Source organism: Ptychodera flava, chromosome 22 (genome assembly GCF_041260155.1).
Source record: "Ptychodera flava strain L36383 chromosome 22, AS_Pfla_20210202, whole genome shotgun sequence".
In the NCBI taxonomy this organism is placed as follows: domain Eukaryota; kingdom Metazoa; phylum Hemichordata; class Enteropneusta; family Ptychoderidae; genus Ptychodera; species Ptychodera flava.
Window position 1 is genome coordinate 29,714,914 of NC_091949.1, and position 140,216 is coordinate 29,855,129.

Genomic DNA, 140,216 nt, shown 5'->3' on the forward strand with positions numbered 1-140,216 from the left:
AAAGGTTACCAATTTAAAGTCATTTCATGCTTGCACAAAGAGGACGTTTTTGTTATTCGCGTGTCGTCCAAACCGTAACCATGTCGCCATTAATATGGTTTATATAATATAAGTGAATATGTAACCCGGATAGTTCGACTGTCAAATAAGGGAGCCTTCAGTAATTACAGGGGTGGGGTGGGCCGGGGGAATTGGGGAGAGGGTCACTTTTTAGAAAACAGTTCAAGGGGGAGGGTCCCTTTTTATAAACCTATCTTGGGGGGAGGGTCACTTTGGACAGAAGCTGATTTTATGGCCAAAACTTTGATTGTCCGTGTGATATTTCCTGAATAGGAAATCACCAACAAAATACGCACACACTTATAGACCGCCATGCATAGTGAATTGACATTTGGTGAGATTCCAAAATCAAATTTCTTGCACAACCATGGACTTGTAACCATTCTAGTCGTATCAAGAACAATAATGTGAATAATCAAGCATACATAAATGCACAGATTTATCTAATTTTGTACTGAAAAAAAATTATTCATAGTTTCATCATAGACCCCAATGCATAGTGAATCGACATTTTGGTGAAATTCCAAAATCAAATTTCTTGCACAACCATGGACTTGTAACCACTCTAGTCTAATCAAGAAAATTATTATCAATAATCAAGAGTACACAAATGCAAAGATTTACCTATTTTTGTAATGGAAAAAACTATTCATAATTTCATCATAAACACTATGGATAGTGAACCAACTTTTTAGATGGAATTCAGAAATCAATTTCTTGTACACAAATGTTCATTTTACTTCCCTATTCAAGCAAAGAACATTTAAATACGTTATCAAACATATATAAAATACCGATATAGCATGTTTTGTGGGGGTAAATTGTCAATAATTTGCCTGATAGACTCCATGTATTATGATTTGATATTTTTGGATGAAGCACTAAATCAGCTACATCTTGCCTTCCTATAGTTGCACAAAATATGGTGACCCTCCCTAAACTGTATGAAATACCATATCTCTTCAAAAATTCTTGCGTGATAAATTGCGACTGTCCCTCCAAAAACACCAGCCCTCCCCTCTGTAATTTGTCCCTAACATAACAATTGAACCAATTGTTATGTAAATTAGCTGATACTGTTTTAGTTATTCCCGGGGAGAATACCGCAGTGGTTGGGGGGAGGGTCAAGTTTTAGAATGTCGGACAAGGGGGAGGGTCACATTTAGACGGGAGGATTTGGGGGAGGGTCACATTTTACGGTACAGGTGTTCGCGAAATTCCCCCGGCCACCCCCCTGTAATTACTGAAGGCTCCCTAAACCGGACCCTGGTTCAAATTATACAAATAATAAACAAAGGAAAGAATGGTTATCGTACAATTTGCGTTGCAGTTTATATTCAAGTTTATTCACTACACATTAATAATGATAAAAAAGTCTACATTTATTAGCCGGTGTTATACTGTTTAAACAGAACAGTAAACTCCAGACACACCCCTATCCTAGTTCATATCAGTAATACACGTGTTCGCTCAACATCAACACGTGTTCGCTCAACATCAACTGTCCAGAATTGTTCAGAGTTCGGACTCCACGTCGATCCTGTTTCTACGGTTAGGCCTACAAATTCCTTGAGTAACTGCTTCCATTTCGGGCGGGAAACTGATACACACAACGTCCTCCAGACAATTCTCCTTTGCAATTATGGTAATAGCAGTCCAACAGCTTCCGTCAATGGGTTGGTATGTCGGGGAAATAGAAATTCATAAGCCATGCAAAAAGACCAACCACCGTCACGTCGTCTTGGTTACTGGCAAGAAGTACTATTTCCGATCCCTAGACCGAGTCTGTGCCCGCACAAGCACCACTCCATGCAGTATCTGTCTGCTCGCAGTGCATTGTTGGAGATAACGGCAATGAAGGAATTCCACCCGATTACTCAACTGTCATGTCATGGAATGGAAGATCAAATCACGTGACTTTAATACTTCGTAACCGGGGTACATAGGTAACTGCGTCTTTCTAAAGCTAACTGAGCGCCATCCTTTGCCAACTCTGCATTGGTGTAAGTTTGAATGAGGGAAAGAGTTTTGAGGAATCCGATTTTCAACTATTCCCTGAGTCCACATCCAAACACGAGATGGATGAGAAATGTAAATACAGACAGCAGAGGAAGTTGGGACGAGAATTACAATCATGACAACAGCCATGCAAAAGCTGTCATTAAAGCCACCATAGATATTAAAACGGTATGGTTAGGATTGAGGACACAAGACACGCATTATGTCATCCTTGGCGGTCAGACTCATTAGGAAACCTTCAATGTCAGAGCAGCATATACATTCTGTTTCACTTTCAAATGAAAGAATCCGTAATGTCATCATGATAATGATAGTGATAATATTTTGGACTATTGTTCCACGTGTCATTTCGATAATTACCTGTACTGAGGTACTATACGCTTCGAAACTGAACGACTTGCATACTTCTCACTTTTCTAAGCACAGTTAATGCTACAGAAGTAAATTACCTGGAATTTTCCGCTATTTGAAATTCCATTAGGCTGTTATCCCTGTATTCACCGTACTGGAAAAAAAATTCTGTTTTCTCAAAAGCAAGACGGTGAAAACCATTTTGGTTCCAGAAGCTTCAACACGAGTCAAAACAGACAGTATATCAGAAACGTATTGTAAAAGTTTGAGAGTCTGAATATTCACCCCGGGGGTGCATTTTACCTTCATGATAATGGCGCTGCGGTTTCTTCTCCCGTCAGATAATTGTGCAGTCGTTGTAGTAGCACCAACAGTGCACAAGATCGACAGGGTCTTGGTGTATGGCAAAGGTGGCTGTCACCTTGAATGAGGAAACAATTTTTTAGATCGTCTTCTTGAAAGAAACTCCGTTCTAAAGAAAAATGGGTTCAGGAGCAAGTCAACCTAAAGGTAAGAAATAATTGTTTGCAACCCCCCTCTCCCCCACCCTCGAAGAAAGAATCGAAGCATATTCCAATTCTATGATGGTTGTTGAAAGTCATACATTTTTTCCTTGTTGGTATAGTGGCTGCCTTTGTTGTCTGTGTTTCTATAAGCATAGACAGTACAGACGGTCCCCCTCTACTGTCTATGCTATAAGTCAGCACGTGTTAACACAGCGTTCGCTTTTTTACCAATATGACAAATTCCCATTTCAATTGTTGATATGAAGGAAGAATTGCATGTGAGGTACTTGTTTGTCATCCATTGTGCTCGCTGATTTAATTATTATCTCACTACAGATCCGCATAAAACAGGACAAATCTACATTACACGGTGATGTTTGACATGATATCGGGCATTACTGTTATGCGATGTGTGTGCACGTATCTGCTTTCTGTTTGCATACCTGCACTTGTGTATGCATGATGGAATAAACGACTGTAAATACTCAATTTTATAAAAGAGATGTATATACTTACTTAAGAACTAAAACATTCATACCACTCCAATCACGATGTGACTAGAAAAACAACGAAAACTGTTTAAAACACCACAAACTTGTTTCACAATATCAATTTTCAAAGTAGCTGTAAAATATCAACTAATTAGCAACAAAGTTCGAGATAAAAATTAACATGTATATGTCAATCAAAGGCATGGGGGTTTTTCGATAAAAACTTGGAAAGAAGTCACCACTTGATGACGAAAACATATTTCACGTGTAATTTTCACCGAGCTCAGCGTTTTACTTTATTTATTTAATTAATCCATACGAATTTTCCAGATCCAAGGAATTGAATCTGACGTTTCAATGGAATAATACCACTCATTATGAGTAAATCTTTGTGACGGATTTCTTTGGAAATATTCAATGAATCTTCTGTCATTGTCACTTTAATTGTAGTTCATCCTTTGTGTTCATATTTGATGAAACGTTACTAACACGATTGGAACTGATTTAGGATAATAGGATGGTGAAGTAATGTCAATTTCATCTACAAATGTCATCTCATCTGCTTTTCTTTTTACATTACACTTTTGTTTTTATAAGTAATTTGTAATATTGCAACATTAAATTATTAAGCACTGAACTTTTTTGAGAAATTTGAAAAATATGAAGATCCAATTATCCCAAATTAGTTCCAATCGTGTTTACTCTAGGGGCACTTATGGTATTTAGTATCAATAAGATACTTTCTAAAAATCCAATGTTGACTCCGTGACAATTATGGACTACTAATATTACACTTTCTTTTGAAAAATTTCTGTTTTTTATTCACCTTTTAGTCGAAACATTTTTTGACAAGTTTGACAAGAAGGAAAAAGCAATCGATGCCTCCAGGAGCAGATTGCGCGACATGCAAAGAATCGGACGATTTACTTTCTTACAAAAACTTGTGCTTCGAGACAACATCCTGTCAACATTACCGGACGAATTTACAAATCTCAAATTCCTGAAAGAACTCGATCTGTCGCTGAATCGTTTTTTGGAGATTCCGCCAGTCCTGTTTGCGATGAAGAACATCGCAATACTCAACATGGATGGAAATATCATATCAAGGGTGCCAAGAGATATCAGGGAAGCAGAAGGTCTCGAAGTGCTGTCGTTTGAATACAACAAACTCGAAGATTTACCATTGGCGCTGTTTCTGATGCCACAAGTGAAGCGAGTCAAGATCCGAGGGAACAAACTGTCAACTTTGCCTAAAGACCTGCACTTGCGTTTGGTGTACAAATTAATCGACGGAATTTATCTGACGGACAATAACTTTACGACGATTCCGCCCGAGGTATTGGGACAGCAGGGCGCGACAGAACTGTTCATGGATAAAAACCAACTTTCACACATTCCGAAGGAAATTGCAAAGCTGTCGAAACTGAGAAGAATTGAATTAGCGCACAATAATATCACCACTACACCACCAGAGCTGTTTACAATGCCAGACCTCAAGTACATATCACTCGGCCACAACCAGATTGAAGAAATCCCATCTTCAATCGGTAAGTACAATTTCTGCTATGGATAAGATCAAATACTCCATAATGCATTTCCCGGCTCATCGTCAAAACTTACTCCATGCATCTACTCACTGAATCAAAGTATTGTTGTTCCAATTTTATTCAACGCATCAGAATGACACTTTTAAAAGAATACGTATCTTGCTCAAAGGCAGCTGTTTCACCCCAAAATTATCATTTCATGTACCATGCACTTACAACACCGAAGGGAAAGAAAACGGCGCCATTTATAACCCTGTCGTCTCCACAGGTCGGGCACTGAAATTGGAAATGCTGATCTTAAGAGATAACAAACTGAAGACGTTACCAGACGACATGAAGAACTTAAGGAAATTGAAAATCCTGGATTTAGCGCAGAATTCCATGGAAGAGTTCCCCCTGGTTGTGACGGAGTTGGAACGATTGGATACACTGAATATGACAGCCAATCACTTGAGATTTCTTCCACCAGATCTATCCAAACTCATCCATCTCAAGAAGCTCGGTCTTGGAGACAACGTCTTGAATCATGATGCGTTTGAAGTGCTCTTGACAATGATCAAACTGCAGTGGTTGTTCTTAGAGAACAATCTCATCAATGTCATATCTCCCGAAGTCACTGAACGACTGAAGACACTGAAACAGTTGTCTCTAGATGGAAACCCCATCGAAGACATTCCAGAAGAACTCCTGAAGATAGACTTGAACAACAGAAGACATCACAGAAATGCAGTGAAAGGTGAGAAGTTGATGCAAAATCGAAACTCGGATTCGAACGAAAATGTTTTTCTGACATCCTGAAATATATCCTAGAATTGTTTTTAAAACTCATTTTTGACGTACTATGCACATCAAGATAACTTTTAATAAATTCTTCTTTCAGCTAACGGAGAAGGAGAAGGTGAAGAAGAAATAGTGGAAAGTTCGGCTGTTGATCAATCGAAAATCTTTGGTGGACAGAAAACATTTACAATTTCTCCAAACGAGGAGGTAATACATCTCTGTTCAGATAAGTTACATAGTTTGAAAGACAGTTCAACGTCAACAACTGAGTTTTATCGATCAGTTTCTAAATCAAAGGATTTATCAAAGGCAAGGAAGCTAATAATAATATTAAGGAATTTTAGAATAAATTCAGCTGTATTTTTTCCTTGCATTTTAGAGAGAAGAGCAAATCGCCATATCAAACACTTTTGCCTTGGAACTCCCTCCTGACAGTGTAACAAGCGAAATGAAATTTGAAGTGGCATATGCAGATGAGGAAGAAGAAAGCCAGATAGATTTACCGTTGAAAGAAGGCGAGCAACAAGAGTCAGAATTGATTGACATCACACCCCGCTCCATGTCATTTGGATCTCTGGTCAGTCTCGTTGTCAAACTCGATGCCTTCGATGATCCTTCCAGAGATTTGGTTATTATGCAAAGTGAAGACAATAAAACCTGGAATGAATTGAAGACGTACAGGGTAAGTGAACATATCAGGACAATAGCTACACGGATGTTTACCATCCGGAAATTTCTCATTTAATAGTTTCATACATGTATGGTTGAGGATAGGATAGAACTGAATCAGTATCCAGTGGCTAAATATAAAGAGGCAACTTTCCTATGACGTCATATGCTGACGCAAATCCTTCATTGGCATGACGATAGTTCAGCTTTGACAATGACATTGAAAGGGCCAGTAGCTGTAACTTTTGGTGTTTTATCGCTTTTATTGTTTTGACAACAACAGTTTCTTGTTCTTCTTGCCGGCTTGTCAATTCGTCCTCTAGACAGACTACATTGTTATTGTTTACAATTAAGTGAGTTCAAGTCTGGACTACAATTCAAATATCATCAATACTGTACACTTTTCACGTACACTCGCTGTGTGTGACAAGCTGAAAAGTCGAAAACGTTCTTTCGAGAATAGAACAAGAATTTACTACTGACATGCAAAACAGTGTAGCAAAATGATCGAAAGTTACAAGTAAAGGTCCTTAAATACCCAGATGTAGTTGGCTGTGCTGAGATAGGGTTTAACAGAAAGAGTCGAATGGATTGATATCCGGGGGTATCGCTCCTAGAACCAAATGAACAACTATAGTAAACTTGACACCTCATCGGCGAAACACTTAGAATATTTTGTCCCATTCCATTTCCACTGCCCTTGTAATTAACACAATTGGAGCTATTTAAGACAATTGCATAGAGTTAACTGGGACAGCAATCTATACATTTGCCTTTTCCTCGTTATGCAATGTGAAATGTAAACGTTGGCAGTGTTTTACAGATCGCATGAAAATAATGATTACATTTCCAATTCAACTTTTTCTCATGTCACAAGTACACTTGACAAATCACAGTTTCACACCATGCATATTAATTATCCTGCAGTAATGACAATCTCTTAATTTCATTTGCGTTTTATTCAAATTCTTAAAATCTTTTTTATTGTTTCAGGAGGGAAGCCTCACAAAAGTCAAGGTTAAAAGTTTAACAGGATTGGTCGCTGTTACCAAGCCTCATGTTGATGAAATGAACCTGGGCGAGGATGGAGGTAAACTTGAATCAACAGCCGTTGATGGTGTTAGTGTGTCATTTCCTGGTGGCGCTGTTGCGGCGGAACAGTCTATTGCAATGGAGGTAAGGCGGCACTAAAACGTTTTAACCTTTTTAGAGTAACTTGAATTGATTTCGCAAAATAACTGAATGTTTTGTTTTGCTGCTAGGTGCGTGGTCATATTTAAGGTAATCTTAAAAAATGAATGATGGGATGTCTCATTTTCGAAATGTAAGTTTTCAGAATTTTCAAGAAATTTGGAGAATCAAGGCTCGTTTGACAAGTGAAATGAAATGTTGATGCTTTTGTGTAATAATTATGTCATGGATGGATCGCAATTTCCTCAAAGTCAGTATATTTTTTCGACAAATCCTGTAAAGAGGTACAATGTGACAAGGCTTGGGCGAACATTTCCTATTACGCAAACTCCTAGACCAAGTCTAGAAATTTAATAATGACTAAAAACCAAATTAGGTTCATAATTCGGTCTTAAAAGGACCAGAAGCATCGTAAATATTCAGATCCCTCGTTTTCATCTTACAAACACGCAAACAACGTGACACGCTGAAAAAATGAAAAACAACATTGGTCTGACAATTTATCAATAAAGAAATCATGAAAGCAAAGAAACGATGGCAGTTTTTTGGGAAATGAATTACTACATGGTATTCCATTCTATTACAAATGAATATCTGTGTATCTTCACGGTTTAAAGGTCGATCCAATGAGAAATAACACGGCTGATGACAAAGATGCTCTATGTGAAGTTGAGAAGGATGTTTCGCTTTCGCCCTGTGTGTTCATTAAAGGTGCCAACGGTAAGAAACACCTTGAATTCAGCGAGGAGGTCAATGTCACGCTACCAATTCCGCCACCACTTCCGGGCAAGAAAGAAGACAGCACAGAGCTAAGAGTTCTCAAAGACGAAAAGGATAACAATACTTGGAAGGACATCACCGATGACTTGGGACCAATTGTACGACATGCAAGGCGGGCGTCATTTGGCATTCGATCATTTAGTGGGTAAGAAGCTCTTGCTTTGACAACAGATTATCCTAGATGTACCAACGGCATTACTGAGTTTCATTTATTATGAAGGAAACGTAAGAATAAAGAATTCGAAAAACGATAATTTCCGGCAATGCAGTTATCACGTTTCTAAACTGCATCTTCTAGGTATGCTACTTCTCCTGTTTGCCATTTTTATAAATATTTGATAGCTGTTTTCTCACACAGAAGAATATCGGTCGGACGGATGTTTTTGCTATATCGTTTACTTTACTTTCAACATTTACTGAAGTATGACAAAACTTTCGCAATGTCAATTTTTCCAACATTTTCGTCAAAATTACAATCATAATGAAGATCATATTGGTAAATATGTATTAAGTAAAAACTTAAAGCTTTGGTCGACCCTTCGAATTAACTGTATCGGTTCATTTTCTGCCTAGTACATTAGATATTGTTTCCATTCCCTATTACCTAGATGAAACTAGAAAAAAAATTGTAGTCACTGGCGTGACCTCTGTATGACCTAATAACGCCACCATGCGTTCGTTTGCATACATCTGCCAATACTAACGTACAGTATCAACTCACTATCACATATCATTTATCAAAACGTGTTTTTCATAGTTTTTCCTAAGAAAGCGCAAAGGTGACTACCAGACACCTAAAGTCAGTCTAGATGTATTTGTATATATAGTGATGAAAAGCCAACTAGGGGTCTAGTACAAGGCGTATTGATGTCACCGTTTGCATGAAAATGGTGGGGTGGTTTTTCTTATATATTGCATATCATGACTTTTCCAGGTATGTCATAGCAAGAACAGATCCACTGAAAAGGAACAGGATAAGTTCGTTCGCCTCCAGAGTGCGAAGGAGTGGGAAAGGCAGCAGAAAACATAATGCATACAAGGTCAAGGTGATGTTACTTCAGCTTGGTTTGAATCCAAAACAGATGGTGATTAGTATAGTGGTGGCCGATAGACTACGAGAAAAGCGCCGTGAGTTCGTCAAAATTGGATACAGTTCATCCGCCGTGTCATACAGCGGTGACTTCATGCTCAAGAGGGGCGAAAACATCGAGTTTGACGTAGATGAAGAATTCGAGTTCACCAATGAAAACAGAAAGTGTGTTTTTTACCCAAACCGTGACAACACCACGCATGTGCACGTCATTCCCAAGGACGAGAACGACAACACACAGAAGCACAAAATCGGCTTTATCAAATTCTTTAAGAAGGACAGGAGTATGGTTGCTGAATTACCATTCAAGATATTCTTGGTGAGTGATTCGTAGTCCTAGCAAAACTATTCAAACCCTGGCACTGTGGTCATATCAGTGTGTTTTCAGTATCAAGCAACATACACATTAGGATGTAGCTACCTCCATGTTTGTACTTTGTGTTCAAAAATCACTAAACATTACTCTACACTTAATGTTTGTACAGATAACTCCTCACGACCGAAGGCTGAGCAGAATGATAACCGATCCTGACATGGTGTTTGAAACTGACGAAGGTAATATGGAGTTGTATTTGTTCAACACCTTTAATGTTCGCAAAAACACCCTTCCAAAGTGTAGCGTCAATTTTGAAGGCAGTGGCATTCGTAAATGATTTAATGTGCATGGACTTCACTGGGCCATTTAAGGTTGACTGTGCCTTGAGGACAGATATCCGGACTCTCAAACTTTTGCAATTCTTTTCTGATCTACCACTATTGGGGGCTCATTTTAAAGCTCTTGGTGTATAAAAACGTTCCATCAACTTTGTTTTTCGAAAATCGAAAATTTTATTTTTCTCCATAGAGTGAACACAGGGATGTCAGCTATTTTTAATTTCAAATATCGGTAAATCTTGGGTAATTTTTTTCTCTATTTTCAAAATGTGCACGGTGACCCCTGATTTTTATTCTTAATTTTGAAAGAGAGTGGTTAAGATTCCTGGAGAAAAGTTTGTGCAAAAGTTTAAGTCTTTCACTTTCGAGGCGCATACTACTTTAACCAAACCTTGATCATAATATATTATCACGAACTGCGTAAAGGTCCTTTCTCAACAGACACAAGTCGTATTATTTTTCTATTTCTATTTCTATGATTTTATTATTTTCCGCGAATAAAACATGCAAATATTCCCCGATTTTAAAAGTGACGTCATCTCTAAACTTAAGAAAGAAAAAAGTCAATTCACGAGTCTTACAAGCAGTTTTGTTTGTTTTTTTCAGATTATGAATTCTTCTTCAGTTTTTTGGCCGGTACTTTACTTATTCCCCATCAACAGCTAACTGATTTTGCGATGAAGATTGGCCTTCAACCAGAAGAGTTCACTAAATTCAGAAATATGGATTTGAGACAACAAGTCTACAGAATGCTGATATTATGGAAAAAGAAAGAAGACGAAAATAGTGAAAATGCAGACATGAAAAGCATAGTCACCGCATTGCGAGAAAATAAGTTAGAGAACCATGCCAGCACAGTGCAGCGATTCCGACTATCTGATCCAAACACAGGTAATACATAGATAGATAGATACGTAGATACATAGCAACAACCATCGATCTATCTATCCATCCACTCATTCAAACATACCTACCACCTACCTACCTTCCTACCTACCTACCTGCCCGCCCACCCGCCAGCTTGCCTGGCTGCCTACCTACCTACGTAACTACATACCTATACATACATATACACACACCCATCCACCCATCCATTCAATCATACATACGTACGTATATACATACGTACACACATACACACATACATACATACATACATACATACATACATACATACATACATACATACATACATACATACATACCACCCTTTAATAAACTCACATCATAGCTTTACCAGTATAAGGTCGATTAATACCATCATGATTTGTCGACTCTGTGTTAGATTTTCGTCGATAACAATTTGCCTCGACCATTTTGCTTCTGATTGTGGCTTTTTGATGACGTCAGATTCGCCCTTACATGTGTTCACTGTTTACATCTCGGATCATAATTATATCGCATGCGTTGTTCACCTAGTTTAAATTTCTGCATTGCGCATGGTTACTGCTTACATTTCGCCGATTTTAGAAATACAGTTTCAGAGCACAGTGCGTTTAGAAGTTTCAATGTTCAAAGTACATCTTGCTGTAATGGAGAGTGTTGTATGATTTTTTCCAGATATCCGTGGGGCCATGAGGCACGTTTCTAGTAACATTACACCCAGTGACATGAAAATATTTGCCCGCTACCTGGGTCTTAAGGAGATTGAAATCGAAACCATCAAACATGATTTCCCGAACGACGCACAGGAACAGAACTATCAGATGTTGCTGCTTTGGGTGAGGCGTGCCGGACATGACGCTACCATCAAGAAATTAATCGAGACGATGTTTCGCATTCCACAACTCAAACTTCTCTCTGACGATTTGGTCAGAGACTTCGGCTCCTTTGCTGACGCCTAATAAAATAGATGAAAATGTAAGCAAACCAAATATCTTTGAAGTCAATATTTCACTGTAAAATAATTATTTTCATCAATAACATTTACATCTTGTTTGAGAAATATTGCGTTGTGTATTATATTATATTACAGCAGTACTTTGTAATCTGAATGACGTCACATCACTATGTACAATATTCATCAACACGTCAACTTTTCATTTACACAATAATTACCTCTCAATGTTCGATTGATTAAATGTTGCCGATATGTTTTGACATTGAAAATTCCAAAGGTTTTCAATATATCAATATAAACGTCGAAACAATCAAGCACGATTAATACACAGATTATTCGGGCGCTGTTCCCGTCCACCGTTTTACGTGTTACACGGCTTAGTGTAAAAACCGTGATTTTGGAATGATTTACCCGTACTATGTCTATGTTCAAACATTATGAAAACGACTCTCTTTTCCGTCATAATGAATTTTGTAATAAAGAACCGGCCGGCTTCGAAGATTTGTTTACTCCTGATTCGTTTTCATGTCTGGAATTACGGCTTTCCAAGAAACGTACGGAAGCAGACGGATTATGAAATACTCATAGACAAATATTAGCGTTGAAACTATGGATAGTTTTGCCATAATGTCAATGGGTCGTTAAGAATAACACTGTCGTGTGTACAGAGTTAACAATATACATATTATGTTTTGAAGCGATGTACACTACATAAACCAATATTTAAATTTCAAAATGGCGCCACTTTCTGTATCATTTAGATTGATATTGCTTCAATCGTTTATTTTCAGAACTGTGATTTTCGTTCAACGGCAAAATTTTTCCGCGGAAACTAAATTATAGCAAAGAGTGATAGTATAGATAATTATGTTTATAGAACGCTTAACCGTCATGGCGGCCTTTCTTCACATTAAATTTGGTACGATCTTACCAAACAGTAGCAATAGTATCTTAACAAATGAAGGCAAAGATAGTCATTGTAATTTCATTAATAGCAGTTTCCGCCCAAGGTTTAAGTACGCCCATTTCTCTAACATCAAAATTATCTTTAAATTGAATAATTTCATGTATTTTTGCAAAATCATCACTTAGGTCTCCAGTTTTTAATCTTGTGTGATATTAATTGTACAGAATTTTTTACTCAAAATCAAAATCAAAGTCAAAATAATCATCCGACTCACACAGGTGAAGGTGACTGGTTTCTTGTCGATTACAGAGTTGGTGAATTGCTTTGACCAGATAAGGAAAATGTTGAGTTTTATGCTATCTATTTCTTCTGACATTCAATTTGAAAAAATTGTGTTTTGTAAATCAGTCTTTGTAAAAATAATTTCTTATGAATATATTGTACTATCAAATCATTAATTTTTGTATTTTATGCTCGTAGAATAGGAGGGGACTTCAACCTGTCGTATATTTTTTCATGGAACGGTAGTAATTAATAAGACAATGGTGAGAATGACTGTACGGCAGGATTTCTGTTTGCACATTTGTATCTCCGATCGTACAAGATTAAAACCTCTCTATCTAATTACATGACTACCAGAAAAGGAAAGATATACTCATTTTGAACACATAAAACTTATAGACACAATTTCAGGGTGCAATCTATGATAAAAAAGTAACTTGCGGTGTACCCTGATAGCCATACCGAAATACCCGGTGTACAACCTGATAACACAATCTCTGTGTTCTGCTGATGTGCAGCGTGTGATTGTCACTATTCACAGCAACTTAGGGAGTATATTTGTATCATTCAATTATAACGGTAAGATTCGGCCAACCAATTGGATAATAGCTTCCGAGATTAGCCCTCTCTGTGTGTTACGTCAGATGTCACTGTTGATTTCTCAATTTTGGTCCGGACTATATTTGTCATTCATAACATTTCAAATTTGATCATAGTTGGTTATGTTTGCAAGGCTAATGCCTTTTATTTCAACACCCTTTTGAGAAAAACAAGAAAATATACATGTCTAATAGAACAACAATATTATAATGAAGGTAGTATCAAATATTACATCTATGGTCTCATTGAGAACTAAACAGCGAGTGTACTTTGTCAATGTAAATATCCTTATCATCGACGATTCGTTGATGTGAATGGAAATTTGTACACTATAGTTGTACACTTTCCAAATTGAGCCCGTATGCCTTTTTCCGTAAAAGTGTTATGAATCCCATTTTGGACTTGGCACAGTTATAAATTGTAACCAATTCATAACTTTAAAAGCTAGCTTTAGAATATCTGTAACCGAGAGTCAAGTAAGCTTCATCTGTATTTTTTAAGTTTGTTTGTAAATTTCGAATTTCTCAATATTTCTTTTTCCGTATTTTAACTGCAGTTTCCCGTTATGGTGAAATACTCGGTATTAGCATATCAACTAAGTCATACGTGCGTGCGCAACCAGCGATGTCATTATTAAAATTAAACTAAAGTCAAGATTTGAATTCAATGGTAAGACAATAATCGTGATCTTTACAGATGTATTAGCTAGGTACGTTGGCAAGAAGAATACTTGGTATAGGGCACCCAGGAAAATGCAGTCTATATTCACAATACATTATAAGATATGGAACAAAAATACTGAAAACAATCGTCTTTGATTATTTACCAATAAATGCCAACTTACATAGTTAAAGAATCTAAATGTTTACCATGTAGCCTTGCGACTCCACATGTAAAACATGCCATGCTTGTAGCTAGAAAATTCAAACAAAGTTTATGTATATTATTTTTTTATATATACACTGAAGTTTCAGAGTACTGAGAATTTTGTATATCTTAATATCAACAACAGCGACATGAAGATAAGTCAGTATAGATGCATATATTTACTTTGAATTTCTACACCAACAGATAGACTGGTATCTCAATTACGATGGATTTACATTTTGCATATCTCTTTTGAAACATTTTATTTGACTGTACTATAAAGAAATTCAATTACTCTAAACAGAGAGGCAGTTTGAAAAATTCCAAAGTTCATCTCGCACATTGAACAAGATTTGACCACACCCGTTGAAAGATATGACGCCATGTTTGAGAAGAGAACGGGGCCTACACAGGACCATTTTACAAATGAACACAATACTAGCAGATTCAGTTGCTTCAAACAGCTGTGGGCCCGTTAGGAAAGTCTAAGCCTTATTGTTTTCATAATGAGGGATGAGCACAGCGTTTTCAGGTGTGTCTCATCTTTTGTCTTTCCTGTTGGTTTGACCACCTTTTTGTTAATGCAGCTGTAAATTAACTTATTTTTGTGTGTCGATTTGTGAGTCATAGTTTCAATATCTCTTTATAAGTTGTCGATTTCTAGATGACTAGTCTTGGACTTTAGACCTGTAGTAACGATTAAGTTCGTCATTCACCAGATTCAGCCAATACAGCAGTTAGCGAAAAAGGTGTCCGCAGGCGTGTTTTTGTTTGTTATTGAGAGCCAGGAGTGGACGATACTTTTATTTTCGTCGAAGCGGAAGGGGAAAGGGTCTGAGAGCAATTTTTGTAGAGGGCGAGATATATTCCAGCTTTAATTTACTCGGCTGACAAGTTTTAAAAAATTAAGCAGCGGATAAGGAATATGCTTCGGTTGCATGAGGGAAGAGAAGGGCAAGTGCAAGCGAGGATGTTGTCTGATGGAGAGTGAAGGGAACACGAAACTAAGTTGGTGAGATAACTTTTTGAAAGGTAGCAGGAGGGAAGTTGCAAACAGCCTTCCACTCACCTCCAAATGTTCACGTTGTTCAAGCTATGACGTCAGTATGCAGGAATCTGCTTGTTGGTGAACGTTTCACCCATCACGATAGGTTACTAGTTTGTGATTTCTTCATTCACCAAAAACTTCTCGATATCAAATCGTTATCAAGGGTAAATCTTACTTCTAAAATGTACACAGAAATGTATTAGAATTTTTTTAAATGGAAACTCTCTGTACATGAACGTTTACATTCTGTATATTCACTGGTAGCGTTGCTTCACTTTCATTCATGTATGTACGTCACTGAGATTGTATCTACATTCAAGTTTTGTATGTACTTGAAAGTGAAATAAAGTAACCGAGATACAACATTTTGAATCGCGTAAATTGTTCATTTCTAAATATGCGGAGTGTTTATCAAATACATTTCACAACAAACTGATGACGCGAATAATTTCTTAAGAAAAGGCGAAGGGCTAACACCGTGTAGATTCAATATTCTATTTTATTGAGAACCAAGGATTGACGACTACACTCTCAAGGTTACCCGACGTGTTCCGTTCTCCGAGGGTCCTCTTGACTTTTGACCCGTTTTAGCAGTGGAGGACACGGAGCACCCCACACAACGAATCTGCAACCTTGTGTTGGTTTAGATTTGATGAATTAAACAATCCGTAAAATCAATGACTGAGGGAGATTGTTTCTCAGCGTTCTTGTAACAATACTTGTTATTTCGGTTATCTTAACATGGTACGATTTGTCATTTTAATATATTTCATCTTTTCATTTGAGAACAAGCTACATCACAATTCATTGAACATTGCACATGGTTCGAAATGCAAAATTTAGGGATACGAAGAAATTATTTTTGTTTCATCAAAAGTAATGATTTAGTATTATCATCCGAAGTTGCAGGCATTGTCCGTTTAAGGAGAGAAAAAGATTGGCCAACATTACAGATAGGTTGGAACAGTTTCATTTAAATGCCGTAACATGATCATCCTCAACAATTGTAATTAATTGTACGCAAACAAATACATTATATGCTTAGATACATGTATTGCATCATCAATAACTTATAGCTGTATGTATCGATTAGGAATAAAGGAGATAATTTGTCTTCACTCGGTCTTCGAGAAATTCGATAGTTTCCTCACGAAATTTCACTATGTTTGGACATTAATGTGTTATTTCGTCATTGAAAGTTATTGTCTTTGTATTGTGTGCATTGATAAATTCAACCTTCATCAAATTCTCCGGGTTTTTCTCGACTTATCACAAGAGGGCGTGCCATTGTACAACAGCACTGCGAGGTGTCGTCATCATCTCGTTCCAGTGAGCTAGCCCATCTCCAGTGGAATATCTATTCGCTCCTACCACTACTCGCCCTAGAACTTTCGGGTAACCAAAGCTTCCACTCTGATACTGCATAGCGGCAACGATACAGGTGTCACTAGTGTTCGACTTTGCAAGCTCCATAGAGAATGCTTCGTTGAATTCTGGACGTGCTTCCTTGCGAATGACTGCTGTACGCTTCGTTTTCATCAATCGGCCACCTGTCACCATGGTGAGCTTGATTGACAAGCGGACGTCTGCCGGGGGAAGGGGGAAATGCATACACTTATATTGTGAGATGATAATGATGCACTCTAACTTTTGATGTCCAGGATTTTATATCATTCCGAGACAGATGTAGAGGATATTCATTATTTACATGTACTGCTAACGTAATACTGTGTACCTGTAATGACGTCACTGTTCCATCGCTGATATGTAAAAATAAGTATTTGTCCGAAATGTTTTACCAGACTTACAGAAATTATTTGATGGAGTTTGAGAAATCGGTATTGTGTTATCACAAGTGTTATTATTCAAACGATGCAAATCTCTAGTTATAGGATCTGACCGCAATTTGCGGTATGTGCAGAACGGTAAACATTTGTCCGAATTTTCTGCGATTGCGGCAGCCAATGGAACAAACCTACAATTGCGCTATGGAATAACATGACATTTTTATTGACACTCTTAACAAGAGACCAAAGATGCTGGTGAAGGTTGCCTCGTTGGGGACTCTCTCAGACTGTCGCATACGATCAAACGGCTGATATCTCTTCTGGGGAGGGGGTGGGGGGGGGGGTTGGAACTAAATCGGCTGGTGAACTTCACTTGTGCACTATTTTGGTGAAGATTGTCTTTAAGTTTTCCTTTTAGTTAATTGATTGCACCATATAGCTGGAATGCAGCTAATTGGTTACACTGATTAATGGATGATGACATATGACCAGGTAAAGATTCTCGAAAGCTATATATATAAATTATTATATTGTTACAACTTCTCTGTGAATGATGACACAATACTCCGCACCCAATACTCCGCACTGTAGTTGGTTATTTTAGGAGAGAAGCCATGGCTCTGAACCAAATAAATTACATTTGAACTTAAGCGACAACCTGCAACAGTATCCCAGGGGAAACATTTTCCCCGTAATGTGAATTTTTATATAGTTTCCTGTATTTTAGTTCCAGTGTTATTCAATTCAAAATATTCTTCTAAAGCGATCAAAATGATGTTAAATATAACTCTAAAGTGTAACTTCATTAAACATTTTAGCGAATAATAGATTAAAACCCTACTAGCTGTATCTTTTAGCATTATTTTTATGATTTACTTTAAGCTAAATATGTTTGTGAGAATGTACTAATTTAGGTGTGAGTATAGACTTATTATTAACTACCAGCTAGCATGTATGTGTCATTTTGAACAAGATAAAGATTACAGTGCGATTATATGTTTACCCAAACATTACATCGCAGTCCCATGCGGAAAAGCAAAAAGCGTGGATACTGTGCATATCTGCACTGAAATCTTCACATAAACTGCACAGAGTAGTCCAATGTAATGCATAGGGGTGAATGTTTTCAACTGTGACATTGTATGTTCTGTTTCCTTTGTAATATTACCAATTTTTGAAAATGGCGGGAAATCAAAATGACCGTTAAAATTTGAATTTACTTGTCAAATGTTTCATAAAGGAATGGTTTCCTAATGCAGTAAAAGCCCATATCCCTTCAGAGGGTAGAATTCAGAGAAAACCAGGAGAGAATAGGAAGATATTTTGAGGTCAACAAATTTCAAGAGTTACAGCTAGTGGGGCTTTAAAGTTAACATCGATAAAAAAGCTCGCTTATGTGTTGAAGAAATGCAAGATGACTATCATTTTCTTGTTTTACGTATCGCTTGGCATCGATTCAGATCTACGTGTCACTTAGATTTTACACAAGTCACCATTTTACATTTGCATCACGTCACACTACCTTGACGATTTAATCATGATATCGCTTAGCAACAATTTCTCTATAGTAAGAAAATAGGGCCTGAATACGTAGAAATTATCTTACATATTGATTTACATGAGACAATCGACAATTGAAAAAAATAAAACTGATTCCAAGCGAAGAAAAGACATTGCGTTTAATTGGATATGGGTACTCACCTTCATCGGTTTTTGCACTGGCCGGTAAATTCAATTCTCTTGCCTTGAGAAGAACTACAGTAAGTCTTTCCGCGTTTGGCAAATACGTCAGTGAAATCAAAATCTCGCCTCGTTTTAACTCAGACTGTAAACAGATAACAAATAAAGCACAGTTATTTTTTAATGAAGCACCATTTTCACATTGTCCTATCCAAAACGCATGCACCTAGTACGTCGAAAGAAGTTATTATAGAATCGAAAACAACGATGAATGTGGTGTTTTGGCCACTTTCCAATTGAATACATATTCAACAATGTTACAATTCACAATGAACTTGACTTTCACTCGAATATGTAAAAGACTTCATAACTTTAAAATTATTTTTGAACCCTGTGCAACATGAATTACTACTACTTTCATAATATCTGAGTCAAATGAAATAATGACATCACGTGCTTTGTTCTGATACATTCATCCTCCTCTACTACTTACCGGTATAGCCTCTTTTAGATCTCTCCAAACATGCTCCTCTCCACATCGCGGTGGTTTGAAATCGATATCTCCAAGGGATACCATTACGTGTCCAATGACAGTGGGCCTTGAAAATCTGTCGAAATCGTAGACGACCAATCGAATAACTCGACTCTTCAGCGAGGTTGGCGGGAACGTGAAGACGAAGTTTTCGTTGAATATTGGATTCAGGGTCTTACGATGAACTTTGGTGAATATTTTCCTGGACTTGTCCGGCAAGAGAGTGATCTTTACGTACGGATCCGCGGTCCCTCTCATGTTTTTTGCAGGTAAATGTACGGCACGGATGAGGAAAAAGGTCAGCTGCTCGCTCTCTTCATCATAGAATACGGAGAAACAAAGCTTTCCGAGACCAAATTTCGAAGGCGTGAACGTAGTTTTGTCACTGCAAGGTTGGTAATCAACTGGCTTTATATCTGACAGTGAGAACGCGATTGGCTGTAGGCTTTCCCGTCTCTGAAATAGAGTCGTATCGAATTCTTTCGCGAACTCTGGGTTTGTTAGAGATGGAATTATAAATGGTGGAGGTTGGTCCATTTTGATAATGGCTCTTGGCGTCTTGTCACCTTCATCAACCTGAGAGGATCCCTTTGTTTCCCTCCGTCTCCAGAGATAAAACATGATAGCGATAACTATTCCCAATATTATGACGCCTCCAATGACAGCATAAGGCAATCCTGGCAGTTCTCGTGATGGCTTCTTTCCAAAGGAGAGTCTGTCTGATCGCTGCGCCGAATTTCCTATCGCTTCCATATCGAAACCATGAGATTTTACCATAGTTATTACAAGCCAAGAACCATCTATAGTGCTGAACAATATTGGAAACGTTTTCTTAGTCGTGATAATTAGAACTCTAATTGAATGCCATGAAGATGTTCAGCGAACAAAGATGTTCCAAATTTCGGAGCAAAACTGCCACCATAATAATTATAATAATAATATCAAAGCTACATACCTCTGATTTTTAAATAGACAGGGTTTATCTAGCGAAATAAAAAAACTCAAATTATTAGAAGTGATGTATTGTGGAGAAGTTTGGGAAACAGTGAAAACGAAACTTTAATTCAATGCTTTGTTTATGTATGGACCGTCACGAACTGTACGTTGCCTCGATAATACTGCTATTGTTTCATCTTTTGGAACTTCTTTAGACTGATCCTTAGTTTCAGTGACAAAATAGTGCTCGTATGCGAACCAAATGCATTAGTATAATTCAATTTTATGAACTGCAATAACCGGTGTAGATAAATTTAAAAAAACTTGTTTTGGACAAATACGGGTGGCATAGATAAAAGATTTGCTACGAGTTGAAACCAAATAAGTCGTAATTTTGACAGAGATGTGGTAGATAATAAACTTTGAGATCTGTGAACCTTACAGCCGTCTCACTGTTCTAGGGACGAAATGGGCAATTGTCTCATAATAATTACGGATGATTTCAAACTTGCACTATCTGGCTACTCTTGTACTTACTTACAGAGGGGTTATAGAACTGCCTGGTCTTTCAACTACATTCCACTTACTGATCATAATCAAAACTATTTTTCTTTCGATTTGCAAAATAATCACTCGGAAGGATATTTTCGAAATCGTTTAAAGATCATCGACCTTTCTAAAAAGCTATTTACGAGCACATGAACTCACAGAGAGGTTGTTTGACAGACAAAAAGAAAACAAAGCAGCGACTCCTGGTCGATTTCAAAAACATGACTGACAAAGTCATCAAACATCCATCTAGCTTATCTCCAGCGATTTAACCAAAACAGAATGAGCTATAACAGCAGTGAGGTCTTATACTGAAAACGTTTTCTACTCACCATGTCACGAGTAAAGTATACTGCCGACTATCGGTTTCAAGATGATGATGGGAGTGTCATTACCGACAATATCATCGTAAACTTTCCAGCCGAGCGGAAGCGGGAAAGTCTGGAATTTCCAAGTGATTTATTTCGCATCACATCGAAAGACACCTGTTGATTGTTTTGGTCGTTCTCTGATTGGCTAGACACCAATGTGAATATTGTGGAAAGTTCTCTGATTGGCCAGACAACAATTTGAATGGGGTATTATATGTGAAACTTTGCTTGTTTCGACACCTGTTTGAATATAATAGCAAGTTTTATCTGTGAGATTGTTTCTGGTGGCATATCACAAGATTCATTCAAGTTTCATCAATTTGTTTATTGCAAGATTCATTCAAGTTTCATTAATTTATTCACCAAAGAATAAAATTTCAAATATCGGTAAACGTCGAGTAATTTGTTTCTCTGGCACCAACATTTGTACGGCGACCCCCGATTTTCATTTCCGACTTTGAAAGAATGGCTGAAAGTTTACTTGATGAAAGTTTAAGAAAAAGTTAACCTCAACATTTTCGAGGCGCTAACTACCGACACGATTGGAACTAATTTGGGGTAATTGGATGGTAAAGTAATGTCGGTTTAACCTGACAATGTAACCTCATCTACTTTTCTTTTTTAAGTTACACACTTGTTTTATAGGTTATTTGCAATATTGCAGCAGCTATAGGGCACCTTACACTTTTGAGAAATTTGAAAAATATGAAGATCCAATTATCCAAAATCAGTTCCAATCGTATTTGTAACGTTAGGGCGACATTTTTTATTTTTGTGTTTCTCATCTCCCGAACGACCGTAAATTTCAGCTCCGACATGAAAATAAAAAAAACCAACTTTTTTATTTGCGCCGCCTCTGAGGCGATCATCCTAGCAACAGCACCACCGTCATCAAATTGTGAGATTGCAGCGACTCAGACTGAAAGGACAGAGAGTACAGAACACTGAACTGAAAGACAAGAAATTGCAGTGACTGAATGGACAGAACATTGAACTGAAACAAGTACACGTTTTTCTGTACTTAAAAATTGTAGAGACTGAATGGACAGAACATTGAACTGAAACAAATACAGATTTTTTTTGGTACTTGTTTTTTTTTATTTCGACCGCCCGCCCTGCCCGAGTATTCCTCTGGAGATGAGAAACAAAAAAATAAAAGGGTCACCCTTAAATAGACGCATACATGCATCATGGAAGTCACAATTCAAGTTTTGGCCATCAATTATGTGATTACTTGTGTCCAGTGTGAACAGGCAATACATTATTACTATGCATTTCCAGTAAGCGCAAATCGTTTCGACACGCTCGCTATGAGAAGAGGTAGTGTTACATTGCGAATGACCATGGATGTGAATCAACAAGTGTGAGTCTTAAAGATCGTGAAAATATATGTTCTGTCAGTACAGAAGACGAGGATGTCAAGCCAACCAGGTGAAAGATAGGACAAACATAGATGAGGACCTCGCCCTACTAAAATGCGAGGCAGCAAAAACAGAGATATCAAATGTGAATTTAAAGGAGACTAGTTTCCGTAAACCATCAAACTCATCTTCTGTTTCGTGTACACAATTTATGTCAACTAGGATAATTGTCCAGAGGAACTTCAGAAATTCATTTGAAACACTCTACCACTGCTGTGCTTCTGTAACTGTATAACTTTTGGGAATTATTGTACTTTGGTATAAAGAATTAAAGCACTTGGCCCTAGTTTCAATTAGGTTTCTACCACTGTAAGCATACATAAACCTCCATGGTCTGGCTGTAGTAGTATTATTTTAGCTTACACAACAAGATGGCACTTTCTTTGTATTTAATTGAACCATGAAATAAAGTGACAATCATTGATGAAAAAATGGACAGGCTTGCATATATTGGACATCAGCAAGTTAATGGCACAATTTTGACCATATATGCTAGATGTCAAATCCACTGAATATATTGAAATTCATACCTAGAAGATTGACCATTTACCTATTAAAGGGCAAGTAATGCTAACTTCTGATGATTTTTTCATCATTTTTTCTTTGTTTGTCAATGACAAGTTCTTATTCTACTCCCCAAAGAATGTTGAAACACCCGCTATTTAGCTTGTCAACTTAGCCTCTATATGTGTAAAATGCAATGTTATTGTTTACATTTGGATTCTAGTAGGAACTAGAATTAATTTGCCAACAACAATAATGCAGTATACACATGTATAGGCTACGTGGACAAGCCTAATATTGTATATGTCAACATGCTTTGGGGAGGAAAACAAGAAATTATGGTTGACATTAAAACCAAAAATAGTGACAACAGGGTTCGTACACCTTGGGACAAATAAAATTCCAGGGCTTTCCAGGTTTTTTGACCAGTTTTCCAGGGCTATTTCAACTAAAATCAAGTAATTTTTCAGGGCTCTTGATCATGAAAACAAATTTATACTCAACTTCTATCGACACACCGTACCAATCTACTGCTTTAATTCCTGAGCTTTTTCTTCTAACTGTATAGCTACTGATTGTATTTCAGTTTGTTTTTCTCTTTTGCAGTCTTAGAATTTGCACTCCTAAGACTATTTAACTTTGCGACAAAAGACATTTCCCTGTAGATTCAGCTTTCTTGGAATATTTATTATCAGATTTGTTAAGTTCAACTACATCAGTCTCAAGTATCTTCATTTTCCAGGGTTTTCAAGGGCTAAATCACATTTTTCCAGGGTTTTCCAGGGCTGATATAAAATTCCAGGGTTTTCCAGGGTTTTCCAGGACCATACAAACCCTGGACAAAATCACCAACAGTTAGGATTACTGGCCCTTTAAGGTAGAATGCATCTCAGGGACAGATTTAGACTTTCAAAAATTTTACAATACTCACTTCAAAATGAGTCATTATATCTTGTAGGGGCTCATATTGAAGCTCATAGAGAATATACAATTTTCACTTGCTCATTTTTTTTATCATTAGAGAACTTTATGTTTCCCCATAGTGTCAACACTGAAATGGCTGGCATTTTGAATTTCAAGTATCAGTTAATGTTGGGTAATTTGTTTCTGTTTATGAAATATGTCTGTAGGTATTGTCTGGTAAACATAGCGGAACGATGACCAATTATTTTTATTCTTGATTTCAAAAGGGAACGGCTTAAAGTTTCCTTCTGGAAATTTTGAGCAATAATTTTTGAGGCCCATACATAAAAGTAGAATCTTATAAAAAGTATACAGATATTATGGAATGCTGGGTTTTATTTACTGAGATGTATCGGTTGTTTCTATTGAGAGGATAGTGTCTCCATTTTATTCAGGCCATCATTTTGATGTAAGTATGACAGAAAATGTTCAAATTGCATTGGAGGAAATGAATAACAAACAATATTTGACCCAGGAAATGAAACGCTATCTGTAGTTACAATTGACGCTGGATCTCTGAAATCAGAAACCATCTGTTGTCTATATGGTTGTCAATCATTATGTTATTATTATTTACAGTCCTATCGCTGGTTGGATGCAGGTTGTGGTATAAACTGACTTACCAGTTTCTTATATGTAGTGGTTTCCTGGTGTTTTTCACTTGATATGTGGTAAAACCGTTTTTTGTTGTTGCATTCAAATGAACTCTGGTGTGTTAACATACAGAGAGATCACAGGGTCCAAACTCTCACACTGGGGTTTTGACGACTTCAACCAATAGTTTTGTTACTGTGCCTGACAAATGGTCACAAAATTTTATCAAACATTTTCAGTTTTGTGATATCTTGTTCTCAAAGTACTTAATAAATTTTGTGACAGAACTGAATAATTCACAAACAATGCTAAATCTTGATCATCCAAGAAATTATCAGGGTAAGCAATTGCATAAATTCAACAGACTAAAAATAATTCTAAAAATGTGAAATTGCTTTTTTAATCAAAGTCTAGAATCACTTGTAAAACCATGAACACTGAAAGCCTTAGAAATTTACAAACCCATATCAAAGCTTTCTGGCCTGTCAAGCTACACGAGTTGACCAAAAATGATAAAACAAAATGAAATACAAAAATGGCAAATGCCACTGATGCTGTAACATAAACACCTTACCACAGTGATACCGTTACTATTCGACGCATTTCAAGAACTATGAAATCAATTTGTACATATTTCAAAGTAATTATATAATACCTGGTTTCTTAGAAAAACTTCATGATGACACATGGCAAAAATATCCTAGGAGTAAACTTTTCTTAATTTTTTCACAGTTTGAATGAACTGTGTCATAGTACTCACCAAACATGAAAACATTTGTACAAATTGTGAGTGAATGAAAACTGTTTGACAATGAACTACAAACAACTTGAAGACAGCAAGTGATGCAAAAAACTTATTTGAATATCATTGACAATCATAGTAAGAATATGTTATCACGTTTTCTGCTTTAAATAGTAAATGTCTTTTGATAACTTTTTTATATCATCCAAATTACATTTTTTATATTATTCACATAATATATTGCAAGTGATTCTTCTACTAATCAAAGTCTGTGGAAATATCGACAATTTAGTTTCTCCACACGGCATCTTTTAGTGTAAAATACACTGTTATTGTTTACATTTGAATTCTAGTCCAGACCACAATTCACTTGTCAACAATAACAATAACAGTCTATACATGTACAGGCTGAGTTGACAAGCTGAATACTGTGTATCTCAACATGCTTTGGGGAATAGAACAAGAAACTGTTGTTGTCATTGAAGACAAAATATACAATGAAAACTCCTCACAGGTTACAACTAGTGGATCTATATCTGTCTGTAGCTGCCTGATATTTAGACTCTAAATCTCTAAATCAAATGTTTATGATCTGGTGATGAATTTTATCAATTATTTGCTGATATCAAAATTTCTGTAAATAAAGTACAAAATTATTCCAATGTGTATTTACAGCTGTTGTTTTTTACACAATTTAAAGATTAAAATGAAATAATCTCCAAACATTCCATCAGGAAATGTAAAATCTCACAAAATAAACTATTGTATAAAGCAGCACTTGATGTAATGTGAATAATATATTACACAATGTGGTTGATTTAGAAAACAATGTACACCTCTGTGTTGCTTGAGTTCAAGTTGACAAACAGCCATTTGAAGGATTCTGTCACTATGGAATGTTAACCCTGGAAATGCAGTGTGGTCGGCTGAAAAAACATTTTCCTTCTATCATTTTCTGTACCCATTCATACAGATTTCTGGCTTAATTGTCCAGTTGAAAACAAACATTCTATTTTATGCAATGAGTCAGCTTTTTTGCACAAGCCATTAATAAATTTTTACGACTGTTTTTTCCAAGTTAAAAAATACCGTCAAGGACAGTGTGCTCACATTTGGTTTGGATTGGTAAATTCAAGAAATATTTAAACCAGAAAAACAAGAATGACAAAAGCAAGTAAGGTCTGCAACTTAGGTACTGGAGGTCATCTTTAGGAACATGCATATCAACTTCTATAGCAATGGGACAAGCAGATCCTATATACATAAGCAAATGTCAACAAAAAAATTAGCCAGAGAAGGCTTGACAAAGAGAAAATGTGGGAGAGTAGGGAAAAAATAAAGAATGGGAAAAAATGTACAAGGGATCTGATAAAAAGTAATGCTACCTCATCAATCTTCTAGCCCCTAGCCCCTCCTAAATATCAAATGTTCCACCCCTTACATAAGACCAGCTGGTAGGAAATGTATTTACAACCTTGGAAATGTTTTATCATTCGAATGTAAACAGCACTTAAATCAGTTACAGATAGTGAAATGCCTTCCAATGGGGGGGGGGGGGGGGGGGGGGGATTACGACATCTGGAATTATCCTGGATCCAAATTTCTCATCAGTTCTTGTCTGTCTTACATGCAAAAGTTGCAAAAATTGGTTTGCAATGACCAAATTTTCCTCAACTTTGTTTTCTGGATCAAATTTTACTACAAATTGATATGAAATATGACAAAATTATGTTCACAGCCTTCGAAACTCTCTCACAACATATCCCGGGTTGGTGTAGGTCATTGAAGGTCACAAACTGAGAAAATTACCTATAATATAAAAATTTGGGGGTTTCCCAACACTTTGAGCAGAAAATTTATCTAACAACATCCCTCGGGAATTTTGTACCAAATTACAAAGCTATCAGACAAGTAATTTTGAGAACAGGTTTTCTTGACCAAAAATGACAAAATTGTCTTAAAAATACAAACTTGTATATTTCAGGACAATTTCAACATATGTAACTATTGTCATCCCTGGACATCTGTACACCAAATATAAAAGCTGTCTGTCCAGGGGCTTTAAAAAGAAAATATTTTTTAAGATTTTGTGACCAAAAATGACAAAAATTGCCCCAAAACAGTAATATTTCCAATTTTGTCGTAATTTCAACAATTAGAAGGATTACACTCTTGCAAACATCCAATCCAAATTTGAGAGCAATTGGGCTAGCGGTTTCAGAGATTAGAAGAATAAATTTTACTTGAAATGAGAAAAATAACCAAACAATTCAGCAAAAATACAAAATTAAAGATATCTTCACAATATTCATAAAACTGATTTTGATCAACCTGAGGAACCTGTATACCAAAAAATCAAAGCTATCAGATTAGTAGTTTTTGAATAAAAAATTTTTTGACCAAAAATTCGGAAAATTGCCCCAAAATTACAAATATGAAAATTTCAATTCAATTTGTGTAAACTTGACTGAAGTCATCCTGAGGAACATGTATACCAACTTTCAAAGCAATCAGATGAGTGGTTTCAGAGAAAAACATTTTTTGACTAAAAACTGAAAAAAATTCCCCCAAAATAGAAACATGCAAATTTCATCCCAAATTTTGAACACTTACTTTAGAATACTTAAAGGAACCTGCAAAAAAAGTTTCAACCCAATCTAACCAACGGTTACAGAGTTTTAGCAATTTGCAGTGTTTTTTTCTTTTTTCCCCTCATTTGCATATTTTTGACACTGACAAGTTCATTTGAACAAATTCACATCTCCATCCCTAGGTGCACCTGTACACCAAATACTAAGACAGTAGGTGCTGCGGTTTAGGTGTTTTTGATGTGGACGGACATACATACATACATACATACATACATACATACATACAGACATGCAAATCGGATGCAAATGAACTGATTCAGCCTATACGATAACCTCACATTGGTATACCAAATGTGAGCTAAAAATACATCAAGAATTTTGTACAGTAACTGTGATTTTCATCAGAATAACTGCAGTTAAATTGAACTTATGTGTAAATCAACTACCGTAATGTTTGTTTCTGCAAACTGATCAATAGATTCATTTATTGCCAAATGAACTTTTTGCTTAACTAGGAAATCTTGCCGTGGACATACAATGAGGCATCGGCAACTCCTTTGTATTTCTGTGATAATTTTCACAGACTTCAATTCCCACTAGTCAAAAGCATTCAGATAATCAGTCTCAAAGAAAATTTGTGACTAAACATGACAAGATCTAAGTTATAAATCTTTCACGGTCTTTGCTTGGAAACTGGAACAGCAGACGTAGATAGGGCAGCTGTTTCAATGCTACAAAATATATTTTTCACATCATTCGAAAATTCCTTGAGCATGGTCCTCATGTAAAAGACCGTATTGCAATATCTTGGTTGATAAAGTAGATTGTGTGAAACAAAGCAATTAAAGTGAAAAACACAGAATATTGCTGATTAAGAGGCTGTTAAATATTAATTATATCATACCATTACACAATGGCACAGATGGTGCGATCTGATTGGTCGAGACATGAAAATAACAGTGATATATTCATGATATAACACAATTGAACACACATAAGCTCTCAGTCAGAGAAAAATCTCATTTTTTTACCAGAATTTCAATACTGATATGATATGATATTCTAGCTATAAATCATGCCAGTAATGGGTACTAATAATGTATGTTGTGAACTAGCCAAAATCTTGTGTTATACCTGTCACTGGATATTGCTTTGCTATACCATTGGGTGTGGTTTATTGCTTAAAGGCGTAGCCTCCCTTTAAAAGCCCGCAAAGCTATGGCGGCGTTCATTGTGTAAGTGGACACCAAATTGGCAACATGCGGGCACACGCTCTAGAAAATGCCACTTTTTAGTATTCTCCGGCCGCAAAAACGCAGATAGACTGTCAAGCGGTCAGCACGAAGCTGCTGCCGATCGAACTCTGTGGTTATATTCAAATTCTAACGCGACTGGAAGACAGTTTTTTAGGAAATTCGAGCATTGGTGGTGGGGAATCAATGACCGTTCATGATTTGAACCGACCGTTAATCAAACGCTTGTATAAACTCTGTTTGCAGGATTAGCAAAAGGTGACAAAAGATTGAGATCAGTCTGTGTAATTAATATTGTAGAAATCAACATCGTACTGGCCAAGCATTTGACCGGGAGGAGAACTCCACTAATGCGAGAACCTGGGATTGAAAATTGCGGCTTTAAATTCATGTTTCCAGTAGTATGATATGCATGTAAACACAAGATGCAACTGCCAAGATAACCTAGGTAAAAAAAACCCCAATCACCTCATAACTATATTTACATACAAAAGAAGAGAGTCTTGAAAGAAAGAGTGCTACTATACTGACACAATATCAAATGCAAGAGAAATCTACCTGAAGAATGACAGAAGATATGAGTACTTTTCTGAAAATTAGAACACATACCTGTTTTGATCTCATGCAGAAACTTTTTTTCAAAGCTATAAAAAAATGAGTACAAAAGAATTGACATGGTCTCTACAAGAAAACATTAATTAAAAGTCTGTTCTCAGGTATAGACACTATGATAGCTCTTATGTTAAAATGGTAAGTGCCTTGAAACTTTGTAACAGAACCTTTTACTCAAACTTTCCTAAAAAAAACTTTAAACCATTCTTTTTCAACATCAACAATAATAATCAGTTGTCATCATGCAAATTTATGCAAATTTTTGTAGTGGAGAAAAAATTACAAAACATTTAGGAACACTTGAAATTCATTATGGCTGCAAATCTCAGTGTTAACTCTTTAGCAAAATTTTTGATTTTCAAAAAAAAAAACTAGATGCTAAAAACTTCATATACTCAAAGAGCTTAAAATGAGTCCATGCAGTTGATCAGAAAAGTATTGTAAAAATTTGAGTGTCTGAATCAGTCCCCGGGGTGCCGTGTACCCTACAGACTAAACACTTCATAACAAAAGATATTACTTTGTGTTTGTTAACAGAAGGAAATCTTCCTAACAAAAAAAAAATATTACATGCAAGAACTCAAAAACATCACTCAATTTTCATTTCTTGAAAAAAAAAACTTTTTTGTTTTATAAAAATTCATCTCTATGAGTGGAAAAGTTAGCACACAGCAAATGTTGGCCATCACACATTTTAATTTCAAGCCAATGAAGTACATGTGGAACAGCATTTCTGTTCTGGTTCATAACGAACTCTGATTGATTCTCTTTGTTAATATCGTGTACACAGTCTGGTTCTGAAGTACTTTCTGTTGGTTCACTAGTTTCTGATTTCCACCCAGTTGGATGCTTCTGGTTCCGGAATGATGTTTACGGAATGGTTTGCCTCTTTGTCCTTGTATTCCATCACTTTAAGTTCATGCTCTGAAAGGGAGTTTTTCCTTTTAATTGGTGAACAGAAAACCAGCATGGATCGGGAAAAGGAGATGGAAACCAGCATGGATCGGGAAAAGAAGACGGAAACTACCATGGATATGGAAAAGAGACAGGATAAAATGATGATGAAAATGGATTTTATTACAAAACAAAGTGGATGTAAATTACTACATAAACATGTCATGTACAAATTTCATTCATTCTTGATATTGAAAATGATCAAAGTAATGAGAGATTGTGACTAGTTGTAGTCACTGATTTATGCAAATGAATACATGGTATGCAAATGAACACCTGGTGAATAAACAATGATAAGACTCAGATTTGAGTTGCTGAAAATTCACATTGTTCCAAATCCTACAGATAACTTCTAAAGAACTGACCTTCATGTTTCACATAAACAGTTGACTTATCATATGGAAAGTAAAATTCAAAGGTTAGTATATTTTCTATCAATTTTCAGAGTTGTACAAACATGAAATAAATTTATGGGAAAAACATAACGATTGGAAGTTTTGCAAATGGGATTAAAATTTGCCTTGCATTAAACTCAGAGCTATAATTCAGTCTAGATAATAACCACAACTGTTCTAATACAAATGAAAAATTACAACACTTTTAAAGGATTTTTCCTAAATTTTTGTGTATAAAACACAATTTTACTACGGGGATAATCATATTACTACCAATATGTCGTAGAGGGTTCCTAACCTTGTGACAATATTTTCACAACAACAGATCTAAAGTACTTTTCATAAACTGCACGTAACTACTTAAATTTTCCTGAACCTTCCAGAAGATTTTTAAAATTCAAAGATTTTGACTGTACAGTTCCACACCTTGTGACTTGCAGCTATTGGAAGGGTTACCACTTGCCTGGCTGGGGACTAACCTAAAAATTTGCATAAAACAGTGAATTCAAAGGTGGTTGTATAAATTTTCACCCTTTTTCAAAGCCTTCGTAACAACACCTAAAGAACATACATCTATAGTTACCTGACGAGAACTGAAAAAAGTTAAAGTTATCTTTGTAAATTTTATGAGTCCATGAAACCAGCCTTGGAATTAAAGACAGCAGTCTCTCCCTCATCCCCACCCTCACACCCCCATTTCAGTATAGACTGGTGCAACTTATCCCCTGAGAATAAAGTGATGTAGCAATGGTTTGTGACAAAAGGGTAGAAGAGGTTGATCATATGACAGGCTGTTGGTTGGACAGTATCTGTAACTTTTGATATTTTGTGTAAATGTTTTTGTACTGAGAATAAAAAACCATACTGTTCTAGCTAACTTGTTGAAAAGTTCACTATTCAAAGAGTCAACAAAGTTTGCCTTTGTAAAACATTTCATTATAATGGCTGAACTGCCCCGATATTCTGCAACATTGTTACTGTTCTGTAACGTGATTATTTCTTTGTCAGAAGGGCAGATTTGTGATGTGATTGGACAACCCCGATGAGATTTTACGACTCAATGTCACACAGAAAAAACACTCTAATGTCTGTACTTCAAATGATTTCAACAATTACCGGTACATTCAAATTAACAGATATCATGGAATCACAAAATGTACATACTGTTGAATACTGGGTATTTTATCATCTGAAGGCTGAACAAGTGCTGCAACAACATGACAGATTGCTGGGATTTGTCAGGATATTGACAATCAAAAATACCAAAATATCAACATTACAGATGCTGAATGTCTGTCACATGACCTGTTTTTGTAATAGCCGCCTTTGTCAATTTTTACTTCACAAAACATTCAGAATACTGAGAGATGAAAAAACATTTGAGAAGTTCTATATGCACACCATAGAAGATGATTTGTCATGTGACTATTAAAGAAAAAAGATTGTGTTCTTAATGAAAAGACTTTCAATCCTCAGATGAATAATGCACAAAGTACATGTGTCTGTGTCAAGGTAACAGTGCTTGTCCGTGTACCAATGGCAGCGGTGTAAAATACAAACAGAAAAACAACACTTCAAACTTTTATAGGGATTTAAAGGAGGTTTCGTTTGAGAGCTGTATGTATGAAATTGAAGTGAAGATAGAAAAGGCAACAACAATAAAAGAGAATGTTTGATTACAGAAGATGTTCAGTTAACAGTCTGTTATGATAAAATGCACACCAACATACCAGTAAAAGTACCAATTTCCTTGAAATCAGGAGTGGAGTGTTGAGATCAGCTGATGTTTTAATTTCAAAATTTCAATTTCAATTTCATTGTCAATGACATAGTCCCCACTTGGTTAATAAATTTGGAAATGATGGTCATATTGGCTTGTATCAATGTACATATAAATGTACATATGTATACATAGGGAGTAATCCTTGTACCAAGTTTGAAAGAAATCGCTCTTGGCATCTCTAAGAAATTTGCATGAACGGACATATGGATGTATGGATGCACACAAGGATGTATAGACATGACAAAATCTACAGGTCCCCCCAAACTTTGTTAGTAGGGACTAACAATAAACACAGCTGAATACTAACAACATCTTCACATCTGATTTTGATCAAATTATAGTGCAAAATGCTAAGATATCCAGCTTTACATTTGGCAGTGCCAAGTGGTATTAAGTGAAGCAAATGAGAAAATCTGTGAGAAGTTACCAGTTCACCACCCTGAACAAAACACTGAGATTGAACTGAAAGATGAAGATACACTACAGGGAGTCTTAACAAGTTTAAAATGAAAGGAAAATGAGAGATACCTCACAGGACAATATTGCCAACTTTCACAAGCAATTCCAATGCTTTTGTTTCATTTAATATAATATAATATAATTTAATATAATTTTACTGATGTGAATTTAAGGTAGTATGCACCTTGAAAGTGAAAGACTTAAACCTTCGCTCAAACTTTCCTGAATGAAACTTTCAACCACTCTCTTGTCAAAACCACAATAAAAATCAGGGGTCACTGTGCAAAGTTTTGAACTATCAAAACAAATTACCCAACATCTTGTGATATTTGAAATTCAAAATGGCCGCCATCCCTGTGATAACTCTATGGGGTAAATAAAATTTTGAATTTTTGAATAACTAAGATGGTGAAGATATTTTTCTTTCACCGTGAGTTTTAAAAAGAGCCCCCACAAGTGGTAGATCAGAAAAGAATTGTAGAAATTTGAGAGTCCGAATATCTGTCCCCACAATGTGCATTCTACCTTAATTCTCGGATTTCACTTGGTGTTTGGCATTTCACTGTGTAACATAGAACTTTTTTAGGTATCTATGAGACATTACATCACTGAAGCATCTGTTACGTTTTTAACTTACAGATTTCAGTGGACTTTTGAAAAACAATGACACATACATATCCAGTCATCTTGACATACATGTAATAAATGTTCATATGGTTGACAAAATAATCAAAGTAATAAACATGAATGGCAATATTGTCCCTTTAACAATGTGATAAGAAAAGCTGAAGACGAAACTATGAAGAATTATTGGTAGAAAGGTGAAATACAAAAAGCACATAGCTACAGAAACAAAGAATCATGTGTAATTAAGCCTCTACGAGTGTTCCACCCAGTTTCAAAGGAATTCCCCTTGTTTCATTGTTCTATCTGTTCATGTTTTATGTGCTTAGACTGAAATGCTGCTGTCCATTGATTATCATTGATCTTTTCATTCATTTTCATATAACAGTAATTAAACATCCAAGCCTGGCTATCTTGGAACAGTCCATTTGCTCAATAAAACAAGTAAAATGGATTGTTCCATTTATTTGCAAGGAGAAGAGGGAGAGTCCCCCTTTTATTATTTACAGACCTCCTGTGATGTTTTAATGTCATTGACCCTACCTAGTCAAATAAGGACTCCCTAAGTTACTTTGAGACACATGATTTTTGAAATCACGACAAACGCAAATTCAAAAAAACTGACAGTAAAGTTGATATGCTTATTTTGCGTTGATGTGTCATAAAGTCACTATGGCTATGTATAAATTTTAAATTTTTTTTCTACCTAATTTCAATTTTCATGGATGAAAATATTTTATGAACAACTATAGCCCACTGATTTTTTTGTGGGAGCTTTTCTCGCATAAATTGTGCAAATGTTGGTTGCTTTGAAATATACATTATCAAATTCTATTACGTTTAGCACTTTGTCTTGAATTACTTTTTAATCATTACACTCCGTGGTATAGATTGTCAATACTAAACAGTTGAACCCTTGCATCAGAATATATACTTTGCTGAGAAACATATAGAGCTAGTATTGTTGAACACTGATAGAATAGGTTTTTGACAATATCAACAATTCTGTGGACCTTTTCCAATTACAAAATGTTGCTTTTTCATTTATTTTATCAACGATAGTCGTAACTTCAGTAATCTGAGGTTGCTATACTGATCAAATTACTGTGCATCAAAACTTGAAAATTTTCACAGGATTGTAGTGCTGTGCAAAGCACTACTATAATAAAGACTGACACGTTACTTGTTGAGTTCATGAATGAGGTTTAGAACCACAGTAACTAATGATTCAATGTCTGTAAAAGTAACAGACATAATTGCTACATGTAGACTGAAAGATCTGTCATTGGAAGATGCTCTCTACTCTCCCCATCTTAGAGGAGAATGTAGAGAGATCCATCAAGTAACGGATCTTTCAGTCTATGCTACGTAGTGAGCTGAACAGAGATGAAACTTAACTCTTTCAGGTCTGAACCTTTGTATCAGGGTATATATCAAGTATTGTGGGGTACATTCCCATGAAATGTCAAAGGTCACTCACTAGCAAGGGTCAAGGTTCAAAGGATTTAAGTGAGGTCAGAAAGGGTCAAGGGTCAAGGTGTCAGAGGTACACTGAATGGATTAAGCTATATGGATTTTACCTGATATAAAACAGCTATATTCAAAAGAAAAAGTCGATTGTCATTCAATTTGGATTATGATTAGAAACCTGCAATATAAACATATTTACAAATAATTATACAATCAATGAATATAGAACTTTTTTAATTGATTGATCAAAACAATGCCACAATATCGAATTTAAATTCAAAGAGTAGTGTCTTTAGACTTAAAATTGGTAGATTAAAATATTTTATAGTACTGTCTAGCAAAAATGTTTTTGTAAAAAAAAATCTATTCGTTCTCCAAGAGAGAAAATGTAGGACTGAAAAAATCTGAGTTTCTTTTGTCAAAGAATTAATTCTTTATATTTTCTCCTAAGCCAATTTTCAACTAGGTTGGTTGGTACTCTAAATATCTTGAATTTTTTTGTTTATTTTCAATTTACAGTGTAATTTCATAACTATTTTTGTCTAATGCTAGGTTGATTATTTTGACACAAACACTTCACTACAGTTATCTTAAGCTTACTTATTTTATAAACAAATTAGTCAACAAAATCAGCAGAAAAAATTGCCAAACCTACATGGTGATGATAACAAACTACTGTATAATAATCTAAGAGGCAGTCAGTTACCATCAAAATACAAAATTCAGTCAATTTAGGCTGTGCAGCAGAGCTGATATTTTAATACAGAAAATGGAAATTCTGTTCAGTACAACCAGTACCGTTTTCAAAATGCAACAAATTATCTCATGAAATATCAATAGTTAACATTTTCCTGTTCACCTTGTCATTAGCAAACCATTAATTAAACAGAGGAATGGTCAAGATCCGTGGCTTGACGGCACACTCTATGCTTCCTGTAAGATGGGGAGTGTAAAGAGCGCCCTCAAGTAACGGATATTTACTTGTCACCATCTTTTAATATTGTTTTGCCATCTTTCTTTCTGAAGTTTTATTTCCTTTGTGATAGACAAATGATAAGTGTGCAGTCATCAAAGCTCTGTTAAAAATGCTAACTTAAAGAACAAAATCTAATTATTCCACTGACTCAATATCTGCTAGTGTGAAAATTATGACATTTAGGTACATCTGTATAATGTTTCAAGACAACCTGTGTGTCAATTTCTGATAAACCAATTAAAAATTGTTTTATCAACAGGACAAAAAGGTAGCAATACAGAACAATACCAATCACCAAACAATTTTGATTAAGTTGAGTCTCTTTTAACTCTTTATTCCCAATGGTTTCTCCCAAACCAATAGCTATCAATGGTATTTGAGGACATGTTTAAAGGGAATCGGTGTGAACAGGTTACAACTCCCTTCACCTTATTCACTGACTTTTATCTTACATGACAGCTTATGCACATGATGTAGACTGACAGTACATGACAGAAAGTAATTGAATGGATTGTGGTAAACTTTGTGAAGTGAGGCTGATATATGGATGACTCTATGTTGCTGGATATTAAAGAAAATAGGAGATGTTTGTCCGGAAACATGGAATGAAGATTTGCAGTTGTGGAAACAAAAGAAAGCCATGAAAGCAACTATAGAGGGCAGCGCATCATGAAAACACACCTATATCATTTTCTTCATCACTACCTGGAAGATCGTCTTGGAGAAGTTGCATAGAATCCATGGACTTTTTCTTCCCACTGCCTTTGATTGGGTCTATAAGAACTCCAAAACAAATTGCACAGAAGAATACAACCGCTATGAAGACACAAACTGCTGCTACAACCGACCCTGAATCAGTACAGAAAATAAAATAAAACAAAAAAATAAATAGTCGAGTTTGTGATTGGCATGAAATCTTCACAAACTGATAATATTAAAACAAATGATTGGCATGAAATCTTCACAAACTGATAATATTAAAACAAATGATTGGCATAAAATCTTCACAAACAGAAAATATTTAAAAACATAGGGCCAAAGTCCCTGAAGCTACTATAGACATGGATACAAAATTAAGTATTTCCTGACTGTATGAAATTATCTCACTAAGGTCATCCTAGGGACTTGAAAACCAAATATTAAAGCTGTCTGACCAGCGGTTTTGAAAAATCAAGCAACTCAACAGTTGACAGAGCTCTGCTGAGTTATGTAGAGAATAACCTTTTGTGACAAATGTATTGATGAAGAAGGTGGATATTGTTGAGTAAGTTGAGACTGTACATACTGAGAGAAAGCACACTGAAGAGACAAATGTTTGAAACTTAAGAAGTTCAAGGTCATCAAAAGCATTATAAGGAATCATGTTACACTTTCATGGCACTGTTTACACAGATTGCATAATTACTATAAATAGCACATGAGGAATCTTTATACAGCCCAGCTTTACCATAAAAACCCTATCACTTTGACCACTCTTTTAATTGACCACTCTATTTTTTTCCTCAAAAAGTAATTTTATTTTATCCTTACCAAGTCAACCATAAATGGAAATTAGAACTTTCTCTATCTCTATCTCTATCTCTATTGACTATTTTGAGCAATTTCTTTTAGATAACATACAGGGCACAATAAATGACGGTTCAGAATATGTCAAAGTTGGGATTCAGGAAAGTTGCCTTTACATGTTTTAATCCTCCAAGATGGTAAGCATTTCACTATGAACTGTCAAAAAAAGTTGAACTTTCTGATAATTCTACACTAAAATTATTTTGGCTTTGATGATTTCCTAATTAATTCAATTATTTAAAATCATATTAATTATTTTTTTCTGGGTGAATTGATAGGGTTTATACAGTACAAGAATTACATACAATGTAAGTCAAATTTTGACCAAAAATGACAAAAAAAATCCTTAAAAATACAGATTTGCATATTTCATCACAATTTGAACAAATCTAAGTTGGGTTATCCCTAGGGACCTGTATACCAAATAACAAAGCTGTCTGACCAGCGGTTATGAAGAAGAAGATTTTTTACCAAAAACACCTTTTTTGCATTAATTTGCCTATTTTCAACAATATCAAAAAATTAAAAAAAATAGTTTCTCAAAATCATATTTTTCATCTACACAACAAATATCAAATCAGTAAGTACTGCGGTTCTCAAGATATTTGAGTGGACGGACGCCTCACAAACGGACATACATACATACATACATACATACATACATACATACATACAGACTGACGCCGGACGGATACCCATCCCAATAGCTTCTATAGACTATAGTCTATAGTAGCTAAAAAATGAATTTTTTTTATGGCATGAACTACCTTCAGAGAAAAAAACCTGATAAACACCTATATGGCACAAAATTTTTGTTACAAAAACATAAAATTACACCATCTTTATCTACCTTGCACAGAGAATTTGAAACAGACAGTCTGAAACTTACCAAAATTAAAATCTAAATGAAAGTTGTAAACAATTTCATCATTGCCGCATTCCTTTTCCCATTCATCTCGGCTTAACCTGACATCAGCTGTCAGGTCAATGAACTTTTGAAGGGGACAGTGTTGGGTGCATCCTGGGATTGTGAAAGGTACCGGGTCATGGGTGCTGTCATTGCGATACCAGATATCCAATGTGAAATCCCTGAAATGTAACAGTAATAGACTTAACTTCTTCATGTCTCATTCAATCCCGTTCAAAAGTCTGTCTTTGATATCAGTGATCAACACACCATCGTTTTCAACACCATGCTCAGGGGTAGGATAGAAATACAACTCAGTTTACTGTGAAGACAATTAAAATCTAATTCTTATACATGAATTTAATTTCCTTACAGCAAAATAGAATGTTTAAAATAAACTTGACATTGGTAATCTCTTGAAATATTATCGCATAGGATGTGGCATATTTGAGGCATAGAATTCCAATTAAAAAGTAGTTTTTTTGTGATAAAACACTTACAAAAGCTAAAATTTGTGTAAAAATCTGGCATTGCCATCTTGTGTGGCCACTTGACTCTAATTTAGTGGTCAGCTATGGGGTTTGGTAGGGTACACGGCTGAATCTACTTTAGTGGTCAGCTATGGGGTTTAGTAGGGTACACGGCTGACTCTACTTTAGTGGTCAGCTATGGGGTTTGGTAGGGTACACGGCTGAATCTACTTTAGTGGTCAGCTATGGGGTTTGGTAGGGTACACGGCTGAATCTACTTTAGTGGTCAGCTATGGGGTTTGGTAGGGTACACAGCTGAATCTACTTTAGTGGTCAGCTATGGGGTTTGGTAGGGTACATGGCAGGATCTACTTTAGTGGTCAGCTATGGGGTTTGGTAGGGTACATGGCAGGATCTACTTTAGTGGTCAGCTATGGGGTTTGGTAGGGTACACGGCTGAATCTACTTTAGTGGTCAGCTATGGGGTTTGGTAGGGTACACAGCTGAATCTACTTTAGTGGTCAGCTATGGGGTTTGGTAGGGTACACGGCTGAATCTACTTTAGTGGTCAGCTATAGGGTTTGGTAGGGTACACGGCTGAATCTACTTTAGTGGTCAGCTATAGGGTTTGGTAGGGTACATGGCAGGATCTGCTTTAGTGGTCAGCTATGGGGTTTGGTAGGGTACACGGCAGGATCTACTTTAGTGGTCAGCTATGGGGTTTGGTAGGGTACACGGCTGAATCTACTTTAGTGGTCAGCTATAGGGTTTGGTAGGGTACAAAGCTGAATCTACTTTAGTGGTCAGCTATGGGGTTTGGTAGGGTACACGGCAGGATCTACTTTAGTGGTCAGCTATTGGGTTTGTAGGGTACACGGCTGAATCTACTTTAGTGGTCAGCTATGGGGTTTGGTAGGGTACACGGCAGGATCTACTTTAGTGGTCAGCTATGGGGTTTGGTAGGGTACACAGCTGAATCTACTTTAGTGGTCAGCTATGGGGTTTGGTAGGGTACATAGTGGTCAGCTATAGGGTTTGGTAGGGTACACGGCAGGATCTACTTTAGTGGTCAGCTATGGGGTTTGTTAGGGTACACGGCTGAATCTACTTTAGTGGTCAGCTATGGGTTTGGTAGGGTACATAGTGGTCAGCTATAGGGTTTGGTAGGGTACACGGCTGAATCTACTTTAGTGGTCAGCTATGGGGTTTGGTAGGGTACACAGCTGAATCTACTTTAGTGGTCAGCTATGGGGTTTGGTAGGGTACACGGCAGGATCTACTTTAGTGGTCAGCTATGGGGTTTGGTAGGGTACACGGCTGAATCTACTTTAGTGGTCAGCTATAGGGTTTGGTAGGGTACAAAGCTGAATCTACTTTAGTGGTCAGCTATGGGTTTGGTAGGGTACACGGCAGGAATCTACTTTAGTGGTCAGCTATGGGTTTGGTAGGGTACACGGCTGAATCTACTTTAGTGGTCAGCTATGGGGTTTGGTAGGGTACACGGCAGGATCTACTTTAGTGGTCAGCTATGGGGTTTGGTAGGGTACACAGCTGAATCTACTTTAGTGGTCAGCTATGGGGTTTGGTAGGGTACATAGTGGTCAGCTATAGGGTTTGGTAGGGTACACGGCAGGATCTACTTTAGTGGTCAGCTATGGGTTTGTTAGGGTACACGGCTGAATCTATTTACTGGTCACTAGTGGGTTTGGTAAGGTACACGCTGAATCTACTTAGTGGTCAGCTATGGGGTTTGGTAGGGTACACGGCAGGATCTACTTTAGTGGTCAGCTATGGGTTTGGTAGGGTACACGGCTGAATCTACTTTAGTGGTCAGCTATGGGGTTTGGTAGGGTACACGGCAGGATCTACTTTAGTGGTCAGCTATGGGGTTTGGTAGGGTACACGGCTGAATCTACTTTAGTGGTCAGCTATGGGGTTTGGTAGGGTACACGGCTGAATCTACTTTAGTGGTCAGCTATGGGGTTTGGTAGGGTACATGGCTGACTCTACTTTAGTGGTCAGCTATGGGGTTTGGTAGGGTACACAGCAGGATCTTTGCTGTCAATTGCAGGTTTCCAGTTGTCAACTGAGTAGTCTCGATTCCCCATTCCTATTTCTATCCTAGCCCTGATACTACAGATTTACCGCACTGATTACTTACAGTGGCGGTAGCAGTTACTTTCATCATTGTCTTCATCACTTACCATATGTTTTAATGCCAACTACAGTTTATAGTTCTGCTTTCCAAAGCATGTTGAGATACACAGTATTCACCTTGTCAATTCAGCCTGTACTTGTGTAGATTGCATTGTTATTGCTGATGAGTAAATTCATGTCCTGATGACTAGGATTGAAATTTAAACAGCAGTGCATTTTACTGAACAAGTATAAACAATGTGTGACAAGCTTAATACTGTCTCAACATGCTTTGATGAGAATTCCCTCTTCAATAATAAGAATGAAGTCTATACATGTACAGGCTGATGACAAGCTGAATACTGTGTATATCAACATGCTTTGGAAAGCATAACCTTGAAATCAACACACAAAGCAAAATAATGAAAATATAATCAAGAGTTGCAGCTACTGGTTCTTGAAATCAAGAGGTCAAATACAGCACATCTTTTCAATACTCACCCTAAAAATGGTGGCATTTCTGTGACAGGTTCTACATGGTGGTCACCATGGCGACGGCGCCTAAATTAAAGCAATTAGGACTGTTTTACAGCTTCAGTTCAAAAGTTTTCACAAATAAAGTATATGTTTTAAAATTATTTGAATACTATTCGCATGAAAAAGGTTTCTCTTATAAGAAAATTGGATTCACTGAAGTTTTTCACTGTTACCTGAAATATGATAAACTTGTACATTATACTTTCATTTTGTTAATTGTTGTGCTGCATTCCCTTTCTATGAAGTACAAGTTCAATATCAACTGAAATGTATCACAGGCTTAGGCTCAAGGATATTTGCAGTGAATGAAATTGCCAAATACAGAGAAAGGACAGTTAACAGGTGCTATGTTGAATGAGTGGAGTACGTTACCTTGTGTTGCCTGTATTTTCTTGGAAGAGTTCAATCAGGACAACTGATGCTGTTGGAGGCCACAAACTGTTGAATATTTTTAGAGTACCGAGAAGACTTGCCACAGTGGTATCATGCTATGAAATGACAGAAAACAGAATTACATTGTGCTGTGGAGAGATGTTCTCATAGATGACTGATGTCAGATGGACTATCATAGACTTGTCGGTTTTGAATTTCTATTTGTTTGTGTTGCTGTAAAATCAGTCAAATATAGGAATTCTCTACCTTCTTCACTGAAGAAGTTACAATCAAGACACTCTCTAAATCAGATTGGAGGTCATATTTGTTAGCTCCATAGTGTTCTGTTATTTTTCTTCATTATATTTAGCTGACAAGTTTACAATGTCCCGTTACGATTGCCATCTTTGATTTTGCTTTGTACATGTTTCCCTAGTCCGGAGCCATGAACTAGACTAGTCCTACTGGACATTTCCATGGTCCTCACCAGCAATGCTTAAAATATTGCATTGTAACAATGTTTGTTTACTTATTTTGTTTAAAACTTAACAACCAGCAATTTGCTCTTTTTTTTCTCGTGAAATATTAAAGACTACAAGTGTCATCCACCAAGTCGATATAAAATGCACGTCTGGGACAGATATTTGAACTCTCAACCTTTTAGAATACTTTGTTGGTCTACCAATTGTGAGGGTTCATTTAAAAGTTCACTGACTGCATACAAGGTAAGCATTGAAAATTGTACTTACTGCAGAGTACATATGCATACGGTAGGTGTCATTGTCAAGTTTGGAAGCTTTGGATATCATGTTATGCACCATTTCGTTCAAGAGAACACCTGTACAGGGAAGAGCAAGGAATACATAATGAAGACTCAGATACAAACTTTGTTTGAATCTTTAAATGTTTGTGTGTTAGTGTTTATACCAGTACATGGACAATAATGGAGGCACTGTGGGGTAGTGGTTAGGGTACCGGTCTCACTATCGGAGGATGGGGACTTTGAAACCTGGTAAGTGCCAAGTAACAGATTTGCTGTTGGAGAATGGCGAGTTCTAGACTCTAGCACAGTGTTATGCCTTTGAGCAAGGCACTTTACTCCTCAGTGCTCCATTTGGGGTTAGTGGGTTATGCGTACCTCATCCTGTAATTGGGCATTCTCCCGTTGGATGAAGGATTAAATAAAATAATAATAAAATAACACAGAACAAATTCAAAGATCCTCCTTACAAATTGTTTTCAGATTTATGTCAAAAAGCAGTTTTTGAACATCTGTGAAACAAGTAAAACAACTGACCATACACATAAGTCTTACACCACTCAGTCCTAGATCCTGTTTTCATGAAGTTAGAGTTAGAGCGGCATATAGAGGTATGTAATTGTCTCGAAACTGACATTGTACGAGCAGAAGTACGGCCTCGTACTTTCATATTACGAGTGACGTAATGCGCCCGTACTTTCAAAGTACGAGTGACGTATGCAAGCTATAAGTCACACATGCCTTTTGACCTAATTTTTTATGAATACGCCTTAGGACTATGTTGTATTCCATGGATGAAAGATTTTTGTTTATGTGAAAGGATTTTACAACAAACGAACGCTTAGACACATTTTCTGTGTATATTCGAAACTCGGAAGTAGGAGCGGGTGTGAACTTCGTATAATTATTTTTTTGGTCGTGAGAGCGGGTTCAGTGCAGTGCGGAGGAATACTTTTAGGCTTTGACTTTCGGCGATCGGACGAGTCTGTACGTACGGGTCAAGACTGGAGACGACGCGACACTCTCTGACTTATTATACGCCACGATGGTAGACTTTTTGCAGACGTCGATTGTAACATTAAGCTGTTAAAGAAGAACCAAAGAAGAGGTTGCAATGTCCGAACATGACAATCTGAAGTTATCGAAACAGTTTCTCTTCTCAGGCTGAATTTAGTACGACCGAAAGCAATAAAATAAGGCCTGATACTGAGATATGAGAAAGAAATCCGACAGTCAAAACACTTTATCTTCCGAATATCGTATTAATGAAAATCAAATGAAATCCGACGATCGAAAGTTTCTCTTCAGAATTTAGTATGACCAAAAGCAATAAATAGCGCCCGATTCTGACGTATATTTACGTTTAGGCCTATGTCAAAGCCAAAAGAAACGGTTTCTCTTCCGAACAATATATGTTCGAAATACCTGTACGTAAGGCTGTGAAAACAAAAGTAACATTCTCATTACAGAGCTCATAGTAAATAATGATCAGTTAACGAGGTGTCAAAACTTTTCAAACAGCAATTTTTGGTGTGTCACTCTGCGCAAAACAATAGTAAGGGTGTTACCGTTTGCTTTGTGATAACCCGTCGAAACACCCGGGTATAGAAAACTCAAACAGTCAAAACGAGAACAAATCAGGCAAATAATTGACACCTATAGAATATCTGACGTCGGCTTGGTTTATGAGATTGGCAACAGACCGCTGGAGACGACAAGTTTTGGCTCATTTTGTTGACCGCCGGTCGACCTCGATTGGTTGTAATGCACTTGAACCTACCGCCGTTGTAAATCTTTTTTACTTTCTCGAATTCGAAAGTGTAATAATTTCACATACATAAAACCTGCGTGGCTCGCGAGTCAGCTTATGACCTCGAAATAATCTGATCACCACATTATGTTAATCACAGTGTACAATGAATAATATGAAGGATTTATGAGTTGGCGGGTGTTTTTGTGGCACCCGTGTGTACCTCATATTGTACAGTCTATTTGAAAATGGCCTCTACTCAACAATGATTTTAAAGACTAACATTTTTCTGACCTCGCATTCAACTTCAAGTTTTGAAAAAGCACATTATCGGAACCACACTATTATTGGTGTGTATTGTTGAGAATACGGCCCCGCCTATTGAATAATGGTATAGTCGGGTCACTGTGGGGTCAATATTCCTGTTTGTCATCGCGGAACTTGCAGAAGCCATACAAGATATCGATGCTCGATACTTCTATATTCAATTCGTTCGTTCGCGCTCCTGAACAACAAAAAAACATCACTCAAAACCAACTCATCACATTCCAAACTTACCTAGCTACATTCAGTTCGGTAGATAAGTTCCAGGCATCAGTCGTAGTATAAATGCTGACGTCGATTTGTCGACGTCAATGAAGTCGGCGTCGACGTAATAATGTATTTTTACAAATATATTTATTTATTTGGCGTTAATTAGAGGAAAATCACATCAGAGGGTGGATGACGTATGTATTACAATATCGTGGGTAGGCTAAACTGGCCGTTTTGTTTATCCCTATTATTGCCTACTCCCACCGTACCGCCCATCGTCTGTAACTTGCACGCGATGTTTGCACACGAACGAACGCCCAAATGCCAGTCACTCAGAGTCGTCGGTTTTCTTGCTACCCAAGTTGAAATATATGCAATTATGAATGTCATTTTTGAAAATTCACTAATGCATGCAATACCAATTACGATGAACCCACAATTTATTGTTGTTGAGATTTTGTCAACAGTGTTATAAATATAGTGCTGCAAAGTCAGTAGTAGGGCCTACCCACGTGAAAGACGTTTTGAACTGGTTCCCGTACTTGCTATATTCAAGCTGAAATCAGTCAAGTCATTACGTGTTTATTTCGCATATTTGCTATATTTTAGCACCCGTACTCAGAACCCCACTTTGACATTCTGTTTGGCATGTTTCTACGTTCATTTCGAATCCTATTTTGTCTTTTTTTTTAACGCTCAGTTCGACGCTGTTTTTGTTTTTCCACGCTCAGCTTGACGCTCACTTTGTCGATTTTGGGACCTGCATTACGTCACTCGTACTTTGAAAGTGCGGCACATTACGTCACTCGTACTTCGCTCGTACGAGCTCGTAGGTCTGCTCGTAGTTCGTCCGTTTTGAGACGATTAGATAAATGGCATATAAGCAAAGAGTCACAAACAGAGGGCACCTGACAAAGATATTTGTGAAAATGGATATTCATAAGAGGTTTCTTAATAGATGGAGTGAGCAAAGTTTCATCATAAAGGGAGGGAAAATTCTAACTATAGAATTGTGCTACTTTGGTGTAGGTGGAGAGGGTAAGAGGATGTGATGGGGACAGAGTAACAGAGAATTTTTGTACTCGGAGAGGGCCAGAGGGTAATTTTCTTGACTACAACAAAGGTCAACAGTCTGCCTATTAATGTTAAAACTGGATCCCAGTTGTACAAAGTTTGTTTGAAGAAAAATCTGTCTGACTAGTTTTGGTGAAAAATATATATTTCTCCTTTAATTTTCGCACATCAACTGCATTTCTCGACTTATTAAAATCAATCTGTCAGATAGGAGCTGTTATTGGGTTTAGACACAGCTAACGTAAAGGACAAGGATAAATTTTTCATCTTACATCATCTCTTAGAACATTGACAAGGTACCGCATATATTTGCTGACTAATGAATTTGTTAAGGATGATAAATACCTTTTAGACACTTTCAGATTTTATTTTTTTCTCAATTGAACATGTCCCAAACCCCAATAAAGTATACATTTTCTGAAAGCCCTGATATAGAGCTATCCGACCAAGCACAGTGCACGGTCATTATTTGCATAAGAGTCACGTGACAAGCGTTTTGCTGAACCTTCCAAAAACCGGTTTTCCCGGCCTTATGCAAACACGCTGCAAGATTTTCCGGTTGGAATTTCTTCATTGACAAGCCTTGACAATATCCTTCAAAACCGTGTCTGCGATTTTTTCTCGGAGGCTCCATTCAAATTATATGGCGTGATAATTAAAATTCCTTGAAAAGCACCTTCGTCCAACACCTTTAAGAGCGCATTAAAAATAACAAAGGCATATAAAGGAAATCCCAGACACGGATTTTGAGTTCATTATGTTTCCAATGGACGGTGTGAATTTCAAGCAGCTAGTGTTTGTGAGCGCGAATTGACGAGGTGCCAAAGAAGGGTACTTCATTCACACATTGAATTCGAGAAAAACGCAAAAACATGTTTTGATACTTCTACGCTACGGCATTTGATAATTAGACGTGCACGAGCCTCAACACGGGCATACTTTGTTACCAAGTGATGATGTCGGCCGGGAATGACAGTTGTTCAGAGAAAAAGTCCCAGGAAAATAAAATAAATCGCGGAAAACTACCGATTTTTGGAGCCTTGCGTGTCGACACATCGCCACAGCGAATGGCTTCAGTGGGAAAAACAATAACGTCAGCAGTTATTACTGATAGCGGGCATGTCCTAAGTTCATATGCAGATAAGCTTGTTTGCGTTCCCCACATCACACTCCCCTCACACGCTCTATAGCCATTGCAGAACCGCAGACTTGTTGAAAGCGTACTATCGCACTAATTGCAAAGTTAATTCTAGGACGCGCCATTGCGCAATAAAATCTCGAATGGCCCTCATTTCTACGTTTGACGCGCCACTAAGGGCGCAACAATATTTGAATGGGTCGATCACGCAGAGTTCACGTAGTTCATACATTCGCGTAGCTCCCCGAAGGTCATTACCTCAGTCATAGTGTGACATGTAAAACTATTCAGTTACCTATCAACCTTTGCAATTAAATACCCACTACAGCATATATGGTGGTACATAGGAAGCTGGGTAGAAAGGACTGATGTAGGGGCAACGGTGTTTTGGAGCCGTACGCATGTGGCATGGCCGATGAATATAAAACACAGCACTGGCCGCTGCGTAAAGGTGGAAAGCTAGTCGACACTCGGATTTTTAACGCCGGTATAGTTGATGAACCCAGGATGATCGGGCAGTCCCTTAAATTGAAGCGTTTGCAACGTCTACCGTCCATACAAACGAAACGTTGAACACTGCAAGGAAAACATCCATGATCGTTTTTAAAAGTTGATGTTTCGATCACTTTATTGAGGTCGTACGGGTTACAATCTCATGCTATATCAGTGTATGAGTAGCCTAATTGTCGATGCGAGCAAATCGAGGGCCACTCTCGGAGAAATCCTACCGGTGCGCTAAGCTTTGATCATGATCGTTTCCACAGTCAAAATCACAGTCCTTAGCAATTTGTACAGTTGTTCAAGTCCGACATATCAATAATTCATCACATAAGTTACGTAAACAATTGAATCAAACCAAACGGTTTGCTGTTGCCATTATTGGGCCTGTTGCGTACGTACAAGGAACAACTTTGCAGTAGGCTTGGTTGGTTACGGGGGGCCCGATCTCCAGTATTCTCCTTTTCTTGACTTGATAGACTATAGGGCCTAAGTATTTTCTGCAGAAAATTAAAGGTTTTTACATGTGTGATGATGATGGCCCCCGATTTTCTAAAATGGCCCCCTTGGGACAGGAGTTGGGGCCAACAGTGAGTGGCCCATTGTTTTTAAATCCTAGAATGAACACTGTGTAATTGTTTATCTAACATTGCGAAAAGACGTTAACCACCGTAAAGCGGCGTGTGCAGGCTCCGACCAACCCTAAGCAAAGAGTGATAAAACGTCGCACTGCTGAGAAATCGTCGTTCACACGATGTCTTGACCACACTAAGAAAAATGACTTGCTCTCTGGTGTAGACTATGTCTGGAACTGTACGAATACTTGTTTATTGGACTAGGCTTCGACAAACATTTAATTACGGTTTATTGTTTACAGACGGAAGTAATCCTGGTGTTTGGAGAAGTCACAGCACGTCATTATGTAAATTAGCTAGTGCAACGCAACGTTGTGTCACTCAAGATGGATTATGGAAATAGCAATGCAAATGTGTCCACAATGTTTACAAAAGCTCCCCGATTTAACCGGGATAGCCACGTGCATTTGTTTTGATTTTTAAAAATCGTGAATTACACGGAAACCATTCCTTATCTTGAACTGGCGACACATCTTAATTCTGGGTCTTACTTCAAGGCGTATTCTCAGAGAATTTTGAAATTTGACAGAAAAATGAACGATTTGGTATTTATCATCGTTAAATCTCAGTTCTAATAAAGTTTTAATTTATTGATGAGAGATTGTTAATCAATATGTGGGTATTGACAAAGATACATCGTACTGATACAGACATGTTCTGTATGTACAAATACCCTGGTATGTCTATCAGGCACATTACAAATACTTGAGGAATGTAACCATAGTGTAAATCCTGTTATTGAGAAGATCTTTAGGGACCACCAATAGTGTGCATTGCAGACTGATGTACCTGTGGCATTTAACCCCAGGTCTATGCTTGCAGCCAGCAGGGATGAAAGCATTTATCTACAATTTCCTCAGAATTCGTATAATTTTTAATTCCGTAAAAATTACTCTTAAAGTATTTATCAATTTCTCTACAGTGTAATTTTTATTACTGTTTGATCAGTGGCATGGTCTTGTAGTTTAATTATGAAGTGAAACAAATTGTTGAATTTTGTCTCTCCTGGCATAATAGCATAAGTTAAACTTTATTCAAACTTCAAAGCTATATCAATGAAAGAGATTGTCGGTAGGGACAGGTAGCACTATATGCAGATTTGACTATCTTCAGGCTCTGTAATATTGTCTACCAGGCATTTGGTAAAAATGTTATGTATGCCATAGAGGGCGCTGTCTTTAAGATGAATGAAAATTTTGACTCCAAAATATTCAACTAACCACTGAACATAAAAAGTACAGAAAAATGTAAGTTATGACATATTTGCAAATGACGAATGCTTAAAATCTTAAAACACTTGGCAATATCCACTGTCACCATAGTGAAAATATCCCCTTTGGGGGGTGGGGGCGGGGGTGGCAGAAATTCTGCTTTCTCCATGCATATGCATAGTGCATAAAAATCATGAAATTTTTTTACCTGCATCAAGTCTTTTGAGTTCTATGTTGTCATTACTGTATGAGAGTTCGTAGCAATAGTCCATAAGTAATTTCAATTTTTTCTGCACTTCAGCATTTGCCCATTCTGGTACTGTCTTGTTTTCTGCATTCTGTGGCAAAAATAGAATGTAGCTTGAAAAAATGGAAGACTGTACAAAATTTTAACTAATAATTTTACTCATCGTTTTTCTTTTCAACCTGTTCATTACTTCAACCCTGTCTGCATAAAACTTTCATGTACATTACAAGAACATTGGGACTGAAAGGGTTCCATGATAATTCCGCTTGCTGACTTTGTCTGTTGAACTCATACAGATAGAAACTGAAAGAATGATTTCACTCATTTTTAAAAGTTACAAGTCAAGGCAGAACTAAGGTCACATGACAGCAAAAATACAGAACTTTAATGTTTGCTGCGATTATGTTGATGGAGAGTTATCAAATTTTATTGCCACCGAAACAAATAAAAAGATCATGAATACTGTAAATTATGTAAACCAAACATGGAACAATGTTAAGCGCCAAGAGTTTAATCATGATTAAAAAATGAAGTCAGAAAAATGTGAGATGATTTCCTAATTTTCATCAAATTTGCTCTATGCATGACATACTGCAGTACACAAACTTTGTGAGATATACATAAGTCAGATCAGGTCAAGACACATTTAATGTCTTTGACTTTGCCATCAGTATGTCAAGAAACTCTTCTGAATAAAAGTTCTAAAAAGAAGACTTAGGCCTTGACCTAGACTTTGGCCAGAGAGTAATCTTGCAAAAATTCACCAATGAATTATGAATTATGAATCAGTCAGATGTTTTCAACTATGAATCAATGAAATGAAATTTCAGCAATTGTCTCGATATTTACATTACCTCAAACCAGATAGCATCACCTAGATGGCTAAAATTCCACATACTTGATGCATTTATCAACCCCGATTCTTCTTTAAGCATTGTGAAAAAATCCTGGAATGAATGCAAAATGGTCTTAGCATAAATTGAACCAATTTCTGTAGGATTACCTCAAACCAGATGGCATCGGCTAGCTGGTGAAAATCCCACATGTTTGATGCATTTACCAACCCCGATTCTTCTTTAAGCTTTGTGAAAAACTCTTGGAATTCAATAAGAGATCATCTTGGAATAAATGGGAGAGATATCAGATGGATATGCAATTTTGAATATTGTAATCTGCCTTAACATATTCTATCAGGCCCAGTCAATAACTCTGATCATTTTCATTTGATAATGCAGTTCACTTCAGACAAATGCCTGATGTTTTCTTGGCAATAAGCAGTGTCTAAAAAGCTTGCACCTCATTGGTCGGCTGAAAACATTGGTAATATTGATTTATTCCCAAACAGCCAATCAGCAGCACAGTAGCTGTAATTCTAGACTACTTAAGTTGCTGTAAATCATGAAAATCTACTGATCAGTTGTAACCTTCTGTACTACTGCATACTGGCCCTTGTTTTATTTCTACAAGGGGTCTGACCTTTGAACTATGACCCCAGAGACCTATCTTACAATGTAGACATTGCAAACCAAACAGAGTCAAAGGGTCAACAGCAGTAGAGTTTAATATTTTCAAAAAAACTTTGAATTCAGTGTGTTGAAATACAGAGTGGTACCCTTGCAAATACAATGTGTTGTGAACAATGCGTGATGATACATATATTTCTGACAAAAGAAATTCAGTCTGGACTGAATTCAGTTATCAATGACAACATACTGGCTGTGTCGAGGAGTTCAGCACTCAATATTTCAAGATGATTCTGGGAATATGAGAAACTGTTTATGAACAGTGCAAAATTACAGGAAAAATCATCCAAAGTTGAACAGCTAATTGAGGCTAAAATATGATTGAAGTGAATTTGCACACAGGTACATCTGAAGATGTCATCACAACTCAAGTTGTGAAAACATTTATGAAAAACTTACAATATTCTCTTCATAGTAGTCTTGTGATGCTTTTCCATTTTTGATGTCATTCATTAATTCCCCTTTCTTATTGCATGGCTTGAAACCGATAAGCTGAAGGACAAAACAGAGCACCAGTTATACTGTACACATCTATATCCGTATGATGAGATGCATTTTGCAACTACCTACTAGACTAACCGGTGTTGTAATTTTCCAAAATGTCAATTATACAAAAGGAAATGTATTTCTGGCATATTTGTTATTGTGTTGAATATTGTGTAAGGCCATGCAAGAGTAGCTGAATTGCCTCATCATACCGATATATCCTGTAATAGACTTAACCCTATTTAAATACAGATTTAATAAAATTAAACTTTACAATAACATGTACACGTTTTACCATTCTACATTAAAGAATCAAATTTGTATCGTCAAAAGGGACACAGTCGGCCATTTTTTCATGAATTTTGTTTGATACGAGATACTATTTATATTGTTTGACATGTTGAAAGATACTGAATGAATGGGTCACCATGCAAATATTTGATGCCGGTTTTTGACATGATACATGAAACCATTGCGAAAATGAATTAATGGTCATGACCAGTAATTCATTTTCATGATGGTTTCATTTACAGTGTCTATAACCGGGATCGAATATATGCATGGTGACTCATTCATTCAGTATCTTTCAACATGTCAAACAATATAAAAAGTATCTCGTATCAAACAAAATTCATGAAATATGGTCGACTTTGTCCCGTTAATGTAGAATGTTATAGTGGGTACACATCTGTGTTAAAGTTGACAGATGAAGTGAAGCTGTTGCTTTTTATCATGTAATGTATCATTGGTAGGTTTTGAGAAGTGGTATTTAAAGGTGTGAATGTTCATGAACACTTTGTATTTGTATTATTAACTGTTATCCTGCCAAGTTCGTACATGAATGTCACCATTTGGTCAAATTGATTAAAGCCAGTGAGGCCTAACACGCCCTGTTTGTTGCATTTTAACAAAGACTTGAAGATATGAAGGCTCCTGAAAACACAGACACTGAACTTGATCATTGACTGACTACACCTGCTATAAAATATAATTCAAAATAGGTGAAACTACATATGGATTTTTTGCTCAATACTGTGTGTTTTTTTGCTGACTCTGCAGACAGGGAAGTGATAGGCCATGGAGGTTATGGGTTATGTGTATTTATAAGCCTTGGGAGAATTTTGCTATGGTGATATGAATATTTCAAATATCACCAACTACTTCCCTTCATTGAAAATAGCTCTACAATGCCCGACAGATGACATGTAAAATTGTGCATGTTGTAAAATATCTGACAATACCTGACAAATGACATGCAAACTGTGCATGCTACAAAATATCAAAGTAGAAGTTACGATAAATGTCCACAATGGTATGTGTTCACTATTTATCTGTTTTTGGATATCTAATTTTCTAATGGACCTTTATTTAAAGTTTCAATCAGTGGTTCTTAATTTGAGTGCTTTTTCAGAAGTCGTCCATACTCACACTTTTAAAAACTCATACACACGTATTTTATGGATTAATAACTGGATTATGGTTGTCTTAATTTCATGAATTGGAAAATTAGCTGCTGTAATGTTCTTGAATATTTTATTGTATGTTTTACATCACACACTTAATGTCTAAAATTTTTGGCATTGATTGAATTACACAAAATAACACACGAACTCTTTAGAAAAATTCCTTTTTTTGAAAATCGAAGAAAGATGAGCCAATGTGAGTAGAAAAACATTCGAAGCTGATTGATGATCAAAATACATAAACTCTGCACACATGGCAAGAATACAGGAACATGTTGCCATGACATTTCAACATGTTGCCATGACATTTCAACATGGCAACATGTTGCCATGACATTTCAACATGTCACCATGGCATTTCTACAGGTTGCCATGACATTTCAATATGCTAGCATGACACTTCAACATGTGGCCATGACATTTCAACATGGAAACATGTGGCCATGACATTTCATCATGTCACCATGGCATTTCTACATGTCCCCATGGCATTCCATTCATGACAACTAGAGCTATTGCATGAAAAAGGCAAAATTTCATAGACAAGCGACCTAGCGGCCGATATAGCTCCGCTGTGTTTATTAGAGAATAACTATTTTTGACACATGTTGATGAATTCGAAGAAGGTGGAAATCTTTGATAACTCAATGCAGTGGCCAGAAAAAAGTGGTTAAAATAAGCTGCAAAAATACAAAATTGAAGATTTCATCATACTTTGAATATATCACATCCGATCATCCCTAAGAACATGTCAACCAAAGCTATCTGATGAGTAGTTTTTTGAGAATAAAATATTCTGACCAAAAATGGCAACAATTGCCCCCAAAATAAAAATTGCAGATTTCATCATAATTTCAAAAGATCAGATATTAGTGGAAACCTATATACAAAATTTCAAAGCTGTAAGACCAGTACTTTTTGAGAAACACATTTTTGACCAAAAATGGAAAAATATTGCACCCAAAATTCAAAATTGCAGATTTCATAATAATTTCAATAAATATCATGTAGCTCATCTATAGAAACCTGTATACCAAATTTCAAAGCTGTTAGACCAGTACTTTTTGAGAAACGCATTTTTTGACCAAAAATGGCAAAAATTGCCCCAAAATTACAAAATTGCAGATTTCATCATTATTTCCATAAATATCATTTAGTTCATCTGTAGAAACCTGTATACCAAATTTCAAAGCTATCAGATGAGTACTTTTGGAAATACACATTTTTTGACCAAAAATGGCAAAAATTGCCCCAAAAATACAAAATTACAGATTTCATCAGAAATTCAATAAATATTACTTAGTTCATCTATGGAAACCTGTATACCAAATTTCAAAACTATCAGACCAGTACTTTTTGAGAAATACATTTTTTGACCAAAAATGGCAAAAATTGCCTTAAAAATGCAAATTTGCATATTTCTGCACAATTTGAACAAATCTGAAATAGATCATCCCTAGGGACATATGTACCAAATATAAAAGCTATCTGACCAGTACTTTTGAAGAAGAAGATTTTTAAAGATTTTTTTACCAAAAATGACAAAAATTGCCTTAAAAATACAAATATGCAAATTTCACCACCATTTGAACAAATCTGATTTAAGTCACCCTAAGCAAACTGCATATCAAATTTCAAAGCAATCGGACGAGCGGTTTCAGAGAAGAAGATTTTTTTACCAAAAACACCAAAAAATGCCCCAAAAATACAAATATGCAAATTTCACCATAATTTGTACAAACTGAAGTGAGGTCACCCCAAGTGTACTGCATATAAAATTTCAAAGCAATTGGACTTGTGGTTTCAGAGGAGAAGGCAATTGTTGACGGACGACGACGGATGCCGGACGCCGGACGACGCACGCCGGACGACGACGGATAATCAACCTGTTTGATAAGCTCCGCGTCGCTGACAGCGGAGCTAAAAACTAAACATAGTGCTTTTTTTTGTAATTACACTGGTGGACTGTTATATCATTCAATATGAATGCCATTAATTTTGTAACATCAATGAAACTATGAGAAGTGACAGTAAAATTGTGACAAGATCGTCTGACCATTCAGTAATGTTGCAGAGCCTGGATAATCAGTATTACCAGTGACACATACTCACACATCAAAACTTGTGTAAAACAATGTATCAGTGAATATGCCTTTCTGATTATTTGAAAAAAATGGCAAAACTTACAATATCTTGATCATCTTCTTTTGTGTGTATTGGAATAGGTTGCCATGGCATTTTGATATCTGGATTCCATTTTTGTGTTCCGTTTGGTGGATACAGTCCTGCAAGATTGCACTCTGCTGACATCAGGGTTCTGTCAACGTCAGTGCTACGCACATAGATTTGCTCACGTAGATATGTTTTGTTGAGAAGCGTTTCTCCATATCGCTCTAGAAACCATTGACCTAGGTGGTAATGCTGCATCTTTCCAATCTGTTAATCAAGAGACAAGAGTGAACGTGAACAACACGTTTAATTTGAACAACCTACTGTAACTGTACATATGTCATCACAGTTATATTCTAAAGCTATGCTCTATAAAATTTACCAGAACTGATGTTATTATATTACAGTTCTCTATCTTTTGCTGGAAAGGCGACACACTCATATATTTTCAACAAAAATTGCAAATTTTAGCTTTGTTATAGTATGTATGCTTTCTGTGCAAAATCCAACCTTAGGTGATTTAAGACGAATTGTTTGATTTTGTACAAGTGTGTTATAGACAGATTATAGAAACACATGAATATCTTTGGCAAATGCATGTCATCTACAGTGCATATACCTATAGGAAAGCACTGCACTCGGCAGGGCACTGCAGATTTAGTACACATGGATAAAACTGGGCCTACGAAACAAATCTACTTTTCTTTGGGGTTCTCTCAGAGTGAATTAAAAAGTAATCCCTATCATTATATTTTTTTTCAAATGTTCAAGAAGGCATCAAAGTTCAAATATTTTCACTGACTTCCCTAGACAATTAAACAATAAAACAGAAAGGATGGAGTATGTTAAACTTACATTTGTTAGTTGTCCATAACCTTGAGGCCATGTGCTTGGTGGATTAGGATCGGTAGGGTAGGCTTCAATTGGAGAGCGGTTGCCATGACGATACAACTGTAAACAAGATAACAATATATATATATAATACAGTATACAAATTTGACTGCTTTTGTAAACAAAATCTTTCAAATTCCTTTGGATTTTGTCCAACTTTGTATACCTCTACGACATGGACAAAATACCAGATCTGAAATGTTGAACATTACATGCACTTTAGAAATAAGTTTCTTATTGAAATTTTCATAATTTTTGGATTCTATTACCATGCATGAGACTGAAGTTTCCTTGCACAGTCTGACGTAAATACTCTTTTGTAACTGTTTTGGACAAAAATGAAAAGAAAGCTGCTGTCAATAATGTATGTTGATTTTAACATAGATATTTTCTGTACAGAAAGGTGTACCAGTACACCATGTATATACCAACATTCATCTTACATATTAATAATCATTGGATTTGGGTAAATAACAAAAAGAAAATTACTGAGTTAAATTTTGTTTAACAAGAGAGGGTCATCTTGTCTGTGGATGTATGTATGAGGCCCATACATAAAGTCTATTACTAACTTCAAAGCCTATCCTAACATACCTTGTTCATATGCAAAATTTGAAAATGGCAACTGTATTGAAACTGCTGACCATGGCCAAAGCAGCTTCAGAGACAATGTTCATTTGCGAGAAAGTTGCACAGCTGCAGACACGATGATCCCTCACCCCCTGCCTCTAATTATCAACAAAAAGGTATCTTTCCCCTATGATTTAATGACTGTTTTTCATTCTTGACATTTCAAAAAGTTATGCAATTTAAGCTTAACACAAAACATAATAGTTATTGTAATTTTGATACTGCAAAAAAAAATTCATTAACAACTGTGATATTCATTCTTAAACTCAATGTGCTAGAATACAAATCATATTAATAATTAAAGTGTTTAATTTTATTGGACATACGACTAGGGTAAGACTAGGGTAAATAAACATAAGACTAGGGTAAATTTGATGAACAATAGACAGTAAGTGCACATATGTCATCACATATTGTGTAATAACGTTATGCATGAATAGAATATATGATATACTTAAAGTAAAATTCACAAACTCAGCAAATCTATGTCTGTTGCCATGGAGCCCCCTCAACCCACACCAAATGTGATATGTTTTCCTAGCTCTCAGCTAACCACATAAAAACCAACTTTTTTCCAGCATAAAGCTTGAACAGATGGTAAGTTTCAACCACATGTATGTGCCAATGTAGAGGAAATAAGTGATTATCTCCAAATCAAAACATATAGGAAAGAAAAACCTGACGGGCAATTAGCTAAATGTATATGTCATGTTTTGTGACAAAAATTAGAAAAATGTTGATGGACCCACAAAGAAATGTCAACAGAATATTTCACATCACGTACTCAGCTATATTTTATACGACCATGAAATATGGTGCTGTCATCTTTTAATGATTACACAAATCGTTCATGATAAGCTTGCTGAAGCATGTCATTACGATAGAAGACATGTTTTACAGAAGTATTTTGAAATTAAAGACAGACTTCTATGGCCCTGTGTGATTCGGTTGTGATAATGGAAAAAATAAATAAAAATATTAAAAGTCAATGACGTTTTTCAAAGAAAAATTTGAGAAATTTCAATCCTATTCTTTCAGTAATTGAATCAGTGTATAGACAAAGTAAGATATCGGAATAATCCAATTAGAAATCGATCTTCAAAGACAGACAGATTGAAAGTGAGAAAATTGGCCAAAAAAATGAAATTGGCAACTTCAACAACAATTTCCATAAATCTGAGTGAGGTCATTCCTAGTAACCTAAAAACCTAAATTTAAATGATGTTAAATCATTCATTATTACAGAAAAGAAGAGGAAAGGCCAGGATGATGATTTAAAACAAAACTTATATGCATATCTAATTTAAAACAAAACTTATATGCATATCTAATTTACAAATACAAATTAAGGCATTCTGCAATTATATTAATCAAATACGAAACCAATTCAAGTACTTGATCATTGCAGAGAATCAACAAATACCATAAAAACCCTATTAATTCAACCATTCTATTTATTCAACCACCCTTTTTTTTCTCTCAAAAACGTAATTTTATTTTACCCTTATTATTAGTTCAACCACTGTTGGAAATTGGGACTTTCTCAATCTTTAATAATTTGACCAACCAATCATGACAAGCTACAAATACACAGAATAACACAATGTACAGCACAGAATTTCAAAGTCGAGGACTTCAGGAAAGTCACCTTTATATGTTTAAATCATCCAAAATGGTAAGCATATCACTTATGAACTGTCAAAAAAAGTTGAAACCCCTAATAATTCGACCACTAAAATTATTTTGGCATTGTTAATTTTCTATTTAAAAGCATAATTATTTTTTCTGGTTGAATTGATAAGGTTTTTATGGTAAATAGCAAGAATGATGTAAAAAGAGGCTGATATAGCGATAACATTGATTGACTGGTATAGAATGTATCTTTGGCATTTAGAATCCAAGATTTAAGATTCAAGTGTTCAGAATTGGCTGCAATATCCTCAGCTCAAGGAAACTGACCGGATAAATAGGCAACCATATGGATCTACTTATACAGGCACCATAAATTTTAATACATGAGCATAAAATTTCCATAGAAAATTTGTAATTCATAAATTATAAAAAATTATCATTGCATTAGGGATGTTTTTGTACTGTCTCCATAACTTATGTGAAATACTGAGCAGTTGATGTAATGTTGTTGATGATATAAAACACTAAATATCCTTGACAAAGATAAAATTCAAACTAACTGAGACGGCATGTATGGTAACACCAAGCACTACATGTATTCTGAGGTTAAGGAATTCACTCTGCATTTTTTCTAGTACAAATACAGTCTGTAATAGTTGTTGATGCAGGTTTGCAATAGTTGGTAGATGTTTGACAAAGCTTATTTGACCTTTTTATCTTGATCCTGCCTACCTTTATTTATCATTTTAGAGACATTTCTGGCATGAAAGAGTGCAAACAATGGTTGACCCTTGACCCTGTAAATGATGTATTTTCTGAGGGTAGCTTGTAAATAACATTCCGACTGGACCATGTTATTGTATCTATTTTAAGAAACACATCGACATTCTCCAGTCACTTTTGATACAAATAATTAAAAAATATGAAATTAACAAATAATATTTTTCCTATCTCTCCTAAAACACATGAACACAAACAATGTTTTTGTTCAATATGCCTTCTAATATTGCATATGTTTATTCTGTGTGGATACACTGCTAGCGACAATCAAAACAGGTGAATATAATGGTAATTTTTTTAACAGATCAACAGAAAGATTGCAATGCTCTTCTTTTCTTTAGAAATCAAAATGAATAAAATAATGCTCACATATATGCCAAATCAAATTGGCTAGCATTACAATCTATAGCACGTCTAACTTCTCTTTGTATAAATCTTTGTAAATATTTGCCATTTCTGGATTTTATTACTCACTCTGTGTTCATATCTGTCACATTTTATACTGATATGTGATCATTTCATCCAGGTTGGATTAAAAAAATCATTAAATGTCTCGACATCAGTTAATTAAGGTAAAATTATGACATATTTCACTTTGAGTGATTACATAATAGACACTAGCATTTCTGTGATGGAATCAACTGAAACTTTTTCTTCAATCATGCATACTATATTACTGGGGATCAATATCACGAACCTTTCACTTTTGTTCAGAATATCAAATATATGTGATTTTTTTTCCAAATTTATTAGCCGTTAATCAAGTGATAATGACAAAGTGAGGGATCTGAAACAATAGTCTATACTAGCTACCTAGCATAGATAACGATGACCATGATACATCAGCTGCAGCTAAAAGAGAAACACAAGTGAAGAGTTGTCCTTGACCTATCACAGGATGTACTACGGACATTGTTTTAGAACCTTAACATTTGACATGACTCACAAACACTGGAAATTTGTTCCAGTTTTCTAATTCTTTGGCTCAAGTCGTGCTCAGATACACTGCTTGTTGTCATGGTAACTATGAAACCTCAGAAATGATCACATTTCATTGCAGTGGTATCTGATTGTACATGCCAAGAGCAGAAATTTTATCTTGTTGTCATGGTTATTCTGACACCACAGTTTTCTTTGGTAATATGGGTTTGCAATAATCAATGAAAAGCAATACGAGGTCAAATGACAAAATGGATCTCGAAAACATTTTGAAAACATATGGTATGGACTTCAACATGAATTCTGATAATGGAAATGCACAATAAATATGTCATGTATATCGGGAAAATATTGGGCAAGCTGGCTTCTGTTTGTGTTAAATTATTTAGTTTGCAAAATTCAAATGAAGCAGAAATGCGAACTGCTTCAATTTCGTTGTAACTAAATGCAGGTAATTACAGGAATAAATACTCTTTTCCCTTCATTGGTTGTGAAATTCCTGCAATGTAAATACTCTATTCTCATTCACTGTTTGTGAAATTCCTGTGATGCAAATACTGTACATAGATGTACATATTTCATAAACCTCTGGAATATTTTTATCTTCACAACTAAAACTCTGCCAGGTTTTATCTCCTTGTTTGTTATTTTTTTAAATTTCCAGTTATACTATTCTGAAAGTAGCTGAAAACTACACTTATCTATTTGAGTCATGAGTGATGAGTCTGAATCTACTGCGGTCTACTTGCATCTATTTCAGTCGTGAGAAATGCTAATAAATAATGGTCAAAATGACACATCTACATGTACCTATATGTACAAAAATTGCAAAATACGAAATTTGTAGCATTGGAACAGAGTTGTTGAAAGGTCATGAAGGGTCAGCTGTTGTTGAAACTACAGTACAACAAAGAATGTCCACTGTCCCCCTGACAAGGGTTTGTTGTCCGTATGTTTGATGCAGTTTTCATCTGCCTTGATATTTTGATGGCTTTTACCAAACTGGACAAAAGTTCTCCAATTCAGCATTAATTGGCCAATCCTTATGTATGGTAAATAGCAAACGAAATATTGCTATGAAAACAATTGAGATTTAATCTTTTTAGTCCCCACGGACACCGTCCGGGGGGACTTATAGGTTTGGTCATGTCCGTGCGTGCGTGCGTGCGTGCGTCCGTTCACGCAGATATCTCAGAGATGCAAGGAGCAATTTCATTCAAACTTGGTACAAGGATTACTTCATATGTCATACAGATGCACGTCGATTTGTTTTGTGATACGATCCAATATGGCCGCCAGGCGGCCATTTTATTACGATTTTTTCATGTACAGAGCCATAACTCAGACATGTTTCAACCGATTTTATTCAAAGTTGGTACAAGGACATTGACCAATGTCATAGATATGCATGTCGATTTGTTTCGTGATACGATCCAATATGGCCGCCAGGCGGCCATTTTATTACAATTTTTTCATGTACAGAGCCATAACTCAGACATGTTTCAACCGATTTTATTCAAAGTTGGTACAAGGACATTGACCAATGTCATAGATATGCACGTTGATTTGTTTTGTGACACAATCCAATATGGCCGCCAGGCGGTCATTTTATTACAATTTTTTCATGTACAGAGCCATAACTCAGACATGTTTCAACCAATTTTATTCAAAGTTGGTACAAGGACATTGACCAATGTCATAGATATGCAAGTCTATTTGTTTTGTGATACGATCCAATATGGCCGCCTGGCGGCCATTTTATTACAATTTTTTCATGTACAGAGCCATAACTCAGACATGTTAGAACCGATTTTATTCAAACTTGGTACAAGGACATTGACCAATGTCATAGATATGCATGTCAATTTGTTTTGTGATACAATCCAGTATGGCCGCTAGGCGGTCATTTTATTACAATTTTTTCATGTACAGAGCCATAACTCAGACATGTTTCAACCAATTTTATTCAAAGTTGGTACAAGGACATTGACCAATGTCATAGATATGCACGTCGATTTGTTTTGTGATACGTACCCATTAACAAGTGGGGACTGTGTCATCAACGATGACTTGTTTCAATTTAATCTTTCATTTTAAGAAGAGAAATGACTATTCAAAATAATTATACTAGCCATCCAATTACGCACGCAAACATGTTAAACATATAGCCACAGCAGGGTGTCCAACACAATTTTTGAATGGCAAAAGTGGGGCAGCCAGCACAGTTGTTTGTGCAGCCCCTCAACCCCAACCCAAAGCTTCCACCTTCCATGTGAATAGGTCCAAATTTTCTACTGAAAACGATGGGAATGTACCAACTTCTGATGGTCACTTATCCTGGAGCAGCCTCTGCTCAGGGTGGGTGTGTTCTCGGATGGGAGTCCCATCCTTTAACATCTAAAGGTTGAAAGTTAAAGAAGTTTATAGTTTCTTTTAATTTTTCTGCTTTAAAAGATTAATTTGTTCAATGCAACGAGTGGACATTTGTTTCATTTACCCACCTCAGTATTACTGAATCAAACATCAAGAAATTTCTGTCAAACGTTGACTTACATACATGTGACTCTGACATCTAATGCAGATTGAGCGAACTAATTATCACATGACTGCCCTGTCTGTGAAACCCATTACATGTACCTATTCCAGTTAACTCTCATTTGCATACTGGAATTGAAACTGAAATGCTTGTATTATGATTGTTTCATTATAGAATTCATGTCTGATAAACAATTTATAAAAAGAATAGGAAGTCATGTGCTAGCTGTTATAATTTATCTACGACACTGCACATAGCAATCCTTGTATTCAATGTGAATACCTATACAGTGCAGTGCAAACCTGAAATGTCACCTACCGATAAAATTGCTGCAAAATAACAGCAGTTTTGTCATTTATTTAATATAAAATGGCTTATGGCTTTGTTTTTCCTTCCATTTTTTGCACGATATTAATAACTTGTCTGGTTTACCCTTCACAGATTGTGGACTTTACAATGTAAATACCTGTACACTGAACTCAAAAGTCCAATGGATGGTATTTCCCTCTAAGCTCTACTCAGCATTATCATCTATGTAGGCCTTTGTGAAAAAACCAGCTGCAGCTTTCACTCTGTAATATGTTAATTTTTCAGGCAATATGGTAATATATGAATGGCCGCAATTCTGATATTGTTGATCTAATAGAATACCGTATGGCAGTTATTTCACCATACTACTTTATTCTATGATACCATTGTCCAACGTTTCTCTCTAAATCTCCCCATTGTCAACTTTTCTCACTTATTCCTGAAAAGCATTAATCATGGAAATTATTCAATTTTGAATCTCACATATTTGTGGCTGTGTTAAGCTTGAAAGGGAATAGAATTATTTATCTACTGAAACAAACTGCAGAATAATGTGCAAATACGGCACTAATGATTTGAAATTTATTGTATTTCAGTTTTACAACCTTACTGAGAATATTGACATAGGAAGTTTCATTAAAGTTGGCTACTCACTGGTGCTTGTCTATCAAATTTAACCTTTTCCCTGCAAACCATATGTCACTGTCAGGTCAAGTTTGTTAGAACCAATGAGATATGTTGCAATAAACAAGCAGTTGCACATTTGAAGGTCACTGAAAACAGAGATACTGTAAACATGATTTTTACAGACTACGTGCTACATACCATGCTTAATAGGTGCGAGTTTTAACTCAACACTGAGTTTTACTGACATAGCAGATCAGGAAGTGAAAAGCCTTATAGCACATTAAGCATTGTACACTTGTATTTTTTTTTTTGGTTGATGAGAGCATAAACTTTTGGTATTCTAAGATAAAATTAATCAAGAAAGCGGCATGAGTCTTTTCATGAAATAGGAAAGATAAGTTTTGTTCTTTGATTTTTATGGTTATTAAATATCATTTCACGTGTTGCACTTGAATACAATGATCAAATGACATGTCTGTATTGATGATTGGACAAGCACTGGAGGAAATCATTGCCATTCTGAAAATTGAACCAATGACAAAGCTTGTCACTGATTTGTTTAATTGAACAGTTGAAACAAGAAGTTAGGACAATAAAATGCTTCATATGAGAATACTGATGTTTCACTGGTAAATCAATTTGGTTTTTGGTTCTAAATGAGTTTTATTAATCTTTTCTATGGTAATTGCGCAGTCAGGAATAGGAAAAGTGCCCTAATACTGAATGGCATTTATACTACATACTGAACTAGATAATTATCAATAAGTTGGGGATTCCATTAATTCCAAATGGTCATCCCTAAGTGCATGGACAAAAACCATGAACGTTTCAAACTAACCTGAAATTAAACATAGGGCCAAAGTCCCTGAAGCTACTATAGACATGGATACAAAATTAAGTATTTCCTGACTGTATGAAATTATCTCACTAAGGTCATCCTAGGGACTTGTAAACCAAATATTAAAGCTGTCTGACCAGCGTTTTGAAAAAAACAAGCGACTCAACAGTCGACAGAGCTCTGCTGTGTTATGTAAAGATTAACGTTTTGTGACACATGTATTGATAAAGAAGGTGGATATATTTGATAGCTCATTTCAGGATGGCCTGACCAAAAATGGAAAAAAATTCCGTAAAATACAGATTTGCTTATTTCATTACAATTTTAAGAAATCTAAGTTGGGTTATCCCTAGGGACCTGTATACCAAATAACAAAGCTGTCTGACCAGTGGTTATGAAGAAGAAGATTTTTTATCAAAAACGCCTTTTTTGGCGCTAATTTGCATATTTTCAACAATATCAAAAAATTAATAAAAATAGTTTCTCAAAATCATATATTTTATCCACACAACAAATATCAAATCAGTAAGTACTGCAGTTCTCAAGATATTTGAGTGGACGGACGCCTCACAAACGGACATACATACATACATACATACATACAGACATACATACAGACTGACGGTGGACGCTGGACGGATACCCATCCCAATAGCTTCTATAGACTATATTAGTCTATAGTAGCTAATAAACGAGAGTTAATTACATTCTAATTAAAGTAAACAAGACTTGCTTAAATCAAGATTTACGTCATGAAAAAACAGCATATCTGTCAGGTTATAAAGAATCTTAAGCTGCTTATCTTTATAAGTATTTTCATCCTATTAACCAAGCACATTTTAACTTTCAAATTAACATTGTAAGTAAGTTCTGTTGAATAAGTTGAGACTGTACATACTCAGAGAAAGCACACTGAAGAGACAAATGTTTGAAACTTAAGAAGTTCAAGGTCATCAAAAGCATTATAAGGAATCATGTAACACTTTCATTGCACTGTTTACACAGATTGCATAACTGCTATAAATAGCACATGAGGAATCTTACAGCACAGCTTTACCATAAAAACCCTATCACTTTGACCACTCTATTTTTTTCCTCAAAAAGTAATTTTATTTTATCCTTACCAAGTCAACCATGAATGGAAATTAGAACTTTCTCTATCTCTATTTATTTGACCACCCTATCATGACAAACTATTAGATAACATACAGGGCACAATAAATGACGGTTCAGAATATGTCAAAGTTTGGATTCAGGAAAGTTGCCTTTACATGTTTTAATCCTCCAAGATGGTAAGCATTTCACTATGAACTGTCAAAAAAAGTTGAACTTTCTGATAATTCTACACTAAAATTATTTTGGCTTTGATGATTTCCTAATTTCCTAAAATCATATTATTTAAAATCATATTAATTTTTTTTTTCTGGGTGAATTGATAGGGTTTATACAGTACAAGAATTACATACGATGTAAGTCAAATTTTGACCAAAAATGACAAAAAAATTCCTTAAAAATACAGATTTGCATATTTCATCACAATTTTAACAAATCTAAGTTGGCTTATTCCTAGGGACCTGTATACCAAATAACAAAGCTGTCTGACCAGCGGTTATGAAGAAGAAGATTTTTTACCAAAAACGCCTTTTTTGGCATTAATTTGCCTATTTTCAACAATATCAAAAAATTAAAAAAAAACAGTTTCTCAAAATCATATTTTTCATCTACACAACAAATATCAAATCAGTAAGTACTGTGGTTCTCAAGATATTTGAGTGGACGGACGCCTCACAAACGGACATACATACATACATACATACATACATACATACATACAGACTGACGCCGGACGATGGATACCCATCCCAATAGCTTCTATAGACTATAGTCTATAGTAACTAAAAATTCATAACAGGTATGCATGTCATTTGTCAGTTAAACATTACAAAAACTTCTTATATATCCACAAATAAACACAAACCAACATGTACATACAAGCAGCACAAGATGAGTACAAAGGCACCTACATGTACGAGGTCTTTAAAAACGGAGACTGACAAAACAATATCTTTGTTTCAACTGGGTGCTTATTCATCATTGTTGGACAGAACCACAGAAAATACAGTGTGTTCTTTTCTAACGTCTAGACTTCCATCAAAAACATTATCTTTTGTCTGAGTTTGTCAGACAGCAGCCATTGTATGTAAATTGGCTGGCCATTGCTGTCACAGTCCTAACTCCGTAAAGATCAAAATGGGTATTGTACTTTCAAAATTAAAAAAAAATATCTCAAAAAAACCCCACTTGTTATCAACTCTAAAGTTAAACAGAGTAAACAGACATGTACATACATCATTAAGTGACAGTATATTATTGGTGAAAATGTTGGCTTTTCTTAGAAAAATTGCATTGCATAATCAGACACAATGTTGTGCCTGATAACACAACACAACACAAAATATGTTCTCTAACACTAATTTCTATCTTGCATGAGTGGACATATCACCACTGAAAGCACTATGTGTGTTCTACAATACTATTAATCTTAACTTACACTGCATTCAATGTCTGGTATCTTACATGCTGAAAATAAACTCTGGAAACTACATTTAGAAAGTACAATATATCCTTGGGAGTTACAGTTCATGGTTTTTCCCCACGGGGAATACCATTAATAAAATATCGTCAAAAATATGTTGAAATTTCAATGAATGATGAATATGCAACATGTTTCATTTCATTTGATATGCCATGTCTTCAATGTCCATAAATCAACGAAACCACTGATCACATCTGACAAATGAGCAAACATCGAGGAATGAGGGATAGGAAGGTTGCACAGGAATGGGTTACATAATTATAGGTCAGCAAGGACATCTTTTCAAATTGGGCCAAAAAGACACTTTAGTTTTCCCGAGGACAGGTTGGAAATGACAGGAACATGATACCAGGTGTTAATCAAGTGTTAATCAAGTGTTACATGGATGATCATATGCTCTCATGCCATAATCAAAAAAATTTGTGGAGAAAAGCATTTGAATTCACTGGCACCATATTGTAAATGTGGAACTCACTATTTTATTGTGAATTCATAAATCCAACTGCATTTATATAAAAACAGAGGGAATATAAAAATGCTGGTACATTCACAACCAAAACCCTACTACACACACTGTAATACACAATATGTCACTACAGTTGGTTTTTCTATTTAAATGAAATGAAATATAATCATGAGAACAGACCACATAAATACAATCAACACAAGTTTTGGGACATTTACATAAGAAAACTAAATCATTAACAAAACCTCATAGATCTGGGGTTTTTTCAACTGCTTGGACTGAGGTCAATTGGAGAAGAAAAATTTCATGACCTTCTGTAAAAATAATGTTTAATTGTCAAATTTCTGTGGAGCAATGACTTAATCAACTGAGAAAAATAGTCATAATGAGCCACATTAGTCCTCTGGTTTGTCTCGGATCTCGACTTCGTCTTTCAGCCTTCGTCCAAACTCCAGGCCAAAGGACAAAGTTGAAATCCTGGAAAACTGGTCTGTACATGTATGTGAGTAGGTTTTCTATCTGCCAGGTGGTTGCCTTGAAAAGATGTCTCAACAAAGTTTGGAAAGGGAAACTTTCCAAAGGACAATGGCAGACTATAACTTCATTCATTTTATTTGTCAGATGATCTGGATTTGTTGTTTCTATGACAATAGACTTATTGTATCCCTGTAGTCTGGTGTATAGAAGGCTGTAATCATTGCTAGAATAGATGATTTACTGAGTGTTCCATTGATCCAAGGAGTTAAGAAGGGAAGGTCTCTTTGATTGATCCATGGATATAAAAAAACACGTACATCCATGATTGATCCAACTCATCAGTGATGCAAACCTCTGGAATAGCAAGCCATATCATTGTCTGACATAACTCTGGAATAGCAAGCCATATCATTGTCTGACATAGACTCTTAATCCCAAGATACATGAACAAAATATTAAGATTATATGAGAGAGATGAGAATGGAAATTCCTCTTCTCTTTTCCATGCCACAGATCTCCTAGCTTTGCCACCTGTAAAGATTGCTACTAGTATTTTACTAAATTTTGTTTTAATTGATAAAGAACAAGAAGCTACACAAACTACTTTGAAACAGTACTTATTCTAATAATCCATCAAAGGTGTATTGTAACAGCTTGTATTAAAATAAGACAAACTAGACTGTTATTCTAAATGTTAAAAGTACATGTATGTGTATGTATTCATTGTCAAACACTCTTTTCACAAACTAGTCGATCGTCACAGGCTGTAGGTATCAAGTTATAAAGTACATAACTTACTACCTCGATAAAATGAAAACGTCCTGGTGGTTATGGCCCTGTTTTTCCTGCCTAAATATGTTTTGGCCCTGAGACGTTTTGGAACCGCTGTTTCTGATATTCAATTGGCTTTCTCAGTCCATTATTTAACATGTTTAACATGTTCTTATGGACCTCTTTGGCTGTCATATCTGATGTTAAACCTCCAAGGTTGTCCAGTCTCATGGTGAACCTCCTAAATGTAGGTTTTTGTCCTATATAAGGCCAAAAAAAAAAATTGTGCTGTTCCGATTACATGGTTTTCAAAAATAGGGTAGGTAGGTAAGGAAATTTTTTTTTTTCATTTTTTTTTTATTTCTCAATTTGCATTTTGTACGCGTTCAAACAAACTACCAGTGAACAATTTCCTCATGAAACACACTCAAATTGAATACCAATTTATTAAAATAAAATATTCACCAGTAGAATTGAAGTGTGTGGTTTATTAGACTGCCATGGAAATTGATATGGCTGAATTACAACTCTTTGACAGGAAAGTGAACTGTTTATCCACAGGTAAGTCTGACTTGTAAGAACTGACACTACACAATATTTACTGTCATCAATGCAGTGTTTTATCTAGGATACTATACCAGGGAGGATTGGTCCCCCTCTACTGGAATTTTTAGGGGGGGGGTTTAAATTTTTGGGGGGATTTAACGGAAACATTTAATGATATCTTATATGTAAGTTTTAATGTTGCAGTGATGTCACTTGTGATATACATACTACAAGCCATAAATCACTTGCTTACACAATCCAAGCTGCTGGCTCCAAACACCATCCTCTATAAGATTTTTTCAAAATTCAACAAATTTAGGTATCACTGTTGTGAATGTATAGGGCTTCCAAGAGTGGCGGACGGCTCATTAATATTCATAAGCATTAATATTCCTAAAAACTGTAGCATATTCCCTCATGCTTAAATATTCTGTATGTTTGTTTGCACATATTCTGTAAGTCTGCTTTCATAGGGCTTAATGTACATTCAAACATCAAAATTAATAACAGCCAGCCATTCCCACTGTACCTTCAAGGGATTTTTTCATTTTTCACTGAACTGTCTGCACTACACAAACCAAGAAAAAAATTTAAGAATGTTTTGTAGCTTGTGAAAAAAATAATGTGCTTGTTTGTCACGTTTTACTGTGCGTTACTGTATATCCCTCACTACTGTAAGTTTGGATCAACATTGCCCTTTGCAAACCAGTGAGCTGTATTTTTCTAGTGACCTAGCTGGTCTTGTAGTTTTGTGCGCAGACTCAGTAGAGCTAAAACGAACAACTTAGAGGGTCAGATCCCTTGTTTTGAATTGAATGCGGAGTCGAGTTTTTCTCGATGTCAGATTTGCTCCAGTTGCTCTTTTTCAGTCATTTTAGAATGGGGAAAATAACAATCAGAAAGGTTGGTTGTTACCGACAGTTAATTTTAGGGTTTATTTGCCCCGAAAAACGAGTCAGTGTCTGTTCACTGAATTCAAAAACCGGGCCCATTGACACCATAGCCCTGTGTACGATGCTGTGTGTTCCGCTACAGCTATTATCATATACGTACATTCACATGCCTGTGTAAAGCTATGGGAGAAAGCGCCCTCAGATCCGTGCATTTTTTTTACGTATCACGCCCCGGCCCGGTGCCCAAATATGGGCAATCGCGTGCATTTCTGAACTATTTCGATTCTGGTTACTACACGCGTTGCTATCCGCAAACATTCCATTCGTACACAAAGCCAGCGCGAGATTAGGAAAACGTCTGCTCACTCAGATCGTAGTTGCGCGTGGCGACAGTGGAGCCGTGCAGGTGACATCGGCTTTTATTTCTAAATTCTAGTGAAATCCTGTGTATACTAAGTGCGTGCCTGTTCAGTATAAATTACCAGAAACTGACAACACGCTTTTGTCCTTCTAACACCTCGATTTCAGCCTTGATCTCTGTTGGTCACGTACAGTACAGATGTTGCTTTGCGCGTTCTAGAATTCTGCAGGTAAACAAATGACGTCATTATGTATGTCAATCCGCGACGGGAAGCGGTCATCGTATTTCTGAAAAACTGACACAAATGGCGATGAATTTTTGATATCGCACGCATTTTTATCTCCCGAACAATGTTGAATATTATGTAAACTACATATTTACCATTTCATAAGGTATATGATAAAACCTTTACGGCCCTGATACGGGTTTGCGGCCCTTGGTCGTACGGCGTACGGGCCCTCGCACGCTCGGGCCCTTCCGTCGTACGCCCTCAGGCCGCAAAACCCGTATCAGGGCGTAAAGATTAATAGCCCCGCTCACCACAGCCCTGCAAAGACCCGTACGTAGAGTTTGTGACTTCAAATCCATTTTTGGACTTGACGTAAAAAGCTAATTACTGCCGAAATTCAGCGTTCTTGGGCCCAAGTCGTATCCCTGCCTACCTCAGCTACTCGATCGCTTCCAAAAATGCCAGTCTTTTATTCACTTCTCGTAAATAACCGTCGATGTCGGCAACTCTCTCGCTAGCCCTGCGTACGTACGCAGTGTACGCAGTGCATTCCCTGTGTGCGTTCCTAACACACAGCGTACACTGCGTACGTACGCAGGGCTAGCGAGAGAGTTGCCGACATCGACGGTTATTTACGAGAAGTGAATAAAAGACTGGCATTTTTGGAAGCGATCGAGTAGCTGAGGTAGGCAGGGATACAACTTGGGCCCAAGAACGCTGAATTTCGGCAGTAATTTAGCTTTTTACGTCAAGTCCAAAAATGGATTTGAAGTCACCAACTCTACGTACGGGTCTTTGCAGGGCTGTGGTGAGCGGGGCTATTAGCTGTAGCGGAACACACAGCATCGTACGCAGGGCTAATTGACACCACAGCTTGCTTCAATGCTTGTGCAGTCTGCACTGAACACGCTGTGACAGTAAAGTCCAATTTTTCGTGTCAATTTTGCTATCAGAGTTATTTTCAGAGTGTTATGGACATTCATATGATGCACAAAAACTTCAGTTTGTCTCCTTTTCTCATTCTCAATCGTACAGAGATGATGTGACACAGAAACCTTATCGGGCTAGGGCAATGAACTTTTGTGAACGTAACTCTCAACTGGCTGATAGGCTTTCATATGCAAAATCAGCGTACGGAAATTTACGCGTGGTATTGTTTCAACAGCATTTTATTGAAGCAGTTCAAAAAGTATCAAAATCGAACTAAAATTAGTTTCATGCGTTTCACGTTTTTTCATATCATTATTTTTACTTCCGGGTTTACGAAGCTCTAAAAAGTCTAGGGTCGGGGGGATAAAATTGGGGTAGGTCGGGTAATCGGAACAGCACATTTTTTTTTTTTTGCCTAATGTTGAATCCCACAGGTTGTCCTATCTAATGTTGAATCTCCCAGGTTGTACTATCTAATGTTGAACCTCCTGGGCTCCTGGGTTGTCCTATCTAATGTCAAACCAAATAAGTGTTGAACAAATAAGTGAAACGTTCGAAGCATTTTTAATATTGAGCCAAATCAGTCCACTGTTCAAAGCATAGTGTAGCCAGACTTAGCATACAGTGGTGTGAGTGGTGAACTCAACCACATTTATCAGAAGTAGTGCATTTTAATAGCACTACTATATATAGTAATGGTATCAGTAAATATCAACAAAATTTATACAACTTCAAAAATGTTTTTTTTTTGCTCCCCGTGTTCAGTGGTGCTGAAACGTCATTGGGTCCCTGGGCTTGGGGTCGGGAAATACTAAGGGCTGAAACAATTTGGGACAAAATGGCTGCTAAAACGTCTAGTTAAACAAATCAATTAAAAACAAAACTTGTTCCTGTTAATGTACATGGGGTTTACTTGTAAACTGGAAAACTATGAAATAGTTAGTTATCATAAACAAGCGACATAACGGCCGATATAGCTACGCTGTGTTTATGTAGAGAATAACTATTTTTGATGAAGAAGGTGGAAATCTTTGATAGCTCGATTCAGTGGCCAGAAAAAAGTTGCTAAAATAGCTGCAAAAATACACAATTGAAGATTTCATCATACTTTGAATATATCACATTGGATCATCCCTAAGAACATGTCAACCAAAGCTATCTGATGAGTAGTTTTTTGAGAATAAAATTTTCTGACCAAAAAATGGCAACAATTGGCCGCAAAAAGATTTCATCATAATTTCAAAAGATCAAATTTAGTTCATCTGTAGGAACCTGCATATCGAATTTCAAAGCTATCAGACCAGTACTTTTCGAGAAACACATTTTTTGACCAAAAATGGAAAAATTGCCCCAATTGCAAATTGCAGATTTCCTCATTATTTCTATAAATATCATTTAGTTCATCTATTGGAACCTGTATACCAAATTTCAAAGCTATCAGATGAGTAGTTTTGGAAATACACATTTTTTGACCAAAAATGGCAAAAATTGCCTCCAAAAATACAAAATTACATATTTCATCAGAAATTCAATATCTTACTTAGTTTATCTATAGATATACCAAATTTCAAAGCTGTTAGACCAGTACTTTTTGAGAAACACATTTTTTGACCAAAAATTGAAAAATTGCCCTAAAAATTCAAAATTGCAGATTTCATCATAATTTCAATAAATATCATTCATCTATAGAAACCTGTATACCAAATTTCAAAGCTATCAGATGAGTAGTTTTGGAAATAAACATTTTTTGACCAAAAATGGCAAAAATTGCCCCCAAAATACAAAATGACAGATTTCATCAGAAATTCTAATATATATTACTTAGTATACCAAATTTCAAAGCTATCAACCCAGTACTTCTTGAGAATACATTTTTTGACCAAAAATGGCAAAAATTGCCTTTAAAATGCAAATTTGCATATTTCTGCACAGTTTGAAGAAATCTGAAATAGATCATCCCTAGGACATATGTACCAAATATCAAAGCTATCTGACCAGTAGTTTTGAAGAAGAAGATTTTGAAAGATTTTTTTACCAAAAATGACAAAAATTGCCTTAAAAATACAAATATGCAAATTTCACCACGATTTCAACAAATCTGACTGAAGTCACCCTACGTAAACTGCATATCAAATTTCAAAGCAATCGGACAAGCGAGAAGAAGATTTTTTTACCAAAAACACCAAAAAATGCCCCAAAAATACAATATGCAAATTTCACCACGATCTGAATAAACTTGAGTGGCGTTATCCCTAGTGAACTGCATATAAAATTTCAAAGCAATTGGACTTGCGGTTTCAGAGGAGAAGGCAATTGTTGACGGACGACGACGGACAACAACGACGGACAACGACGGAAAATCAACCTATTTGATAAGCTCCGTGTCGCTGACAGCGGAGCTAAAAAGGAAAGACTCTTGAAGTGTAAATTCTTTAAGAATATTTCTATTATGTGGTCGACTGTTCTAAACTGATTAAGGTAAATTTTATCATTTTTTGTGAGAAATAATTCAACTTTTTATGACAAAATTTATCTAAAATAGGGATGAAAAAACACTATTGGCAGTTCCATTGCTGTCGTATTGAAATAAACCAGACAAGACGTTGATGTTGATGGCAAAAAGTATCTTACAATCCCCTGTCTATTAAGATTATACCTCTCCCCCCAAAAAAAAACCCCCAAAAACAAACAAACACAAAAAATGAAGGATTTTTTATCATCAAAGATAACAGGATTACATGGTGTTCATTGTAAATCATCGAGAACTATACCATATGGTTAATAATAATAGGTAGCAGATACAAATTGACAGCCAGGTGAACTTTGTGAAATGACCACATAATAATGTATTTGAACTGTTCAAGTTATATCATTTGCTATAAAATTAATGATCCGTTTCAAATGTATGCTGCACTATCTGAACATATTTCGCCATACGCGTAACATTTCACTGTCAGATGCTGAGGCATCGCTCATCGACCAGTGCAGGAAACAACATGAAAATTATGAAATACAATCGACTTCATCTATATGTACTAGTATATTGACACAATTCATTTTAGTAAAATATCACGAGTTATCTTGTGCACTAAGTTCAAGTACAAGAGATTGGGCAAAGTCGTGAGTGGATTCCCATTCTTACAAACATTAACTATAGAGCTACTTTAGGGCTCACAATTATTGTCTCATACTGCACGCAAAACAATGAATTCAGTTTATCCAGAAGGGTGCCCAAACAGTCGGCCTTGGCGTACAAACATTGAAACACCGATACACTGTACTGCACTGTCCTGGTATGCACTACGCTCAGTGCCGCCACGGGGTTCGCGTACACACGGTGGTTGGTTTGTCGCTCGGTATCTGTGGCAAACCTACGAAAGCTAGGACATTATCTACCACCAAATGATCATTCTCCCATGGCTGTACTTACCACTTGGGCCAGTCTAATAGTTCTATCTGAACTACTGCCTACAAATAATAGGCAAAGCGCCAAGGTAACTCGAACGACCGTGTACGTCGACATGTTTTTTCCTCTGTAGCCTTCAGGACCCCCTAACACAGAGAGAAAAATATAACCACTTAGCAATTGGGCTATTCACCGCCAACCATCAAAGGTCATTCGGCTGGAAGGGGGGGGGGGGGGGGGGGGGGGGGGGGGGGGGGGGGGGCGGCAGGGGCATTAATCAGTGACAGAACAGGAGGGAGGGTGGGAGAAGTAAGACTATAATAATAATGATAATAATACTACTTTATTGCTTGCTTGTAAATATAGGATTTACATCACATTTGTGGCAATAAAAGTGTGATACAAAAATATTATAGTTCAATTTTTTCTCCAATAAAGATAAAGTAATACAGTATAATATTCTAATAATAAGGTATTTCTTTGTTTATATAAAGTAAAAATGTAATCTGCAAGTTGTTCATTAAAAGATCACTCTTGATTTTGTTGGTAGAGAAATAAGCTGATTTTCAGTTGTATCGTTTGGGAAATTGATTTTACTTAAAAAGTTCTTTCTTTGGACTTTGTATTTCTGACAGACTAATAAAAAGTGTGTTTCATCTTCAATACTGTTGATGTTGAAGTAAGCAGCTGTTACCCTTTTGCTATTGGCCTCAGTCGATTCTGCTGTGATGGACAAATTAAAACTGTGATTTTAATCACAGGCACAGCCGTAGTTGACAGTGCCTTAAGGGAGCTGTCATTATTTACGGCCTGGGGGGTCCGGAAGATTGTTAGGGTGGGGTCACTCAAAAAATTAAAAACTTCGAGGGAGGGTTGCTAAAAATGTGGAGAGAAAGAAGGGGGTTTACTCACTGAATTTTTTGAGCGAAATAAACAAAACACCTCTCAGATTGCACCATTGCACACATCAATTTCTCAAAATTTTTGAAGCCAGAGGGGGCACCCCCCTCTCGTGCTCTCCCATTGGGGTGTTCTAACAGTTTTACTAGTAAAAGAACAAATTGAAAACACCTCTCAGATTGCACAGGACTGTATGTACCCGGCATTGCACACATTAGTCTCAAATTTTTTCACGCAAGATAGGGAACACCCCAGGCAATTTTACCCTTAGCCTCTCATGCTCTCTCCATGTACTTTCAAATTCTGCCCAGTGAGATATTTGCTAGTGAAAAACCTGTCATGATACAAATATATGGTTGGATACTGGTACATAGCCTGGGAATTTATATCTGTATTTTGTCGTCACTTAAAATTTCATTTTGTTGGTTCACCTTCAACCATCATGAGATAACCGATGATATTCTAGTAGGGTATATCAGGATTTGAAAGGTAGTATAATTGCTGTATTTTTGTAAATTTTACAAAAAGATGTAGTACGTGGTAGTTAATTTTTCAAAGGGGTCAGTCAAAGTTTCTGAGTTAGATAGGGGAGGTTACTCAATTTCATCATGGTTGGGGGGGGGGGGGGTACCTCGAAGTGTCGGAGTTTCCGATGAAATTCCTCGACCCCAAGGCCGTAAGTAATGACAGCTCCCTTTGTGTAGTACTACACTAAAAGCGCTGTCAACTACGGCGGTGTCACGTGCCTGTGATTTTAATATGATTACCGCAGGGTGTTTCAAGTGATCTCGCATGATTTCGGCAAAAAATATAAAGTTTGATCAGTTTGACATTTGAAAAAGTGATGATTGTGCAATTGCCTTTCTTTAGTTGTTTTCATTACTTCGGTATGACACTATAACCACAACAGCGATATTCAGTTTCAGTGACTGTAAAATACAGTCTGTTTTTTAAACATTCTAATATAATCATTTTAAAGTATATTAATTGTATAGTGATACAATTTATTGTACATTGTGTAGGTTGTACAATAGCCACTTATTGGGAACACCATAGTAAGAATTTAATGGAACATATTTATCACGAAAATCTTTTTTTCTTACATTATGTGACGAATGTAGAGCATTATGTAATTTTTTTGCTATAATTACAATGGGTCGGGACATTTTATTCTTTGTTTTGTGACTGTCAAATCACAGACCCTCTAAAAAACCTTAAACTAAAGAAGACTTTGGCATGAAATCACTGAATACCTGTATGTTATTTTGAATAGTTTTAAGTCGTCACTCACCGTTTCTCACGATTAGACAGACATATAGTGAAGCTTTGTATTGAATGGTTTGTATGTGACGTGTTGTAGGACATTATAAATTGCAGTCTGCAATCAAGCATTTGGTCTCAGAGTCCTAAAACTCTGTGCTTGATTCTAGGCTTGCACCGGGCAGAAAGTTGAAGAAACAATATCAATGAAATTACTATTTCTCAGTCAAGTTCAAATTGATTAAGTCAAATAATCAGAGAGCAATTATTTGCAAATCATTGATATGACAAAGATAAAAATACCAGTCATAGTTCTGGTAATGACACTGATCTCTGCCATATCATGCAAGGCAATTATGCAGGTTTGACACATACCTCTCTGTGATAAAATGTTTGAAATCTGTCAATATTCTCCATCATGCCTTAATTACTATCTTTAGAAAGCACATTTATATAGAAATCAATACTTACATACAGTCAAACCTGTGTATAGTGGTCACTCAATGGACCAAGAAAAAGTGACCACTATATGGAGGTGGCCTTTCTATAGAGGGTGGGTGTGGCATTACTTTCTGTGTAGGTGGTGCGCTAAGTGGTTAATTTAAGGGAAAGATAAAAGCAATTATAAAATTCCATAACATAAATCTGTTAAAAAACATAGAACAGCTATTTAGTTTCTGAAAGCTTGTAATGCAGAATGTAAAATCTGTAAAAGTAGACTTATTTCGTGCTTGCCAGTCTGAGCATTTTTTGATAGAGGTCATTGAGAGTCAGATATATTGACCATTATATACAGGTTTTGTACCAAAATGGAGCAATTCCATGTGACCACTGACCACATAAGAGACGTGGCTGTTCTGTAGAGGGCCTTTAAAATGTAAAATGCCACGGGACTGCCACAAAGTGACCACTATAGAGAGGTGACCGCTCTGTAAGGGTGACCACTATGACAGGTTTGACTGTATTTAAAAGAGACATTCATTGAAATCTTGTACTAGAATAGATCCTAAATGCTTTCAATACTTTTCTTGACTGCTGCTTATGGGGACCTAATGTTAAAGTTCTCACAAGTAAACTCTTTTTGTAGACAAAATCCAGGATTTTAAGAATTACAGAATAATTATTTTCTGATAACAAAGTACTGAAAGTACTGTTGCTCAATTAATTTCTGCAATACATTCAGACTTTTGCGAAGGGATGGAATGACCAATATCTGGCTGACACCATAACACACCTACCATCTATTAGACAGTCAATGTGTTTTATTTTTTTATTTCACTTTATTTTGGACTAAATCAGTCCCACAGAATGCTGATTTTCTTATTGTATTACACCGTCTAGACTGCAGTTCCAGCTATCACACTGATTGTATTGGAGACAACTTGAATCACTGTGTGCAGTGTTTACTTTCAGGCATTTGGCTCTTCACTGTATTCAGCAAATGCTATGTGTATATTTGGTTTGGTTGTCTTGCTTGGACACAGTGTGTGTGTTGAATGGAAGTTAAGAGACGTCTGTGTTCAGAACCTATGATGATTTCATCAGTTGAATGTTGCTAAACTCCCCTGTCGCTGGTACCAAAAATTTTAGAGTGAAAATTTAATATTTATAAACAGACTCTTTAAAATTTGTTAAATGGACAGGATGTCAATTTAAAAGGACATCAGCTGTTGTAACTTTTGGTGATTTTTTCATAAATTTTCTTGTTTTGTATGTCAATGGCAAGTTTTTATTATGCTCCCAAAAGCATATTGAAACATTCAATATCTTATCCACATTTGTATTTGAATTCCAGTTCAGACCAAATTCACTTATCAAAAATAGAAATGCAGTCTACACATGTACAGGCAGAGTTGACAAGCTCAACACAGTGTATTTCAACATGCTTTGGAGAGTGAAAAAAGATACCATGGCTCCGCTAGGTTACTGACTGCCATATGTTGTGTGTTCAATCCAGATTGAGAACTTACCATATTAAAAACAAAATATTTGAAAAAAGCATAAAAAATTAAAGCTACAGACGCTTAACCTTAATAAATGTATTAGAGTTTGAATAGATTGGTTATAGGTATAACCCAGAATTTGAATGGACCATGGTAGAGACAAACACATGCATAAACACGCATAGAAATACATGTATACATCTATGTGTATTTCTGTACACGTTAGTACATATGGGTTTGTTTGAACCACCATCATGTGATCTCTTGGGCGTACTGAGTCTGTGCATCACATCATATCTTTCTTATTCCCAAGTAAAACAATAGTCTTTTACTTACAAGAATGCTCATTTATCTAAACTTCAAATATCCAATAATATTCATATTCAAATTAAATTAATATTTTTATAATTACTAATAGCAACACTGGGGTGGACCGGTATGATGATTTTCTATTCACTGAACTTCCTTCACTGTGAATAAACTACAATAATTACATACACTTTGTTGTTCATTACACATTTTTATTACAATACTGCATCTTTTCAAAAATGTATGTAAAATTTACAAGGGAATGTTAAGGCTCGAAGAAAATTGGAATGGTCAAATTTACAGATCATGAAATTAAGGAATAAGAATTGAGAATATTACCAAAGCACTGGACAGAGGGAACTATATACAATTGTGGAAAAGACACTTACATAGCCAAGCATCTCTTCGTTGAGCTGAAACATTTTTTAATAGACAGTATATTAGTGCAAAAATCTACTTTTTACAGGGTATGTTTTGTTTCAATTTGTTTTCACAAAGCTTTGTGATGATATAGGAGGGATAGGATCGGTTGCTGGGATGGGTCTGAGTATTGGGGTCTGTCCATTCAAAATATCTGACACTTGAATACGTTGTTGTAGATCACCAGGCAGAGGACGAAGAGACTTTATTGTAGCTGATGATACCAAATCTTCCTGTCTTGGTTTCAGTTTGGGTCCCCTTCTCACACGGTTGCCTTCTTTAACTAGGACACCGGGGGCAAGTTCCATGGAGTCAAGCTGTAGAAAGATATAATACACAAAATAAGTACATATCTCCAATAAGAAACCATTAATGACTTTGTTACTTGGGTGCAAAGGAGCTGACAACATTTGACAGAAATGTTTTATCAAAACGCCTTTGCCCTCAGGGGAGTACATGTTATGCTACCATATAAAAGGTTTGTGGTGTGACTAAACTCACTGAGTAGCTGGCAATGAATGTGAATAATGACATATTCTACACTTTTGTATTAATATTTCATTATCAAAGTATCACAGCAATCCTATAGAGGCAAAATTACTGTGACAGAGATTTGCTTACGTTTTACTTATGCACACAAAACTTGGCAAAACTATTAGTTCAGTAAATCTTCACATCAAGGAAGAATTTTTAAAAACCCTAACAACAGAACAAAAGCTTCTAAGAAAATTGAAGTAAATTTTTTCCTGTGCTGAAGACAATGGGAAGAAATTGGTAAAGCCATGATAAGGACACGCAGAAATCAAAATTGTAGATCAAAGCATTAATGTAGCTTTAATATAGGGTATACACCAGCAGTCTGTTGGAGGAGGCAATGTTTGTAACTTACCATTGGTGGAGGAAGCGGTGTGATTGCTGTATCTATCACATTGCTAATGTTTTGGGTTGGAAAGGTTTCTACCGTCATCACACTATGTGTTGTTGCTGCATTAGTTTTAATAGCTGTAAGTTGATAGAAAAAAGGAATAGGTCACTTGATTTCCGCTTGGTTTCAAATCTACCATATGGTATATGCCAGAGCGTTGATGAGGATTAGAGAGACCAGATTTCACAACAAATTCCGTGTTGGAATCTATTCAATATATTTTTTATGATGATTGAATCAATATAAATGACCATATGGCTGGTTATTTACCAGCTACGTGTCTCTGCATAGACTGTGTGAATGTTGACTTTCAGGAAACCAGCAAGCTTGTAAGAGATAGAGAACTAGGAAATTTGGTACAAACAACAAGTGATAATTCATTGATTTTCCTTTTCATGTTCCTCTCATAATTTTATGTTGAAATAATTCAAAATTGCACATACGGAGTGTACACATGCTATCTATATTACAATGAATAGAGCATCAAAATAAACGAAACTGATGAAAGTACACCAATATTGACTCATCTTTCAAGGTAGACTATGTGCTCTATGTATGGCAGTAAACCAGACATTCTTAACGATATGTGTTTCCCTGATACACTACAAACCTTGTCTTCTAAACTATCTAAAGTATCAAAATAGGTCGGTTTAATACATCAAATCATCTGACAGAGCTGAGTGTTCTGTCAATAATCTTATCTCACATCCCCGTTATGTTGGAAGTGTGATAAAACCAGTGTGGAATTGATTTGGTCTGACACTCTGTATTATCATATCTGTGAAATAAACGGTAAACTAGCTATTCCCTGCATTTATGTCTGTGCATGGTCTGCATATCAACTGCTTAACAGGATGGTGAATTCTGTAAGTTTGAACTATATACTACAGGTAAGTGATGTACTTTCTTATTTCCCACTGAAAATTACAGTATATAAGTGCAATTTTCACAGGTATTAAAGGGATGAGAGAAACATAACCCCATACATCCATCAATGGGCTGACATGGAGTATATTATTCTCATTTAGAAATTTATATCTATCAATCAACAAAGGTAGAAATTTCCAACCTAGTGTGAGACATTCTATCTTATGCCATTGGAGTGTGGAATTCTGATAATCTCCCCTTCCCCTTCCCTCCCCTCTCTCTCTCTCTCTCTCTCTCTCTCTCTCTCTCTCTCTCTCTCTCTCTCTCTCTCTCTCTGTCTGATTCTGTGTCTATCTACACACTCCAATGTCACTATCAGTCTCTATCTATCAGATTTATCTGTATGTACTTACTTTGGTCAACTGTGGTTCCAGTTCTTGTTGTCATTTTAGACTTAGTAGCCTGAGACATTCTGTATCTGCCTGTTCTCATGGCAATCAGTCTTGCATGGGCTGCTTCTACGGCTGGGTCTACAATACTGAACTGAGTTTTTATCCTAAAATAACATAAATCAAAATGATCATATTTAGATAGTCAAACACCTTTATCAAAAACTTGAAACAGAAATGCATAAAAGTCTGTAATAAAATGCTCAACATTATTACAAATCACTAAATTCAAGATAAATAACAAGAGATGATCACACCTACCACGTGTATGTGGTTTATTGTGTACATTAGATAACACATAATTGATTTAATAAGCTTTCACCAAATTTCAAAGTAAATGTGTAGTGTGAGCATCATAGATTTTTTTTATTTCTATTTTATTGGCATTTTCTTGATGTTAAATCACTCAAGGCAGCTGCTACCCTACTTGAAACCTTCAGCTCTAACCTTCAGTGGATAAAGTAAAGCTGCAGCAGTGGAATCCAAAGTTATTTGTGTTATATTTCAGTATTTCTCACCTATGGGATGGTAGTCTTTCAGGGTCCATTTTCATAACAGCTACCACATTACCTTTCTCATCATAAGTCACATCTTTATTACCTGGTGGTCTTCCAGCTTGTGCCTACAACGTAAAGATATCAGTACTTCATTAAAGTTCCTCGACTTTTTAAGAAAATAGACGAACAAATACATGCTGGCCTTGGAGTGAATGGTTTCTCTTAACTGTTAAAGTTTTACTGATAACAAAATCTTTATAGGGAGTATCAATTTCAAAGATGATGAATGCTATTGTTGTATTAAATTAATGGGAAAAAGATATTCCGACTCTCAAATTTTTTACAATACTTTTCTAATGCACCACTTGGGTGGATTCATTTAAAGTTCTTGGAGTATATAAGGTTTCTACCATTAAAAGTTTAATTTTTACCTATGCAGTAAACACTGGGATGGCAGCCATTTTGAATTTCAAATATCAGTGAACTCCTCAGTACCAACATTTGCATTGCAACCTTCAAATCTTTTTAATTTTGACAGAAACTTCAGCAAGCATCTTTAATGCTGATACCATCTTAAAGCCATTTTCTCCCATCTTTACCTTGAGTATTGAATGGCATGATGATGGCATCTGAAGGAGTTCATATGGTTCTGTTGTTTCTTCAGTTTCTATTTTCTCAAGCTGTGCCATGAATTCAGCTTCTAGCATCTCTCTCTCCGTCTCTTCCAAAGTCTTTGTCATCTGTTTCAGCCCAGCTGACTTGATCGGTCCTCGATATGGTTTGTATTTGAATTTTCTCTTTTTCTTGGTCTCTTTAGGCTATAAACATGAAACACAGATAAAAGATACTTCAATTTAATTAAGACATCTTTTTGCTGTGTCATCAGTTAACCTTTTAAGAACTGTGATTGCTAAAACTCTTCAAAGAATACGAAATTATGACTTCATGTATCTTATTTCATGGCATGTGATAGAATTTTTGCAAAACAGATAAATTTGCTATATTGATAAGTCATATTTACATGCTACTCAATAATTTACAAACCTAGACTCAGAGTTAAAGTGTAGGGACAGTACATGTTACACACTGTGAGATTTAACAAACACAAAGAACTACTTAAACTTTTTACGTTTGCAGCAGAAAATTGCCAAAAAATATGTTTGCTGACATCCTAAAACCACAGTATCAAGATCTGGATATACACCACTGATTACTATCCAATGGTTGCAGAAAACTGCTGTGGAAAATAGCTATCATGGTGTGTATAGTAGGCATGGTACTGTTGAAAAGTGGCCAACACATTGTAATAACATTAAATACTGTATCATGTGCAGAAAACTAGGATTGCTAATATTTTAGGAATATCCCTGATAAACATCAAATCTGAGGGTGTAATATACCAGCGTTTCCGTTACACTTTCAAAACTTGCGTACGATTTTACGCAACTGAGTTTTTATTTGCGTAAAATGTATTCAAAATGCGTACGGTAGGAATCAGTATCTGAAGTGAGTTGGGCAGTCTTTTCTGTAGAACTTGGGGGTTTCCTGTAATGCGCATGCTCTATTAAAAAAAACAACAACCTGGAGGGCTTCAAGGTGTAGCTGAACGCTTGCCATGCTGTGACGCATGTCCGTATATGATCGTTGAGCAGCACAATGAGTTCACGTTCAAAGAAAATACCCTCTGACTACGAAAGTGTTTTCAAAGGGCCAACAAAAAGCAGATACTGTTCAAAGTCCAGCGGTGCCTCTCAAGAATGCAACCTGACAGAGTCTAAATGGTCACCCGTAAACACTTTCCAAATAACATGCGACGTAATGACCATTAACTGTATTGTGTTACCAACAACGTAGACTCGATCGATTCTCGAACTTTTTGCATCTGTAGTGCCATTGTCTGTGCAGAACTGATTGACATGACGTTTTGTGATGATGAAATACAATGTTGCATAAAGTGCTGCGGTCTGCTAAAGTCTAAAATGTTGCAATATCATGATAAATGTCACTTGCAGCAGGTGCATATGTTCTATTTTTGTCCTGCATTGAACCACATTCAGGCAATGTAGTGCGAGCCAAGTACGTCCGTGTCATGGGGCGGCATTTCTCAATGCGTATTAGTTTACGCAGTCATGATTTTTTTGGCGTATTTCCTAACAATTTTGCGTAAAATACGCAGGATTTTGCGTTAACGGAAACACTGATATACTGTAAAATATATCTTTTAGCGAACATGCCTATATAGCTAATTTATCTAGACTAAAAGGTTCGCGGCTAATTCAAAATTTTCCAATATTAACAATGGTCAAAGTGTCTTGTAAGCTAAATTAAGAACCAACTAATTAAATTCAAATTCAAATTTTGCTACAAAAGCGTGCAGCTACTTCAAAATGTTTTATAGTAGTTTCAATAGAATACAGTTAACTGAGTGCTGGTACATGAAGTTCTAAGCTTTTCACAATCTTTCAATGAGTAACGGTATTTTGATACAGCATCATGCATGAGATTTCTAGGTTTTTTCTACTGAGAAAACAATACAAATTTTGGTAGATACAGACTAGAATGACAATGCTGGCCACTTACAGGTTCTGGTTGAATTTGCGTGGCACCTTCTTCTGGTTTTTGTTCAACCTCATGTTCTTCTTCTTCAGGTTGTTCTGATGGTGTGACAGCCTGTGATGGTGTCACAGCCTGTGATGGTGTCACAGTCTGTTCTTCTTGAATAGTTTCAACCTGTGGTTTAGCCATTTCTTCAGGTTGCACTTCATCTGCTGATGTCTCATTGAATGTAGTCAAGTCATCTTCTGTGACAGTACCTGGTCTTGATAGGTTGCTGACCGATGTGACTTCTGTGTCATGTTCTGACGGAGTGGGTGTTCTCACTGGAATGTGTGTTCTGGGAACAGATCCCTGAGCCCATGAATCTGTCACAGCTGGTATAGGCTCTGTAAAGTACAATTAGATACATACTGAATCTAACAATCATGTTTTTATTATAGCATTGAATATGTGACAACTTTTGAACTACAACACACCAATGGACGGCAGCTGGCAACTACTGCCCTCAACAATAACTGTACACAAATCTTTTGTTTGCAATCATTTATTTCTTGTTAAAGTTCATAGCGTCCAACCTCACCTAGAACAAAATCAAGCAATGTTTGGATTACAAATACATTTAACTTGCCTAACTGCTCTTTATTTATATTAAACAATACCAGTGATAACTAAATTTGAAAATTTGAAAAAGATTGTACTTTGTTAGTCATAATTTTACATCAAAGTAGAAATCACACCAGAGATGTAGAAAATTTTGGTTACAGGTGGTAAATAGGCGGTTACAATTAGTGTGTTAGCACATTAAGCGTATATTTTCCTGATTTTTGTCTAACCTAATAATTTTCACAATTGGCAAATTTTAACTGACAGCCGGTTGTTTTTGTTTTTGTCAGATATTTTCTACATCCTTGCATACCTAACAATTTGCAAACGCTCTTCCGTAATGTGTCAAAATGGAGTCAGCTATGAAGAATAACAAATTTCTTGAATTTTAAAGAAATAGATAAGAATATACAGATTAAGCACGATAAATAATTCTGCTCTACCATTGCAAACACAAGCTATGGCCAGTTTTCATTATTTCATGATGCAAAGAGTTTGTGACTTAAATGGCAAACTTTTTAAAAACATATTTATATTATAGCAAGGCAACTAATCATACAGGTATCAAGTGTGAGATGCCTAGCAACTCTGTAAAGTTTCATGAAGATAGATATTTACCGTCTTCTTCTTGCCAGGATACATCAGTAGTTACGTCACCTTCACCTTCATCCCTTGCTAAGAATCGCCACTGGTGAAAAAACACCCATCAATAAATAGAGAATTAATTATCAGAATTTGCATCAGGACAGCATCCTACTGTAACTGTACTCTGTCTCATGCGGAGGGAAGTGAGTTATTGTAGCTCTCTTTAAAATCTGTGATATTATGGTAAATACTGATGGAACTTGGGTACAATAAATGAGATAAATATTTGGATATTTTGTGAGGGTTTGCATATATGTTGCCAATCAATTATTTGTTGTGCAGTTGAACTGAATACTAAACTGTTTTAAACAAGACTGACAGATTTAGTTTTTTTACTATAGTGTTGATACAGTGTATGTATATGTCCTAATTTTTCTCTGGATTCATTACAACTGACACACATTAAAAAAAATGCAATTTATGCATGATATTTCTGTTTAGACCACTGTTCAGTTATTATCAGCATGTATGACAAAGTGTTAATGGTTGTAAAAGACCAAGTATGAATTGAGCGAAGTGACATAAAGAATAGTAGTTTATAATTTTAGCAAGAACTAATTTTGTCAGGAACAACACTACGAACACCACTATTGACTCACCTCTATAATCTCAAGTATTTTTTCTTTAGCTTGTGTAATAGTAAATGGGAATAACTGTCTTTGAATATAATCTTCATAAATTTTGTCCATTGCTTTTTCGACAATTCCTTCCACCACATCAACAATGAAGTCCTCTCCATCTTCTCTTTCAAGTAGATGTGACCTGGAGAATGAGAGCGGAAGGTTTCACTTGACAGTTTTATAGACACAACACTTTAATACATAGACTTTTTATCAAATTCCACATAAAATACTTTTTTACAAAATAGGGTGTAAGGATTCAAAAATATATACACAAAATCAACCCACAGCAGGTGTCACATGTGAACTTTCGTATTTTATCTCCCTTGTTACACGTTTCCCCTCTAGACACTGAAGCCAAAATGGTTATGCATATCTTTAGTGCAGGAAGATTATTTCCATTAAAATAAAGCGATAGTGAGGTTATATATTTTTTCCATAATTAATAGTAAAATCATGCACTATGAGTATGCCATAGGCATGATAGATATCTCGTTTCTCATGTCTGTGGCATAATCTCTTCTCCCATATTGCATTGAATCAATCATAGACCCTCGAGAAAAACGTTTTTCTCGAGGGTCTATGAATCAATGCATGTTGACTGCTGATGGTAACATTGATGTACATAACAAACTTACCAGTCGCCTTCAGTAAATCTTCCTGGCACGACATCATTACTAATTGGTGGCACAGATGCTGACTGTGTTCCTGCTCGATCGGCATCTTTGGCCTTGTTTTTATCGGCTCGAGATTTCGATACTGTAGCCCGGGACATTTTGGGCTGTCGTTAAACTTTTCACAACAACGGGGAGTTCACAGAAAAATAGCAAGTTTCCAACGACTGACAACAGTCACCATCAACCACTGTCACTAAAGCTACATTGGAATACTGGAAAATCTCACGCGGAATTTCCCACGTTAACCTGGAATCACAAAACAACAGCAATACTGGGAAAATGCCGCGAAACACTGCTGCTTTGGGTTTACAGATTCGAACCTTCAACAAAATGGTGGACAATCATTGTTGCCATGACGTTCATCAATACTTTTAAACACGTCTAAAACAAGCGCCATCATTGGTCAGACTTTGACCCCAAGTTCGCCTCAGAAGTAGACATTTTTTAATTGGCAGAGTCCCTGTCATGTGACCGTATTCATACGTTCGTACAGGTCGTTGCTGCGAAAACGTAACAACATTGACGTTTTCCTCCATTTTGAGGCCCCAAAATGGTTCTTTAGGCATTTTCGTGCCAATTTTACAGCGTTTGATTCTGCTGAACATAACAGACAAGTTTAAACCAGGTAAGTTACCAAGTGTGAAACGCAATGATACAAATATTGTCAATCTGGCAACATGTAACTGCACGCGTATCTTGGGATGAGATTCTTGTTTCGACTTGAAACTGTGTCAGTCAGTTTGTCGTGAATGTCACATTTTGAAACGATTCCACTGGTGCTGTCGATAAAATGAGTAACGCAATCGGAGGGAACAATAAGAAAATTAGATTGGATGGGTAAGTTACGCTTTGAGTCCATTCCAATATGATACGGTTCATTCTTGTGTGAACCATAGACAGTAGAGCCCACTTCTACTGTCTATGTGTGAACCTACCAAATGACTCATGGTTGTGTTGTGCAGTGCAGTGAAGTGATGGCCATTCTTTCACATTTACAATCTTGATACCAAATACAAATACAAATGTACATGTTCTTAAAGGACTGAACTTAAATCCAGAACGTGTAGAGCTGTTCAGTCTTCCTGGAAATCGTCATATCTCTGTGAAATGCCTCAGAATTGTGTTCAAAATGCAGCTCATTGCAGCTTAAAAAGTCACATTCAGTGACTCACAGTGAAAGGAAATTGTAATCATAAAGAGCGAAGGGAGAAGTGTACAGCTGACCTACAAATCATCTTCACAATGTATCCTATGATTATACAGTGATGGTGATATAGAGAGCAGTGATAAGTGATATGATAAGTGATACTGTGTAAGTCAGACTCGACTCATTTTTTCATTGACATGTTTATCATTTGCGATAAAATGTTATTTCAGACATTATGTTTCCATCCTTTTTACAGGAGCTGTACATACGCAGACAATCGTGCAATGTTATCAAGTCCAATTCCTCCAGATCCTATGTACCAGGCCAGAAATGGCTGGTCTAATGACACTGCTCCAAAACCAAGGGTTCGTCCTGAAGCTGAAGCCATAGCTGAGAAGCACAAAGGCTCTGTCGGATTACTTCTTCAACTTGAAGGGCAAGGTATCTACAGACCACCGTCTAGTAGACAAAGTAAGTGGGCATCCTCCTTTGTCGGGCTTTAGCTGCATCAGTTTGTATTTGCTGTGGAACATCATCAAATTTTAATCTCACTTCCTTATTTGGTCACAGGTGCTTTGAACATGGACATTGTAAGCCATTGCTCAAAAAAACAGTTAAAAACTGTTGAGCATATAAATCAGGGGTCACCAGTCAAGTGTGTGAATAAGAGAAGCAGATTTCTTCAGATTTACAGTTAGTTTCAAAATGTCAGTGGGGTTTCCAATTATTTAAATTTTTAGTTTTCCTTGGCCTATCAACATAAAAGTCCAAAGGACAGTTCAAACCACATGGTGTTTTACACCTGTAACAGAAAAATATCAATGGTGTGCAAGAAAGTTGCATTATGCCTTACAATAGATCTATCCATTTTGCAAGATTTGAACGTACCTTGAATCATAGACCCTAGAGAAACATTTTCTCTACAGTCTGTGCTTGAATGTTGTGTTTCTCGCTTACAGGCATGTTTACACCTGTCAGATGACATGCGGAGATTACATAATACAGTCATAGGTCTTTTCTGAGAGTGTTATGAAAAGATCTCAACACTTTCATCAGTACTCAAAAGAAAAGAATAATGTTACAATATTAATCTCACTGAAGTTTTCTATTTAAATTATGTTGTGGTAGCTGACTTTTAAATTTTCATGTTATTTCTGATTCAATATAAATTCTAGTTCAAATAAAAGGAAAATATGTTACTGCCATTCTCCTGAATGGGCTGATACAAAACTTTTCATAAGACTCCAGAAAAAGTTGTAGTCAACACAAAAGCAATTGAAGAACTAATGAAATGAAAATTGTTTCTGGGTATTCTTGTTTCAGTTATTTGACATACTTTTGATGATAAAACATAAAATTCTCAGAATATATCTCTAGATTTAAACCCCTTTTAAAATCTTAGGATGTGTACTGAGTTGAGTGACATCATAGATGTATTGATTTTCAGGACCAGAGTCAAGAGACTATGCCAGAGAAAATGTCAGAAAGCTTCGACAGATTCAATCACAGAATAGGAGAAGGAAAGAAGAGGTACACAGGAAATCCAATGAACCAGTCAAAGTGTTACCTCAGTCAGAAAAATACAGAGATGTTCAATCCAAACTATCAGAACACCTTAGTGTAAGTTGTGCTGAATCAAGTTTCTTTCAAGTATTGCTTAATGTAATATTGCTTTCAAACCTGAATGTGATAGAGTACTGCCATTATCTAAAATACGTCTTTCTAGCCAACTATATACACATCTCAGATGTGGTTTGAGTAATATTGATAAAGAAGATACTTCTCATAGTATTAACATTTACTGGAGAGATTTAGTTCCATGTTACGTCTGACAGCAAGGTAGTGGCATATGCACATCAGTGCTGATGTGTGAAGTTTTGGTTCAGTTTAGTTACTGATGGAACATTATTACGTGAACTAAACCTCTCTAATATTTCCAGTCTTTGCACCAAAATAGCATTCATCAAAGTTCTATATGTACAAGCTAAACTTTTAGCCTTCTGATATCTTTTTTTAAAAAAAAGATGAAAATTCATTAATGATGTATGAGTGTGGGTGTTTCATGAACGCCACAGCGTGTAGAGGGTCGCAGTCAGAAAAATTGTAACAACTTAGCTTGATTACTGAACCACTCTTTTTTGAAAGTGGGGATTGGGCAGAGCGTTTCTCTCTGTCGCTTCTCTGCTAGGTGACTGGCTGATGTATGTTGTGAATTTGTCAAAAACCCTGTATTTTCATAACAGATACTAGTTAAAGCCAATCAAATCTGATTTAAATTTTAATACTGACATCTTTCCATGTCCAATTTGATGACAGCAACCAGCACCGACACCCAGACCAGAATCAGCAAGTTATCTGAGAGCGCACAGCAGACCTGGTACTCCCGATGTCAGTGTACGCGGAAGATCACTCAGTCCAGCTCCAAGACCTTCCTCTGCTCAGTCAAATAGACGGTCATCAACACCAACAGTAAACTCATTAGAAGTGAGTTTTTACCATCACTGACTTTTCACTTCCATATTGCATAAAGATGCATAGATATTCTCATCACATTAAAACATTTTATTCATTTATATATATGTATTTATTTATTTATTTTGCAAAGATCAAAAAAATTTACTAACAAATCTGTATAACGTAAAGAGTTTATTTTAAATTTAGTCTAAGACATTAGAGTTTGCACCTTAGGGGCAGATATTCAGACTCAAAGGTTTTATAGTATGCGTTTGGTCTTCCTCTTGTGGGTGTTCATTTTGAAGCTCATAGAGTCTTACTTTGCTCATTTTTGTGAAAGTAAAACATTCAATTTTTCCCAATAGATTTAACAAAGCTATGACAGTCATTTGGAATATCAAGTATCTGTGAATATTTGGTAATTTGCTTCCCTAGTAATAGAAAGTGCGAGAGGGTGACTCCTGATTTTGATCCTAAATTTTGAATGGGAATAGGTTGAACTTTCTGAGGGAAAGTTTAAGCAAAAGTATAGGTCTTTTGGATTTGAGGCACAAACTACTTTAACACATGTTATTCAACTAGTTTGACTGTTGTTAAGCATCATATAACTAGGTTTGTTATCAAGGTCTTTTTTTCCAATGTTTATTCTGGTTCTGTTTTTGTTTTTCCATTTTTTAATTTTGATTTTACAATTTGTATACCTGATATGCGGTACTACTAATGAAACATTTGTTGTGACCTACATGGTGACCCTAAGCTCTAATGAAAGATTTGCTATATGTCATACTGTGTGTAGTCAGGCATGTGTATTCAATGACTTACGTTTCCTGGTGATAGAAGTGTTTCTTTGATGAAAATATTAGACAGTAAATGCTTGAGTCTCTGGAGACAGTTGAATTTTATTGGGAGTTGACATAGCTGCAGACAATGTCGTCCTCAGCTTTCAAAATGGGAGTTTTCAGACATAGTGCCTGTTTTTGTCATAAAAATATTGTGACCATGACAATCCTGATTAATTTGATCCTTTGCAAATGAAGTGTTTCACTCCTTTCTACAAGTACTGACATCTATCAGAATAAAATGGTCCATAATTTAAATCTTATAATACCAAGTTCATATTTCACCATCACAGCAGGAAAACCAGTCAGGCATAATATGTCCCGTATGTTGCATTTTAACAAAGACTTGAGCATTTAAAGACCCCTGAAAACAGACACCATAAACGTGATTGCTACTGACTCTACATGCTATAACACCCTGCCGAATAGGCAAAACCATGTATTGTTTGGCTCAATATCACTTTTACTAATTCGGCAGATGAATAAGTGATAAGCATGGCAGAATAAGGGTTAGCAGTATATCCCTGTGCTACTCGTAGACAATTTGAATCCTAAGAATCTATGCTGGTATCTAGACAAGACTACCATCTACTGAAAACAATAGAACACAATGGTACAGTTTATGCTGTAATCAAAACAGAAACACCATTTGCCTTCTGTTGACTTTCCATATGTGTCTTGCAGAGCAAACCAAGAAAAGAAAACGTTAATTTCATTGCGTTGAATGCCAGACAAACAAAGCATGTACAACCATTGAAATCACCATCTGCGGCGGCATTAGAAGAATACAAGAGAAAAAAAGAGGATTCACAAAAATCTTACAAGAAGGGAGAAGTTCCTTCATAGTAAGTAGACAGTGTATATTATTTTCAACCGTATCACCCCCAATGTGCCTGTATGTAAGTCCTACCACTCCACTGAAAAAAATCAGACTGTACCAACGTGGTGGCGGTGAAAGGATTTGAGGCACAATAACTGTAAATTTTGATGATTTTTTCACTATTGCTGTATTGTATGTCAACTACAGTTTCTTGTTCTACTCCCCAAAGCATGTTGAGATACACAGTATTCAGCTTGTCAACTCAGCCTGTACATGTGTAGACTGCATTGTTATTGTAAATAAGTGAATTCTTTTCTGGACTAAATTCAAATGTAAACAAGGCAGTATTGCTGAAGGCAATGAGTACTTGGGCCGAGATAGAGTAATTTTGAGGACTGTACTACTATTCAAATATGGTCTTGAATTTCCTCCTGTCAATTAGGCATTGATTAACTGGTTATTAAACGAAGCAATGGCATGACAACGGCAAAATATGTCTAGCAACTTTTGTGGAGTTTGAGGCAGGGGTTCTTTATTTATAGTGAAATTGCTTAAACTCCTTAAATATTCAAATTACAGCAAATTTCTTTTGTTCTCGATGGTAGATGTCTAATATTTAGATGGGCATATTTAGATTTCTACCCTATAGTTATCCCTATATACCAAAATCGGACATCCAGCTCTATTGGCTTGCTCAGAATTAGATATGCGAATAATTAATGAGGTAAAATATGTGGTGTCATAAGGTGTCCCATCATACCAAATATGAAGGGTGTAGCACTTGTGGTTACTGAGTTGTGGACAAATATATATATTTGATGTCAAAGGTCATTGAGGTCACGTGACATTTTGTCAAAATAATTGTATTGCTAAGTTATTCCTATATACCAAAAATCAGACCTCTAGCTCTATTGGCTCGCTCAAAATTAGATATGCATATAATTAATAAGGTACAATATGTGGTGTCGTTAGGTGTCTTATCATACCAAATATGAGGATGTAGCACTTGTGGTTACTGAGTTGTGGACAAATATATATATTTGAGGTCAAAGGTCATTGAGGTCACGTCACATTTTGTCATAATAATTGTATTGCTAAGTTATTCCTATATACCAAAATCAGACCTCTAGCTCTATTGGCTCGCTCAAAATAAGATATGCACATAATTAATGAGGTACAATATATGGTGTCATAAGGTGTCCTATCATACCAAATATGAAGGGTGTAGCACTTGTGGTTACTGAGTTGTGGACAAATATGTATATTTGAGGTCAAAGGTCACTGAGGTCACGTGACGTTTTGTCAAACAAATTATATTGTTAACTTATCCCTATATACCAAAAATCAGACCTCTAGCTCTATTGGCTCGCTCAAAATTAGATATGCGCATAATTAACACTGCATGAAAAGCCAATAATACTTACTGTATTTGCATGGATTATTGCCTGTATTTTAGCTGAAGAGTGCATATACAGATGAATACAGTCACGAATACATAGTTTGTATTCAGCAAGCCTGTATTCACGTAGATTCATGTGAATTCACGTGTATTATTCAATAATACAGTCGACTCATTAATGTGAATTTATCTGTATTATTGCGTTTTCATGCAGTGTAATGAGGTACAATATGTGGCGTCATAAGGTGTCCCATCATACCAAATATGAAAGGTTTAGCACTTGTGGTTACTGAGTTATGGACAATAATGTATATTTGAGGTCAAAGGTCACCAAGGTCACATGATATTTTGTCAAAATGTCTGAGATATCTGCGTGAACCGATGGACTCACTGATGGACTCACGGACGGATATGACCCAATCTATAAGCCCCCTGGACTTTATCCGTGGGGACAAAAAACTGTGTCACTGCATCCTTTAGGCAATATGAATACGATGAGAAACTAAATTTTTATTTTTCTTGGCCTTATAAATGAAAGTCTATGGAGAACTGCCTTATACATGGGAGTCTATGGAGGTGTAAACTAAAAAGTCCTCTAACACGGCCAAATTCGATCGCATTGTGAAACAAATCGACGTGCATCTGTATGGGGTTGGGTACTATTCTTGTGCAAAGTTTGAAAGAAATTGACCAGGGCATGTCTGAGATATCTGCGTGAACGGACGGACAGACGGACTGACATGACCAAACCTATAACTCCCCCAGGACTTCGTCCGTGGGCACTAAAAACAACGCAACAGTTATTACAGCTACACCGGCGGTAGGTTCATATCCAGAGCCCCGTACGGTCTGCCGCCGTCGCTTGAAAACAATCTCATAAACCTGGCCATATGGCCAACTGTGTGTGAGCAGCTGGATACTTGACTTCCCGGAGAAGGCGAGCTGTCACGTTCAAGCTCAGGATTATTTGTCGATCAAATTTCAGTAAATTTACCTTACCTAGATGAAATTTTGTCTATATGCTGAAATTTCGCCGAAGTTTGACAAAATTGCATCGATTTTTCAGGTTCATATCCGACATTTTTGAGTTTGAGTGCAGATAGAAATAAGTTTTGAGGCAACATGGCTGCGACCCCATGTTGACCCCTAGCCCTGCGTACGATGCTATGTGCTACAGCTAACACACAGCATCGTACGCAGGGCTAGCGAGAGAGTTGCCGACATCGACGGTTATTTACGAGAAGTGAATAAAAGACTGTCATTTTTGGAAGCGATCGAGTAGCTGAGGTAGGCTGGGATACGACTTGGGCCCAAGAACGCTGAATTTCGGCAGTAATTTGGCTTTTTACGTCAAGTCCCAAAATGGATTTGAAGTCACCGACCCTACGTACGCATACGGGTCTTTGCAGGGCTGTGGTGAGCGGGCCGATTAGCTGACCATAGCGGAACACACAGCATCGTACGCAGAGCTAGTTGACCCCAAGTGAAAATGTGCTCGCGATCAAATCTTCCTATATCTTTTTCAGAATTTTCGACAAAATCATTGCTTCTTACATCTTTTGTAAAATATAAAATATTAATATAAAAATGCGATGTGCCATGTCTCCAGATTTCTAAAATATCGTTCGTTGACCGTTCGACGGAATACTCATTTCGCAAACTTGTGACGCAGTTGAAATTCAATACTGACCGCCAAATAATCTTAATGAGACTAATCATTCTAGACATCCTCCAAATTATCCAACCATTCGCGTTAGAGTTCAGCTCGCTTAGAGGATCATAACATTCTTCGGCCTTCGTTTAGATCGACCCTAATCTCTCCCATTTAGGAAATAAATACACAAGCTACCTTGACAAAACTTCGTGCACCATCCAGGACCAAACACACTACAAATCTGTCTTGACGTCATCATCTCCTTACATGGTAATCGGCATACCGTATTTTTTAGCAAAGGAGACACAGAATACGTCGGAGTATTCAGTTTCAAAACGTATTACATTGTGTGATGTTGTCAAAAAAAGGTAATGTTACTGCAGTGGTATAAATTACAAAACACAAAAGTTCAAATCAGTTTATTTTGGACTGGCTTTACCCAACATTTCATATTGTTTCTTATGCCAGATTTGACCACGTGCTTACTGGCGACCCCTTTACATGCAAATTTTGTGTCAAATGGTGTGTTCTCCTGGAAAAACAAACGTACGATTTCTATATGAAGGAGGCGAAATTTGCCCTCAAAACTCGAAACCACCCCTTATGGGGTGTACCTAGCTATTTTGAACGAGCTTCTCGAATCTGCAGCTCTATTTCGAAATGATGGTCTGGTTTTCTCAGCTCAAGGATAAGTGTTCTCCATCGCTGTGGGCATTACTATTCTCAACTGGGGGTACAGTTTCCAGTCGTAATGTTTTTCATTGTGTCCGGGATATAAAACCTTTCCTTTTCACAATTTTACTTCGGTTAACACTAGTCCACATCTTGTCAGCGATTAAACATGTTTCAAGTTTAAATGTTAAATTCTGGTCTCGAGCCCTCTTGTTCGACCAAACTGAAATTACCCCTCCCACTTTGGCTCGTCCAGTGGGTGTAGCAAGGGTCGTGCCATCGCCTAGGAAACGGAGGGTGCATTAATTGTTGCATTTCGATGCACATTTTGATTATAGTCAGAAGATTTTGTGGCAAAAACTCAGATAGAGAAGCATTAATATTCACATCTCACTTATTCAAGACTGGCTGAGAGCAGCACTTCCATTCAGTTAACATCATTACGCCATTTATTATGCCAAGAAAGATGAAGCCAAGACATTTTACCCTCCCTGGTCTCAGCCAGGAATGGTTATACCTTACAGAGTTTTTTCCCACGGAAGAAAACAAATGTACTTGGGCTGAGGCCCAAGTACAACAATAACAGTGTATTTTACACATATAGACGCTGTGTTAACAAGCGTAATGTTAAGTGTTTCAACATGCCCTGATAAGTACAGCAAGAAATTGGAGTTGATATTAAACACAAAAATAGTGAGAAAATCTTTAAAAGTTCAGAGATACTGGCCCTTTAAAGGTACCTTTGCCCTGTCTAAGAAGTATATGTCTATTTTCTGAAAAGTATTTATGGCATTTCAAGACTCAAGAAGTATTCTAATCTACACTGCCTGTGATGAAAATAATCAATGTAACTTACCAGTTATTTACTCGTTATTTACTCTATGTCAAATATATAGTGTATAGCATTGTTGCAGTTGATAAGATATGTCTACAACTGAACTAAATACAATGAAAAGAGGCTATTCACAATTACTGTGATCAAAATAAAAAGATGGACCAAATTTTTTTGCAATGAATTTTTGATATTCAGGTTTTGCTTTAAAACAGAAATGTTGACTTTGTCCCTAACATTACAACCTCAGCTTAGTTTTCTACATGTATGAAAGAAACAGACACAAATTTTGTAAACTCTTGACATCATCAATGATTGATCTCTGTAGTTATATTGCACAGAAGAAAATCTTCATCTTTTTTTCCACCTTGTGCAGTTTGAGATCACGACAAAAACAGTGGGAAAAGGAAGAAGAAGAGAGGAAGAGAAATATTCCAGATCCAGATTTACCTCCAGGTCATACAGTCATGCCAGAAAGGGAGAGACGTGAAACACTGGAAGTACTTAGACAAAGTAAGTTTGTTTCAGAGGTTATAATCATTGCTTTACCCTAATTAAAAGTTCAAGATGCAACATGTATGTCAAATGAATTATTACAATACTACAAAAAACACAGATAATGTTGATGGCTTTATCAATGATGGAATAGTATGTGTGATTGCCGTGTGGGGAAAATGCATGACAAAGTCACATTGAATATTATAGTTTGTACACTCTAGCATGTAAGTCTACTCTAAAAGTTTATAAAAGAGACAACATTTTGTATTTGACTCAATAATTTCAATGTGAAGATACCTGCTAATATCAATAAGAAATCCCAAAATGAAACTTTCCAATGTTTTTAGCTCATATTTGTGAATAGGATGTTTTCATATTGAGTCTAAATTGATCACTTTTATTGTCACTGGTAGTTTTTTCAGGTTTCAAACTTGGCAGACTAATTCATCAAATGAATATTTATTCATTTTACTATCACATTCAATACAGTTGTTCAAGATTGAATGTATGAATCAAAGCAATGATTCCGTAAGATTACAATGTAAAACAAAAACTAGCACACATAATAATCAGTGGTTGATTGTAAAGTGTTGAATCAACTCACTCACCTCCCTCTTTTGTTTGATTTTGTCTTTTGCAGAAGAGAGAGACCTGACAAATGAACTAGCTAGGTTACCTGTGACTGCAGACACTGTACGTGCAAGGTCTAAGAGAGCTGAGATTGAAAACCGACTGTCGGAAATTGAAGAAGCAATAAAGATCTTCTCAAGGAAAAAAGTATTTGTTAAGTTAGATGAGTAGTGCCAACATTTTCATTGATTTTTTTTCTGAAAAACTATTGTGAAAGCCTTGATTATTCACTCGGATTGAGTTTCATAGTTATAGATGAAATTACATCCCAGAACAAAGGTTGAACAACAATCAATTTCATCATATAACTAGAAATCAGTAAAGATTTCCTGCTCCTAAAAACATTGAAACTAAATCCAGGTGATAATTAATGCTTTCACAGAACACTAGTTTACATCTTACCCATCGCCAATTTAAAGAAACACTCATTTGGATACCAAGTTTTGTAGTTCTTAACAAATTTAATGCAGAAAAACATCGAAAGAGTATCTCAGCCTCAAAAACTCTGAGAATCTGTCACTGAAGTGAACATGGCTTGTCAGGAACATCCTGACTTCTAAGTTTCATCAACGTGGAACAAAGATACAAAAGTCTGTATCGTTTCTCGGATTTACAGATAGTAATTGTAAACAGATGTAATTTTACAACTATATAAAATGAATTGATTGCAAGATGCAAAAACTTCAAAGAAATGATAGAGTAATTTATGAGTAGTTTTGTAAATTGAAGTGATTTTTACAGAGATTGACATGAAAAGTACCAGTAGGTACATATGAAAACAAAATCAGACTTAGATCAAACATGGTATACTTTCAGCTTGTTTGACACTATTTAATTAATGTTACTATCCACAAGAGGACTACTGATCTGATGGATAACAAGCAGTCAATTTTTAACATATCTTGTTAAAGCAGATAAGTTTTCTTAGCACACACATTGTAAAATAAAGTTTTCTTATCAAAAATCAAGTGCATTAAGGAAAACTTCTGCCAAAAAGACACTGGATCCACTAACCATATAGGGATCCACAAATGTGCCAAGTATATTGCAAGAAGGTTTTGTAAATGCTGTTTGTTAAAATGGGGAAGCAGAAAAATGCATTGGTTAAGGTGTGTTTTTTGTCAGAATTCAGTATGTGATGATAACTGTGTTTTGATAATTGCAGAAGAAATATGATAGAGGGCGCTATACCTTATTTCAAGAATCTTGCCTCAGCTCCGCATGAAAATCATGTGCAAAAAGATGTATCTTTACATTGTGCCCTCTATACTGACATAGATTTACTAACTCAACCTGCTTTTTGTCTTTTATGATTAGTGTTGTATTATTGCTAATTCTGCAAGGCTTAGAGGGTCAAAAACATGCTTTTATGTTAGCTAGATGTCACTTCACATTTTGTACAAGTAATAGTAATATGCTTGTTTTATTTCTGAATGGGTGTACAAATTTCTGTTGGTTTGTCTATCATCTTTATCTTCATACAGACAACATAATACTAGTCTATCTTTCTGTAAATATTCTGTATAACATACACACTTTTCTGCATTATTGTAGCATTGTATGTCAAACAGCTGAGGTGTGTTGTCAAACAAAAGAATTAAAAGAATGCTTTTGTATATCCATATCTGTGTTGTGTTTATTTACTGCTTGTGTCTCTTTGCTTGTGAAAGGTGTGTTTATTTGGGCTGATAAGGCGATAAATTTGACCAGTGGGCCTATGTCATTGTAATGACTCCCTGATGTGTATCAATGCAGTGTATGAGATGATTGAGATGATCACAGAGCATTTAACTCTCCTTCACCGAACTTTAGTTTAAATGTTTTGTAATGGCATGTAGTTGGTATGTAATTGGATGTCACTGACAATTGGACATTTGCCAAGATGTTATCATACTGATTTAGACTTTTTTAGTCAGTTCATCATCGAATGGGTGCCAGCCCATTTACAGGATGAGGTACACATAACCCACTAACCCAATGGAGCACTGAGGAGTAAAGTGCCTTGCTCAGGGGCATAACACAGTGTTAGTCTCAGACTGACCGTCCACCAACAGTGAATCCGTTACTCTGGATCTACCTGGTCTCGAACTCACCATCCTTCGATAGCGAGTCCGTTACCCTAACCACGGTGCCTCTTCCTTTGCTTTTCATTTTCACACCCCACAAAATATCAATCCTATTCTCTACTTCAACAACAGCATGTACTTTTTCAAAGCTGATGATGATCGCAGTCTGATCAAAATCCGATGTTGGGATGGCTTGTTCTCTTATGGCTTGTTCTCTCATGGGAATATAAGACTATAATCCCATACAGTTTGGATCATTTCTATTGACATTTATTGCCAGCTTTTCAGAGTATATTTCATAAGAGTATCAATGCCAGTGTCAAACCCATACACACTCTTCAGTATTGAGGAGAACAATGTGTGATGATAGATGCAAAGATTCTCCAAAGCTGTTTATTTAAGTAATAAATCACTCCTAGCGATATCATGGGTAGCCACAAGATTTTGACAAGTACAACATGTATGCATGCATAATGGCGAGAACAATCATATGAAGTGAACTGGTCAAAACCAAATGGTATACCAATCACTGATTTGGAAATTGCTATTATAACAAATCCATTGTTTCAATGTTTCATGCTAGTACTTCATATCCTGTTATGTTATAATAGCAAATGGTATACCCATCACTGATTAGGAAATTGCTATTATAACAAATCCATTGTTTCAATGTTTCATGCTAGTACTTCATATCCTGTTATGTTATAATAGCAAGTGGTATACCCATCACTGATTTGGAAATTGCTATTATATTGTAACATAACAGGATATGAAGTACCGGCATGAAACATTAAAACAAAGGATTTTTTTCTGACAGAGCTCAAGCTTGTGTTCCACCTGTGTTACATGGTGAACGTGAATTATGGCACAATTCTCGACCAGTCTTTGTCATCAATATACTGGTATAATATAACAATATAAATTACAGATATGTTGGTCTTTTTTTACCTTGTTAACATGCAGTTTCAAAATATCTAAAGGTTCTGTGAGCATTAAAATAGCTTCTGAGTCTACCAAAGGTTTGGAATTTGGCAAAGTTTTGGTAAATTTCCAGTTACATACCAACCATACAATGCCAGAGCATTGCTGCAACTGTTAACTGATAAACTCAACTGACAGGTCATTTACGGCACATACTCATATAGTTTTTGTCCTTCATGAATTTCTATAATCCCTTTACATAAAGGGCAGAGGCCTTGGAATGCAAAAGAAATCTGTGTGATTTTTACATCAGTTCAGTCCTGTCAATGTAACATACATCAAGTGGGGATCATTTTGAGGTATTCCGACAGTGAACATTGAGTTTGGTGTGTATTCAAGTGTGAGACCAAGAGTGAGTATGAATGAATGCACTGCTGTTTTGATTATGCTGCTGGAACACAGTCACAGTCTTCCACATACCTTATTGGTTGAGAAAGTTGTGAACAGGACATGCATTTTAACACCACCTGGTTGTGACAACAGCTGTGGCAGTCTTGCGCCCTCTATGGCTAAAAGATAGATGTCTTTTGTTTAGAAATCAAGCTCTCAGTCCTTGTACAACAACATCACATCACACAAATAAGATTCTGTGGAGGCGTCTTAACAAACTAAATCAGTTCCTTCACTTTCATTCTCAAGAACTAAAAGGGGACAAATAATTTTATGATATTTTTTAATATATATAAAACAACCCATGAAATATACATTGTATTTTCTGGGAAGAAAAGCAACCTTATGATCGATGAATTTTATACACCATCTTTTTTGTGATTTCAAACCAACCACATTATATAGACAACTGAATTGGTAATACACTTTTTAAAAGAAAATTGAAATAGTGTCACATCGTAGATAGAAACATGCTGTATAAACACACACACAGATATATTAGACCTCCAAAAAACATGGTATGAAAGATCCTCTGTACATTTGAAAAAATGTCATCAAGCTCTTGACGAAAAAGAAAAACACAATGTTTTTTTACTCAAAAATGTAAATTACAGTCAGGCAAATGAAGCAAAAACTCCAATATATACATCACTCTGAAGATCTTGTGAGGAAAGTTGCTGGCGTTATTGTAGCAGTACAGGTATTTACAAGATGTTTTATCAAAGGCATACCAGAAATGCAGAGTGGTAATTTGAAAGCATACATAACCAACAACAATATGTAAGATAGAAAAAAAACAGGTATTAGGATTTCAGATGTCACTGTAGAAAAGTGTTCTAAAAAGCAGCATTTTTCACAACAGGAAACTCTAACCAAGTCAGACATGTACTTCCCTTCACAAGCAATGGCTTACTGTTAATTTCAAATTCCTGATTTCTGCACGAGGCAAGATCAGAAATTTTCGTCATGATTGGTTGCTGGTTTATAAATTACTGCCATGCCATGAAATGTACATGGGTAGCATAGACATTGTCTATGAAATTATTTTGTGTAAGCATTAACCAAAAGAAGCATGAAATTGGTTCAATCATGTTCTTGTGTCAGCTTGGAATGCAGTGAAAAAACATAAGCTTGGAGCAGGCTGGTAGGATTTTGGGAAGTATTATTGGAAAGCCCTGATACCCTGTAATATGACTTGAGTTGACTGTACAATGACAGAAATGTATTGTCATTGTCATTGTCAAAGAGCTATCTGTTCTATTTGGCCGCAAAGTCAATAATCCTGTGACAAAATAGCATGGTTTGACCCCTTCAACACCACTATGGTTTGGCCCAAACTTCTTGTTTTCTATGCTTAACTTGGACCACTATACTGGGATGTGGGGTTGAAGCTGTTTAAGGATTCAGAACAAAGATATGGAAAAACAGTGAAGCAAGATTATAACACAAATATTCTCGGTGTATTCACAGAATATTGTCATGATTTCTGGACAACTTGCTGAAATGCATCTCTGATACGATTTCTGAAAACTTTTTTTGAAGTTATGCTTTCAATTTACAACAAAATTTATCTGAGTTTGTCTTTAAATATTGCTGTTAAAAACTTGATCAGTCAAACCATCAAAATAACACATTGGTGATTTTGTCCAAGGTGCAAGCAATGCATATGAATCTGATATATTTTAGTTCAATTATGCCATAAAGAGCTTTCATAATTTTTATCATAATGTTATGGAATAGCAGTTGCAATTACCATAAGACATGCATTCACATGCAATCTAGACATGATCAATACAGCCCCTCTACCATGATTCCAATGTACAATATTTGTAATGGACACAATATACCGCTTAACCACATTTCAATGTCGTAAGACTACTTGCCACTGTAGGGCAGGAGAGGTCTTGACTAAATTGTGAGCCCAACAACAATTTGCAATGCTAAAATGCTAAATAATGCTGCTCACTGGAGGTAACAAAGAGCACACACATTAACAACGGTATTTTCTACAGTAGACATTTTTACAGAAGACAAATTGTGAAAGTTCCACTTAACAGTACATAGAAAACATGCATATTACATTGAACAAGGTTTTTTTTTACAATCAACAACATGATTGGACAAGAGATCAAGATCAGAAAGCAAGCAATGAACAAAAAAATCTAATGAAATGAACAAAATTTATAAATTTTTCCCACTAAAAACATCACTTCAATGCATAGATTAAATCATTGACTACAATAGCAGCATTATCTTCTGCTAAAGAAAAGCAAGGAGTGTTTCAAATGTAAAATTATCCTCATTATCAAAAATTTGTAACTCAGGAGAGCAAGATGTTGCAATGCCCATTGAAATGTAAAAGTGTCTGATAACACAGTAATCAGCAATCAAACATTAGGTCACATGACTCTGAAATGTTTTAACCCTTTCACCACAATAGTTTGGCCCAAACCCATTGTTATCCATGAGTATCGACCTTTTTACTGGAACCATGGGGGTGAACAGGTTAAACATCAACGCAAACCTTTCACAATTGCACAGGTTGGTATTAGATCATGGAATATGACAAGACTCTAGCCATTAAAAAATACGCACATTTACAAGACACAGTTTTCTTTTACAGTCTTCAAATCTATCATCAAAGCTAACTGTTTAATCCCTTCTCTAAATTGCATTGTACTGAATTTGTCAGAATCAGTACGTATAAATGGTGTAGATTATTAGCACAGCACATAAACTGGTTACTGCTAGCATAGCACATGAAATAATTCTCAGCCAGGGCTTTACAGGTTGTAGGTGAGTGGGGTACATCTTGGTACCGGTGATCACATCTTACTCAGATCAGCTTGTTATCTGGTAACTTGAGTACCAATCCACTGCTTTAAGTACAAATGGTTGTCCAGAGAATACAGAGCACAACCCTGTACAGGAATTGGTCAACATACTGTCTTGAATTTCACTTTCCTTCTTGCAAAAACAAACTTGCATTTTGATGGGCGAGACACTTGTAATGAATTGAACATTTGTAAATGTGATTGGTCGCTCATTTCTGTTCAGATAGAATGTAGATATTCTGTTGCCATAACAACACTGACAGATTTCAGCAGCAGACAACTGAAAGATAGGACAGGCCCCACTACAGACAGTCACTTCAAATTTACAGCAATCAATGGTGACAGACCATCACTTCATCATCTGAATGAAATTATTTGACAGTATTCAAATAGATATGGTCCAAGTAAATTTTTACCTGTTACTTCTTTCAATAAATCATTAAAATAACCCAATTTGTTCATAATGTTTGGCATAAATCTTGTGTCTTAAATAGTATGTGCGGACCTCTAGACTTTGAACTAGGGGTGAAAAGTTGCAAATCAAAACTAAAATACACACTTCAGTGTAAATGCAGCAGGTATTATAAATGAATATTCATAGTCGTAGAAAAATGGAAAGAAGATATCTCTAAGTGGAAGTTTGTGTCGGTCTTTAAGCTTGGATGGAAACTTTGACAAGCACACTATTACTAATTGCATTTACTTTTTTCATATTAATTCGCAACCCTACACATCATGACATCACATACCCTGCATACAGATAGAGACACAGGCATGAGACACACGCACACCTAGATTTTAACGTACACATCTACAGACACAGATAAACAACACACACACACACACACACACACACACAGACACAGATAAACAACACACACACACACACAGAAACCTACACCAATTTGATCAGAGCATGATAACGCTGAATGGATATTGACATCTCATATCCTTATATCAACTTGTCATTGCATATCCAATACCCATATCACTTCTGCAGACATGTTGGGTCATAAGAAACACAAACCGGAACTTAGTATGTGGTGAACCACAGACCGTGGAGCAGACTTCCATTCTAAATGTCAGTGTCAATGGATGACTGACTGCACATGGTCACTTCACACTCATGAGATCACACACTGCTCCTATAACAATGCACTAAGAATTACAAGTGTCAAACTGGAGATGCAAAGTCCTGCACATATCACAGTATGAACCCTGATGAATATCTGCTGCCGCTCTAAACACAGAGACAACGTAATATTTCATTCAATTTGTACCAAAGAGAGTGATGTAAACCCAAGCGCTAAGGGGCATGTATACATTATTTGCAAGCCTGTATGAATTTCATGGCTGCTGAAAGCAAAATTCACTGCAAACCTGGCTTGGAAATATTTGAAATTACAAAGTCACATGTCATTAAAACTGTAGAAAATCTCTCTGAAACCGAGAATAAAAACATTCAGTTCACCTGTTAGAGGTAGTAAAAATATTAAACCAGTCTGAATACCAACACCAGTGAAGTGGCAGAGCGTTAACAAACAAACAAACAAACAAACCTTGAAATCAGTCAAGATAAGCAGTGAGACTCCCTAACTTGGAGCAATTTCATAGTATGGCTTTTCCACATTCCACAATTGGTCATCTTTTCATGTAAAATCACATATTGCACTTCAAGAATTTGAAAATCAATGAACAAACCAGTAAATAAAATTGTAAACAAAAAAAAGAAATATTGGAAATAATTTTAGGCACTGCAGTTTTAAAACGTACACACAAAATAAAAATTATGTATTGTAAACTTTAAGACATGGTATTGAGATAAAACAGACTTTCCTAAGAGATCGCACACACTAGACTTTGAGTTGAAGATCAACATCCTTGGCAAGATAATATTCACATTTTTTGTTTTTTTAGTTTAAGATGGTAAATGAAAAGTTAATTTAACATGAATTGTTTGTTGCCTTCCCGTCTGAGTTCATTCTTTTCAAAAAAGAACAAATAAAAATGTGTGCTATTCCTTAAAAATCTGTTTCAACAAAAATTATCAAAAAAGCTTGATAGTAAAGCTAAAAATACTGTTTGGCAAATCATTTATTTTTTTACAGTATAACAAAATAACAAAGTTCGTTTTTGTCCTCTTTTTTCAGAGCAGACTATATTTAAATTTTAGGTAGCTTAGGTGCACTAACTACAGGGTTACTTTGTTCAAGGAGTTTGCGCCCAGCTGCTTTGTAATCATAATCACAGTTGTGAGACTCTGCATAGCGGTGACTGGCACAGAAATTATTCCCACATCTGAAAAGCAAGGAAAGACTTCATGAGACTTTTCAAACAAAATTCTTAATCTCTTTGTTCTCTGACATCTCTCTCTCTCTCTCTCTCTCTCTCTCTCTCTCTCTCTCAAACACACACACACACACACACACACACACACACACACACACACACACACACACACACACACACACAAACAGTTGCTGTTATACACAGCCACCAAAACATCAAGATACGTCAGTCTATATCATACCTGCATGTGTAGCTGGTTGCAAGGCCAGTTTTCTTGCCACAGAGGAAACATCGTTTAGTTGTTTTCTTCTTGGCTGTTGCTAGTGAAGGTGGCTTTGACACAGGTGGAAGTCGGTGGGCAGGAGACACTGAAAAATAAAAATACAGTTGCCATAAATTATTTATCAACATTAACACTTCATTCTAATTCTACAATCATTAAATATATGCTTTGCCTAGAATTGTTCTCATATCTTTTCAAACATAGGGCCAAAGTCCCTGAAGCTACTATAGACCATGGATACAAAATTAAGTATATCCTGACTGTATGAAATTATCTCACTAAGGTCATCCTAGGGACTTGTAAATCAAATATTAAAGCTGTCTGACCAGCGGTTTTGAAAAAACAAGCGACTCAACAGTTGACAGAGCTCTGCTGTCCTATGTAGAGAATAACCTTTTGTGACACACGTATTGATGAAGAAGGTGGATATCTTTGATAGCTCATTTCAGGATGGCCTGACCAAAAATGGAAAAAAATTCTGTAAAAATACAGATTTGCATATTTCATCAGACTATATTAGTCTATAATAGCAAATAAACGAGAGTTAATTACATTCTAATTAAAGTAAAGAAGACTTGCTTCAATCAAGATTTACGTCATAAAAAACAGCATATCTGTCAGGTTATAAAGAATCTTGAGCTGATTATCTTTTAATATCAGTATTTTCATCCTATTAACCAAGCACATTTTAACTTTCAAATTAACATTGTAAGTAAGTTCTGTTGAATAAGTTGAGACTGTACGTACTCAGAGAAAGCACACTGAAGAGACAAATGTTTGAAACTTAAGAAGTTCAAGGTCATCAAGAGCATTATAAGGAATCATGTTACACTTTCATTGCACTGTTTACACAGATTGCATAACTGCTATAAATAGCACATGAGGAATCTTACAGCCCAGCTTTACCATAAAAACCCTATCACTTTGACCACTCTTTTAATTGACCACTCTATTTTTTTCCTCAAAAGGTAATCTTATTTTATCCTTACCAAGTCAACCATAAATGGAATTAGAACTTTCTCTATCTCTATTTATTTGACCACCCTATCATGACAAACTATTATGAGCAATTTCTTTTAGATAACATAAATGGTGGTTCAGAATATATCAAAGTTGGGATTCAGGAAAGTTGCCTTTACATGTTTTAATCCTCAATTCACTATGAACTGTCAAAAAAAGTTGTACTTTCTGATAATTCCACACTAAAATTATTTTGGCTTTGATGATTTCCTAATTAATTCAATAATTTAAAATCATATTAATTATTTTTTTCTGGGTGAATTGATAGGGTTTATACAGTACAAGAATTACATACAATGTAAGTCAAACTTTGACCAAAAATGACAAAAAAATTCCTTAAAAATACACATTTGCATATTTCATCACAATTTGAACAAATCTAAGTTGGGTTATCCCTAGGGACCTGTATACCAAATAACAAAGCTGTCTGACCAGCGGTTATGAAAAAGATTTTTTACCAAAAAACACCTTTTTTGGCATTAATTTGCCTATTTTCAACAATATCAAAAAATTAAAAAAATTAGTTTCTCAAAATCCTATTTTTCATCTACACAACAAATATCAAATCAGTAAGTACTGCGGTTCTCAAGATATTTGAGTGGACGGACGCCTCACAAACGGACATACATACATACATACATACATACATACATACATACATACATACATACATACATACAGACTGACGACGGACGTCGGACGGATACCCATCCCAATAGCTTCTATAGACTATAGTCTATAGTAGCTAAAAATGTCGGCTGTTAGACTATGAAAGCATCAAAGTTGCTGTTAGACTCTGAAAGCATCAAAGTTGCTGTTAGACTCTGAAAGCATCAAAGTTGTTATTAGACTCTGAAAGCACCAAAGTTGCTGTTAGACGCATCAAAGTTGCTGTTAGACGCATCAAAGTTGCTGTTAGACTCTGAAAGCATCAAAGTTGCTGTTAGACTCTGAAAGCATCAAAGTTGCTATTAGACTCTGAAAGCATCAAAGTTGCTGTTAGACTCTGAAAGCATCAAAGTTGCTGTTAGACTCTGAAAGCATCAAAGTTGCTATTAGACTCTGAAAGCATCAAAGTTGTTGTTAGATTCTGAAAGCATCAAAGTTGCTATTAGACTCTGAAAGCATCACAGTTGCTGTTAGACTCTGAAAGCATCAAAGTTGCACTGCCATGTATATGAGTGATGTTGAACACAGTAAAAAGTAGAAAGTCTGATAGAAAGGAAATGAAATTTACTCACATAGACGACCATCTTTGCTACTTGACAATCTCCGACGTATACTGGAAGCAGACTGTAATGGGACAGAAACAATTCTTGTTGGAATAATTCACAATGATTTTCTATGACTAGCACATAAAAATACCAAGGCAATCGCAGGTGTTGTTATGAACACTTGCAACAAATGATGATGATCTTCATGATTACCGGAATAGTCTTCAACTTTTATCACTAATATGGTTCTTGACAACAAAAACCACCCTCTTTTTTGATTCGCTGTAGTCTATTGAACAATGATGATTTCAGTTTCAAAGAGTGAAATGAACAATTAAGATATGAATTAAGTTGTTACCAAAAACTTCAACACTGCCCTCAGACAGATCTTGTGGTAGAATACACCTTGCAGACAGACATTGGGACTCTTGAACTTTTCAGTACTTTTCTAGTCTACTGCACTGATTGTGGGAACTCATTTAGAAATTCATGGAGTAAATACATTATCGCAGTCACAGTTTTCTGAGAATTAAAAATTTTAACTTTTCCCAATAGAGTTAATACAGGTATGATGCCATTTTGAATTAAAAGTTTCAGTAAATATTTGGCAATGTGTTTCTCTGGTCCAACATTTTGTACAATGACCCTTGATTTTTATTCTTGATCTTAACCCTTTCACCACCATGGTTTGTCCCAAATCCATTGTTTTCTATGGTAGAGTTGGACCTGTATACAGGGAACTGGGGGTGAAAGGGCTAAGTAGAATGGTTGAAAACTGAACAAAAGTTTACGTCTTTCGGTTTCATGGTGCATGCTATCTTAATTTCAAACCAGAGCAGAAGACATTGTAATCTTCCATACAACACAGAGATTTTCTGTGTTATTTACTTACTATTAATGGTTTTCTGCCTTCTGGTGTGCCTATTCGTTCTGTTGTAGTAGCACCACTCAGAGCTTGGCTCAGTGATATAGTCCCTGACATAACCCTGGATTTCCCACTTGTGTGCCCTAACAGAGGAAAAACATACCAATGTCTATTAGTGGAGTTTGGCACTGCTGTGAAAAATACCACATCTTTCATCAGCATTCCTCTCTTCTTTAGACTTTCAAATGAAACCCAACTTGTCAATAGCTGAACAAAATAAAAGCACAAATCTTTTGTCTTCCTGGCATTGTACATATTCTATTTTCAAGAAACTTTAATTTCTTGTCACCACAGTATCATATACATGTAGTATGGATGAAATGACTTCATGTGTTTATAAGAAATTTCTGTTGCGTCAGTACTTTGTGACTTGAGTATTCCTTAGAAGACAACAATGTTTGTATGTTGACTAAAGATTCAGTGTTTGTCTAAGATACCGGTAGCGTTTGGAGAGTTACAACCTTTGTTCGCAAATTTGTCAAACAATCATCTATTGTTAAAGACAAGATGTCTGCAGGTTGTATGCCCCCCCCAGAGCTATTGCAAAGGTCAGTGACTTATCAAAAATGTTGGCATTTCTGTACTTCAGAGATTGACAACACTTAATGATTGACAATGATTCTCTTGATCGTTGTTGAACTTTGAACATACTACTGACAAAATACACTACTGCTCCATCTAAACTTCACATTTGGAAATCAGTTACAAACCCTTAGAATAAAATTGCTAATCACTTTCTTGTAATTGACACAACCATTGTGAGTTACAAGAATGTATTTATCTATCACTGAGTTAAGCTGTATCTAAAAGTTTACTCCTGTTTGGATCATTTAATCGACATCCACATGTAAGTCACCTTCTTATAACTTTAAATAGTCAATGTTTTACATTATGTTTATTCCTTGGTGTAAGAGAGAGTGAAATATGAGAATGCAGTGATATTTTCACTTTTGTTGGTAAGCAATTTACATTTAGTAGAGTTCCATTTTTGTTAATTTTTGAAATGTTTGCTTCTTTGACTGAGGCCAACATACATGTATCCACAGCCAGACCAACATACATGTATCCACAGCCAGGGCAAAAGGTAACAATTTCTGAAAACCATCTGCCAATGTTCCGTAACCTTGGCACAAACATTGGGCTTTTACTGTTGAAATAACAGTATATTATTGTCTCATTGCTCACGGTATAGATGGTGCTTTTTCTCACTGGAACTGTGACCCAACCTTACTCTTTGTGACATGTTTCAATCAATGTATGGGTAAGACTTTGGTAATAAAAGATTTTGTAACAAAACTGTATTTTACGGTCAGCTACTAAACATACTTTGAATGCGCAAGATAGAAACCTCAAGGTGAGACATTGTCTACCGGTACAATGTGGCCGGTTTATCGCGACAAAGTGGAAACTGTAGACTACCATGGAAGACTTCTCGGTAACATAAACCAATGGAAAAGCCAGAATCTTGTGTAACACAATGAGATATTGTTCCCTGACACCACACTTTAAAATACTGTATCAATTCATTATAACTTTTTACCGACAGTTTATCAAGGTTGTTGCCACAGCAACAAGCTGTTGCATTTATTGTCAACTCATTGTTGTATATTGATCCATGATGCAAGATTCAAAGTCCAGACAAGTGTCTTACACCAACTGTGTCTTATTTTCATCACATTTGAATTAGTATGCCTGAAATACTACACAACAAATGTTCATGTTTATGTCTTGGCTACTTCAACTTCTGCAATCATCTTTTTCACATTCATTTTCTGAGCTACTGAAAGATTATCCAGTGCAAAAAACAACCTTGCTTTGATTGAAGTTTGGTCACGCAGATGTCATGTAATTGTGTACCGTGTTTTGGCAAACGTTCAAAATACACACCGACATGGATGCATTTCATGTAGAGCCTTATGGGTACCTACTTGGCTTCATGAAAAGATCTATAAACAAATAAGAACCTCAGAATAATTGCCATAGACCAGATATAATCAGGTTGGTGAATACTTCGTGAGAACTTCATCTAAGAGACCTCAAAGATAGCTATGTAGAGGTCCAAGATCACCACAAGACAACAAAACTTTATATATTGGAATTGCTTGCAAGCAGTACAAGACAAACAATGACTTTATGTAAACATTATATACAGGTTATCGTCTGCCTACATTTTCTTTTCTTTTAAGCATTCATCCATGCAATTGTATCATTGGACTAAAGGGGGTAGGGGAGGGGGTTCTCAATTTCCAAGTATACAAAATGCAGCCTCCATTTTACACCACTGAGTTGTTAAATTTGTGATGTGTTGTGTTACATTGTGATGTGTTGTTGAGTTGAATGTTTCACATCTATTTTCTTGTATATAAATTAAATTTGAAAAACTTAAAAAAAGCTGTTGACAATTCTAAATCTTTTCCACCTGTGCCATGACAGTGTATGTGTTTGGCTAATGAGCAGTATGATGAATTTCAATTCCTTGAAAATACACAATCTTGGAAACTACATATTCTTCAATAGCTAAGTCAATGGCAAGTGTCACTACTCCATATTTGCTGTCTTGCATGGCTAGTACTAGTAGTAGCTTGACTTGACTCTATATGTTGATTACAACTTACCTGTTAAACTATCTCTAGTAGCACTTCTAACTAGATTAACACTACCCTCCTTGGATGCCTTATTTATCAAATTTGTGATTGTCCTTGCTTCTGTTTTCCGCTGTGACTCACTAATCACTTCATTATTTCTTGCAGGACTCAAAGTCTGCAATTTGGACGATGTGTTTGGTCTCATTTTCAATGTTCCGTTCATTGAGGAGTCCAAGTTCCCGTGAGGATGCCTGAGTTTTCCGCTGGGTAAGCGGTCTAAAGTCCTCTTGGTGGAGGCTGGTACAGGGCTATTGGCCGACTGTCTTATTTGAGTGGTTGTGGAGCGCCTGACTTTACCACTACCTATCCTTTCAAAGGTTCTACGTGTAGTGGCAGAGAGTACTGGGCTGTTCCTATCTGAGTCTGATGTAGTATCAATATAACCAGACACTGTTGTGTATTGAGGAGGGTGTGGATGTGATATGAATTTACTCCGTGTATCCTCAAGAAGTGTACTCTGGTGTTGTGACGTCCCAACCGGCGGTAGTGGACTGGCTTTCATAAGAGTGCTTTGCCCTGAAGTTGAGTGTCCCGTGTACTTTCTACGGCGAACTTTGTTACTTTTTGGTCTGCCTGATGAAGGCGGCCTTGGTTTCTTCTTCTGTGGAAGACGACAAAAGACAGGGTTAGACAAATTACTAGTGGAATTCATTCTTTGGACAATCTGTCATTACACATGACAACTGAGTTCAGGTTGTGTGTACATTAGGAGTGATATGGATGGATACCAGTGTATATCTACTGCACAGTTTTCTGAGTAAATATTTTCATTTCTATAAAGTACACTTGGTTTGCAGAATATGCAAATTAAATGCTGATGACTCATTATCAGTGAAGAATTTTCATTGGTCTAGAATTGTAAATTACATACACGTTGTGATACATCATTCCCTGAAAGCAATGATCTGAAATGTTTCATTCCATAGCAAAACTAGTGTTGCAGTCTGAATACATGGAAGTGTTGGGGTCAATTCTCTTACAGAAAATTCAAATATCGCAAAGCCATCTTTCATACAACTACAAATAATACATCAAAATTGTTGTATCGTTGTAGACAGTTGTATCTTGATAGCTACCTTTTTTGTTAGAGAGAGTGATTCCATTTTTGCTCTTAGTAATTTCATCTTATTCATTGTGATATCATTTTCTTGAACTTGTTCCTGTGAAGGTGAGTCCTGTTCCTCTTCTTCTTCATCGTACATATTATACATGGATGCACCACTGTTAGGAAACAAAGACAGAATTTCATAGTAAATATTACACATGGATGCACCACTATTAGGAAACAAAGACAAAATTTCATGGTAAACATTACACATGGATGCACCACTGCTGGAAACAAAAACAGAATTTCATAGTAAATATTATACATGGATGCACCACTGTTAGGAAACAAAGACAGAATTTCATAGTAAATATTATACATGGATGCACCACTGTTGAAAAAAAGACAGAATTTCATAGTAAATATTATACATGGATGCACCACCGTTAGGAAACAAAGACAGAATTTCATAGTAAATATTATATGGATGCACCACTGTTACAGAAACAAAGACAGCAGTAAATTTCATGAGCAGCTACCAACATGTACACTATGCAAATTATAATGTGTTTTAGTTTTACCTCAGCTAGGACTAGAAACTATTGTGATATTAGAATGTGTCCATACTCTGATAGACAGGTAATCTACAATTCCAATGATTACTCTGAGATCACAGCTGTGTACATGTACATGCATCCTGTGTAGATACTGTTGTAAACTAAGCATTCTTTATGAAAAATTATGACTTCTATATATTTCAAAAAGTGTATGATTAATGTCACGATATCTTTCATTCACTGAGTTTTGAACTTACTGATGTAACTGATGCAAACGGCAAGGCGACTAGATCTTTACAAATGAGTATGCTTATTATCGTCATTATCATGTCATTTTCTTTTAGAATAATTTTTCATACATTTACACAGGTATAACATTGTCAATCATTCTTGAAGTATTCTCTTGATGAAACTCTTTGTCCTAATCCTTCATATCATGAAGAGTGATACTGATACATTTACAATACACCGTGGCCAACAGTTCTGGGGATGGCAGCATCAACGCTGGTTGAAAAGGTTTCAATAGTTTAACCTGTTCACCCCATTCCAAGTAAACAGGCCCATAATCACCATTGATGACAAAGAGTTTAGACCAAGCCATGATGGTGAAGGGATTAATCCTTTTCTATTTTCACAGCACACACTGGATCAAAAATTCTGAGCTGCCAGAAAAACATATGAATCCATCCCTGGACAGGACACAAGATGGGAGATGTAAACATACTCCCATACAAGCCTCAATGACCTTTAACCCTTTGACACCAACTGGGCCAAACCATTTCAAGTAAGTGTGTACTAAGGTTTTGTTGTGAAGGCCTTCACAAGAAGAGAGGATTAAATATAGCTATTCCAAGTCTTACTTCACACACACAACCTTTCATGTGTTTGTATGCGACGCACCTATTCTAAGGTTTATAATCTAAGTATAAATAGATGTTTTTGGTTTCCATAAATAAAAAGAAACCATTACACAAAGCAGTAAGATTACTGACATACCACACTGCATATCTCTTTGTTTATGACAGCACTGTTTACTTTGTGAAAAATTATTTTAGGAAGTAAAACAAAGATTGTGCTCATGATGGTTTCAATTCTGCTTCTATTTTTGCTGAGATTGTATTACAATAAACTTCTTCTCTGTTCCAAATAATACTAACATACTACAAGATCAATCACTCAGATGAGATGCAAACACATCTCAATTTACTCAAAACCCTGTAAACCTTGTTTTAATATTTCATTGATGTGGACTATGTGATGTGGCATGACAGAATAAGTTTTCTGTTTCATATGAGGTGTTTGGAAAATACAACAATATCCAATACATTTTTATGTTAAGGGAGAGTAGCTGCAACTTTTGATGAAGTTTTTCACTCTTTTTGCTCTGAATATCAACTGCAAGTTCTTGTTACACTCCCTAAAGCATGTTGGGAAACAGGCTATTCAGCTTGTCAACATGGCATATATACTACCGTAAAATTCCCAATTGAGGCCGCACCTCTAATTGAAGCCGCACCCTGACTTTGAAACATTGTCTTGGCTCATTGTTTGCCCATTTGGGGTTTTTGAATTGTACCATAATAGAAGCCGCACCCCTTCTCTGAGCCCATCATGAAACAATGCATGCTGAAATTCACACCAGCTGGCTTGCAATGCGTCATTGACTTGTGCTAATGATTGACAGGTGTCTTTCTTACAGAAAAAATACACAATAAAAAGTTCCTTTTTAACACTTCTACCATTGTGCATTTTGTCAATGATAGTAACAAAAGTACAAACAATGCCCCATGTATCGGTACGTTTGTGTGTATGTTTGAACACGGCCGAAGTTTTTGTCAGTGTGGTATAAAACACCGCCATAGTCAATACCTGATGCAACAATTTTGAAGCAACGGTGTTTGTGTACAAGTTAAAATAGTTGAGAGATTGAGATACCATGTTTCAAATACGTAGTTTTCATTCAATACCCACGTACCCTTACCGATGCCTGACGTACAACACCACCACCTGCATCATTATTTTTGCCATAATGAACTGCCATGCCTATACTGTACTGTGGCTGTTGAATGACCATGGTGGGTGCGTATAAGCTTGTACACGTTCCGTTTTTTGATCGTGAGAAAATAAAATTTGACCGCAAAATAGTTCACAAAAACATGGCAGTAAAGTTACCAAAGGTCATTCACTTGCCTTTATTGCACTATTCGAGTACGAGCGAGCCACCCGTTCGGCAACACAAGACAGCTGTAAATCAAGGGGACCCATCTGCAGTGGACGCTTAATTTATGCTAATTTTATGCACGATTTTTTTTCAACACCATTTGATCTTCTATTGCTTTCAAATCGACTTACACGTCCAAAGAAATTGATTGTACAATCTCTGAATACAGAAGTGACATTTTTGTGAAATTTCAGCTTCCAAAAACCCCTTGAAACCACTTGAAACAAAGACATCATGCCCGCTGCTGATCAACATGGCCGACCTTAGTGAGACTATTCTATTTAGAGGACGGGGGTGACCAGGGTCAGAGAATCAAGAAAGTGCTGGAAAAACGTGTCATTTTCCTTACGATGCTGTCAAGGGAACTCCAGTTTCCCATTGTTTTAACATCTTTTAATAGTTTCCTTATTATCTAAAAGGAATTTTACCAAGTTTAACGACCAAATACACTCTCCTAACGTTTCTATATTGGAGTTACACTAGGGTAGGGACTTTTTATGCGGGTAATTTATTCACGCAGAATTCATTGGTACTAATTTGCATAACAATGGCGATTGCCCCTGCAATGCTTGGTGAGCATTGAGAAAAATATCGAAACACAGGAAATGTACGTAATTGAAGCCGCACCATGACTTCGGTGCGTGGTCCCAGGGGTCCCTCAAAAATGTTTCTAATACAAGCCGCGGCTTCAATTGGGAATTTTACTAGTGAGTAATGTACACCCTTCCACTTTAAATTTTAGTCCGGACTAAAAATTTACTTGTGAACAATAACAGTCTATACATGTACAGGCTGAGTTGACAAGCTGAATACTGTGTATCTCAACATGCTTTGGGGAGTAGAACAAGAAACTGTACCTGATGATAAAAGCACAATGATGAACAAAATCAACAGTTACATGTACAGCTACAGGCCCTTTACTTCATACTGATCACACATGCACTGCGTGCATCTTGAATGCAGACACTAAGTTATGAAGCTTAATAAACAATGTTATATAGGTTTGTCAACATTCAACTTAAACATCAAATGAACACTTGGACTGTTTACTACAACATCTCATTTTGCTGTATGTGTTATACTGCACAAAGCCCAGTATAACCCCATGCTTGTGTGTCAGACCCCTCCACTACTTTCAAAGGATTTTTGAAAATGTTGTACATCTGTGTACATCAGCCCCTACCCTAGTGTAACTCAAATATGGAGAAGTTACAAAAGCAAATTATAGTAGGTAAAATTATTTTCAGGCCAATGAAACTACTAACACAATGCAACATTATCACGTTTTTCCAATGCCCATGACAAGATTTGGTCGAGTGTTCTAATTTTCCAATGTCCATGCCTCTTTAACCTCCTCCCAATTACCTAAATAGAACAGTCCTACACTGAGGTCACATCCACAATTGTTTATGCCTATTAACATCCACAAAGTTGGCTCTCATCTTCTGAACATGCAATTTCATTTGTTTCTGGCAATGGTTTTTGCATCTGTGGAGAGTTTTCACCAGTGACTATTATTACGAATGTCACTGCTATGTTGTTGTTTTCACAAGAGGCTGACCATTTGATCTCAGAAAGTTTAGTTGCTTTATGTGCAGCCAATAGCATGCATGTTCACACTATCAGCAGCATACATGACGTCTTTGTTAAAAGGTTATTTTGTAAATTACATTGCAAGATAAGTGCATAGCTCAAGCTGAATTTTAAATTGTTACTTCTGTATCCAGGGATTGTGTGATCAGCTTGATTTGAAACAGCGCTATGAAATATTGTATCAGTTAGGAAATCATTGCTGAGTTTTGTTGCCTTGGCTATGGTTGTCCATCGGTATCAATGTGACTGTACATGTAACATGCTAGTTATGAGATCTTAAGAACACTCAATCAAATAAGTGTTGGTGTATTTTTTGTCCTTAATAATTTCTTTATATACAAAATATATTTTTGAAAGTGAATGCAAGTTCGAGAGGTGCACAATAATTGTGTATAAATTAGAATAAATTAAGTTTGTGCGGCAGAAATAACAGGTTACTCAAGTACACACGGCTCTCCCAGTGTAACTGTAGTTTTGTTACCAAACTAGGATTTATACTCACATGAGTACAGCAGATTCAGCAATCAAATTATGTAACAAAATGGTCTTCTAACATTGCCGAATTTGTTGGTATCAAGCTGAATATGACACAGACCAACAGAAGGCCATTTTCCATGCATCATGAACGTTTCACAAGAACAGCTGACCAATACCATGTTTAATGATTTCTGTTGAATTTCTTCCAATTGTACATGTAACAATTGAGGGTAGAAAAACACAGTATTGCTTTGTACTGAATTACCTGAGTGATTCAGACAGGGGGGTGAGGGTACCATCTCCTCGGTCTACAACACGGAAAAAGTTGAGCTGGTCTCCCTCACGGAATACCAGTAGAGTAACTTGTCTATTCCCAGGCAGTTTCTCCCAGATTTCATCTTTATTGGCTTCCATATACTCCGCCATCTCTCGGATAGCTGGATCTTCCATTGGTACTGGAAGGCAAGCAAATTTAACACTCTGCTTAACATCTGAACCATATATTCAAACCAATGGAAACATGTAACTCACTTCGATACATTCAAAGTTGATGGACTTTTTTCAAAATACACTAATTACTACAGCATGAGAGAGACAGGTGTATACAACCACACTTTAATTCCTTACATTTATTATTTTAGTTCAAACACTGTATGTTGCATGAGAATGAAACTTCATCTCGATATGGGATTTCTCATAGTAACACAGGGTTGTGGAGTTGGTACGGTATACATACTATAACGACAATCACTTTCTCAAAATGTCTTTATATTCTGTATTTACTTCCAAAGATTTAGTAAAATCGACTGTATGTTGTTACCACACATTGTTTTCAAACTGAAGTTCGGAACCTAATAATCTTGTAAAGCACGAGAAAACAGATAACTTGTTTGGAAAATCATCACACATGTTATAAAGTATATGAAACATAGTAGCTGTACTAAACACACTAGTGATTTTATTTGTTGACATATTATTCTTGTCATTCCAGTTTGTAATTTCCTTTGACACGTACATGAACACCACATGTCAGTAATTTTTGCTTCAACACACTGCTCAGAAGCAAAATGGTAAGGACAAACATTACAATTGCATAGAATTTATTGTGCCTACAACTCATTATTATCATGGTACAGTGGCTGAACAACCTTACTATCTTGTACATTCTACTAATGGGCTTTGTTGAAAGAACATTTTTGGAAAACTAATTTTTGTAAACGACTGTAACCATGAACTGAGTCAAGTGTCTGATAATGTATAATGTCCCGCTACACCTCCTTTGATTATTTTATTCCCATTTTTGTGCTCAGTGACAGAAACACCTGAATGAATCTTCTCACAAAATGGTATTAAATTTATTGTCACTACTTCAATGTAATGTGCCTCAGTCAGAATCAGTCAGCAGATGTATGCAACGAATACAAGTTATGATACCATGGTAACTATGCCAGTTGGTCAAATTATTGTATCAATGACAACAGAAACAGCTTTGATTGTGAAAATATACATTCACTGAGTTATGGCCTTCCCTTCACCAAGTGTGGATTGATGAAATAAGAACCTTTAAACAGGAATATGGAATGGTGTTCTCATTCAATGGTCTGATACACACCTGGCTAACAGGTGTGTGCTACGCTGTAAGCTTTGCTGTCACTGTCACCTGCCATAGACTGAAGTGTAAATCTGTGCTTGATCAGATTGCGCAGCCAAAAACCTACAGACCTGTTCACTGACACTTGTGTATGATTCTCCCAGTATGATATAAATCACTGAACATACCACTGAATATAATAATGCTGAAAAGTGTTGAACTTTGTTCAGCATTTGATTATAGTTCATAAGTATTCACTTCAATCTCTGATTCTGGCATTAACGCTTGTCCGACATTAACTACATTGTATTTACTGTAAATGATCTACTTTGAAAGTTGTGTCCACTTAATCGATTTGTTTCAAAATAAAGCTGATAACAAACCTGCGCCTTTACTTTGTAAAATATTTTTTCAGTACTAAAGCATTCAGAGAGCAGCACACTGGTGGAATTTTTTAGCATGGATTGAACAATGCAAGATGGAAGGCAGTCCAAACTAAACTCTGATGTAATCAAATATCTGCAGTAGACCACTAACTATACAGACAGGACAAAACGCTGAACAATACAGACAAAGGGCTCCTTGATTCCTTTAATCGCAGGCTTTGTCCCAAAGCTGGCAGCCTTTCTAACTCTCACCACTGACATGATGTACACAGATATTATGTTCCAGGCATTTGTATCATTTGCAAGGGCTTTGCTCATCTGTGCAATGACCTGACATATCGGCAGCCTGACATCGTCATGCTCCATGCTAACATCTACAGGATCTGATTCTACTGACATTTACATATTCTACGACATCGTTTTCAGTTCCATTCATTTGAATAATTCTCCCATAATCCAATTAAATAAGGACTCTCAGGCAATGGATACAAAATGATGAAATAAAAGTGTTTTAAACAAAAGGCTTGCTGTATGTTTATGTGTGTTCAATTGCACTACAGCCTACAGGATCGGTAAAGTGAGGTTACACGTCGTATTAAATCATCTGATTTACTGTACATTTGGAACTTGTTAATTCAAAATGATTCTCTTTCGATATTTTCTTTTCAAATCACTTTCGCAAAGAAAAATTTATTTCATTTAGAAATAACAAAAATTGAAACTTTCTCTTTTAAAAAATCTTCACCCAAGTCTTCAAATTCAAAATTTGATGTAGTTGTAAATCTGACAAATACCAAAACAGTAGAAAATGTGAGACTGTACTTACTTCTCCTGGTATTAATTGGTCCACCTCTCATAGCTAAAACTAATTTCAATGTACTCCCAGCAGTAATACTGTAATGAAATAATGAATGAAAAATCATTCTGTACATATATAGTGGAGGGCCAGAAGCAGTAACAACGTTAGATGATTTTTCACTACAGTCAACTTTATTTTTCTATGTCAATTGCAAGGTCTTCTTCCATTCCCAAATGCATACATAGTATTCAGCTTGTCAACTCAGCCTGTACATGTGTACACAACAAACTGTTATTGTTGACAAGTTAATTCTGCTCCACACTAGAATTAAAATGTAAGCAGTAACTGCACTTGTAAAAAATAGTGAAAAGTCACCATAAGCTACAGCAACTGGCATTTTAATTCTTATATGTTTATGTATAATGAGTTTCAAACTAAGAAAACCAATTGTGCAAACACACACGTACCACACGCAATGAAACTGGATATCAGAAAGCTCAAGTTTTCACTGGATGTGGTATGTTGTATTGCTTTTAGTTTACCTTTCAAACAAACACCAGCAAAGTAATAAGTAAACATATTTCAAACACTGCAGAAATCTAGCAATGAAGCCCTACAGCTGAATGCCTGGCCACCAAATAAACGTTAACAAATGTATTCTGACATACGCCAACAAGTTGTTCTACACAGTCCTAATTTACTCTTGGTTTAATAGCTTTGAGTTTTCACTGTACCTGTAATCACTAAGACAAAAGTCATCTTCTAATTCCGTTGACTGCCATATAAGGTGTTGTTGTGATATGGGTATACCTGAAATGTAAAGTTACATAAAATGCATAATTGAACTTGGAAATGTTGCTTGTTAACAAGTACACAATATATAGTCAGATGTCCCATGTCTGGAGTCTTAAATACAATGTATACACAATCTGACACAGAATTTTCTTGAAGTTCTTTCATGATGTTTAGATAAGAAGCACATTCATTTTGTATCCTGTGTTGCATACAACATTTCATTCTTTTGGCAGCTTTATTCTGAAAAATACACACACCAAGAACTTGTAATTTTATTACATGATCATTTTCTTGACATTTGCATGTAACTTATAACATGGACTATCAACAAAATTCACTAAATGCTAAACAGGTCCAAACTCGCAATTGCTAACAATAGGGTTTGAGCCAAACCATGGTGGTGAAAGGGTTGAAGCCCTTTGCACTTATTGATGTGACCTTACAGTGAAGATTTAGTTAAAAGATCGCATATTTTAGAGAACATTGTCTTTCTATTATATTTTCAATGCCCATGAATCCTCAACAATTTATGAAGTAATCTACACACAAATTATACAATGGATCACAGGAAAGTATTACTTAACCCCCTATTCAGCAACATGAGAATGAACAGTACAAAGACAGACAGACCAAGAGAAAGCCTATTGTAGTAGCCTGTTTTGACAGAAATGAAAAAACTTTCCTTCTTTAGACTTCAAATAGTCTTTCTGAAAGGAGCTCCCTTCCATGAAACTATTAAAAAAGTAGGTGGGATCATTCTAAATACATGTTTATCTGATTGATGAATCTACATAATGATAACCTTTTCAACCAAAGGTCTTACTGTCATAATAAAATCACAGTCCCTCCATTTCTTGTTGTGGAGGGACCATGATAAAACCGATAATCTGCCCACTACATCCATGCTTTATAAGTGAAATTACGATGACTATGTACAGAATTTGAATGTGTGTAGCCTTCATCCCTACATATGTTGAATAACTTATTGATATATCTTCTTTCAAAGAATAGGTTTGATCTGTTTACATGTACATTTTGCATATACATACCCATTCACACCCCATCAGAAGTTAACTTCAATAGGTCATTACACTCAAACATACTTTTTTCTCGTCTCTATCTTTGAGTAAACCACAAAGCAACACTAAAACACTGGGCTGTATTCAGACACACAGACTTAGGTACAGCATGGTGGTACCTTCATGGGTATAGTTACTTTAATTGTACTCAGAAAGTGTAATTCTTTGACATTAGGCTGGCAACAATAAGAATTTTACACCAAATCTTACAGTCACCCTATAGCCATAGTGGACAGTACTTCTACATGGGCAGGAGTTGGTGTTGATATGGAAGTAATAGACAAAACCTCCATGGTGTTGATAACGATGGTTAAGAATTTAATCATTTAAAATTGATACTCCTAAATAATGTATACAGTCAGCTGCATACATGTATTTGTCTTTCAGATATACATTATATATTTCACAGACATAATAATTTACATGTAATCTATACTTGTAGACCTGTGGAGTTGTCAAAAAAGGAGACGCCATGCCTGGCTGCCTGGCCTTGGTTTCTACTTACGTATCCCAACCATGGTCAAAGTATCCTACTTTCTCGGCACAATTTACACTGCATCTAAAAACACATGTGTGACTTTATGCAAAATTAACCGATATGCCTCGACATTTATCGTCGCCGTATAAGGGATTGCTGACGGTGGGAAATATACGGTGCAAATGGGGAGAGTTCCATCAACACACTGCTGTGAGAGTGTGACCTACAAATTAGCTAGTTGAATCTGCCATGATCTATGCTGTCTAAACATGATGAATAGTAAATGCACTTTTAGCAGACCTCTCTGCGACTCATCTTTCCTCAACTTAGAGAAGCTTCACTTGAAACTTCAAACCAAGATAAACGTGAGCAAAGTATTCCATTATGACAAAGGAGGTTGCACACCTCGTGATATTACATACAAACCACAACTCAACTACATGAACTACAGAACAAGCTCCATCGCCAAGTTGTATGCACTAAATGATCTACATGATATTATGACTCATACAATGAGTGCATTTTAACTCGACCCATTCACAGTAAAACCATTTGCAGCACAAAAAAGATAAGTCATGTATCTAAAAATGTAGTTTGGATACCATAGCATTTGCTTCTGCTTAAACTGGCAAAATAAGTTTACCTTCAAGCCTCTGTATCTTTGCCTTGACAGATATCACAGTCTCAAACGGCGATACTCGAAGTTCGAACGCAGTCCCAGTTAAAGTTTCGATGAACAGTTCCATTATATCCATTGGCAATACCGATGCACACTGGATGAACAATCATATGAGTGAACTCCACTACGCAAATCTGACGAGCGGTTGCTTTAGGGCCTATCTACAGCTCCCTTCGACCAGACATCACCACCTTCGGCAGAGGTAGGCCGCCATCTTGGATTTTCACTCCGCTCAACAACAACAAACCGATCTCTATTTTACCATTTTGTCGCCTAATGGCACGAACGCTACACCATTATGATAAAAGCCAAGATCGGTAACGTAAATAAGTCTGTCTGATACCCGAAGCCGGGTAATGATTCAGAATGACGCTGCCAAATCGACGGACTATGTGTTCGACCACACCAGTAATAGAATTTCCCGATCAACTATGTCAGACGGCAATCCCTGCAATCCCCGGATGTACCTCCATCTCTAACAACATAGAGTCACGTGACCCCTCATAAACCACTTTACAATAGGTGACGTCATTGTTGTCCACATCAACGCTATAGAAAACAAACATATCTTAGTCACATCCAAATGAACACAATACATGGGTATCCGTTCGCAAATCTATTGTTGTTGTTCGAGCACGAGTGAATATTTTTAACAAGGACGTGCATGAGAAACAGGACGGAAAAAAAACGCGACATTTCCTGCGCATGACGACTTCACCTGGCGAACAAAGAGCCGTCTATTACATGTAAAGCCAGGATCCTGCGCACAATAAAGTGTGCAAGTGGGGATTTCCTTCGTATAGAGCTTCATGTTGTTTGTAAACACGTTTGATATTGTGTACAAGGAGAAAGCCTTCCCCCTTGTTGTGTATACTATAATTCGATGCGCAAAAACTAGCTAACATGCCAATATCAGCGCTGTGAAATACAGTCACATGAAAATGCAGTAGAGTGAATTCATCGGAACGTAGATTAAAACTTGCTGTTTGCGAAGCCTATGTGCAAAATCGCAGTCTCTCCATAAAGTATCTGCAGGGACTGTGGCAGAATAAACTTTTCAAGTGTACTGTTTCATTAGGTGGGCGAGCGGAAGGAGGGGAAATTCGAGGATATTTCTTCATTTAGATATTTATATTGTTGATAACGGAGCAGCTGAAGTGAACGACCTTTATGGATTGACGTATTAACAGATAAAAGAGCGGTAAAATAGCTTGCTGTGGTCGTTTTTACGACCCTTAGCAGCTGTTAGAAGAGCGTTTTCAAGGTGCGCGTGTGAGAAATGTCATGAGAATCGGGCTTGGTATTGTGACGTTTGGTAAACCTTATTTTTTCTGTTAGTTGTATTCAGATTCTGTAATATTAGCATAATCTGAACACTGTTCAAGCTCGATTTTGGCGTCTTTTCGATGAATGGTAGACATGCAAGCCATTACGTTGGATAAGAATACATCGCAATGACAACCCCATTTTCTAGTGCACATGCTCAGACCAAGCCCAAATGACAATCCAAGACGCTTATGTAGTTATAGGTACACGGTGGAAGGCCATTTTTTCTGGGTTACATTACAGGGAAGGGGGTCTTACGCCGTGTACCGAACCACAAGCGACTATATGGTCCGTAAGACTCCCAGCTGCCCCTCATCCAAGATAGAGCACAATGCGGAATATTTTAGTCAATATTTCGCCATCGATTTGCCGATGAAAACTCAACTTTATTTATAAGAAATAATTAAATGAAAAATACTTGTCGACAACTAAAACGTATGCCATGCTATTGTAAAAAATATTAGAAGCGCTTAGATTGAAATGATTGCTCTAATGCTGTTGGAAGAGATTAGTTTCGCGGATCAGGTGTTGTTTCCATGGTGACGAATCGAAGAATACAAAAAGAAGTACCAGAGCGTTGAAAGAATGAAAGCAACATCATCGATTTTCTCTGCTACATGAAAGGCGTTATTGATCAAGTTGAAAAGACAAAAGCGTGGACGCGATGGTCTCTGCTGGAACCTGACTGAACTTGACTGGATCGTTAAAATGGTTTCTATGTATAATCTGTCCCTGTGTATGGCAAATGCGACATATATAAAATCAAAGTGTGATCTTACATTGTAACCACTATAACGGTTTCAGCCTCAACGCTGAAAATGGATTAAAATCGAAGAATGACGACAGAATTGACTAAAATTCAACTGACGCATGCAGTTACTCATCTTGCCCTTGTTCGGTTAACATCATTCTGACGTGAAAGTCTCATAGCAGTAGTTGTAAATGATATATGTACTATTGCATATGATAGCGCCAAAGAATAGAAGGGAAATTGTACATATTTCTGCCAGCGAAGGTACTCTACAAAAAAAGTGATTTGAAGAACTACAGTCACGATTGTCGTTTATTCAAACTATTGAATTCTGTTGTTTCCTGGTCTGAGGTTTTGGACCAAAAACAGTGGTTTGTTTGAATATAGTTCAGGGTCGCCATTCTATTGCCACTTTTAATGTTTTAACTGTAACATGCAGCAAGAAAAATATTGTTTGTTTTTGAAAGTGTCAGATTTTTTATTTTGCCAAACTAATTTTAATATCAATAGTCATCAGTGCTGTTTTTTACTTTTGGTCATAGTTCATTCACCAAAACAGTTCTTTGAATATCTGTATCACGTTTGTTTGCGAGTTTGTCTTTGAAAACAGAAATTAGCGACTGCATTCTCAGATTGCACCTAACGGCACTAAAATTGATGATTTGATTTTCAAACTGGTCATACAACAGGAGAAACACCCCTTCTTATACGCTCCCTCGCTAGGATTTTGTCCTGAATATTGCCCGCCTGACACTGACATATGAGAGAGAGAGAGAGAGAGAGAGAGAGAGAGAGAGAGAGAGAGAGAGAGAGAGAGAGAGAGAGAGAGAGAGAGAGAGTGTGTCTCGTTAGTGTGAAAGACGTAAGCACCATAAGTACTACTTATGGGGTGAGAACACCGCCAAAATTATCTTGAAAACTTTATTTAAACTTATCTCATTATTATTATTCCATTGTTTGGTGATTTAATGATAATTATATCAGTATTTGGCCATTATTTGCAATTATTTGATCATTATATGGATATTATTTTGACATGATTATGAACTTATTTGGTAATTCGGTTGTTTTGACATTATTCAGCATTGATGTCTTGATTTGGAACTTATTTCATCATTATTATGCCATTATTTGGTGATTTGGTCATTTTTATGTCATTATTTGGTCTTTCTTATGCAATTATTTGGTCATGATTACGACATTGTCTCGATATTATCTTGATATTGTCTTGACATTATTATGTTAATTCGGTTCTTTTGCCATTATTCGGCATTGATGTCTTGACTTAGAACTTATCTTATCATTATTATTCCATTATTTGGTGATTTGGTCATTTTTATGTCATTATTTGGTCTTTCTTATGCGATTATTTGGTCATGATTACGACATTGTCTTGACATTCTCTTGATATTGTCTTGACATTATTATGTTAATTCGGTTCTTTTGCCATTATTCGGCATTGATGTCTTGATTTAGAACTTATCTTATCATTATTATTCCATTATTTGGTGATTTGGTCATTTTTATGACATTATTTGGTCTTTCTTATGCAATTATTTGGTCATGATTACGACATTGTCTTGACATTCTCTTGGCTTTCAATTATCTGACCTCCTTTATTATCTGAACTCATTATTTGACCTGCATTTGAACCCTACCCAGAAATCATTGCACATTCACAATGGCGCAGATGATACGGTCTGTTCCCTCGCATAGAGATAGAAAAACGGGCTTTGCGAAAGTTTTAAAGCGCAGCTCAGCACATCGCGTATCTAGAATAGTTGGGCGTGCTCGAAAACTGAGATCGACCACAATTTTGGATTAAAAATCGATTATTTTCGGCGGCGAACTGGGCTGTGTTGGGTAGCCTTTGGTGGCCTGTAGTATAGTAGCCCTGCGTACGATGCTGTGTGTTCCGCTACAGCTAATAGCCCCGCTCACCACAGCCTTGCAAAGACCCGTACGTAGAGTTGGTGACTTCAAATCCATTTTTGGACTTGACGTAAAAAGCCAAATTACTCTGCCGAAATTCAGCGTTCTTGGGCCCAAGTCGTATCCCTGCCTACCTCAGCTACTCGATCGCTTCCAAAAATGCCAGTCTTTTATTCTTTTTTCGTAAATAACCGTCGATGTCGGCAACTCTCTCGCTAGCCCTGCGTACGTACGCAGTGTACGCTGTGCATTCCCTCTGACAGGCTGTGTGCGTTCCTAACACACAGCGTACACTGAATTTCGGCAGTAATTTGGCTTTTTACGTCAAGTCCAAAAATGGATTTGAAGTAACAACTCTACGTACTTTGCAGGGCTGTGGTGAGCGGGGCTATTACTGTAGCGGAACACACAGCATCGTACGCCGGGCTAGTAGTATAGCTATTACACCTAGCCGAGCGTACAGGTCTGTGTACCGTGTACGCGTGTGTTCTCGGCGTTATATGGTACAGGCCCACGGCACGTTTCGTAGATCGTCGTCGGATGGGAAGTGACTAAGACCGAGGTTCGGTCTTCGGCCTCACAGTGTCAGTCACTTCCCATCCGACGACGATCTACGAAACGTTCCGTGGGCCTGCTATGTTATATGGTGGAGGCCGTATAACACCGGAAACACACAAGACCTGTACGTACGCACGGCTAGGTTACACCCAGCCTGCCACACAGAGATCAGTATAGAAGGTATCGATACCGTGGACGAAAACGACAATCGCCGCGCTGTCTCAAAAAAATCGCAACACATAGAAGACTAGGGGACTAACAGTTACCATGGATTTTTGAATTCTGGCATATGAGAACAATCAAATATTAGAGAAAAAAGATGGGGTCACCATACTTGATCTTATGCAAGTGTACGATGAAAAGTCAGTTTTTCTGAAATCACTTAAAATCAATATATAAAACCATTCATTTCAAGTTCATGCAGTAAATTAAATTTTCACATCTCATTGTACCAATAACACAAAGTTAAACTCTGAACAGTAAAGACTCTAATTTAAATGGAAAAATGCGTGACTAAATGGAAACTTTTATTTGTTATTAAATTTGCCATTATTAGAACCAAATTTCAAAAGGAAATTCAAAGTCACAATAAAACGTAGATACAAAAGCTCATACTGTAACCACTATCCAACCATATAGTATTGTTTACCATACAGTATTGTTTATTTTGGATGGGTATCATGACAAGGTTTCCACTTAGATATCTGACAGGGCAGAATTTGAAAGTACAGGAGAACAGTCAGGAGGCTGGGGGCAGTGTCAGAGGAGTTGTACCCTCTCGTGTTGAAAATTTGAGAGATTGATGTGTGCAATAATGCAGTCTGGTGCAATATGAGAGATGTTATCAATTTGTGTAAAACTGTTAGAACACCCCACAGGGGAAAAGTGTGAGAGGCGTGTCCCCTCTGCCACGTCGGAAATTTTGAGAAATTAATGAGTTCAATGATGCAGTCTGGTGTAATATTAGGTGTTTTCTATTTGTTTTTACTGAGTAAAACTGTCAGAACACCCCAGGGGAGAGGAAGTGACAGGGGGTCGCATTAAGAATTTTGAGAAATTGATGAAATGGTGCAATCTGAGAGGTATTTCAATTCATTTTGTACCAAAAATTGAGCAACCCCCTTCTTTCTCTCCAATTTTGAACAACCTCCTTGTAGCTTTCAATTTTTTGAGTGACTACCCTCACATTCCTCTGACCCCCCCCCCAGGCCCTTATGTTAAATTACTCTAAAAGACCCATAAAAATATTCTTGATGGCCTTAGAACTAAATTTGTGAACAACATGTACAGTAAAAGTGGTCAACTTTAATGCAGTCTTGCTGATGCATTTTATGGGGCTTGAACTCACAATATCTACATACTAATTCGCCTAGCTTAGCAGTCATTAAAACCCCTATAAATAGGCGTTTCAACTAGCAGCGGCCTGGTGGCTCATGTAGCTGTACTGTGATAATATTCAAGAGAATCCATAGGATAGCTAGGTGTGTGCCTCAATCAGACAAAACAACAGTTAGCAATAATAACAACTGTAATAAATATCAATTTCTGCAAGTCATTTAAAAATATACCACCAAGGGCACAGTATTGCTCCTATCTGACAAACAAAAAGAGGTATTCCTATTTCCACTTATTCACTCAAAATACTATTGTGTTTGCAAAGAGTTTGAACTTTCAATTTCCATGGGCAGAATTCCGTTTTAACAGCCACTTTTCAATTTTGTAGATCAACAGTAAAAATTTGATGGTCCTTGCTTGAAATGTTAAGATTTACTCAGAGTTATACACAGATGAGCCAAGAATACAATGTGCAATATACACACCAAATAAACTGGTGAGAAGGAAACCTCCAACAGGTCAATTAGCTTTCGAATGTAGGACGTCAGAGAAAAATTGAAAGATTTTAATAACTTCCTAGTTGTATGACTAGTATGTGTACATAAATGTGAAAACTTCTTGGTTTCAGATAAAAATGTGCAACTATATTTTGATAATTACTGCAAGCAAAATATATTGTAAGTCAACATTGTCTACTGCAAGTTCGAAGTTGTAATCAAAAGCAGGCAACCACTGGTAATTGGTCTATGATAACTGATGAATTCGAACCTTGGAAGGAGTAAATATATGCAGTGTACTGATCAAAAAACAATATGGTGTCAGAGGGATAGGTCGTCAACATTAATATCGTTGTTTATTCTGTTTGTGTGGTGAAGTGACCTGATAGTATCATTCATCACTCATCTTATTCAATCTACACATGATTTCACTCGGCTGCCTTCATCTTTGTGAAGATTTACTTAATTAAGTGATACCATGACAGGTTTTTTTAAGACAGCGCGGCGATTGTCGTTTTCGTCCACGGTATCGATACCTTTTATACTGATCTCTGTGTGGCAGGCTGGGTGTAACCTAGCCGTGCGTACGTACAGGTCTTGTGTGTTTCCGGTGTTATACGGCCTCCAACACAGGCGCTTAAACCGTCGCTACGCGAAGCCGGCCTGTATTTTCTCCTCTGGTATACAGGCCGGCTTCGCGTAGCGACGGTTTAAGTGCCTGTGGCCTCCAACATATAACATAGCAGGCCCACGGAACGTTTCGTAGATCGTCGTCGGATGGGAAGTGACTGACACTGTGAGGCCGAAGACCGAACCTCGGTCTTAGTCACTTCCCATCCGACGACGATCTACGAACGTGCCGTGGGCCTGTACCATATAACGCCGAGAACACACGGTACACAGACCTGTACGCTCGGCTAGGTGTAATAGCTATACTACAGGCCACCAAAGGCTACCCAACACAGCCCAGTTCCGCCGCCGAAAATAATCGATTTTTAATCCAAAATTGTGGTCGATCTCAGTTTTCGAGCACGCCCAACTATTCTAGATACGCGATGTGCTGAGCTGCGCTTTAAAACTTTCGCAAAGCCCGTTTTTCTATCTCTATGCGAGGGAACAGACCGTATCATCTGCGCCATTGTGAATGTGCAATGATTTCTGGGTAGGGTTCAAATGCAGGTCAAATAATGAGTTCAGATAATAAAGGAGGTCAGATAATTGAAAGCCAAGAGAATGTCAAGACAATGTCGTAATCATGACCAAATAATCGCATAAGAAAGACCAAATAATAACATAAAAATGACCAAATCACCAAATAATGGAATAATAATGATAAGATAAGTTCTAAATCAAGACATCAATGCCGAATAATGGCAAAAGACCGAATTAACATAATAATGTCAAGACAATATCAAGAGAATGTCAAGACAATGTCGTAATCATGACCAAATAATGCATAAGAAAGACCAAATAATGACATAAAAATGACCAAATCACCAAATAATGGAATAATAATGATAAGATAAGTTCTAAATCAAGACATCAATGCCGAATAATGGCAAAAGAACCGAATTAACATAATAATGTCAAGACAATATCAAGAGAATGTCAAGACAATGTCGTAATCATGACCAAATAATTGCATAAGAAAGACCAAATAATGACATAAAAATGACCAAATCACCAAATAATGGAATAATAATGATAAGATAAGTTCTAAATCAAGACATCAATGCCGAATAATGGCAAAAGAACCGAATTAACATAATAATGTCAAGACAATATCAAGAGAATGTCAAGACAATGTCGTAATCATGACCAAATAATTGCATAAGAAAGACCAAATAATGACATAAAAATGACCAAATCACCAAATAATGGAATAATAATGATAAGATAAGTTCTAAATCAAGACATCAATGCCGAATAATGGCAAAAGAACCGAATTAACATAATAATGTCAAGACAATATCAAGAGAATGTCAAGACAATGTCGTAATCATGACCAAATAATCGCATAAGAAAGACCAAATAATGACATAAAAATGACCAAATCACCAAATAATGGAATAATAATGATAAGATAAGTTCTAAATCAAGACATCAATGCCGAATAATGGCAAAAGAACCGAATTAACATAATAATGTCAAGACAATATCAAGAGAATGTCAAGACAATGTCGTAATCATGACCAAATAATTGCATAAGAAAGACCAAATAATGACATAAAAATGACCAAATCACCAATAATGGAATAATAATGATAAGATAAGTTCTAAATCAAGACATCAATGCCGAATAATGGCAAAAGAACCGAATTAACATAATAATGTCAAGACAATATCAAGATAATATCGAGACAATGTCGTAATCATGACCAAATAATTGCATAAGAAAGACCAAATATGACATAAAAATGACCAAATCACCAAATAATGGCATAATAATGATGAAATAAGTTCCAAATCAAGACATCAATGCTGAATAATGTCAAAACAACCGAATTACCAAATAAGTTCATAATCATGTCAAATAATATCCATATAATGATCAAATAATTGCAAAATAATGGCCAAATACTGATATAATTATCATTAAATCACCAAACAATGGAATAATAATAATGAGATAAGTATAAATAAAGTTTTCAAGATAATTTTGGCGGTGTTCTCACCCCATAACTACTGTGTGCTGGCATTCTGTTGTCTCAAAGATATCAAATCGTCTAGGCTCCGATTAACTCTTGTTGTATTGTCAAAGAAGCTGCCTTTACGCCCGGTCAGTGACCGACTTCGCTTGACATCGGTCAGTCGACACGTTTCATGACCCGTGATTCAACGAGCTTTCGTTGATCATCTACAGACAAAAATCAAACAATATTATGTTCGTTGTTGTTCCCTGTTGTATGCTGTTGTAACATCGGCACTTGTACTCGCATCTTTACTTGACATTGTCAATGGATGTTGCCTTTCAGAGCTTGCTATTCCTTTGTCATAGTGAGTAATTTGTGTAACAATCGCCCTTGGCAAGGTCTAGCTGTCCATTTATTGCGAAAAGTATAGAAGCACACAGGGCGTGTGAAGGTTCATCGATCAATAGTCCCTGACTAACAGACTCTGATCAACTCCGCTGTCTTCGTAAGTTGTCACATGCTTTGATTTTAAGTAAACCTTCAAACCCTTTGTAGAGATATTAGCAGATATCTCTGTATTAGTGAGTTGAAAGAATTTGCCCAGTAAAAGCAAATAACGTTCATCCACTAGCTTTAATACAGATTAAACAGAGTTGCTTAGCGTTACTATCAAAGGTAGGACGAAGGTGAAGACAATAACATACTTCAATTTCTCACGTGTATCGGCGGGTGATAGGTCCGACTTGGAATTCCGAAGGACGACACCGAAGTCGCAAGCAAAGTGAGGAACAAATATGGTTTCACACTGCAAGCGCATGCGCACGTGTTCTTCGTTATTTGTTTTTACGGATGTACAGATTTTTTTTCAAAAATGATGAAGTAAGCAAGATATTGTACTGTGTCTTCATACTGATTCATCGATATCTAAAAGATGAACCTTCGTAAGATTCGATAATTTCCACATCATCATAACAGTTATTTTTGTCTCAAATAGATGGTTCATCCAGCCATTCATATGAGAAAATGAATGTTTACATTTCCATATTTTATCACTGTAGGGCAGCATTTTACATTTTACAAGGTGAACTGTTTTAACGCCACCAAAGATTAAAACTGCTCGGTACAAAAGTGTTCTGAAAAACTGATTATTTGGATCAATTTCAAAAATTTGCAATATATTTATTACCTTGCATTATCATCTCATATATGTTATTGAATCGTTTGACTCATCGTCATACTTCAATGAAGTACAGCTGTTAAAACTTCACCATCGTTTATAAGTGAATGTCTCTAACTTCATACAAATAGTTTTATCACGGTTGTTCTGGTAGAGCATAGACCCTCGAGGGTCTATGGGTAGAGTGACCGTGGTTCAACGTACTCAAAGTTTCAGATGGGATTAACACAATGTTTATCAGGGATCTCTTTGCGCAGCAGCGTGTGCCTATACAGGTCCACAAGGTACTATCATTTGAACTGACCACAGTCCGTGATGGAGGGACTGTTGTCAAACTTGTGTACGGTGTTCAATCAAGGAACAAACATTTACCACATTAGTCTCTTCTCCTGGTCCCTTAATGGAATACTATCAGGAGGAGGTCTTTCATGGTTTTATAATCAAGTGAGAACACAGCCCAATCGATCCGAATTGTATTTTTCCTGTTGCGGAACACATATGTGTAAACGTCGACCTTTGTGTTAAAATAGCCATTACAGGAGCCAGCCTCGCCATTGAGTCTAACAAAGATGAATTGCGGTTTCATATCTCGTCCTAATTGCGTACAACTCTGACAAATAGGTGTTAGCGACAAAGAAGGCAATCAAAGCAAACTCCAAAATTGACCGACAATCAAGACTTTTATTCTGAAAATTCGTACGCTTCAAGAAAAATAAATTTACACTCCACCCGCTTATAAGTGAAGCTTTGCATGGCCGGGAACTATTGATGTCTATATAGTGTTCATTGTACTTCCATGGTTTGCAATTACATGTGCAAACAATATAGAAATCAGACAACAATAGCCATGTATGGCCTAGATATTCGTACATGACCTTCGCAACACCAGACATACATAATAGATCAGCTGTTTGGAGAAGATTCTTTGTCGGAGAGACTGTCAATGTCTTGTCTTTCAAAGTCAGATGATGTTCAGCATTGCTCGTTATTAGCTGATACCGCGAGATAGACTTTTATCATAAATACAAGTTATGCGACAGCATAGCCAATCCTAGTATAGCTTTGTTAACACTAATGGCGTCCAATGAGACAATAGCGTCGAAAAAGTTAATAGCTTCTAACGACTCATGGACAATTTGCAATTTCAAAGAAGATCATATTATCGTCTATCGCCCGCATCACTCCAACTTAACCATGTCATTCGTTTCTCCATAGTGAGTGTGTACCAAAAAGCCTTGTCAATATTTCCATATAAACGGCCGACACAAAGGCTTGACGATTGACGATATCGCGTGCACCGTAGCCTAGAAGTGCGGCGCTGCCGTACATGCATATCCGTAGAATGCCAAAGAACGAAAGAAAGTACGATTGATACGGTAACAGTCCCATAACAAGTGGTTGGGAGAGAGACCCTAAAGATGACACAGAAACTCGGATCATATCATTACTTGTTGCCAAATGCAAATCTACAGAAATTCCTTTCCTCTGCCGACGTTTCGTGTTTCATGTTTCCAAAGTTTGCGCTATCTTTTTCTGATACCAGAATACGCATTCCTACTTCCACATCCATTATTTACACCTCTCGAATGTAAATGGCACGCACTTTGCTTTCTCGCTAGTCAGAGCTTATGCAACACAAACATCCTTGAATGACGTTTACAGCTGTTGCCGTAAAGATGTGAGTGCAGTCCATGACGATGCCACTCTGCTGATATTGAACCATTTGTATGCACATAACCCTACCCTAAACCACTGACAATAATAGTTTTATTTCCGATAGTTAACGTGCCATACAACTTGTAACGAGCTCAGCCTGTCATTTATTCAATGGATAAATATCGTCTTCGGAAACTTTATATGCCATACCAGGGGCAGCCAACAAAGATGTCCAAGTAAAATTGATGTTCCTCTACTAAACGATTTCTTTACGGTCAATATTTGCCGCATCAGCAAGCGGGGAGAGGCCGGGCATGGTAGTGTTTCCTCATTTGTGGGCCGGGAATTTCACCCTACTACTTGATAAATGTCCAACGTGCGGGCAGGGAGAGTGAGTCGGTTGCTTTATGGAAACGTTTGAGTCAAAGAGATGGTAGTGGGAGCTTTTAAGCGTAGTTGGGAGAGGGCAGATTTGGCAGAGGGGAGATTCATGGGTTAGGGGTGGAGGGGAAGCGGGTAGATGGCGGAGGGGGTTTGTTTTAATAGACGATGTTCCGCTGATTACGAGATCTCGCGAGACTTTAATACATGCCCGTAGAAACAGGATTCCAGCTTAGTAATACAAGTCAAACTTTGTATGGAACTAGACAAAGTGCAGAACTGAGCAAAGATTGCAACTTCATATATTTTATGCTGTGTTTAACGTAATTAGCGACTTGTCCTGTTTTACGCAGTTTGTCCTGTGTTGCGAGAACACGTCCACTGCGAACCACATATTCTCGCGATATCTCGGAATGTCTCGCGCGGTTCGGAACATGGTCTACTGCAGCGGGAGGGCTGTTACGAACAGCTATTGTTCTCTTCTCCAAATGTTAGTTATATTCATAATACGGTAGAATAGTATAATTACATTTAAAACACCTCAGGTCAAATATTTTAAAATCGGCTTGTTGACTTCCCCTGCCATATGCAATGAAGGATACTATCCAACACACACATCTAAGAAAGTTATTGTAATGAGTTTCCAATCCTTCGTGCGATGGACAATGAACGTTTCACTATTCACCATTGCTTTACATCCGATACCAGTACATTTCAATAGAAACCGGTCAAACAAACAAACATCCCTTACTTGAACACGACATTGAAAGACAAAAACTGCCATGAAGGAAGGGTCCGACGACTTCGCATGATGCATTAATTTGCAATCGCATTAAAATTCACAAAATTGTGGATTCTCTTGAATATATATATACAAAAATAACAAACTTTCACACTTTATCTCATTTTCGCTACTGATATGTTCATTTGATCAACTCTGACTTCAGAACGTGTAGTCCCATAGCAAGAGTCCCAACCACGCATACGTATGCGAATGTCAGGTTTTACAAGTAAGTATTAAATAGCTCTTGAAGAAGAGACATAATTTTATGATGATGCATAATTGTGTTCTTTTATCGTATCAGGAATGGCAAGCTGGGACACACACACACAACCAGAACGCGTCTTGAGATCCTGAAACTAGTTTTATCGTTATGTTTTTGACGGGGACAAAAGTAGAGGACATAAGTACTGTACTATTTCGTCACATTTCTTTGTAACAGAAGTTCACAGTAATAGATAGCACACTCAAATGGGTAGTTTATGATTAATTTCAATTATGATAAATGCTTATTTATCATTCTGAACCAAAACAGAACCGTACATACTAATCTCAAAACCCGCTGAAACCAAATACGACCTCCCCGAACCACACTGCATGGTTCCAAGTGTCAGCACCCCATCCCAAATTTGAAATGCTTAGATGGAGAACACCCCCTAGTTACATTGATATTGAGATGAAATCTTGAGCTACTGCTCAGTGCTGCAAGGTTCATCATTTTCAAAACCTACGTACATTCCTTAATCACTGACAAATACCGACATACTCATTCAATGTATACCCAACAACAGAGCCTTGCTATATTTTTCCGATGAAGTTATCTTTACAAACTATTTTTCTGTCTTCGTAACTATTTTCATCGCATGACTGGCTGTTGAGGTCATTGTATTCTCAGGCAAATTCTCTGACTCGTAAATTTAATGTTCTACTAGAGTGAAGCTTAATTTTTTCCAAAGTTACTGTTCGTCACTGCATTGCTCACATTTATGGAGTTCGTACACTACGCAGTGTTTGA

At 36.5% G+C, this 140,216-nt stretch overlaps 6 protein-coding genes across 16 annotated transcripts in view; 2 read left to right on the forward strand and 4 right to left on the reverse strand.

Moving 5' to 3' along the window:
• The window catches only part of LOC139123154 (uncharacterized), an 18,758-nt gene extending 2,711 nt beyond the window's left edge, over positions 1–16,047 (forward strand). The window contains exons 2-12 of the mRNA XM_070689212.1: positions 2,772–2,940; positions 4,261–4,974; positions 5,243–5,710; positions 5,855–5,961; positions 6,134–6,436; positions 7,417–7,599; positions 8,232–8,539; positions 9,329–9,803; positions 9,970–10,039; positions 10,745–11,029; positions 11,699–16,047. Of these exons, the coding sequence (XP_070545313.1) occupies positions 2,913–2,940; positions 4,261–4,974; positions 5,243–5,710; positions 5,855–5,961; positions 6,134–6,436; positions 7,417–7,599; positions 8,232–8,539; positions 9,329–9,803; positions 9,970–10,039; positions 10,745–11,029; positions 11,699–11,982 (3,225 nt within the window). The 5' untranslated portion in view covers positions 2,772–2,912 and the 3' untranslated portion in view covers positions 11,983–16,047. The remainder of the gene's footprint in view (positions 1–2,771; positions 2,941–4,260; positions 4,975–5,242; positions 5,711–5,854; positions 5,962–6,133; positions 6,437–7,416; positions 7,600–8,231; positions 8,540–9,328; positions 9,804–9,969; positions 10,040–10,744; positions 11,030–11,698) is intronic.
• A 116-nt stretch (positions 16,048–16,163) lies between these two features.
• On the reverse strand, positions 16,164–21,777 carry LOC139123155 (synaptotagmin-2-like). Its single transcript, XM_070689213.1, has 4 exons — positions 21,499–21,777; positions 19,643–20,489; positions 19,171–19,294; positions 16,164–17,268 (listed from the first exon to the last, which is right to left on the reverse strand). The coding sequence occupies exons 2-4, from the start codon at positions 20,456–20,458 to the stop codon at positions 16,952–16,954; spliced, it is 1,257 nt and encodes a 418-aa protein (XP_070545314.1). The 5' UTR covers positions 20,459–20,489; positions 21,499–21,777; the 3' UTR covers positions 16,164–16,951.
• Positions 21,778–25,391: 3,614 nt separating this feature from the next.
• LOC139123156 (prostatic acid phosphatase-like) lies at positions 25,392–76,367 on the reverse strand. Of its 10 annotated transcripts, none has more exons than XR_011549613.1 (13): positions 76,236–76,367; positions 57,210–57,305; positions 56,373–56,621; positions 52,636–52,728; positions 51,568–51,660; positions 50,675–50,804; positions 43,616–43,704; positions 42,867–42,982; positions 42,459–42,518; positions 39,334–39,533; positions 37,584–37,727; positions 36,013–36,080; positions 25,392–31,141 (listed from the first exon to the last, which is right to left on the reverse strand). XR_011549613.1 is itself a non-coding variant. In XM_070689218.1 (12 exons), the coding sequence occupies exons 1-12, from the start codon at positions 76,326–76,328 to the stop codon at positions 31,038–31,040; spliced, it is 1,467 nt and encodes a 488-aa protein (XP_070545319.1). In that variant the 5' UTR covers positions 76,329–76,367; the 3' UTR covers positions 25,392–31,037. The 10 variants fall into 10 exon arrangements, 8 of the variants coding, with proteins under 8 accessions (XP_070545319.1, XP_070545317.1, XP_070545318.1 ...); XR_011549612.1 differs by having other exon boundaries at positions 37,560–37,727; XM_070689218.1 differs by lacking the exon at positions 36,013–36,080.
• Positions 76,368–80,814: 4,447 nt separating this feature from the next.
• Positions 80,815–89,246, reverse strand: LOC139123157 (uncharacterized protein C2orf81 homolog). Its single transcript, XM_070689223.1, has 9 exons — positions 88,844–89,246; positions 88,185–88,347; positions 87,559–87,628; positions 86,362–86,723; positions 84,381–84,599; positions 83,803–83,906; positions 83,249–83,391; positions 81,933–82,045; positions 80,815–81,360 (listed from the first exon to the last, which is right to left on the reverse strand). Exons 1-9 carry the CDS (start codon positions 88,978–88,980, stop codon positions 81,103–81,105), a joined length of 1,569 nt encoding a protein of 522 aa, XP_070545324.1. The 5' UTR covers positions 88,981–89,246; the 3' UTR covers positions 80,815–81,102.
• Positions 89,247–89,338: 92 nt separating this feature from the next.
• LOC139123158 (enkurin domain-containing protein 1-like) lies at positions 89,339–101,449 on the forward strand. Of its 2 annotated transcripts, none has more exons than XM_070689226.1 (7): positions 89,339–89,507; positions 90,286–90,500; positions 91,477–91,649; positions 92,346–92,513; positions 94,007–94,167; positions 99,076–99,212; positions 99,838–101,449. In XM_070689226.1, exons 2-7 carry the CDS (start codon positions 90,314–90,316, stop codon positions 99,996–99,998), a joined length of 987 nt encoding a protein of 328 aa, XP_070545327.1. In that variant the 5' UTR covers positions 89,339–89,507; positions 90,286–90,313; the 3' UTR covers positions 99,999–101,449. The 2 variants fall into 2 exon arrangements, with proteins under 2 accessions (XP_070545327.1, XP_070545326.1); XM_070689225.1 differs by lacking the exon at positions 89,339–89,507 and adding an exon at positions 89,567–89,719.
• A 2,081-nt stretch (positions 101,450–103,530) lies between these two features.
• LOC139123159 (AN1-type zinc finger protein 4-like) lies at positions 103,531–126,631 on the reverse strand. The gene is made up of 11 exons (XM_070689227.1): positions 126,139–126,631; positions 123,878–123,953; positions 123,171–123,238; positions 120,633–120,822; positions 115,551–115,695; positions 114,445–115,075; positions 111,797–111,912; positions 110,932–110,983; positions 108,629–108,755; positions 106,951–108,396; positions 103,531–106,909 (listed from the first exon to the last, which is right to left on the reverse strand). Exons 1-10 carry the CDS (start codon positions 126,248–126,250, stop codon positions 108,261–108,263), a joined length of 1,653 nt encoding a protein of 550 aa, XP_070545328.1. The 5' UTR covers positions 126,251–126,631; the 3' UTR covers positions 103,531–106,909; positions 106,951–108,260.
• Between the last annotated feature and the right edge of the window lie 13,585 nt (positions 126,632–140,216).

Excerpts from the sequence above, each read along its gene's own strand:
- LOC139123157 (XM_070689223.1), bottom strand. The coding sequence starts at position 88,980 with ATGTCCCGGGCTACAGTATCGAAATCTCGAGCCGATAAAAACAAGGCC. Across the intron at positions 88,348-88,843 it reads AGATTTACTGAAGGCGACTG|GTCACATCTACTTGAAAGAG; the intron begins GTAAGTTTGTTA and ends CTCATTCTCCAG. Across the intron at positions 82,046-83,248 it reads TGGAACCACAGTTGACCAAA|CTATTAAAACTAATGCAGCA; the intron begins GTAAGTACATAC and ends ATCAACTTACAG.
- LOC139123158 (XM_070689225.1), top strand. The coding sequence starts at position 89,673 with ATGAGTAACGCAATCGGAGGGAACAATAAGAAAATTAGATTGGATGG. Across the intron at positions 89,720-90,285 it reads AAGAAAATTAGATTGGATGG|GAGCTGTACATACGCAGACA; the intron begins GTAAGTTACGCT and ends TCCTTTTTACAG. Across the intron at positions 94,168-99,075 it reads AAGGGAGAAGTTCCTTCATA|TTTGAGATCACGACAAAAAC; the intron begins GTAAGTAGACAG and ends CACCTTGTGCAG.
- LOC139123156 (XM_070689214.1), bottom strand. The coding sequence starts at position 76,328 with ATGTCGACGTACACGGTCGTTCGAGTTACCTTGGCGCTTTGCCTATTA. Across the intron at positions 57,306-76,235 it reads CTATTAGACTGGCCCAAGTG|TTGTATCGTCATGGCAACCG; the intron begins GTAAGTACAGCC and ends TCTTGTTTACAG. Across the intron at positions 37,728-39,333 it reads TCATTTAGATTTTAATTTTG|GGTCGGTTGTAGCAGCAGTT; the intron begins GTAAGTTTCAGA and ends GTACTGATTCAG.
- LOC139123155 (XM_070689213.1), bottom strand. The coding sequence starts at position 20,458 with ATGGTAAAATCTCATGGTTTCGATATGGAAGCGATAGGAAATTCGGCG. Across the intron at positions 19,295-19,642 it reads ATCTAAAAGAGGCTATACCG|TCTGAGTTAAAACGAGGCGA; the intron begins GTAAGTAGTAGA and ends ATCTGTTTACAG. Across the intron at positions 17,269-19,170 it reads CAGTGCAAAAACCGATGAAG|ACGTCCGCTTGTCAATCAAG; the intron begins GTGAGTACCCAT and ends TTCCCCCGGCAG.
- LOC139123159 (XM_070689227.1), bottom strand. The coding sequence starts at position 126,250 with ATGGATATAATGGAACTGTTCATCGAAACTTTAACTGGGACTGCGTTC. Across the intron at positions 110,984-111,796 it reads AAGGCAGAAAACCATTAATA|TCTGCTTCCAGTATACGTCG; the intron begins GTAAGTAAATAA and ends GTCCCATTACAG. Across the intron at positions 108,397-108,628 it reads GCAACCAGCTACACATGCAG|ATGTGGGAATAATTTCTGTG; the intron begins GTATGATATAGA and ends CTTGCTTTTCAG.